The following is a 144,179-nucleotide window of genomic DNA, read 5'->3' on the forward strand; positions in this document are numbered from 1 at the left end:
GAGGATGTTTGCTTTGTCTACAGTATGTTAATGGCCACGTTCACACGTTCAGTATATGCAAGTCAAAACCAGGCGGGTGAGAAATCCAGAAGTGGTGACGTGTTTCTACTATACTTTTCCTCTGATTGCTCCACTGCTGTTTCTGCATTACAAATCCTGATGTGAAATCCTGACCAAATACTGAACGTGTAAATGAGACTTAATAGTTTAATTCACCAAAAACACTTAAAAAATTGCAGCGAAAAATGCCGTTGAAATATCTGCAGTTTTTTTTTTATTCTTTCATTGCTTCCTACGGGTGAAAACACACTGAATGAAGTGACAAGCTGCAGATTTAAGCGCATGCAGGAGAATTCGGAAATCTCATATGTTTCGCTGGCACTTTATAAAGCAGCTTTTGACCGTGTTCATATGCAGAATTTCTGCAGCTTTTTCTTCTGCAAATAAGAAGTTTACGGCATTTTATAGCACAAGCAAAGACTGAGATTTTCCGAGATCTCCTCACACCCTTTTATTTTCTCCTGACTGAATTTCACAACTGCAGCGTTTTTAAATCCGCAGCGTCTCTTCTTTCAGCAATTTTTTTCACCCGTAGAAAGCAATGAAAAAGTTTAAGAAAAGCTGCAAATGTCGCAACGTTGTTTTCGCTGCGTTTTTGATGAATAAAACGAACTTTATTAAACATGTACTGTAGACAAAATGCACATTGTAAAATAAAAAACAGCAAAGCTCTTAGGGTCTGTGTCCACAATCAGTAAACTCTGGATGCGGCGTACATCTGCAGCATCCAACGCGCAGCGGCCGGATGTTACAGCATAGTGGGGGGGATTTCTAGAAATTCCATGTCCACTATGCGTGCACATACGCCTGCACTTCACCCGCAGAGACGAACATGCAGCGCGACTCTCCAGACCGCAGCATGTCAATTTATCTAACATAGATGCGAGTCTCTACAAGAGAAATCTCACCCCTACGATGTATTGGGTGCAGGGATTCTGCACGGTTCAGTGACCACTCGTGGAATCACCTGCGTTCAACAGACGGAGCACATGTCCGCTGCGTCCAAAGCGCTGCCATTTCCGGATCGTCTGCACATACCCTAAAAAATGGGCGTTTTGAAAGCAGTGTTTTTACTGCCAAGAGAGCCGGCTTTGGCTGCAAAAAAAATGCACCAAAAACGCTGATTCCTATGCACACCTGTACTATATATACGTATGGTTTACCCTTATTTCACATGGGAATTCATTTATTTCTATATTATAAATCCCCTGATTCAGCAGACAATATCCCTGCCTTGTGTCATCCAGACAGCAGTGACAGGAGGTCGCCCTGTCACGTTACAAGCAGTGATTAGTGACTGTGGTCAGAGCTGATGCTGATCGCTGCTGTATGTGGCTGTGAATCCTGATCCTACAGCGATCAGCACAGAGCTCCAGACCACAGTGAGGAAATCACTGCACTCTAATGTGTTATTGCTGCTCTTACCAGGTTCTGCGGCTTCACTTTGGCATATCCATTCTCAGGACAGTGCTAGGAGCAGCCATGATCAGGACTATGGAGGAGACATACAGAGCTGCAGGCATATCCTGGCTGTCATTGTGCTGTAATCGACCCCTCCCCCTCACTCTCAACTTTTAACCTGACTGCAGGGAGAAAGAGACAGGGGGGGATCAAGGGGATTTGCGAGAGACGCTCCAAGACTTCAGAGCAATGCACAACATTATTCACTGTTGTACATCCTCTGGGCACTTCATAAATGGGCAGCAGATGCAGGGGGCCCCCTTTGTAGGTGGGGGCCCCAGGCATCTGCCTGGTCTGCCTGGTGGAAACGCTGGCCCTGCCAGGAGGAAAATAGCACTCTGTCCCTCTTGAGTCTCGCTGTATGGCTAAGCAGTTACGAAGCTAGTCACTTCTCACTGCCAAGCCCTGAGTCAGAGTGGTCAAGGAGTCCAAGGTCAGAAGCCAGGAGGGTATGTCATAAACAGAAGGAAGAGACAAAAGCATAGTCAGGTAACGTTCCTAGGTCAGAGTACCGGGAGGTTAACTGATCAGAACTGAAGTGGTTAAACAAGCGGATGGTCAGAACGAAGTCCTTAGTCAGGCAACAGATCAAGCAAACAAACAGAAGATGAATGTACGTCTGCCGGTGGTCTGGGAGAAGCTGCTCAGTTAAGTAGGCATTGCAATTACCCGGGATAGTGAACACCTGAGACTGCCGACGCCTCCCAGTCACAGATTGGCTAGTCAAGCTGTCAATCAACACACTGACAGCTCAGCACACCCCTGTACCAGATTGGATGGCCGTGCTGTCCATCAGAGTACTGACAGCTTCAGCAGAAGTTTATAACGTACAGCTGTATAATTAAAACATCATATTTTTTCCATAAAAATGATCTTTTCACCCCCAATTTTTATTTTCTCAAGGGAAACAGGACCCCAAAAGTTATTGTCCAATTTGTCCTGAGTATGCTGATACCCTACATGTGGGGGTAAACCACTGTTTGGGCGCATGGCAGAGCTCGGAAGGGAAGGAGCGTCGTTTGACTTTTTCCAACGCAAAATTGGCTGGAATTGAGATCGGATGCCATGTCGCATTTGGAGAGCCCCTGATGTGCCTAAACAGTGGAAACCCCCCACAAGTGACCCCATTTTGGAAACTAGACTTCCCAAGGAACTTATCTAGATGTGTGGTGAGCACTTTGAACCCCAAAGTGCTGCACAGAAGTTTATAACGCCCGGGTGTAAAAATAAAAAAATCATATTTTTTCCATAAAGATAATCTTTTAATCCCCAATTTTCTTATTTTCCCAAGGGTATCAGGAGAAATTGGACCTCAAAAGTTGTTGTCCAATTTGACCTGAGTACCCTGATACCCCATATGGGGGAGAAAACTACTATATGGGCACACGTCGGGGCTCGGAAGGGAAGTAGTGACGTTTTGGAATGCAGACTTTGATTGAATGGTCTGCGGGTGTCATGTTGTGTTTAGAGAGCCCCTGATGTGCCTAAACAATGGAAACCCCCCACAAGTTGCCCTGTTCCCTCCTTCCAAATATTATTCTGAATCTGCACCCTACTATTCATCTGTCTCCACACCCTTCATGCACATGATAACTGCACTTGATACTTGTCTATTGCACTTAAACACACGGGCTGATGACAGGATCATGCAGCTTTATATGAAAATCCCTATTATAATTGCCAGACCTGAATTAACAAGCATTTCTCACCTACTGTGTCCCCCCATTTCCTTGTAGATTGTAAGCTTGCGAGCAGGGACCTCACTCCTAATGTCATTGTTTGAATTGTCTTAACTTGTATTGAATTTATTGTCTGTACATGTCCCCGCTTAATTGTAAAGTGCTGCGGAATATGTTGGCGCTATATAAATAAAAATTATTATTATTATTATTACAAGTGACCCCATTTTGGAAACTAGACCCCCCAGAGAACTTATATAGATGTGTGGAGAGCACTTTGAACACCCAAGTGCTTTGCAGAAGTTTATAAGGTAGAGCCATAAAAATAAAAAAAAATCATGTTTTTTTCCACAAAAATGATCTTTTCACCCCCAATTTTTCTTTTTGCCCCTAATTTTTTATTTTCCCAGGGGTAACAGGAGAAATTGGACCCCAAAAGATGTTGTGCAATTTGTCCTGAGTCGGCTGATACCCCATATGTGGGGGTAAACCACTGTTTGGGTGCATGGCAGAGCTTGGAAGAGAAGGAGCACCGTTTGACTTTTTCAACGCAGAATTGGAGGGAATTGAGATCAGACGCCATGTTGCATTTGGAGAGCCCCTGATGTGCCCAAACAGTGGAAACCCCCCAATTATAACTCCAACCCTAACCCCAACACACCCCTAACCCTAATCTCAGCCCTAACCCTAACCGTAGCCCTAACCATAACCCTAATGGGAAAATGGAAATAAATACATTTTCTTTTAGTTTTATTATTTTTCCCTACCTAAGGGGGTGATAACGGGGGGTTTGATTTACTATTTATGGCGGTTTTTATGTTTGGCGGCTGTCGCACGCTAAAAGACGCTTTTTATTGTAAAAATAGTTTTTGCATCACCACATATTGAGAGCTATAATTTTTCTATATTTTGGCCCACCGAGTCATGTGAGGTCTTATTTTTTGCAGGACGAGTTGACGTTTTTATTGGTACCATTTTCGGGCACGTGACATTTTTTGATCGCTTTTTATTCTGATTTTTTGGACGCAGAATTAACAAAAAACAGCAATTCATGAATTTCTTTTGGGGGGGGTGTAAAATTGATAAAGCGGTTTTATTCTATGGGTCAGTACGATTACAGAGATTTATGTCTTTTGTTATGTTTTGGCGCTTCTATACAATAAAAACAATTTTATATAAAAAATAATTATTTTTGCATCACTTTATTCTGCGAGCTATAACTTTTTTATTTTTTTGCTGATGACGCTGTATGGTGGCTCGTTTTTTGCGGGACAAGATGACGTTTTCAGCGGTACCATGGATATTTATATCCGTTTTTTTGATCGCGCGTTATTGCACTTTTTGATCAGCGGTAAGATGATAAAGCATTGCTGTGACACATCCCGCTGACACTGGCCTGGTACCGAGTACCCCACAGCCCTGTGAGGGCGACCCTTTACTTATTAACTATTTTGTGTCACATAACTCTCTGATTTAAGGGCATAAAAATTAAAACTTTGACAATAGCAAAATTGGCAAACTTTTTGCCAATTTTCCGATGTTTTCACAAATAAGTTACATCGAAGAAATTTTACCACCATCATAAAGTTCAATAGGTCACGAAAAAACGATCTCAGAATCGGTGGGATCCGGGGAAGCGGTCTAGGGTTATTACCGCATAAAGGGTCAGTGGTGACAATTGTAAAAATTGGCCCGGTCAGGAAGGTGAACACTGGCTCTGGGTTGAAGGGGTTAATTGTGGCCCTAAAAAGTCTGGGGTAGATTTATTTAATAAATGACATGTTGTCACTGTTTTTCCGTGTGACAGGGACGCACACAATCATTCTGGTTACACCGGATATGAACAAGCCCGGAGGGCCGTATTTGATCATTATATCTGCATTGCTCTCTAGGCTGAACCACATTACTCCTATCACCCCCTCAATAAGCGCTGGCTCGGGCTGAGCACCTGCTGTCCTATAGGGGCTCAGTAATGACCGCTCCGGTGTAATCACCGTACAGCCGCCAGTGAGAGACTGTACACCGGCAGTGTCACGTGTTATCAGTGCTGCTCTGCAGCGCTAGGCTCACAGCGGCGGCCCGTGGAACTGCAGCCTGCCCACCCGGGGTTTCTATTGGTCCCAATCAGCATTGCGCTCTGCGCCCCGCCCGCTTCCTCCTTCCCGGTCCTCATCGCTCCGGCTGCCGGTGGTGGAGCTGCCCCGTCCTCTCCCGGAGCCCTTCCCCTCCTGTGACAGCTCCGAGCTGCAGGTAAGAAGCTGCCCTGCAGGCAGTGACCCCGCCTGAGCCTGGCTCTGATGGCGGCTGCAGAGATGTAGTGTGGTAACACCCAATATACCAGGGCAGGTGCTGGGGAACTACAAGTCCCAGGAGATGTGCCGCGTGGTACTATGCAGTGATAAGCTAAGTCCATCATCTGATGGGGAACTACAAGTCCCAGCACGACCCAGAGAAGGCCAGGGACCTTCAGAAAGTAGTCACAGTGTGATGTGTAATGTGATAGTCTGCTGAGCTGTGTATCTAAGCTTATATCCTGGGATACGGTCTGCTGAGCTGTGTATCTAAGCTTATAACGTGGGATACGGTCTGCTGAGCTGTGTATCTAAGCTTATAACCTGGGATACGGTCTGCTGAGCTGTGTATCTAAGCTTATAACCTGGGATACGGTCTGCTGAGCTGTGTATCTAAGCTTATAACGTGGGATACGGTCTGCTGAGCTGTGTATCTAAGCTTATATCCTGGGATACGGTCTGCTGAGCTGTGTATCTAAGCTTATAACGTGGGATACGGTCTGCTGAGCTGTGTATCTAAGCTTATAACCTGGGATACGGTCTGCTGAGCTGTGTATCTAAGCTTATAACGTGGGATACGGTCTGCTGAGCTGTGTATCTAAGCTTATAACGTGGGATACGGTCTGCTGAGCTGTGTATCTAAGCTTATAATGTGGGATACGGTCTGCTGAGCTGTGTATCTAAGCTTATAACATGGGATACGGTCTGCTGAGCTGTGTATCTAAGCTTATAATGTGGGATACGGTCTGCTGAGCTGTGTATCTAAGCTTATAACGTGGGATACGGTCTGCTGAGCTGTGTATCTAAGCTTATAACCTGGGATATGGTCTGCTGAGCTGTGTATCTAAGCTTATAATGTGGGATACGGTCTGCTGAGCTGTGTATCTAAGCTTATAACGTGGGATACGGTCTGCTGAGCTGTGTATCTAAGCTTATAATGTGGGATACGGTCTGCTGAGCTGTGTATCTAAGCTTATAACGTGGGATACGGTCTGCTGAGCTGTGTATCTAAGCTTATAATGTGGGATACGGTCTGCTGAGCTGTGTATCTAAGCTTATAATGTGGGATACGGTCTGCTGAGCTGTGTATCTAAGCTTATAATGTGGGATACGGTCTGCTGAGCTGTGTATCTAAGCTTATAACGTGGGATACGGTCTGCTGAGCTGTGTATCTAAGCTTATAACCTGGGATACGGTCTGCTGAGCTGTGTATCTAAGCTTATAACGTGGGATACGGTCTGCTGAGCTGTGTATCTAAGCTTATAACCTGGGATACGGTCTGCTGAGCTGTGTATCTAAGCTTATAACGTGGGATACGGTCTGCTGAGCTGTGTATCTAAGCTTATAACGTGGGATACGGTCTGCTGAGCTGTGTATGTAAGCTTATAACCTGGGATACGGTCTGCTGAGCTGTGTATCTAAGCTTATGACGTGGGATACGGTCTGCTGAGCTGTGTATCTAAGCTTATGACGTGGGATACGGTCTGCTGAGCTGTGTATGTAAGCTTATAACCTGGGATACGGTCTGCTGAGCTGTGTATCTAAGCTTATAACGTGGGATACGGTCTGCTGAGCTGTGTATCTAAGCTTATGGCGTGGGATACGGTCTGCTGAGCTGTGTATCTAAGCTTATAGCGTGGGATACGGTCTGCTGAGCTGTGTATCTAAGCTTATGACGTGGGATACGGTCTGCTGAGCTGTGTATCTAAGCTTATGACGTGGGATACGGTCTGCTGAGCTGTGTATCTAAGCTTATAACCTGGGATACGGTCTGCTGAGCTGTGTATCCAAGCTTATAACCTGGGATACGGTCTGCTGAGCTGTGTATCTAAGCTTATAACGTGGGATACGGTCTGCTGAGCTGTGTATCTAAGCTTATAGCCTGGGATACGGTCTGCTGAGCTGTGTATCTAAGCTTATAACGTGGGATACGGTCTGCTGAGCTGTGTATCTAAGCTTATAACGTGGGATACGGTCTACTGGGCTGTGTATCTAAGCTTATAATGTGGGATATGGTCTGCTGAGCTGTGTATCTAAGCTTATGACGTGGGATACGGTCTGCTGAGCTGTGTATCTAAGCTTATAATGTGGGATATGGTCTGCTGAGCTGTGTATCTAAGCTTATGACGTGGGATATGGTCTGCTGAGCTGTGTATCTAAGCTTATAATGTGGGATATGGTCTGCTGAGCTGTGTATCTAAACTTATAACGTGGGATACGGTCTTCTGAGCTGTGTATCGAAGCTTATAACGTGGGATATGGTATGCCGAGCTGTGTATCTAAGCTTATAACGTGGGATACGGTCTGCTGGGCTGTGTATCTAAGCTTATAACGTGGGATACGGTCTGCTGAGCTGTGTATCTAAGCTTATAACGTGGGATACGGTCTACTGGGCTGTGTATCTAAGCTTATGTGGGATATGGTCTGCTGAGCTGTGTATCTAAGCTTATGACGTGGGATACGGTCTGCTGAGCTGTGTATCTAAGCTTATAATGTGGGATATGGTCTGCTGAGCTGTGTATCTAAGCTTATGACGTGGGATATGGTCTGCTGAGCTGTGTATCTAAGCTTATAATGTGGGATATGGTCTGCTGAGCTGTGTATCTAAGCTTATAACCTGGGATACGGTCTGCTGAGCTGTGTATCTAAGCTTATAACGTGGGATACAGGCGTTATCTGCCCAGCTCATATAACATGTATCTAATGTCTTGTACCTTTTGCATATCTCCAGCTTGGATACATGAACTTGGCAGATGGTATCTCATAATAGGCTTAGATACATTTAACTTGGCAGGTGGTATCACATGAATGTTCTGCATAGATAAGCCCTGCAGTTGGGGGTCACAGGACCGGTTTAGATACACGAGCCCACGGATGGTATCTAATGATAGGCTTGGATACATCGTTTTGCACAATATCTGCCATACTGATGTATCTAAGCCCAGCACGTGTGATCCACAATGTGGCCTCTATAGTAGCGCCATCATCCGACCCCGGCCTGTACGTAGCTCATCTCTTACTGCGGATGCACAAGTGATTGCAGCCACTCACACACGCACTGACATGCTGGGACTTGTAGTGCCACACCTTGCAGCCGGTGTAGGTTTCCTATCACTGCACAGTTGGACCCTTTACGCCGCAGCCTTTCCTGTGTTCGGGGGGCAGGGTCCTGTCTGTGCCGCCATCTGTCAGTGTTTATCCCGGGCACATCTGCCTTTTATTGTGCAACCCCCGGACAGTAAGAATAAAGCCGCCCCATAGTCACAAGGTAAGTGCCGCTACCACTCTACTCCTGCCCTCCCTTATTTTTAATATCCGAGCTGTTGCAGAACTACAACTCCCAGCATGGATACCAGACTGGTTTTCCTAGGCCATAGAATGTGACGCCCGGGGACCATGGATATGAGGTGTCAGCGTTTCGCTGTTTTGCAAGGAGTCACATGCACCAGGAGGTGAAGGATGAGCAGAGATCTAGTAGCGGCTCGCGAGATGTTGAGCTTTCATGAAAGCGTTGTGTTAAAGATCATTTCCTCCAAAATTCAGAAACCATTGTGATTTTATTTTTAAAATCAGCTTTTTTTCTTCCAGAATCAGCGCTTCTCTTGTCCCTGGGATAGAAATGGTCCAAGCTGCAATACCAAACTTGGCCTTTGTACAAGGGTGGCGCTGTTTCTGTTTATCTTTTAATATCTTGCTGTATCTTATATTTGTCACCCAGCTTTCCCAGACTCCTGAATGGCAAACCAGCATTGTTATATTTTCTGTTGACGCCTGAATCTTATAATACATCAGTGCTGACGTCACAGGGTCACATGACTGCGATGAGTGCCAGACGTTCTCAGATAACCCAGATGTAATAAGTAGCTTGTACACGAACCAGGAGACCGGACGCCTCAGTTATGCAACGGCTTCAAGACCAAAGCAAATAAATAGGAGTGGAGCCGCCCTGAACAGCCAATCAGATTGCAGCTTTCATGGATTGTCCCCCAAATATCACTTTCGGAATGCACCAAATTGGTCGCCGACAGAGAACGGATGTGGATGGAATGGAAGTGGGGAGTGTGTAAGATAATCAGAAAATCCTAATCAGCAGGGCTCACACCCCAGATCCCTGCGCTGCCGCAAAATCCCTGCGCTCACACCCCAGATCCCTGCGCTGCCGCAAAATCCCTGCGCTCACACCCCAGATCCCTGCACTGCCGCAAAATCCCTGCGCTCACACCCCAGATCCCTGCGCTCGCGCCGCGAGGTGCCTGCGCTGTGCCGCCAGATGCCTGCGCTCTGCTGTTCCTCTGTTATTCTTGCTGAAAAGGTATGAAGAATTTCCTAGTCAGGCCTCACACTTAGCAATATGTCTTCGCCATCTGACAACGCGGCACTGATTACACAGTGTCAGGGTTCAGGTAACACTCAGCTGCCAACTTATAAATCATTTCCAGGAAGAATAACAGAAGTCACGTTCTAAGAAAAGAAAGGGAAAGCCGACATGTTGTAGGAATGGACTCCTCCTCTGTGTACAGTACGGCGCTGAATGCGTCCTATGTAAAGTATGGTGTAGGTCGCGTCCTTTGTATACTGTACAACGCGGTACACGTCCTTAGTGTACTGTATGGCACGAGTCGCAGCCTCTGTGCTGTACGGCGCGGGACGCAGCCTCTGTGTACTGTACGGCGAGGGACGCAGCCTCTGTGTGCTGTACGGCTCGCAGCCTCTGTGTGCTGTACGGCTCGCAGCCTCTGTGTGCTGTACGGCGAGGGACGCGGCCTCTGTGTGCTGTACGGCGAGGGACGCGGCCTCTGTGTGCGGTACGGCGAGGGACGCGGCCTCTGTGTGCTGTACGGCGAGAGACGCGGCCTCTGTGTGCTGTACGGCGAGGGACGCGGCCTCTGTGTGCTGTACGGCTCGCAGCCTCTGTGTGCTGTACGGCTCGCAGCCTCTGTGTGCTGTACGGCTCGCAGCCTCTGTGTGCTGTACGGCGAGGGACGCGGCCTCTGTGTGCTGTACGGCTCGCGGCCTCTGTGTGCTGTACGGCTCGCAGCCTCTGTGTGCTGTACGGCTCGCAGCCTCTGTGTGCTGTACGGCTCGCAGCCTCTGTGTGCTGTACGGCTCGCAGCCTCTGTGTGCTGTACGGCTCGCAGCCTCTGTGTGCTGTACGGCTCGCAGCCTCTGTGTGCTGTACGGCTCGCAGCCTCTGTGTGCTGTACGGCTCGCAGCCTCTGTGTGCTGTACGGCTCGCAGCCTCTGTGTGCTGTACGGCTCGCAGCCTCTGTGTGCTGTACGGCTCGCAGCCTCTGTGTGCTGTACGGCGAGGGACGCGGCCTCTCTGTGTGCTGTACGGCTCGCAGCGTCTGTGTGCTGTACGGCGAGGGACGCGGCCTCTGTGTGCTGTACGGCGAGGGACGCGGCCTCTGTGTGCTGTACGGCGAGGGACGCGGCCTCTGTGCTGTACGGCGAGGGACGCGGCCTCTGTGCTGTACGGCGAGGGACGCGGCCTCTGTGTGCTGTACGGCGAGGGTCGCAGCCTCTGTGTGCTGTACGGCGAGGGACGCGGCCTCTGTGTGCGGTACGGCGAGGGACGCGGCCTCTGTGTGCCGTACGGCGCGGGACGCGGCCTCTGTGTGCCGTACGGCGCGGGACGCGGCCTCTGTGTGCCGTACGGCGAGGGACGCGGCCTCTGTGTGCTGTACGGCGAGGGACGCGGCCTCTGTGTGCTGTACGGCTCGCAGCCTCTGTGTGCCGTACGGCGAGGGACGCGGCCTCTGTGTGCCGTACGGCGAGGGACGCGGCCTCTGTGTGCCGTACGGCGCGGGACGCGGCCTCTGTGTGCCGTACGGCGCGGGACGCGGCCTCTGTGTGCCGTACGGCGAGGGACGCGGCCTCTGTGTGCTGTACGGCGAGGGACGCGGCCTCTGTGTGCTGTACGGCTCGCAGCCTCTGTGTGCCGTACGGCGAGGGACGCGGCCTCTGTGTGCCGTACGGCGCGGGACGCGGCCTCTGTGTGCCGTACGGCGCGGGACGCGGCCTCTGTGTGCCGTACGGCGCGGGACGCGGCCTCTGTGTGCCGTACGGCGCGGGACGCGGCCTCTGTGTGCCGTACGGCGCGGGACGCGGCCTCTGTGTGCCGTACGGCGCGGGACGCGGCCTCTGTGTGCCGTACGGCGCGGGACGCGGCCTCTGTGTGCCGTACGGCGCGGGACGCGGCCTCTGTGTGCCGTACGGCGCGGGACGCGGCCTCTGTGTGCCGTACGGCGCGGGACGCGGCCTCTGTGTGCCGTACGGCGCGGGACGCGGCCTCTGTGTGCCGTACGGCGCGGGACGCGGCCTCTGTGTGCCGTACGGCGCGGGACGCGGCCTCTGTGTGCTGTACGGCTCGCAGCCTCTGTGTGCCGTACGGCTCGCAGCCTCTGCGTGCCGTACGGCGCGGGACGACGCGGCCTCTGCGTGCCGTACGGCGCGGGACGACGCGGCCTCTGCGTGCCGTACCACACCAAGCAGGAGGGCCTATGTATTGTTAGGGTCAGGGTGTGGAGGGTCTCGGATGTCTTTGGTTCCTTTTTGCATTTTGTGTTTTTCAATGACTTCCTGTTGTATATATGTACCTGATACTTTCATAGGTGTCCTGTGCTGTCATCAATATTTCCCTGGGGTATGGACGGCCATACGCAGGCAGATGTGACTATATTACTTGTCAGAAAAACACGATGTCTCTCTTCATCACATCCTAGCTGTTAAAGAATAGTCCTATCCAACCCCATACATCCAGCTTGAGCGAAAACCTACAAGAGACTGTGGGGGTCTGACTTATTATTTGCAGTTTATTTTAAGTCACTTTTCATTTCTTGTGTCTTGTGCTCGTCATTAACTTTTTTTTTTTTTTGCCCCATATTCTTTAACATGGCCCATGTGGCTCATGAATTTTGTGCGAAATCAAAAATGCTCTTTACTTCTGTCTTCAACCCTTTTTGCAACATTTTAACGCAAAACGCCACGTTCCGCTGAAATGTGGCAAAATTTGTGCATAAACTTATACATTTGCTTAAAATTTTTAGGACTTTTTCAAAATTTGTAGTTGGCGAATTCAAAACGGATGAAAACCTCAAAAACTAGAATATAAAAAGAAGCAATATGGCAGTATATTCAAAAAAGTTATGCTAATGCATGAAATATCACTTTACTTGACTACTTGTCCGGGGCTAAGTTTGATGGCCTGTCATTAGTATCAGATCCGTCTGGTCCGACATCCCCCAACGATTAGCTCCGAGGATGTAAATGGTGTATGGAGCCGGACACACAGCTCCGTGCATTATTTATTAGCTGCTTCCTAGCCTTGTAGCGTTATTTCCTTCCAGTGATGGGGATCAGGTCTAATACCCGGGAAAGTCCTCTTCATTATTTTGTTTTTCCCCGGATACAGCGCCCGGTATTGCAGTGTGACCCTGTTGACATGCATGGGGCTGTGCTGCCATATTGGACACAACCTTGGCACTCTTGGATTGTTCATATATTGCGCGGTTTTTTTTTATTGTTTTTTTTTTCCTTTTTTACTGTGGGAAAAGGCAGTGTTTTACAATTCCAGCAAAGTGAATGAGATTTCTGATATATCTTGCACTTTTTTTTTTCCTTTGCAGATTGGAACTGTGATGGTGTGATATGTTATGTGGATATCATTTTTTGTATATTCCTATTTTTCTATTTCAGTTATTTTCATAGTGTTTTTCTTATTACATTGTAAGTCTACAGCCTCACTGTATCTGTCTCTTGATGACCCCCTGTAGTGCATTAATCCCTAAGGCCCTTTGTTCTCCTCTGGGAGGCAACTTGTTTGACTACCCCTGGACAAGGAAGGGGGTGGGGAGAACAGCAGCTGGACAAGTCAGTTCCGGTGTGGACAGGATCGTGTAAAGACTGCATTTCAGAGAGAAGGACCCATTTTTATCCTCTGGTGCTAGAGTTTTGGAATCTCGTTTCCCTGGACTTTTTATCCTGATACTGGACTGCATTCTTATTCTGGACTATCTTATCCTTTGTGTGGTGGACTGAATATGGACCTTTTCGTATTTTTGCCTGAATAAAGGTCTTGGAATTGTTCACTCTTCGCTTGCTCTGTTGATTGTGTGATACCAGAGAAGGACCCCGTGACAGAAGCGTCAAAGTCTTTTTTTTTTTCTTTTTTCATTTTCAGCGTTTGTGCAGCTTTTTTCACCCATTTAAGTGAATAGAAAAACAAGACGCGTGTATTTTTCGCAGCGTTTTTTTGCTGCTGAGATATTGACCCGTGGTGCAGAAAAATCTGCTGCAAATACTCCACTTGTGAACATGGCCGTAGCATGAATGAAATCGTCTCATAACAAAGTCAGACCTGCTACATAGAATCATAGAATGGTAGAGTCGGAAGGGACCTCCTGGGCCATCTGGTCCAACTGCTCAAAGCAGGATTCGCTAAATCATCCCAGTCAGATGTCTGTCCAGCCTCTGTCTGAAGACTTCTATTGAAGGAGAACTCACCACTTCTCATGGCAGCCTGTTCCACTCATTGGTCACTCTAACTGCCAAAAAGTTTTTTCTAATATCTAATGTGTCTCCTCCCATTCAGTCTCATCCCATTGCTTCTAGTCTTTCCTTGTGCAAATGAGAATAAAGTTGATCCTTCTACAATGTGACAGCCCTTTAGATATTTGTAGACAGCTATTAAGTCTCCTCTCAGTCTTCTCTTTTGCAAGATAAACATTCCCAAATCCTGCAACCTTTCCTCATAAGACAGGGTTTGCAGACCGGTCACCATTCTGGTCGCTCTTTTCTGAACTTGCTCCTGTGTGTGCACACATTGCGTCCTCTGCAGCGTTCGCATCATTTAATGGTCACAAAATCTTTCCTAACCAGGTCAGTCATGGCACTGACATGTCATCTTGTAATCTGCCGGGACTAAAGCCCCCGTCTCACTAAGCGATTTCGGTAGCGAGATCGCTGCTGAGTCACAACTTCTGTGACGTAACAGGGATCTCACCAGCGAGATCGCTGTGTGTGACAGCGATCAGCGAGCTGCCCCCCTGCCGGTATCGCTGATCGCTGGAAGAAACCTCTGGACATTTCTTTGGTCGCTGGTCTCCCGCTGGCCAGCACGCATCGCTGTGTGTGACAGGCGGGAGACCAGCGATCAGGTGTAAAAAATAATAAAAAAAATAAAAAATATAGTTATTCTCACCTTCCGACGTCGCGTTCAGCCATCCTGCCTCTCTCCACGCTCCGGTCCCAGTGATGCTTGGCACGAATGACCGCGAGACTTTGTTATCCCTCGAGACCGTGACATCTCGCGGTCATTCTCGCAAAGGATCACTGGGACCGGAGCGTGGAGAGAGGCAGGATGGCTGAACGGGACGTCGGAAGGTGAGAATAACTATATTTTTTATTTTGATTCTATTTTTTACAGGGATGGCCAGCGATGCCGGGCGCTCGGCATCGCTGTGCTGATCGCTGGTGAAGCTGTCTGTGTGACAGCTCACCAGCGATCACATAGCGACTTACTAGCGATCCTGACACCTTGATATCGGTGTCGGGATCGCTGGTAAGTCGCTTAGTGTGACGGGGCCTTTAAGTGTCATATATTCCGGCTACAGATGTCGCACTCATTGTAAATCTTACAAAGCTTACGCTCTATGGGGGAGATTTCTTTGTTGACTAAATCAACCAATCACATATCTGCTTTCAAATTTTAATAGCAGAATTCAAAATGATAGCTGAGCTTTAATTGGTTGCTATGGGCTGCATAGTCCTTATTAATAAAATGGTGCTTTTGTAGTCCATAGCAACCAACCACCGGTCAGCTTTCATTTTGCATTCTGTTGTTAAACAATGAAAGCTGAGCTTTGATTGAATGCTATGGGTTGCAATAAAGTTTTAGTAAGATACTGTCTTTGTTGTCCGTAGCAACCAGTCACAGCTTGGCTTTCATTGTTTAGCCGCAAAATGCAAAATGAAAGCTGAGCAGTGGTTCGTTGATACGGACAACAAAGACAGTTTTATTATCTCCACCTGTTCTTATACTTGTAGACCCCTCATTATACTTTTAGTTTTTACATTCAGGTACTTCAAGCATTTCATAAGAGCCCCCATCCACTTTAGATAGCAGCCGGCAGCCATCTTGGCTGCATCCTCCCATACACAGGAGCGCTCGCTCTGTGAGAGAGAACGGAGACCAGAGTCTGCTTATGTCTTGGGCTCCTTTCACATTGTGTTTTTGCCCATGTTCGTTTGTCCCTTCTAGGCCTCCGTCCGAACCTCATCCCAGCAAAACAGGATTTGGCCATAAGGTCCGGCGGGGCCTTTGACCATAATGGTGGGTGCCGACACAGTAAGTGTGCCCTCTGACGTGCTTCATTTTCGGGCTTATGACCCTCGGCCGCTGTCTGCATCTGGGTGTCCGCCTCCAGTAGCCATATGTGCCCGGAAATGAAGCACGTCAGAGCACACGTTGACTCTGTCGGCGCATACACCCGAATCCCGTTTTGACGGGGGGTCCAGAACCCCGACGGGACCAACAAACGTGGCCAAAAGCGCAATGTGTAAGGGGAACACAAAGATCAGCAGTCTGACGTGCACTAGCCGGATCCTTATTTTCCCCGAAATCATCTGTCAGGGAAGAATTGGCCCCAGATAGTCAACGAGTCAAGAAGATTTTCATTTAATATGAGGTATAAGGACCTTACGGCCTCATTCAGACATTCATCTTTCACGTACGTTTTCTATCCATTGTTTCTACGCACCCATGACAGACTGAGGCTTTTCACATATCAATTTTTGTTTTTTCCAAGACCAATTGTCTGCAAATATAAAATGGACATATCCAACTCGCCCATTCATATCAATAGGTCCATGAAAAAAAAAAAAAAAGCGGACATCTAAATGAGACCAAAGCAAGAGAGAGAGATTTAATGCGTCTAACACTACGTTTGCCACATTTTCTTACTGCCTTTTCTAGTTTTAAAGTTCTTTCCTGGTTTAGGAAAACCCGAGTTCCCTGGCTGTAGTTTGTTAAATAAAATAAAAAAAGGTTCACCCTCCCCAGGTCCAGCTCTGAGGCTCCACCACTCTTCTCGGTGTCTGTTATCGCCTGCAGAGTTGATGTTGACAGCACTGCAGCCAATCAGTCCGCTGTACCAGAGTTAACTGCTGAAGCGCTCAGAGCCGCGGAGTTCACTGATTAGCTGCAGCGCTGTCTACTTGATGTCAGCGCTGCAGGCAATAACAAACATCGGGAGCGATGGCAGCGACTTATTGCGGAACCTGGAGAGGGCGAGTAAAGCTCAGTTTAAGTATTTATTTTAAACATTCTGAAGCCGGGGGACAGGGGTTTCCAAAGTGGGGTATTCCCATATTAGGAAGTGATGGTATATGTATAGTGCGAAATATGTTGGCGCTATAGAAATAAAATTAATATTATTATTGCTAAGTTTTCATCACTCTGCAATCAGTGGAGGGCTGGACTCTGGGGCCCCCACTGATAATGAAAACTTTATCCTGGAGTTTTCATTTCCATCCCACATTTTGGGTAGATATATCTAACTTTATATGCATGGTTTGACCAGGGATGTGCGGACCAGTGAAAGTTTGTGTTTTGTTACCCGACTGAACTTTTATGTCCAAAGTAAAATTCGGATTCCAGAACTGTGTCCAAACCACATTGAAATGTATGTGGACCCGAATGTCGGAGCTTGAAAACTTTTTCTGTTTCTGGTACGAACCCCGAATTCCTCTCTAGCATTGACATTTACTGATATTGTGCAGATGTCAGATCCTTCCGTCCCGCTTGCTCTGACTGTGTGCATCAGGAGGCTCAGAATTGGGGAGCTTTTGTCACTTTCTGCCCTGTTGAGGTCTCGTTGATCAGGACGCGTCGTCCATGTGACTTGTGTTCTGAAATCTAGGGGTTTCGCCGTTTGCCTGTGGCTCGCTCAGCGTGACAGTGTCAGCAGAATCTCATTGACAGGACACATCTGCTGATATTCTGGTCCTCATGTCCTGACGCTGCTGGTTTCTGTTCCCTGTCACCCTTGAAAGGTTATGTCTGACAACGCACGACGCCGGTTGTGTAAAGCAGGATGCCGCCTTGCACGATCAGGATCCGGAGACCTAAATATCCAGCTTGTAATAGTGCGGCAGCTAATGATAGGTTTACGCTTCCATCCTGCAACTTGGCCGCAGTTTGTATTTGTCATCTGATATTGCAGTAATCTGTCTCATTGTCATCGCGTGGTTGATTTAACAAGTAACCATCAGTTTAATCCCCCCCTCCATAAATTAATAGTATGCATGGAAAAAATAACTTTGTAATGTACCTTGTTAGAGAAATCTGCTTCTTTCTCCTCCTGGACTCATCAATCATTCTCAAAATTCTCAATTCACGGATTAAATTTGTCTTCAGTGAATACAGTCTTTCCCATTACTTAAAGAAGAAATGACAGTTGGTGCCTATGAAGTTCTATGGAGAACTTGCAGCAGGATGTCTGTCTGCCTCTAGCTCCTCCCTCCACTCTCCATAGAATCTTGTGCTGTCATTTCCTATCCTGTAATGTGAATATCAGATTTTTACTCATGAACTGAGAGTGAAAGATCAATTCAGGAGGAGAAAAAAGCAGATTTCTGATAAGAAAATAATCAACTTTGTAAATCATCTTGTGCACCCATGATTTTTTTTTTTAATAAAAAAATAAAGCAACAAGTTAATCACAATCAGTGTGTCTATAGTGATCAGCTGCGATCAATAGAGAAGAAACAGGTGTTCAATTTCCCTGCAGTGCCACCTCTAGGGAAATGAAATATTATACAGTATCCAGTAATATTGCTCGCTGTCCCTATGATATGGAGAGAGCAGAGAGATCATGTAACAGATTGCTACTTCTGCCTTACAAATGTAACAGGATATTCAGCAAAGAGCAAGAAATCAATAGACTATCCTAATCTTCCTTCAGCCATAAGGCCAGTCCCACACCTTGAAAGTCTTCATGTTCCAAAGCCGCCCAAAGTATCAACAATGGAGGACGACGAAGATGAACTAACAATGTCAGTGGAAAATGAAACTGCTGCAGACCCAGACTTTGAGCCTTCTACATCTAATCCACATCTGTTCAGTCAAGCTGATCTGAGTGACTTGGTCAGAGATTTGAAATTGTCAGAGAGGCAGGCAGAATTATTGGGATCAAGGCTACAAGAACGGAATCTCTTATTACCAGGAACAAAAGTTTCTGTTTTTCGCAGTCGTCAGGAAGACCTTAATCCATTTTTCATCCATGTCGACCATTTAACCTTTTGCAACGACTTCTTGGGGTTGTTTGGTGCTCTTGGATACGAACATGACCCAAAGGAATGGCGACTGTTCATTGACTCGTCAGTTTTAAGTCTGAAGGCTGTTTTACTACACTGCGGAAATATCTTTCCTTCTATACCTACCGTACATGCCGTACACATGAAAGAAATGTTTGAGAATATGGAGTTACTGTTGACCCACATTAATAGAAATTATAACTGGAACATATGTGGTGATCTAAAAGTTGTTGCACTTCTTCTTGGAATGCAGCTTGGATATACCAAGTATTGTTGTTTTATTTGTGAGTGAGACGTCGTGCACGAGAAATGCACTATTTCAGAAAGGACTGGCCACTCCGCGAAAACCTGGTTGCTGGACAGAAGAATGTTAAACATAATCCTCTCGTTGATCCAGCAAAGATATTTCTTCCTCCTTTGCATATTAAACTTGGGCTTATGAAGAATTGTGTCAAAGCAGTGAACAAAGAATCGGAAGCCTTTTCTTACTTGCAACAGAAATTTCCAAGAATAAGTGATGCAAAGATTAAAGAAGGTATTTTTATTGGCCCACAGATCAGAGATATAATGAACGACAGTAGTTTTGATGGTCTTTTGCAAGGTGCTGAACAAGTGGCATGGAGAGCCTTTAAAGATGAGACCTTCAACTTCCTTGGCAACAGCAGGGCACCGAACTTTGAACAACTCGTGGACAACATGCTCCCAGCATATCAGTTGAGGAAATGCAATAAGTCACTAACAATGCATTTTCTACATTCTCACTTGGACTTTTTTCCAGCCAATCTTGAAGCCGTTAGCGATGAACACGGTGAAAGATTTCACGAAGACATTGCGCTGGTGGAGTACGTCAATGCCGGCTGACTATTGCTGGAAATTATTCGGGAAGCATCTGACACGGATTGTAAACGAAAGTAGTCTGCAAAACACTTTTGAACAATTGCTTTTGCTACTGACATCGATGCACATGTATGTAGTGTCTCAGACGTCATAATGTAGACTATAAACTGGTGTTGCTTAAAAACCTTATGTGATAGACTTTTGGAGCACATATTTGTGTTCAGCATATCAAAATCTATAAGATACAATAACATTTTCTCAGGGAACAAGAACTTTCATGAAATTTGTTGCACAGTGTAATCAATACCTGAACACGGAGTGGATTTGATGAAGATTTATTTCATAGCATGTCTGCAGCAAAATCTGCTCAGAGTTACAATCAAGCTTATCAGAAAGAATTGACATGTGGCATTCAAACCTCAATTTATGTGCGGAATACATGTGGAGCGAATAGATGGAATACTTAGCCGGTCTTGTATTATAGTGCGGATATTCCAAACAGAAATCCGCACAGAGGGCCTTTATCCCTTTGGTTATGTTCCCTACAGCGGTAAATAAGTCTGCGATATTTTGTAATAGGATACATGGCACTCTCTGGGTTTGAAGGTGCTCACGTAGGGTTCTACCACGTGGGATGTGTCATCAGTAAATAATCGATTGATTAAATCAGGTTTTTGTGTTGAAATGTATTTTTTTACATTTTGGCATTTTTTTTATATATGTCATAATCTGTATTAAAATAGATAAATAAAAATCTTGCACTTTTCACACCAGCCATTTGGGACTTTTTTTTTAGACTTTCACCTCCCATTGTTTCAGGAAATAACACATGTACATTAGCCACAATATTGTTTCAGGAAATAACACATGTACATTAACCACAGTATTGTTTCAGGAAATAACACATGTACGTTAACCACAGTATTGTTTCAGGAAAAAACACATGTACGTTAGCCACAGTATTGTTTCAGGAAATGACACATGTACGTTAACCACAGTATTGTTTTAGGAAATGACACGAATATTATCTACAATAGTCGGACCCAAACCTATCTTTTGTATTGGTGTTTAATGAGCATGAGCAAACCCATTGTGAAGGGAAGAGGGACAGGATCTGCAGTGACATCACTTATTGTGATTGGTGGATCCAGCGTAATCAGCTGTTTCTAGAGATTTATAACAGTCGTACTAGTAATCCTGACTCTGATGATAAGGAGCCTGCTGAAACTTCTTCCTGAAAAAAACAAAGTATCAGTCTAAAATATTCCAAGTGGCCAGTGTGAAAATTGCAAGATGACTAAATTTTTTAATAAAGATATAGTAATATGAAAGGGAAAAAAAAAAAAATACATGTAACCCAAAGCAGTAGGTAATTTTCTGATGATACACTTTAAGTTGCTCTCCAAGATCCCTCCCTGGAGATGGAGGAGAGGTCGCTTTGGTCACAGTCTGGAGGTGACTGACGGCTGCTCACCCTTCTGTTTTAGGACAATATATGGGTGTTCTGTCAGGGTATATATGGGTGTTATGGAGGAGAGGGATTGGATGCAGTATGGAGTGACCTTGTGTTACATGTTTGCCCTCTGACTTCAGTGAAGTGATGATATGAGTGATGCCCCCTGACAGGTGTCGGAGGCTGACAGTACTGATCTTCCTCACTGCCCATCGGTTGCCTTTGTTTTCTTGACATTTGTGTCGTCGGCCCCTCACCTTCCCTCCGCTCAGTGTCCCCCACCGGTGCCCCCAATTCTGCCGTCTGATTGGAGTTATTTCCGATTCAGTCCGAGCCGTCTGATCCTGAGGGTATGATGGCACTGTATCCCCACCATAGGCTTAGATACAGCAGCTCAGCTGACACTATCACATATGACAGCATTACATAGACTCTGCACAATGCATAACATGTTAGACTTAGATACACAGTGATACTGTAAAATCCTGCAAAGGCTAAGCCTATTGTGTGTGTGATACTGTCTGGTGTCTGTGTATCTAAGCCTATTATCTGTGATACCATAGCATCACACACCTCTCCATGGTCATTATCACATCACAGGCTTAGATACATATACTCAGCATTCTGTATCACACAATAGGTTTAGATACATACACATAGTGATATTCTGCAGCACACCTTTCGCTAAGCCAATTGTTAGTGATCCCGCATCGTGCCTGTATTAGATACGCAGCCTATCATCTCTGATCCTGTCTCTTCTGCCTGTGTATCTAAGCCAATAATGAGTGATCCGGTCTCTTATGCCGCGTATCTAAGCTAAGCTTATGATGTGTGTTACTGTCTCTTATGCCTGTGTGTCTATCACTTGTGATACTGTATTGTCTGAGTATCTAAGCAGTCTGCTGGGCCACTCTCTCAGCCTAGGATATGGGATCCTTCCTCCTGCGTTGTGTATTTAAACTGATAGCCTGTGTTACTGTCCCTTATGTTTTTGCATCTAAGCTTATCATGTGTGATACTGTTTCTTGTTCCTGTGTATCTACGCTTGCCATGCGTGATACTGGTGTCCTCTCCTGCCTGTGTAGCCTTTTAGTGTGATATTATTAGTATTATTTAAGGAAGAGTTTTCAACAGTCTCACTATCATCAGAGGAAGGATCACAATGACTGGTAACAACACTATACACAACTGATTACACAGGATCAACCAATCACAATAGGTGAGGTCACAGCTCTCCTCTTCCTCCCTTCACAGTGACCTTTACAAGGTCATTAGATTCTTTAATACAAAGGATAGGGGCGTGGTCTGCTCATTACTGCTCATGTACATGTGTTTCCTGAAACAGGAAAAGTGACAAAAAGCTCCTCTTGAAAGAGATCCCTCAGCAGCTGCTGCAGAACCTCTTTTATACCCTGAATAGTTCAGAGTACAATGTCCCAGCTGCTGCAGAACCTCATAGAAGATTCGCGTTTTGAATATGAATATCAATGAAGTTATTAAATGCAGAATGAAAAGGAGCGATAAACCGGGCGCAAAGATCGGTCCCAGTTACTTGTTGCACTTTGTATCTATCTCTATTCCCTGTGCAGACGCCGTTTTCCCCCTTTTGCTTCTTGTTGTTAATATTTTGCGTTCATATTTTAGATTCTGTCTCCATAATGTTGTCCAGGCTGAGAGTTGTAGTGCAGTCATGGGCTCCGGCCTGCCGCGCTGTTCACACCAAAGAAAAGGGAAAAGCTCTGCTGCTAAATCCAAGGACAAACAAGGTGAGTAGCTGCAACAAAAAGGCCATGTTACCCAATGTAATTCCACCTTGGCGCAGGTTGCCAGCCTCAGTGCTTTACCCCAAAGTACCGGCTTTAGTGCCTTCCAATCCCCAGATACTGACTTTGGTGCCCCCTCTCTCGCCCCAGGTGGCGGCTTCAGTGCCCCCTCTCTCGCCCCAGGTGGCGGCTTCGGTGCCCCCTCTCTCGCCCCAGGTGGCGGCTTCGGTGCCCCCTCACCACTCCCTCTTGGTGCTGGAGTCAGTGCTACCCCCATCCAAGTTCTGGATTCGGTGCTCCCTCTCACTCCAGGTGCTATCTTTCATGCCTTCTCACTCCTCACCCTTCATGTACCGGGTTTCAGTGCCCATTTTTTCTCTGGTGCCAGTGTCAGTGACCCCCTCCCTCTCTGGTGCTGGCTTCAGTGCCTCACTCTACCCCCCCCACCAGGTGCTCACTTTAGTCCCCCAGGTGCCAGCTCCAGTGCCCTTCTTCCCGTTCCTCCCCAGTTGCATAGTTTAGTACCCTCTTCCTTCTGGTTTCCATCTTCAGTGCCTCCCTCATCCCTCCAAAGCGCTGGCGTCAGTGCCTCTTTCATTCCCCCCCAGGTTCAAGCTTCATTGCCTCTCCACTCATCCTCCCCCAGCTGTTGGCCTCAGTGCCTCTTTCCCTTCCCTCAGCTACTGGCATGTGTCTTTTTCCCTCCCCCTTCAGATGCTGGCGTCAGTGCCTCTTTTCCTCCCCCTCCAGATCCTGGCGTCAGTGCCTCTTTTCCTCCCCCTCCAGATCCTGGCGTCAGTGCCTCTTTTCCTCCCCCTCCAGATCCTGGCGTCAGTGCCTCTTTTCCTCCCCCTCCAGATCCTGGCGTCAGTGCCTCTTTTCCTCCCCCTCCAGATGCTGACGTCAGTGCCTCTTTCCCTCCCCCTCCAGATGCTGGCGTCAGTGCCTCTTTCCCTCCCCCACCAGATGCTGGTGTCAGTGCCTCTTTCCCTCCCCCTCCAGATGCTGGCGTCAGTGCCTCTTTCCCTTCCCTCCCAGATGTCCGCTTCAGTGCCTTTGCTTTCTTTCCTGGGTGTCAGCTTTAGTGCCTACCACCCCCCACCCCAGATTGTGGTACTTTTAAGGACCCTTCCACTTTTGCCTGTTGTACTCCCCTCCCCATGCGCTGTGCCTATGATTGGCTTTGAGCCCCTGTCTTACACTTGGTGGTGCCTTTACCATCTTTCATCCTTTGCATCCTCCAGGGAATGGCCTTCACGTTACAAGAAAGACAGATCCTGGGCCTCCAAGGCCTCCTGCCTTCCAAAATCGAAACTCAGGACATTCAAGCTGCCAGATTTCACAAGAACCTCCGGAAAATGGACGACCCACTGCAAAAGTAATCGCCGGTTTAGTATGGGCTTGTCTTCCTAGTTTGCCACCCTACCCTTACGTAATAACCATTACTCCCCCCCCCCCCCCCCATAGGGTATTTTTTATTGTCGCTTCACCCTGAACCTGATCTACATGGAAGTATGGAGTTAGCCTGTGGCTCTTCTGTTGTTAGAGCTACAACCCCCAGAAATTGGGGCGCTTGTAGTTTTGCAATTGAGCCACAAGTTGGAGATCACTGACCTCATAGAAAAATGAAAACCGGTTTTGTATTGTTTGCATGTGTGTTTATTACAGTACAGTTTCTACATTTTACCAACTTGTGGCTTTAATTATCTGACATTGATGCTCCTCTGGGGATCATAATCTTTAAAATTGTAAAAAACAAAAAAATGAAAAATAAATAAGGATTTAATACAAGTCCATTCTACTATTTCCAGATCATGACCACATCTTGGTAAAGAGTTCAAAATCCCCAGCAAAATCATAGAAAGAAATTCTAAAATTCTCTGTTCCTCCAACCAAACCACCACTAGAGGGAGATTGGGAATTTACTGTATACGGTTTTATTATTCGGCTCAGGTTTTATTATTCGGCTCAGCGTATAAATGTCTGCAGCTGGCTCCACAGCTCCCTCTAGTGGTGGCTAAAAGCAACAAAGATTTTACTTCTGTTTCTATGGAAGGAATTTGGATGTGTTGATCATATTCTCTTCTTCCTCACCAGGTACATCTATATAATGGGCATCCAGGAGAGAAATGAGAAGCTTTTCTACAGGATACTACTGGATGACATCGAAAGGTTAATGCCCATCGTGTACACCCCCACTGTTGGCTTGGCCTGTTCACAATACGGACATATCTTTCGGAGACCAAAGTAAGATGACATGAATCATAGAATCATAGAACGGTCTTGGCTTTATAATTTTTTTTTCAAACAGATTATTTTTATTGTTTGATTTCTCTATGAAAAGTTAGGAAACTTTCTCAATGGTCTTGACAGATTTTCTATTTTGCTTCTCAGGAGTGTCGGAAAGTTGTTTTTTTTTTTTTTTTTTTGGCTGCCAAACCAATATATATCTGTCAGAGCTGCTGCTGAGTTTTTGTGGTTTTCTCTCCTCTGTTCTTCCCTTCTGTCAGTGATAGACATAATAGCAGGTATGATGGTTAGACAAATTTCCATAGTTTAGGGTAAAAAGTAGCTGCAGTCTCAAGAAGGGCAAACAAAACAGGCTATAGATAAAGAGGAGAGCACATGAGGAACGGTAAGAGTTACTGAAGACAGCGGGACCCTGAGTCCACAAAGAACAGCATTTATTACTGGGTGAGACGCATATTTCGTATTCAGTTCATAAAATTGGAAGACACCCAGACATCTCATCTAACTTTAATTACTGGCAGAGTCATGCAGAGCTCACATCCAGCCTATATTACTTGGAAAGACACCCAGAGCTCACATCCAACCTATATTACTAGGAGAGACACACAGACCTCACATCCAGCCTATATTACTGGGAGAGACAAAGACCCCACATCCAGCCTATATTACTGGGAGAGACACCCAGAGCTCACATCCAACCTATATTACTAGGAGAGACACACATGACTCACATCCAGCCTATATTACTGGGAGAGACACACGTGGCTCACATCCAGCCTATATTACTAGGAGACACACACGGGGCTCACATCCAGCCTATATTACTAGGAGAGACACCCAGAGCTCACATCCAGCCTATATTACTGGGAGAGACACCCAGAGCTCACATCCAGCCTATATTACTGGGAGAGACACCCAGAGCTCACATCCAGCCTATATTACTGGGAGAGACACCCAGAGCTCACATCCAGCCTATATTACTGGGAGAGACACACATGGCTCACATCCAGCCTATATTACTCGGGGAGACGCACAGACCTCACATCCAGCCTATATTACTGGGAGAGACACACATGGCTCACATCCAGCCTATATTACTAGGAGAGACACACAGACCTCACATCCAGTCTATATTACTGGGAGAGAGACACAGCGGTCACATCCAGCCTCTATTACTAGGAGGGAAGCACAGGCCTCACATCCAGCCTATTTTACTGGGAGGGAAACACAGGCCTCACATCCAGCCTATATTACTGGGAAAGACACACACAGCTCACATTCAGCCTATATTAGTGAGAGAGATTCCTAGAGCTCACTTCCAGCCTATTTTACTGAGAGAGATTCCCAGAGCTCACATCCAGTCTATATTACTGGGAAAGACACACAGATCTCACATCCAGTCAATATTACTGGGAGAGACGCACAGACCTCACAGCCAGCCCATATTACAGAGAGGGCCACACAGACCTCACATCCAACCTGTATTATTGGGAGAGTCACACGGACATCACATCCAGCTTCACAATAGAAAAATCTGAAAACTTGCATGAGACTGCACATTGCATGTCTGGGGTCTGAAAATGAATAAAGGACTCCTGACTGCAGCCTTGGTAACCCCTTGATTATGTAAAGAATATTTTCTTTGTCAAAGGTATCCATAGCCTTTAATAATCATGATGTAATAATAATTACCAAATCTGTGTTTTCCCCATTTTTGCATGAAGAGATAAATTCCAGAGAAACCATGTAGACTTTGAGTTTGTATGCTAATGTTTTTTCATTTTTTCTGATACAGAGGTTCATTCCCCTACCCTTACATAAGGGTTTAAAGGGAAGGTGCCATCCAAAAATTTTTTTTTCAGCAATTGAAAAAATGTGAAGAATTAATGTTTACATTTTCTTAAATATTATCATGTTTTTAATTTTGTAAAATATGAAAAATAATTTTAAAAAGTTTGGCATTTCCACTTGTTAACACTAGGGGGAGCAGCTACTGAAATTTGGCACAAAAACCTAGTGTACAACTAGCTCACATTACTGCCCTGCAGTAATTATGGGCGGAATCTGCTGACATGGGTGTGATGTCTCCTCTCTTCCCCTTCTGGGTGTTTGCTAAGAGAAAAGAGAGGATGACATCTAGTAACACAGTGAGCAGCCATTTTGATGGGGCCTGCAAAGTTACTGACTGTCTTTGCACATAAAGTCTGGATCAGAACAGGCCATCAATCAGCAGAAATGTTTACTGGATTTCTCTGGAGCAGACGAGCAGACGGTCCATCCATGTGTATAACACACAGCGCTCCATGTACAATCCTTGGCACTGAACAGGGTGCCCCCCATAGATCAGCACACTGATCTCCTGAAATACTCTGTGCTGCTGTCACCCTGCTCCTCCCCCATATATCTCCCTCTGTGACCCCCATAGACCAGCACACTGCTCTCCTTAACATCTTACTATATACTGATGTACCATTAAATTAAATGGGAGCCCTGTATGCAGTAAGTGCACAAGCGCCCCCTACTGGTGGCTACAGGCAGACAGTGTTAGCATTTGGCTGCCTGTATGAAGAAGTGATGATAATCTGTGTGTATATGAATATATAATATATATGTTTTGTATTTTCCTCTAGGGGACTGTATATTTCCATACTTGATAAAGGGCATATCCGATCTATCCTGGATAATTGGCCGGAGACAGATGTTAAGGTAATGGATCAAAAGTCACTTTTTCCTAGTGATCACTCAGTATTTCTTGGAAATGTGCGTTTTCTTAAAGTTGTACGATTTGCTTTCCTGACGGTTGCTTTTCTCTCACAGGCAGTTGTGGTGACAGATGGAGAGAGGATACTGGGACTTGGGGACCTCGGGGTCTATGGAATGGGAATTCCTGTAGGAAAATTGTGTCTGTATACAGCATGTGCAGGGATCCGACCTCAAAAATGTCTGCCAGTGGTCATCGATGTCGGCACTGATAATCCAGTAAGATCGCATTGCTAAAATCCATGTTTTTTTTTAATTGGCCCTGTATTATACTCCAGAGCTGCACTCCCTATTCTGCTGGTGCAGTCATTGTGTACATAAATAACATTACTGATCCTGAGTTACATACTGTATTATACTCCAGAGCTGCACTCACTCTTCTGCTGGTGCAGTCATTGTGTACATACATAACATTACTGTTCCTGAGTTACATTCTGTATTATACCCCAGAGCTGCACTCACTATTCTGCTGGTGGTGTCACTGTGTACATACATTACATTACTGATCCTGTACTGATCCTGAGTTACATCCTGTATTATACCCCAGAGCTGCACTCACTATTCTGCTGGTGCAGTTACTGTGTATCATAGAATCATAGAATCGTATAGTTGGAAGGGACCTCCTGGGCCATCTGGTCCAACCCCCTGCTCAAAGCAGGATTCGCTAAATCATCCCAGTCAGATGCCTGTCCAGCCTCTGTTTGAAGACTTCCATTGAAGTAGAACTCACCACTTCTCGTGGCAGCCTGTTCCACTCATTGATCACTCTAACTGTCAAAAAGTTTTTTCTAATATCTAATCTGTGTCTCCTCCCATTCAGTTTCATCCCATTGCTTCTAGTCTTTCCTTGTGCAAATGAGAATAAAGTTGATCCTTCTGCAATGTGACAGCCCTTTAGATATTTGTAGACAGCTATTAAGTCTCCTCTCAGTCTTCTCTTTTGCAAACTAAACAATCCCAAATCCTGCAACCTTTCCTCATAAGACAGGGTTTGCAGACCGGTCACCATTCTGGTCGCTCTTTTCTGAACTTGCTCCAGTTTGTTGATGTCTTTTTTAAAATGTGGTGCCCAAAACTGGACACAATATTCCAGATGAGGTCTGACCAAAGAGGAGTAGAGGGAAATAATGACTTCACGTGATCTAGACTGTATGCTTCTGTTAATACATCCTAGAATTGCATTTGCCTTTTTTGCTGCTGCATCACACTGTTGACTCATATTCAGTCTGTGATCTATTAGTATACCCAAGTCTTTTTCACATGTGCTGTCACTTAGCCCTATTCCTCCCATTCTATATATGCTTTTTTCATTTTTATTGCCCAGATGTAGTACTTTGCATTTTTCCCTGCTAAAAACCATTCTGTTAGTTGCTGCCCACTTCTCCAGTTTATTTAAATCTTTTTGAATCCTCTCTCTCTCTTCTCTAGTATTAGCTATCCCTCCTAGCTTTGTGTCATCAGCAAATTTGATCAGTTTACCCTCAATTCCTTCATCTAAATCATTGATAAAGATGTTGAACAATACAGGGCCCAGGACAGAGCCCTGTGGTACCCCACTTGAGACATTCCTCCAACTGGATGTGCAGCCATTTACGACCACTCTTTGGGTCCGATCACTAAGCCAGTTATGAATCCACCTAACAGTTGCCTTGTCCATTCCATACTTAGTCATTTTTTCAATAAGGATTGTATGAGAGACTTTGTCAAATGCTTTGCTGAAGTCAAGATATACTATATCTACAGCATTTCCTTGATCCACCCAATCAGTGATACCGTCATAGAAGGAAATTAAGTTAGTCTGACATGACTTATTAGTTACAAACCCATGCTGACTCTGTTTAATCACTTACATCACTACATACATTACATTACTGATCCTGAGTTACATCCTGTATTATACTCCAGAGCTGCACTCACTATTCTGCTGGTACAGTCACTGTGTACATACATTACATTACTGATCCGGAGTTACACCCTGTATTATACTCCAGAGCTGCACTCACTATTCTGCTGGTGCAGTCACTGTGTACATACATTACATTACTGATCCTGAGTTACATCCTGTATTATACTCCAGAGCTGCACTCACTATTCTGCTGGTGCAGTCACTGTGTACATACATTACATTACTGATCCTGAGTTACATCCTGTATTATACCGCAGAGCTGCACTCACTATTCTGCTGGTGCTGGTGCAGTCACTGTGTACATACATTACATTACTGATCCTGAGTTACATCCTGTATTATACCCCAGAGCTGCACTCACTATTCTGCTGGTGCAGTCACTGTGTACATACATTACATTACTGATCCTGAGTTACATCCTGTATTATACGCCAGAGCTGCACTCACTATTCTGCTGGTGCAGTCACTGTGTACATACATTACATTACTGATCCTGAGTTACATCCTGTATTATACTCCAGATCTGCACTCACTATTCTGCTGGTGTAGTCACTGTGTACATACATTACTGATCCTGAGTTACATCCTGTGTTATACTCCAGAGCTGCACTCACTATTCTGCTGGTGTAGTCACTGTGTACATACATTACTGATCCTGAGTTACATCCTGTATTATACCCCAGAGCTGCACTCACTATTCTGCTGGTGTAGTCACTGTGTACATACATTACTGATCCTGAGTTACATCCTGTATTATACTCCAGAGCTGCACTCACTATTCTGCTGGTGCAATCACTGTGTACATACATAACATTACTGTTTCTGAGTTATGTCCTGTATTATACTCCAGAGCTGCACTCACTATTCTGCTGGTGCAGTCACTGTGTACATACATTACTGATCCTGAGTTACATCCTGTATTATACCCCATAGCTACACTCACTATTCTGCTAGTGTCGTCACTGTGTACATACATTACTGATCCTGAGTTACATCCTATATTATACTCCAGAGTTGCACTCACTATTCTGCTGGTGCAGTCACTGTGTACATACATTACATTACTGATCCTGAGTTACATCCTGTATTATACCCCAGAGCTGCACTCACTATTCTGCTGGTGCAGTCACTGTGTACATACATTACATTACTTATCCTGAGTTACGTCCTGTATTATACTCCAGAGCTGCACTCACTATTCTGCTGGTGCAATCACTGTGTACATACATTACATCACTGATCCTGAGTTACATCCTGTATTATACTCCAGAGCTGCACTCGCTATTCTACTGGTGCAGTCACTGTGTATATACATTACATTACTGATCCTGAGTTACATCCTGTATTATACCCCAGAGCTGCACTCACTATTCTGCTGGTGCAGTCACTGTGTACATACATTACATTACTGATCCTGAGTTACCTCCTGTATTATACTCCAGAGCTGCACTCACTATTCTGCTGGTGCAGTCACTGTGTACATACATTGCATTACTGATCCTGAGTTACATCCTGTATTATACCCCAGAGCTGCACTCACTATTCTGCTGGTACAGTCACTGGGTCCATACATTACATTACTCATCCTGAGTTACTTCCTGTATTATACTCCAGAGCTGCACTCACTATTCTGCTGGTGCAGTCACTGTGTACATACATTACATTACTGATCCTGAGTTACATCCTGTATTATACTCCAGAGCTGCACTCACTATTCTGCAGGTGCAGTCACTGTGTACATACATTACATTATTGATCCTGAGTTACATCTTGTATTATACTCCAGAGCTGCACTCGCTATTCTGCTGGTGCAGTCACTGGGTACATACATTACATTACTGATCCTGAGTTACCTCCTGTATTATACTCCAGAGCTGCACTCACTATTCTGCTGGTGCAGTCACTGTGTACATACATTACATTACTGATCCTGAGTTACATCCTGTATTATACTCCAGAGCTGCACTCACTATTCTGCTGGTGCAGTCACTGTGTACATACATTACATTACTGATCCTGAGTTACATCCTGTATTATACTCCAGAGCTGCACTCACTATTCTGCTGGTGCAGTCACTGTGTACATACATTACATTACTGATCCTGAGTTACATCCTGTATTATACCCCAGAGCTGCACTCACTATTCTTCTGGTGCAGTCACTGGGTCCATACATTACATTACTGATCCTGAGTTACCTCCTGTATTATACTCCAGAGCTGCACTCGCTATTCTGCTGGTGCAGTCACTGTGTACATACAGTCGTGGCCAAAGGTTTTGAGGCCGACACAGATTTTTGTTTTCCCGCTACTTCAGTGTTTTGGATCTGTTACTGGGATGTTTCTGTGGTCACTATCAGCGATTCATATGTATCTGCAGTGTTGGCCCTTATTTTTCGGCCCTTCGCCCCGGCAACTGGATATCCGAGATTACTTAGCTTTAAAAGACATGGAAGAGATGATAGAACGGGTCTTTTGTGCTGGAGTATCATAAGTGATGTCATGGGTTGTGTTAACCCCTACCTTGCTGTATTCTGACATGACAGGCATTACTGAAGGATCCGTTTTATATGGGCCTTTACCAGAAGAGGGACCGGACCCAGCTCTACGATGATCTGATCGACGAGTTCATGGATGCTGTTACAGATCGGTACTTGTTCCATGAATAATGGCTTTCAGAATCTTCACTGTTCACATACACATTAGTGTCGTCTCTGATCAGCGGCTTCTCCCACCCCCGGATGTGTTCCCCAGGTACGGCCAGAATACGCTCATCCAGTTTGAAGACTTCGGAAATCACAATGCCTTCAGATTCCTGAGGAAGTACCGAGAAAAATACTGCACCTTCAATGATGATATTCAAGGTATGGCAAATCCTGCAGGTGAGCGGAGCAGGCGGGTCTCAGAAAGGAGCCCTGGCCTTTAGGCCGAGGTCACACGATTACATAAGTCAATTGATTTTCATTTAGAAAAAAAGGACCATTTATCTGTAGTCACCCGTATGGTCTCTGTTATCAGACGTTGCAAACCCAAATAATCTCCTATGTTAACAACGACAATGTATCTGTAAAAACTGGATGCTACATCGCACACTCATGGGCTGAAATAGGTGAGGCATATCCGAAATATGAAAGGATAGTTCTGAAATCCCCTATTCTCGATGTACATTAGTCCGAGCGTTGTTTTTTTTTTTTTCCATAGACAGCACTCAGACAAAATACGCTCATGTGAACATATCCTTATGATCACGCAACAGTATAAAAAAAAGTCATTCAGAGTTGTATCCAGAAAAGTGGAACTATTTTTTCTCCCCCTTGTCATCTGTGTACAGATAATTTAAAATTTTCATATTTTACATAATTGCAATGTATCTGTAAAAATCAGATGCTAGACTGTGGGTCCGCATGACATCCATACCTTTCATTTCCCTCCGTGCCTTTGCTTTCCCTTCCCTCCGTGCCTTTGTTTTCCCTTCCCTCCGTGCCTTTGTTTTCCCTTCCCTCCGTGCCTTTGTTTTCCCTTCCCTCCGTGCCTTTCCTTTCCCTTCCCTCCGTGCCTTTCCTTTCCCTTCCCTCCGTGCCTTTCCTTTCCCTTCCCTCCGTGCCTTTCCTTTCCCTTCCCTCCGTGCCTTTCCTTTCCCTTCCCCCCGTGCCTTTCCTTTCCCTTCCCTTCCCCCCGTGCCTTTCCTTTCCCTTCCCTTCCCCCCGTGCCTTTCCTTTCCCTTCCCTTCCCCCCGTGCCTTTCCTTTCCCTTCCCTCCGTGCCTTTCCTTTCCCTTCCCTCCGTGCCTTTCCTTTCCCTTCCCTCCGTGCCTTTCCTTTCCCTTCCCTCCGTGCCTTTCCTTTCCCTTCCCTCCGTGCCTTTCCTTTCCCTTCCCTCCGTGCCTTTCCTTTCCCTTCCCTCCGTGCCTTTCCTTTCCCTTCCCTCCGTGCCTTTCTTTTACCTCCGTGCCTTTCTTTTCCTTTACCTCCGTGCCTTGCCTTTCCTTTCCCTCTGTGCCTTTCCTTTCCCTCCGTGCCTTTCTTTTCCTTTCCCTCCGTGCCTTTCTTTTCCTTTCCCTCCGTGCCTTTCTTTTCCTTTCCCTCCGTGCCTTTCTTTTCCTTTCCCTCCGTGCCTTTCTTTTCCTTTCCCTCCGTGCCTTTCCTTTCCCCCCCGTGCCTTTCCTTTCCCCCCCGTGCCTTTCCTTTCCCCCCCGTGCCTTTCCTTTCCCCCCCGTGCCTTTCCTTTCCCCCCCGTGCCTTTCCTTTCCCAGGAAGAGGAATCGCTATTACAACTTTCCACCACAGTGGGGAGCTCACTTCTTATAGATGCTAAACCGCTCCCATTAAAATATATGGGAACCTTCAGGGGCAAGTATTGAAAATTTTACTTAAAGAGGACATGTCACTTCCTAAAAAAATGAATGGCATACCTTGCAGAATTCCCTAAGATCCCCTGATTCTGACGCTTTTTTCTGTTTTGCTCTACGTCCCTTGATGGCAGAGATATATTTGTTGGTTTTGGGGAGCAGTATGTGAAATTTCTGCTTACAGACCAACCGGGTTTTTCTAAAGTCTTCTTTGGGGGCGTACCCTTTCAATCCTCATTCCCAGACTCTGTCAATCACAGCTCGGCAGCTGATCTAGCCGTTTAAGACCCTGCCAGCATCGGGGAGGAAGATTTGAAAGCGTACAAACCCACGGAATACTCTGAAAATACGCGCAGATGCACTACAACCAGAAATTTCACATACTGCTCTCCAAAAGAAACAAATGTGAATATCTCTGCAATGTAGTGACGCAGCGCCAAAATGAAAACAGTGGCAAAATCAGAGGGTTTCGGTGATTTTTACAAGGTATTTAACTCAGTTTTTTGAGTGAATGACGGGGCTTCTTTAAATGCATGTTTTCCGGGCTAAAAATAATTTCCACACTTGGACTAGATTACAAATTTTGTGCTGTTTTTGGCTTTTACAAGTTCTTTGTGTCCTTGCACATAACTGGCTGCAGAATGAGTTAACTGGGAATGCAACATGGGGTTTATTTTAATCGGATTTTGTCACCTTTTTTTTTGTCTTTATCTCAGCTACTTATGAGTCATGAAAGTTTAGCTGTCAGCTTTGATGTCAGTGGTCAAAAACAGATTCTCAGTTAACTCGTTCTGCAGGCATTAATATTCAGGGAACCAGATTTGATATATACATTGTATGTGCAATAACCTGCTGATCTCTCGTTATACAAATTTCTGTACTGTTGCTTCAGGCACGGCCTCGGTGGCGCTGGCCGGACTCCTCGCGACGCAGCAGGTGCTTGGAAAACCGATCACAGAGCAGAGAGTTATCTTCCTTGGGGCAGGAGAGGTCGGTAATGGTTCAATGCTTTTTGCCTAGTCTGACTGTTCAGAATATTTACCTTGCATTCTCATGAATCTTAACTGAGTGTTGGAAGTAACCCTTAAAGGGTAATCGCCCAGACACAGGATAGTTGAAACCTTTTTGATCAATGAGGGTCCGGTCACCGGCACCCCCACTTTTAAGAAGAACAGGGTAGTGAAACTCCCTACTGAAATGGAGAGGTGGCCAAGTACGTGCGGCACTGGTCTGCTTACTCTCTATGGAGCTGATTGTTAATAAAGTTCTGTGATTCCAGCAGCCTCTGCACTGACTCAAGTACAGCGTAAGAGCGCACTAACAGGGAAAAGGAGCATGTGCAGTGTGAATTAGTGACCCAGCTGCATCTCCAATGTCTACAGATCATTTAAGGCTATATTTACACGTTGCATTTTTGCAGTGTTTGCGGCATTTATTATGCAAATTTTCAGCTGCGTTTCACAGTAGCGGCAAAGTCTGAGATTTCAGAAATCTCATGCACACACCTTGTTTCTCTATCGCTTCATTGGGGGACACAGGAACCATGGGTGTATGCTGCTGCCACTAGGAGGCTGACACTATGCACATAAGAAATTAGCTCCTCCTCCGCAGTATACACCCCACCGACTGGCGCACAATTAGTCAGTTTAGCTTAGTGTCAGTAGGAGGTGGACACGGGTCTTTCATTAGACCCCTATCTACCTCAGCGTGCGTCGTTCCCTTACAGGTTCCCGGAGGGATACAGAGTGAACAGTCACATCTGTACTCCCACAAACAGACTATGAGTACGGCGTGTACTGCCACCCCGTATCTTCATAGGTCTAGCCGGCAGGATCAAGAGCCTCTAACATGCCGTCCAGGCCACCACAGATCCTAGCCTCTGCCTCCCACCCACTCGCCCTCCAGAGCCTGTCGGTAGGTGGAGGCACGGACGTTTTATTACCTCACTGGAGTTAAGGTACCTTTCCTCTCTACAGCACTACTCCATGGGACATAGGTCAGCAAGCGCTAGCTTAGGCATCGCGCCGCACCGCGCCCCTCCGGCGGCCGCCGTTTCTAATTTAGGCCCCGGTTTCTATTCGGGCCTTGTGCTGGGTGAGGCCACGCCCCCCCGTTCGGGCGGGCTTTCTCCCGCCCGTCTCATACCGCCCATCACCACACTAAGGGGACTAGCGGCGGCGAATGGTTCCGCCCACTCCCCCCAGCCGTCCTATGGGCTTCGAGCGGGTCTTTTACATCCATGCGCGACCGGCCACTTTTGCCGCTCACTTCTTCAGCAGAGCGTGTTTTCTCTCAGGCAGCCACCATTTTCTTCAGCCTGAGAGCCGGGCGCCTTTCCCTGACTACAGGAGCAGTCGTCAAGCTAGCCGAGCACATAGCTGGAAGTCGCTCCACAGGTGCCGTGAGTAGCTCTGCACAACAGACTGACACCCTCCTCAGCTCTTGGTCCCCTAACCGTCTGGCACTACTTAGTGGGTTAGCTCACCATGTCTAATTCTAAGCCACTTTGCTCTCGCCCCCCAACTTCCTCTTCTTCCTCAGCTGTGGTCAGTCACTTTGCATGTTCTGCTTGCAAACGCAAATTTCCATCAGGTCAGTCCTCCCCCCTCTGTCAGGACTGCAGCAACCCCATTGATCGCACCGCCCCGCCTGGCCCAAGTGAGAGTGAGACCCATATTCCAGAGTGGGCTTCTTCTCTTTCTCAATCTGTGGCAGGTCTCACCAATGTGTCTCAGACCCTGGTTTCTGTACTTGATAAGTTGCCCCTGCAGACTTCCACAGGACCCAGCAGGCCACAGAAAGCTCCGGCTGAGCCTACCAGCATTAGCCGCAAAAGATCCAGACAGGGGCACCACTCCGATTCGTCTTCTCGCTCCGTCTCGCCCCATAGCCCGTTACAGCGGCCCGGGTCGGCCAGATCCTCTTCTCCTGAACCAGGCGAAACTTTCTCGGATGCGCCCTCCAAAGATGTTTTGGAGCTGGACTCGGACCAAAATAGCAGACATGAGGGATATGGTCCAGAGCCTCATTGCTGCGATCAACCAAACCTTCAAGATCAAGGACTCGCCCACGGAACTCACAGACCAGGGTGTTTCGTTCAGGCGGTCTAAACCACCTACCAAGGTCTTCGCTCCTCATTCTGAGTTTCAGAAAATTCTGACTAGAGAAAGAGAGAATCCGACCAGGCGCTTTCAAAGAGGGAAATGCCTTGGCGTCTTATACCCTTTCTTGCCAGAGCTCACCGCGGAATGGTCATCTTCTATCTAACAACACTGTCCTTCCGATCTCTGGGGAAGCATGGCTAGGAGATCTTAACGACAGAATCATAGAATCGTTTGCGAAATCAGCCTTCGAAGGGGCGGCATCGGCCCTAAGTTCGGCCTTCGCTTCTACCTGGGTTTCTAAAGCCATAACCAATTGGGCTAAGGATCTCCATCAAGGCATTCTGGCCGGGGCCCTTTCAGAGCAACTGGCAGATCTCGCCGACCAGATTTCCCATGCGGGCGAATATTTGGTATCTGCCTCCCTAGATGCTGCGTCTTGCGCAGCCCAGGCATCTAGCAACGTTGTGGCGATTCGGCGCTCAGTTTGGCTTAAGGCCTGGTTAGCAGACTTATCGTCAAAAAAGTCCCTCACCAGCCTACGTTATCAGGGTGTGCGCCTCTTCGGTGACAGGCTAGACCAGATCATTAAGGACGCCACTGGGGCCACAAGCTCCCTACTGCCCCAGTCCAAGCCTTGTCGGCCTCCTCCGAAACGTCAGTTTCGGCCCTTTCGACCCTTTCGTCGTTTCACGACTGCAGAGACGCCTTCTCACCAGCAGAGGCCACAAGCGCGCCAAGATAGGAAACGAGTTTCCTTTAGGCCCACTCCTTCCTGGCGCTCCCATTCCTCCCAAGGTAGATCCACCAGGTCTAGACCTGGAAGGTCTTCCTCAGCATGACTGGCATCAAAATCCCGGCGCATCCCACCGCCTGGGTGGTCGACTTCTGGCTTACAGGGACTTCTGGCTCGCCTCGGTGGAAGACGTTTGGGTCAGGGAAATTGTATCCTCAGGATACAAAATAGAATTTGTTTCTCGTCGTCTGGATCGATTCTTCAAATCCCGACCCCCAAAAGATCCCTCCCTGATCCTGGGCTTCCATACCGCCATCGCCTCGCTCCTGGATTCGGGGGTAATTATCCCAGTTCCAGAAGCAGAGCATTTCACAGGTTTCTATTCGAACCTGTTTGTAGTACCAAAGAAAGGCGGTACGGTTCGGCCCATTCTGGATCTAAAGTTACTTAACAAAAGGGTCCGTCTGTGACACTTCAGAATGGAGTCCCTCCCTTCGTTCAGTAATCGCTTCCATGGCGGCACAGGAGTTTCTGTGCTCCATAGACATTCAGGTCGCTTATCTACATGTTCCCATCTTCCAAGGACATCAGAAATTCCTGCGCTTTGCGATACATCAGGAGCATTTCCAATTTGTCGCTCTACCGTTCGGTCTCGCCACCGCTCCCAGGGTTTTTACGAAAATCATGGCAGCGCTGATGGCCATTTTAAGGATCCAAGGTCTTGTGCTCTTCCCATACCTCGACGACATCATCATCAAAGCTCCGTCCCTGCCCCAGTCTCACGAAAGTCTCGCCATCGTTTGCGACACCCTTTCCTGATTCGGATGTATTATCAACAGAAAAAAGTCCTGCCTGATCCCATCGCATCGTCTGGTGTTTCTAGGCTTACTTTTCGACACCCGTCAGGCAAAGGTTTTCCTTCCCGAAGAGAAGAGAGTAACTCTCCGGCGGGATGTTAGCTTGCTTCAGAGTCCTCAACCCTCTTCTCTCCATTCAGCCATAAGAGTCTTGGGGAGGATGGTGGCAACGTCGGAAGCGATTCCCTTCGCCCAATTCCACTCGAGACCACTTCAGCAGGCCATTCTGGCGCAGTGGAACAGGTCGGTCTCCTCCCTGGATCGTCCAATTCGACTCTCGTTTCGAGTCAGACTGTCCCTCAATTGGTGGCTAACATCACCTCTCGGCTCCCAGGGCCAGTCTTTTCTTCCGGTGCATTGGCAGGTGGTGACGACGGACGCCAGCCTCCTCGACTGGGGTGCGGTGTTTCACCATCTGACCGTGCAAGGGCGTTGGTCGTCGCAAGAGACAGCTCTCCCGATCAACGTTCTGGAGATACGGGCAATTTTTCTGGCCCTTCTTCATTGGCACAGCCAACTCAGGGGTCTGCCAATTCGAATCCAGACCGACAATGCCACGGCAGTGGCATACGTGAACCACCAGGGAGGGACTCGGAGTGCCTTGGCTGAGGTATCCAAGATCCTTCATTGGGCAGAGGCCTCAGTTCCAGCGATATCCGCGATACACATCCCCGGCGTGGAAAACGAGGCCGCTGACTCTCTCACCCGTAATGGCCTTGCGGCAGGGGAATGGTCACTGCATCAGGAGGTCTTTCATCAAATTTGTCTACGATGGGGAAGCCCGGACGTGGACCTTATGGCGTCCTGTCTCAACAGGAAGGTGACTCGGTTCGTGTCCAGAGCATGCGATCCTCTCGCGGTAGGTGTCGATGCTCTGACCATTCCTTGGTCACAGTTCACGCGCCCCTATCTATTCCCTCCCCTTCCTCTTCTCCCCAAACTGTTGAAGAAGATCAAGGAAGAAGGGGTGCCGGTCATTCTCATCGTGCCGGATTGGCCCAGGCGGGCTTGGTTCACGGACATCGTCAACCTTCTCGCGGATGCGCCTTGGAGGCTTCCAGACAGACCGGATCTACTGTCTCAAGGTCCGATCTGCCACCCCAATTCTCGGTCTCTCAATTTGACGGCGTGGCCGTTGAGATCGCGGTTCTGAAGAAATTAGGCTTGTCAGACCAAGTAATTCACACCATGATCCGTGCTAGGAAACCGTCATCTTCCAGAATATACTATAGAACGTGGAAGGCCTATTTTGGTTGGTGCGAATCCAATCGCATTCCGCCTATGTCTTTTGCGCTCCCTTCTATTCTGGCTTTCCTCTAGGTGGGCCTGAACGCTGGCCTTACCCTTAGTTCTTTAAAGGGCCAGGTTTCGGCACTTTCCGTTCTTTTCCAGAGGTCGTTATCTTCTCGTCAGCAGGTCAAGACCTTTCTGCAGGGGGCAGCTCTCACAGCACCGCCGTATCGAGCGCCCGTAGATCCTTGGGATCTAACTCTAGTCCTAGAGGCCCTACAGGGTCCCCCCCTTTGAACCTCTCAAGGAGGTCTCTATCCTTTCTCTCTTTGAAAGTGGCCTATCTTGTGGCCATTACTTCCATCCGGCGTGTCTCGGAATTGGCGGCCCTTTCTTGTCGCCCCCCTTTCTTGATGATTCACCAGGATAAGGTGGTACTGCGACCTCAGCCCTCCTTCCTTCCCAAGGTGGTATCTACCTTCCACCTGAATGAAGACATCGTTCTACCTTCTTTTTGCCCGGCTCCATCTCATCCCCGGGAATGCTCCTTGAACAGACTGGACCTGGTCAGGGCGACGAGGATCTATTTGTCTAGGACCGAGGCGTTCCAGAAGACAGACTCCCTCTTCGTCATACCGGATGGTGCACGAAAGGGCCTGCCGGCCTCCAAGGCGACTATTGCTCGCTGGATTAGATCGGCAATCTTGGAGGCTTACCGAACCAAGAGCAGAGAGCCTACTCCGGGGGTTAGGACTCACTCCACTCGGGCAGTGGGTGCCTCCTGGGCGGTGCACCACAGAAGTTCTGCGCTGCAGCTTTGCAAGGCTGCAACCTGGTCATCTGTTCACACGTTTGTGAAATTCTACAAGGTCCACACTTATGCTTCGGCGGATGCCAGCCTAGGAAGAAGGATCTTGCAGGCATCGGTGGTGAGTCCGCTGGCCTGATGGAAGTTTGCTTTCCCTCCCCAGGTACTGCTTTGGGACGTCCCATGGTTCCTGTGTCCCCCAAATGAAGCGATGGAGAAAACAGGATTTTTGGGTTGCTTACCGTAAAATCTGTTTCTCGGAGCCTTCATTGGGGGACACAGCACCCTCCCATTTTTCACAACTTTGGTTATTGGTTTGATGGATTGTAGTTACAGTTGAGTTGTGTGTTTGTTCTCTCTTCTACTACTTCTCCTACTGCTTTCTCACTAACTGACTAATTGAGCGCCAGTCGGTGGGGTGTATACTGCGGAGGAGGAGCTAATTTCTTATGTGCATAGTGCCAGCCTCCTAGTGGCAGCAGCATACACCCATGGTTCCCGTGTCCCCACAAAGAAGGCTCCGAGAAACAGATTTTATGGTAAGCAACCCAAAAATCCTGGGGTTTTTTTTTTTTTCCAAAATGCAGCATGTCAGGTTTTTTAAGCGTTTTTCACCCATTGAAAGCAATGGATGGTGCAAAAAAAAAAGCTGCAATAAACGCCGGTATCAGGTTTTGCTGCATTTTTGGTACAAAAACCTGATGAAATTGAATCAGATATTAAAAAAAAAAAAATGCAGCAAAAAGGCAACGTATGAGCATAGCCTAAAGCAATGATGCCAACTACCGGTTATTGGTTCTCTATTGCGAGAATGGTTGGGAAACCTCCCCACCGCCCTCACCGATGTAACCGGTAAAGTTTTCACAATACACCTGAATAACTGTTGTATAATAATTGGTTTCTTGGCTTATATACCCATAATCAATTTTTCCTATTCTCAGGCAGCTCTGGGCATCGCTAACCTAATAGTCATGGCCATGATGGAGAATGGTATTTCTGCAGAAGCAGCACGAGAGAAGATCTGGATGTTCGACAAATTTGGATTATTAGTACAAGTAAGTGACAGGCTAGATGAGGTTTGATTCCTCTGTGTCTAGTCTCCATATTCGTGTTATAATAGTTATATACTTGTACATAGGGGCAGCATTATAGTAGTTATATTCTTGTACACAGGGTGCAGTATTAGAGTAGTTATATTCTTGTACATAGGAACAGTATTATAGTAGTTATATTCTTGTACATAGGGGGCAGTATTATAGTAGTTATATTCTTGTACATAGGGGCAGTATTATAGTAGTTATATTCTTGCACATAGGGGCAGTATTATAGTAGTTATATTCTTGCACATAGGGGCAGTATTATAGTAGTTATATTCTTGTACATATTAGCAGTATTATAGTAGTTATATTCTTGTACATAGGGGCAGTATTATAGTAGTTATATTCTTGTACATAGGGGCAGTATTATAGTAGTTATATTCTTGTACATAGGGGGCAGTATTGTAGTTATATTTTTGTACATATGGGCAGTAATATAGTAGTTAAATTCTTGTACATATGGGCAGTATTATTGTAGTTATATTCTTGTACATAGGGGCAGTATTATAGTGGTTAGATTCTTGTACATAGGAGGCAGTATTATAGTAGTTATATTCTTGTATATAGGGGCAGTATTATAGCAGTTATATTCTTGTACATAGGAGCAGTATTATAGTAGTTATATTCTTGTACATAGGAGCAGTGTTATAGTAGTTATATTCGTGTACATAGGAGCAGTGTTACAGTAGTTATATTCTTGTACATAGGAGCAGTATTATAGTAGTTATATTCTTGTACATAGGGGCAGTATTATAGTAGTTATATTCTTGTACATAGGGGCAGTATTATAGTAGTTATATTCTTGTACATAGGGGCAGTATTATAGTAGTTATATTCTTGTACATAGGGGCAGTGTTATAGTAGTTATATTCTTGTACATAGGGGCAGTATTATAGTAGTTATATTCTGGTACATAGGGGGCAGTATTGTAGTTATATTTTTGTACATATGGGCAGTATTATAGTAGTTAAATTCTTGTACATATGGGCAGTATTATAGTAGTTAAATTCTTGTACATAGGAGCAGTATTATAGTGGTTATATTCTTGTACATAGGAGGCAGTATTATAGTAGTTATATTCTTGTATATAGGGGCAGTATTATAGCAGTTATATTCTTGTACATAGGAGCAGTATTATAGTAGTTATATTCTTGTACATAGGAGCAGTGTTATAGTAGTTATATTCTTGTACATAGGGAGCAGTATTATAGTACTTATATTCTTGTACATAGGAGGCAGTATTATAGTAGTTATATTCTTGCACATAGGAGCAGTATTATAGCAGTTATATTCTTGGACATAGGAGCAGTATTATAGTAGTTATATTCTTGCACATAGGGGGCAGTATTATAGTAGTTATATTCTTGTACATAGGGGGCAGTATTACAGTAGTTATATTCTTGTACATAGGAACAGTATTATAGTAGTTATATTCTTGTACATAGGGGCAGTATTATAGTAGTTATATTCTTGTACATAGGGGCAGTATTACAGTAGTTATATTCTTATACATAGGGGCAGTATTATAGTAGTTATATTCTTGTACATAGGAACAGTATTATAGTAGTTATAGTCTTATACATAGGGGCAGTATTATAGTAGTTATATTCTTCTACATAATAGCAGTATTATAGTAGTTATATTCTTGTACATAAGGGCAGTATTATAGTAGTTATATTCTTGTACATAGGGGCAGTATTATAGTAGTTATATTCTTGTACATGGGAGCAGTATTATAGTAGTTATATTCTTGTACATAGGGGCAGTATTATAGTAGTTATATTCTTGCACATAGGGGCAGTATTATAGTAGTTATATTCTTGCACATAGGAGCAGTATTATAGTAGTTATATTCTTGTACATAGGGGGCAGTATTACAGTAGTTATATTCTTGTACATAGGAACAGTATTATAGTAGTTATTCTTGTACATAGGGGCAGTATTATAGTAGTTATATTCTTGTACATAGGGGCAGTATTATAGTAGTTATATTCTGGTACATAGGGGCAGTATTATAGTTGTTATATTCTTGTACATAGGGGCAGTATTATAGTAGTTATATTCTTGTACATAGGAGCAGTATTATAGTAGTTATATTCTTGTACATAGGAGCAGTATTATAGTAGTTATATTCTTGTACATAGGAGCAGTATTATAGTAGTTATATTCTTGTACATAGGGGCAGTATTATAGTAGTTATAATCTTGTACATAGGGGCAGTATTATAGTAGTTATATTTTTGTATATTGGAGCAGTATTACAGTAGTTATATTCTTGTATATAGGGGGCAGTATTATAGTAGTTATATTCTTGTACATAGGGGGTAGTATTATAGTAGTTATATTCTTGTACATAGGGGCAGTGTTATAGTAGCTATGTTCTTGTACATAGGAGCAGTATTATAGTAGTTATATTCTTGTACATAGGGGCAGTATTGTAGTTATATTTTTGTACATAGGGAGCAGTATTATAGTAGTTATATTCTTGTACATAGGGGCAGTATTATAGTAGTTATATTCTTGTACATGGGAGCAGTATTATAGTTGTTATATTCTTGTACATAGGGGGCAGTTTTGTAGTTATATTTTTGTACATATGGGCAGTATTATAGTAGTTAAATTCTTGTACATATGGGCAGTATTATAGTAGTTAAATTCTTGTACGTAGGAGCAGTATTATAGTAGTTATATTCTTGTACATAGGGGCAGTATTATTGTAGTTATATTCTTGTACATAGGGGCAGTATTATAGTAGTTATATTCTTGTACATAGAGGCAGTATTATAGTAGTTATATCCTTGTATATAGGGGGCAGTATTATAGTAGTTATATTCTTGTACATAGGAGCAGTATTATAGTAGTTATATTCTTGTACATAGGGGGTAGTATTATAGTAGTTATATTCTTGTACATAGGGGCAGTGTCATAGTAGCTATGTTCTTGTACATAGGAGCAGTATTATAGTAGTTATATTCTTGGACATAGGGGCAGTATTGTAGTTATATTCTTGTACATAGGGAGCAGTATTATAGTAGTTATATTCTTGTACATAGGGGCAGTATTATAGTAGTTATATTCTTGTACATAGGGGGCAGTATTGTAGCTATATTTTTGTACATATGGGCAGTATTATAGTAGTTAAATTCTTGTAACATATGGGCAGTATTATAGTAGTTATATTCTTGTACATAGGGGCAGTATTATAGTAGTTATATTCTTGTACATAGGGGCAGTATTATAGTAGTTATATTTTTGTACATAGGGGGCAGTATTGTAGTTATATTTTTGTACATATGGGCAGTATTATAGTAGTTAAATTCTTGAACATAGGAGCAGTATTATAGTAGTTATATTCTTGTACATAGGGGCAGTATTATAGTGGTTATATTCTTGTACATAGGAGGCAGTATTATAGTAGTTATATTCTTGTATATAGGGGCAGTATTATAGCAGTTATATGCTTGTACATAGGAGCAGTATTATAGTAGTTATATTCTTGTACATAGGAGCAGTGTTATAGTGGTTATATTCTTGTACATAGGAGCAGTGTTACAGTAGTTATATTCTTGTACATAGGAGCAGTATTATAGTAGTTATATTCTTGTACATAGGGGCAGTATTATAGTAGTTATATTCTTGTACATAGGGGCAGTATTATAGTAGTTATATTCTTGTACATAGGGGCAGTGTTATAGTAGTTATATTCTTGTACATAGGGGCAGTATTATAGTAGTTATATTCTTGTACATAGGAGCAGTATTATAGTAGTTATATTCTTGTACATAGGAGCAGTATTATAGTAGTTATATTCTTGTACATAGGGGCAGTATTATAGTAGTTATATTCTTGTACATAGGGGCAGTATTACAGTAGTTATATTATTGTACATAGGGGGCAGTATTGTAGTTATATTTTTGTACATATGGGCAGTATTATAGCAGTTATATTCTTGTACATAGGAGCAGTATTATAGTAGTTATATTCTTGTACATGGGAGCAGTGTTATAGTAGTTATATTCTTGTACATAGGAGCAGTGTTACAGTAGTTATATTCTTGTACGTAGGAGCAGTATTATAGTAGTTATATTCTTGTACATAGGGGGGCAGTATTGTAGTAGTTATATTCTTGTACATAGGGGCAGTATTATAGTAGTTATATTCTTGTACATAGGGGCAGTATTATAGTAGTTATATTCTTGTACATAGGAGCAGTATTATAGTAGTTATATTCTTGTACATAGGGGGGCAGTATTATAGTATTATAGTAGTTATATTCTTGTACATAGGGGCAGTATTATAGTAGTTATATTCCTGTACATAGGGGGCAGTATTATAGTAGTTATATTCTTGTACATAGAGGCAGTATTATAGTAGTTATATCCTTGTATATAGGGGGCAGTATTATAGTAGTTATATCCTTGTATATAGGGAGCAGTATTATAGTAGTTATATTCTTGCACATAGGGGCAGTGTTATAGTAGTTATATTCTTGTACATAGGGGCAGTGTTATAGTAGCAATGTTCTTGTACATAGGGGGCAGTATTATAGTAGTTATATTATTGTACATAGGGGCAGTATTATAGTAGTTATATTCTTGTACATAGGAGCAGTATTATAGTAGTTATATTCTTGTACATAGGGAGCAGTATTATAGTAGTTATATTCTTGTATATAGGGGGCAGTATTATAGCAGTTATATTCTTGTACATAGGAGCAGTATTATAGTAGCTATGTTCTTGTACATAGGGGGCAGTATTGTAGCTATATTTTTGTACATATGGGCAGTATTATAGTAGTTAAATTCTTGTACATATGGGCAGTATTATAGTAGTTATATTCTTGTACATAGGGGCAGAATTATAGTAGTTATATTCTTGTACATAGGGGCAGTATTATAGTAGTTATATTTTTGTACATAGGGGGCAGTATTGTAGTTATATTTTTGTACATATGGGCAGTATTATAGTAGTTAAATTCTTGTACATAGGAGCAGTATTATAGTAGTTATATCCTTGTATATAGGGGGCAGTATTATAGTAGTTATATTCTTGTACATAGGAGCAGTATTATAGTAGTTATATTCTTGTACATAGGGGGTAGTATTATAGTAGTTATATTCTTGTACATAGGGGCAGTGTCATAGTAGCTATGTTCTTGTACATAGGAGCAGTATTATAGTAGTTATATTCTTGGACATAGGGGCAGTATTGTAGTTATATTCTTGTACATAGGGAGCAGTATTATAGTAGTTATATTCTTGTACATAGGGGCAGTATTATAGTAGTTATATTCTTGTACATAGGGGGCAGTATTGTAGCTATATTTTTGTACATATGGGCAGTATTATAGTAGTTAAATTCTTGTACATATGGGCAGTATTATAGTAGTTATATTCTTGTACATAGGGGCAGTATTATAGTAGTTATATTCTTGTACATAGGGGCAGTATTATAGTAGTTATATTCTTGTACATAGAGGCAGTATTATAGTAGTTATATCCTTGTATATAGGGGGCAGTATTATAGTAGTTATATTCTTGTACATAGGAGCAGTATTATAGTAGTTATATTCTTGTACATAGGGGGTAGTATTATAGTAGTTATATTCTTGTACATAGGGGCAGTGTCATAGTAGCTATGTTCTTGTACATAGGAGCAGTATTATAGTAGTTATATTCTTGGACATAGGGGCAGTATTGTAGTTATATTCTTGTACATAGGGAGCAGTATTATAGTAGTTATATTCTTGTACATAGGGGCAGTATTATAGTAGTTATATTTTTGTACATAGGGGGCAGTATTGTAGTTATATTTTTGTACATATGGGCAGTATTATAGTAGTTAAATTCTTGTACATATGGGCAGTATTATAGTAGTTATATTCTTGTACATAGGGGCAGTATTATAGTAGTTATATTTTTGTACATAGGGGGCAGTATTGTAGTTATATTTTTGTACATATGGGCAGTATTATAGTAGTTATATTTTTGTACATAGGGGGCAGTATTGTAGTTATATTTTTGTACATAGGAGCAGTATTATAGTAGTTAAATTCTTGTACATATGGGCAGTATTATAGTAGTTATATTCTTGTACATAGGGGCAGTATTATAGTAGTTATATTTTTGTACATAGGGGGCAGTATTGTAGTTATATTTTTGTACATATGGGCAGTATTATAGTAGTTAAATTCTTGTACATAGGAGCAGTATTATAGTAGTTATATTCTTGTACATAGGGGCAGTATTATAGTGGTTATATTCTTGTACATAGGAGGCAGTATTATAGTAGTTATATTCTTGTATATAGGGGCAGTATTATAGCAGTTATATGCTTGTACATAGGAGCAGTATTATAGTAGTTATATTCTTGTACATAGGAGCAGTGTTATAGTGGTTATATTCTTGTACATAGGAGCAGTGTTACAGTAGTTATATTCTTGTACATAGGAGCAGTATTATAGTAGTTATATTCTTGTACATAGGGGCAGTATTATAGTAGTTATATTCTTGTACATAGGGGCAGTATTATAGTAGTTATATTCTTGTACATAGGGGCAGTGTTATAGTAGTTATATTCTTGTACATAGGGGCAGTATTATAGTAGTTATATTCTTGTACATAGGAGCAGTATTATAGTAGTTATATTCTTGTACATAGGAGCAGTATTATAGTAGTTATATTCTTGTACATAGGGGCAGTATTATAGTAGTTATATTCTTGTACATAGGGGCAGTATTACAGTAGTTATATTATTGTACATAGGGGGCAGTATTGTAGTTATATTTTTGTACATATGGGCAGTATTATAGCAGTTATATTCTTGTACATAGGAGCAGTATTATAGTAGTTATATTCTTGTACATGGGAGCAGTGTTATAGGAGTTATATTCTTGTACATAGGAGCAGTGTTACAGTAGTTATATTCTTGTACGTAGGAGCAGTATTATAGTAGTTATATTCTTGTACATAGGGGGGCAGTATTGTAGTAGTTATATTCTTGTACATAGGGGCAGTATTATAGTAGTTATATTCTTGTACATAGGGGCAGTATTATAGTAGTTATATTCCTGTACATAGGGGGCAGTATTATAGTAGTTATATTCTTGTACATAGAGGCAGTGTTATAGTAGTTATATCCTTGTATATAGGGGGCAGTATTATAGTAGTTATATCCTTGTATATAGGGAGCAGTATTATAGTAGTTATATTCTTGCACATAGGGGCAGTGTTATAGTAGTTATATTCTTGTACATAGGGGCAGTGTTATAGTAGCTATGTTCTTGTACATAGGGGGCAGTATTATAGTAGTTATATTATTGTACATAGGGGCAGTATTATAGTAGTTATATTCTTGTACATAGGAGCAGTATTATAGTAGTTAGGGAGCAGTATTATAGTAGTTATATTCTTGTATATAGGGGGCAGTATTATAGCAGTTATATTCTTGTACATAGGAGCAGTATTATAGTAGTTATATTATTGTACATAGGGGCAGTATTATAGTAGTTATATTCTTGTACATAGGAGCAGTATTATAGTAGTTATATTCTTGTACATAGGGAGCAGTATTATAGTAGTTATATTCTTGTAGATAGGGAGCAGTATTATAGTAGTTATATTCTTGTTCATAGGGGGCAGTATTATAGTAGATTTTTTTATGTAAATAGAGGTTCTTTCTCTGAATTTGTCACCTGATTTTCATATTTGTAAGGCAGAATTATTCTTGAATGTATTGACCGCTTTTCTCGCTCCTGTTGGTATATCAGGACATGGGATCGGTTTGTATTTGTATTAATCTGATTGTGGTGTTTTATGTTCACCATATTTTCAGAACAGTAAATCACAGAACCGTTCCTATAGCCTTGGTTGTTTCTTATTGTACATTTCTGACATTTTGTTACCTTGGTCTCTGCTCCATAGGGCCGTGATGAAGGAGTGGACGACAATCAGGAGTCTTTTGCGCATCTTCCTCCGCATCATTCGGTGAAAAGCTTTTTGGATGCCGTCAACGTTCTGAAGCCGACTGCAATCATCGGTGAGTGATCGGTGTACACAGGTCACTTGTGTAGTCTCATAAGGGGGGCAAGTCGACGGGCTAATATTGTGAGACTGGAAATGGGCAGGGTGAATGGAGCAGTGTCCCACAGCAGCACAGAGTGTTTGTAACAGAGTCGGTGGTCAGTCCGTTCTTGAGGTTGTTAGTAAGGATAGATATTGTGGTCTGAGGAGGGGAATACAGAAAAGTGTGAGATTATATAGTGGAAGGGGCAGCACCGAGTGTTACAGGTGAGGCTTGTACTTATTGGTAGTCAGCGTCTATTCCCCTAATGTGAGATTGTTGGAAGGGACAAGGTTGAATGTGACCGGGAGACACATGCGGATGTTGGGAGTAGTAAGGTCTTCAGCAGCACAGAGTATTTCAGGAGAGGTGACCGTGACGGGACTTGATTCACGTATTTTTCGGATGCAGGTGTCGCTGGGGCCGGCCGGCTCTTCACAGAAGATGTCATTAAGGCGATGAGCGCCATTAATGACCGGCCGGTCATTTTCGCTCTGAGTAATCCTACCGCCAAGGCCGAGTGTACGGCGGAGGAGGCGTATTCCTGGACCGAGGTCTGTGAGTACGATGACATCCTACGTGCCAAAAACAATCGAGAAAATCGACTCAACAACTTTTTATTTTCCCTTTTTTTTCCCAGGGGAGGTGTCTCTTTGCCAGCGGCAGCCCATTTGATACAGTGACTCTAAATGATGGCCGTAGCTTTAAGCCAGGACAGGGCAATAATGCCTACATCTTCCCAGGTGAGGGGTGAAGGGTATTATGGCTGCCTTATTAACCATGGGTTGGTTACACATGAGTGCGAAATGGCCATTAAGGGTTAATCACCGTTAAAGGGGTATTTATTACAAAGTCGTTTTGACATTTGGTATTAAAGGAATCGATAATAGGTGCAGAAGTCATTGGGAAAGAACGATTGGGCATGTTGGATTTCAGCACGTCCGATCTCCATGGGATTAGTTTGGAGGTTTTCCTCCCTAGGAACCTGATTGCTCTCCTCACTTTCTATTTACCGGGTAATGGAGAACGTCACTACTGCTTGTGATCTTCATCCATAACCCGGGGATGAGTACCCTTGTTAGTAGTAATAACCCCTTAGAGTTTCCTTTAGTAATGGTGCCTCCTCTAATGTGCCGAATCTTGTCCCATCATAAGTTCTTCCCCCTGCACTGATACTGGGGCGACGCCATTCAGTGATGTCATTGTGCCGCCTGCGCCTGGATGTGAGCCTGCAGCATCCTGCCACCTACAGGACACAAGTGTACCAGCATCATGTTGATTCCGATACATCAAAGCGTTTTTCACCCATAGATTCTGGTCACCCGGCTAGAATTCTGCGGCATGTGCCTTGGCCCAGGTCTTTGGTGCCACTAATGTCATTGCTACTTTATTTTTTAAATAAAAATTGTGCAACTATGATCTGTTGCCCCTGTCCCCATCAGCACTAAGCCACTCTCTGACCCTCTAGTGGTACTATCACTACATATATTTAATGGTGTTATTCCCTCATTTTGTCACCAGGTGTCGCTCTTGCAGTAATCCTGAGCGGGGTGCGGCACATAAGCGATCGAGTATTCCTAGAAGCCGCCAAGGTGAGATGAAGGAAAGCTATAAAAGCGCCAATGAGGGCAGATCAGGAATCTTATCATGTTCCTATGTTTTCATAGACAAAGCTAATATGGCCACCACCCAAGGGGGTTATCAGGGTAGTCACTCAGCTTTCCAGGGCTTCTGAAAAACAAAATCTAGCATCATAAAGTTTCTGTTCTCTTCTCATATTTCTAGAATAGGCCATCACTTTTTGATAGGTGGATGTCTGACAGCTAGCACCTTAAAAATTAAAGGGGTTGTCCACTACTTGAATATTGATGGGTCATCAATATCTGATCAGGGAGATCCGACGTCCCCTGCGGCCGACACCGGGCGCCCCCTGCGGCCGACACCGGGCGCCTGCTCTCACTCAGAATCAATAATGATCTTAAATGTCTGATCCTTTCCGATCATTAAGTGACGGTGTATACTAGGAATAGGCTGCGGCTTAGCTACCTAGAAAACCCCTTTAAGCAGCACTTTTTATCTGTGTGCAGTAAGCACATGAGTCAGCTCCTCCGGGCAAGGAAATATCAGACAATGCTGAGTTTCCGTAAGTTTAAAAAACGCTGCACTTTATCTTCTCGGCCCCTCTGCAATATCTGTCCCGGGGGCCCAGAAATATCTTGTGCCGTTCTCTTATATTTCGGAGGGGAGGAATGCTGTGAAAGGTAACGGGACCCGTGGATATAAATGTCTCAGCCCTGGACACGGTGTACATAGTGATCATGGAGGAAGAACACGCTGCTCAGCCTTTTCTTGGTTGATATAACAAAAAACTGACTGGCACATCCAAGCTAGTGTGAATAGGTGCTGACTTAGGAGCCGCTACCTCCATGTGCAATATACAAAGAAGTAAGCTGTACGGCTTCTGAATACTACAGAAAAATTAGAGACGCTTTGCGCACAATTTTGCCAAGTTATGTCTGCCCATCAAACAACATCAAGGTGGTCTCAGAAAACAACAGGTGGGTCCCTATCCATGTGAATACCTCTCTTAGGCTAGTTTCACACTTGCTTTTTTTTGCAGCGCGTTTTCCCGCAAAAAAACGCATTGAAAAAACGCATACATAAGCATACAACTGCTGCGTTTTTTTCAAGCATTTTTATGAGCATGCATGAAAAAAACGCAGCGTTTTTAAGCGTTTGTATGCGTTTTTAGTGCGTTTTTACCGCGTTTGCGTTTTTTTCCAACATTTTTAGGTGGCCCCTCACACTACCCAAACCATGACTTTACTAACCCTAACCCTGACCCTGACCCTAACCCTGACCCTAACCCTTAACCAAATCATACTTAACCCTAACCCAAACCCTAAACCCTAAATAACCCTAACCCTGACCCTAACCCTGACCCTGACCCTAACCCTTAACAAAACCATACTTAACCCTAATCCTGACCCTAACCCTGACCCTAATCCTTAACAAAACCATACTTAACCCTAACCCTGACCCTAACCCTGACCCTAACCCTTAACAAAACCATACTTAACCCTAATCCTGACCCTAACCCTGACCCTAATCCTTAACAAAACCATACTTAACCCTAACCCTGACCCTAACCCTGACCCTAACCCTAACCCTGACCCTAACCCTTAACAAAACCATACTTAACCCTAACCCTTAACAAAACCATACTTAACCCTAATCCTGACCCTAACCCTGACCCTAACCCTTAACCAAACCATACTTAACCCTAACCCTGACCCAAACCCCAACCCTAACCCTGACCCTAACCCTAACCCTAAACCCCCTTAACTAACCCTAACTCTAACCCAAACCCCTAAATTCCATGGTTAAAAAAAAAAAAACGCATATGCAAAAAAACGCATACATGAGCATGCCAGTGCACACATATGCGCATCCATAGGCTATAATGGCCATTTTTAGCGCAAAACGTGCGCATATGTGCGCATGCGCTTTTTTGCAGGGCCAAAAAATGCAACATGCTGCGTCTGGAAAATACCAACGCACACCCCAAAAAAACGCAGCGCATGAAAATCGCATACATGCGCTTACCAGCGCGCAGGTATGCGCACCCATGTTAAATATAGGGGAAAAAACGCATGCGCAGGTATGCGTTTTTTTCCAGCGCTAAAAAACGCAAATGTGAAACCAGCCTTAGGCTGATGCCTGAAATCCTGGGTGAATGTGGGCACCTCTCTCAGCAAATGCAGGCATCTAAAGAGTGCAACTTTTTATATATATATATATATATATATATATATATATATATATAAATAATATTCCTGGTTGATAACAGGGAGCAATAGCTTCCCCAGCAGATATAGAGCTTGGGCTGTAGGTTTAGTGTAAGGATGCTGCTCCTAATTATAATTCTTCTCTCCAGGCTCTCGCAGAACAGCTAACTGCTGAGGAGCTGGAGCAAGGACGACTGTACCCACCGCTGTCCAACATCAGGGAGGTCTCCATATGTATCGCTGTCAAAGTAGGTGCAGTGTCCTGTGTGTAACCATGCTCAGTCATCTAACCACCAGCAGAATAGTGAGTGCAGCTCTGGGGTATAATACAGGATGTAACTCAGGATCAGTAATGTAATGTATGTACACAGTGACTGCACCAGCAGAATAGTGAGTGCAGCTCTGGGGTATAATACAGGATGTAACTCAAGATCAGTAATGTAATGTATGTATACAGTGACTGCACCAGCAGAATAGTGAGTGCAGCTCTGGAGTATAATACAGGATGTAACTCAAGATCAGTAATGTAATGTATGTACACAGTGGCTGCACCAGCAGAATAGTGAGTGCAGCTCTGGAGTATAATACCGGATGTAACTCAGGATCAGTAATGTAATGTATGTATACAGTGACTGCACCAGCAGAATAGTGAGTGCAGCTCTGGGGAATAATACAGGATGTAACTCAGGATCAGTAATGTATGTACACAGTGACTGCACCAGCAGAATAGTGAGTGCAGCTCTGGAGTATAATACCGGATGTAACTCAGGATCAGTAATGTATGTACACAGTGACTGCACCAGCAGAATAGCGAGTGCAGCTCTGGGGAATAATACAGGATATAACTCAGGATCAGTAATGTATGTACACAGTGACTGCACCAGCAGAATAGTGAGTGCAGCTCTGGAGTATAATATAGGATGTAACTCAGGATCAGTAATGTATGTACACAGTGACTGCACCAGCAGAATAGTGAGTGCAGCTCTGGAGTATAATACCGGATGTAACTCAGGATCAGTAATGTATGTACACAGTGACTGCACCAGCAGAATAGCGAGTGCAGCTCTGGGGAATAATACAGGATATAACTCAGGATCAGTAATGTATGTACACACTGACTGCACCAGCAGAATAGTGAGTGCAGCTCTGGGGAATAATACAGGATGTAACTCAGGATCAGTAATGTATGTACACAGTGACTGCACCAGCAGAATAGTGAGTGCAGCTCTGGAGTAATAATACAGGATATAACTCAAGATCAGTAATGTAATGTATGTACACAGTGACTGCACCAGGAGAATAGTGAGTGCAGCTCTGGGGTGTAATACAGGATGTAACTCAAGATCAGTAATGTAATGTATGTACACAGTGACTGCACCAGCAGAATAGTGAGTGCAGCTCTGGAGTAATAATACAGGATATAACTCAAGATCAGTAATGTAATGTATGTACACAGTGAATGCACCAGCAAATTAGTGAGTGCAGCTCTGGGGTATAATACAGGATGTAACTCAGGATCAGTAATGTAATGTATGTACACAGTGACTGCACCAGCAGAATAGTGAGTGCAGCTCTGGAGTATAATACCGGATGTAACTCAGGATCAGTAATGTATGTACACAGTGACTGCACCAGCAGAATAGCGAGTGCAGCTCTGGAGTATAATACAGGATGTAACTCAGAATCAGTAATGTAATGTATGTACACAATGACTGCTGCAGCAGAATAGTGAGTGCAGCTCTGGGGTATAATACAGGATGTAACTCAGAATCAGTAATGTAATATATGTACATAGTGACTGCACCAGCAGAATAGTGAGTGCAGCTCTGGGGTATAATACAGGATGTAACTCAGAATCAGTAATGTAATGTATGTACACAGTGACTGCACCAGCAGAATAGTGAGTGCAGCTCTGGGGTATAATACAGGATGTAATTCAGAATCAGTAATGTAATATATGTACATAGTGACTGCACCAGCAGAATAGTGAGTGCAGCTCTGGGGTATAATACAGAATGTAACTCAGGATCCGTAATATAATGTATGTACACAATGACTGCTGCAGCAGAATAGTGAGTACAGCTCTGGAGTATAATACAGGATGTAACTCAGGATCAGTAATGTAATATATGTACATAGTGACTGCACCAGCAGAATAGTGAGTGCAGCTCTGGGGTATAATACAGGATGTAACTCAGAATCAGTAATGTAATGTATGTACACAGTGACTGCACCAGCAGAATAGTGAGTGCAGCTCTGGGGTATAATACAGGATGTAACTCAGGATCAGTAATGTAATGTATGTACACAGTGACTGCACCAGCAGAATAGTGAGTGCAGCTCTGGGGTATAATACAGAATGTAACTCAGGATCCGTAATGTAATGTATGTACACAATCACTGCACCAGCAGAATAGTGAGCGCAGCTCTGGGGTATTGTAGGAAAGCGTAAGGCTAGCACTCGACTCTTGTAGATGTGACTGTGCTAGTGAACGGCGCCAATGGTCCCATAAACAGTAGAGTATATACAATCACTGCACTCGTACAAGTTGAAGAATTTTGCTTCAAGTGAATAATTTTATTACAGGTGTCAGGTGAAGTGACAGGCACAATTTTTTAATATTTCGGCCAATTAATGGCCTTGATCACAATTCCGCCCTTGGAAAAAAATCTCTCTAAATAAGAGCACGAGGTGTCAATGAGGATGATTGGTGTGGGAGTAAATAGACAAAATCCGCAATAGGGGAAATTATGTACGAGGGTCAGAAAATGACGCCACTCTTTACATATATCTAGTAGGATGTAGTCCCATAAGTAGTGGTGCTGTGCATACAGACACAACTGTGTCACGGGAACAGCTGGATGGCGTCGTGACAGAGCCCGGCATCCATGATTACATGAGGAATCCTGGCACGGATCGTGTCTGAGGCAGGCTCAGGTAGTCCGGTCGGCAGTCTGTAAGCACAGGTACGTTGTGCCCCAGAAGCGTGTGGAAGACGCAGGAGCCGGGGTTGGTGGACAGGTGGGAGACGCACATGTATGTACACAGTGTTCCCGTCACACAGTTGTGTCTGTATGCACGGCCTCACTACTTATGGCACTACATCCTACTAGATATATGTAAAGTACTGTATAATACAAAATCTTTGACAGAACACATCATTTAATAAGTGGTCCTAGGCCTATGTAACTGGACCACCAAAGGCAATAACCATGGAATTACTCTCACCAGAATGTATACAATCCACCAAAAGAATAAAAGAAAAGTGTTTTTATTTAACCTCTTCCCGACATCCGACGTACTATCCCGTCCATGGGACCCGGGCCCCTATGCCCATTGACGGGATAGTACGCCATAGCGATCAGCGGCGCTCACAGAGTGAGCGCCGCTGATCGCGGCCGGGTGTCAGCTGATTATCACAGCAGACACCCGGCACTATGTGTCAGGGGCGGTCACGGACCGCCCCCGACACATTAACCCCTGGCACACTGCGATCAAACACGATCACAGTGTGCCGGGGGTTTAGGGAAGCATCGGCAGGGAGGGGGCTCCCTCCGTGCTTCCCTGAGACCCCCGGAGCAGTGCGATGTGCAGCGCTGCTGTGGGGGCCTCCTTCCCTGCAGGTCCCCAGATCCAAAATGGCAGCAGGGACCTTCGGGGGCCTGCAGGGAGCCGGCTTCCTCATGCCTGCAAAGCGCAGGCATGAAGAAGCCTTCTGCACTGCCTGTGACACGTCGCTGATCTGTGATGTGACAGATCAGCGATCTGTCACATGACAGTGATGTCCCCCCTGGGACAATGTAATAAAGTTTTAAAAAAAAAAAGTCTAAAAATAATTTATAAAAAAATCGCTAAATAAAAAAAAAAAAAAATTCCCTAATTCTTTTTTTGGAAATAAAAAAAAAAACAATAAAAATACACATATTTGGTATCACCGCGTCCGTAACGACCCGCCCTATAAAACTGTCCCGTTAGTTAACCACTTTAGCGAACCCCTTAAAAAATAAAAATAAAAAGCAAAGCAAAAAATAATGCTTTATTATCATACTGCCAAACAAAAAGTGCAATAACACGCAATCAAAAAGACGGATATAAATATCCATGGTACCGCTGAAAACGTCATCTCGTCCCGAAAAGAGCGAGCCGCCATACAGCGTCATCAGAGAAAAAATTAAAAAGTCATAGCTCGCAGAATAAAGCGATGCAAAAATAATTATTTTTTATAGAAAATAGTTTTCCTTGCATAAAAGCGCCAAAACATAAAAAAAGACATAAATGAGGTATCGCTGTAACCGTACTGACCCGAAGAATAAAACCGCTTTATCAATTTTACCGCACGCGGAACGGTGTTTAAAATGCTGGTTTTTGTTCATTCTGCGTCAACAAAAATCGGAATAAAAAGCGATCAAAAAATGTCACGTGCCCGAAAATAAACCAATAAAAACGTCAACTCGTCCCGCAAAAAATAAGACCTCACATGACTCTGTGGGTCAAAATATGGAAAAATTATAGCTCTCAAAATGTGGTGATGCAAAAACTATTTTTACAATAAAAAATTTTAGCGTGTGACAGCCGCCAAACATAAAAACTCGCTAAAAATAGTAAATCAAACCCCCGTTATCACCCCCTTAGTTAAAATTAAAAAAATGTATTATTTTTCCCTATTTCCATTTTCCCATTTGGGTTAGGGCTGAGATTAGGGTTAGGGGTGTGTTGGGGTTAGGGTTGGAGTTATAATTGGGGGGTTTCCACTGTTTGGGCACATCAGGGGCTCTCCAAACGCAACATGGCGTCTGATCTCAATTCCAGCCAATTCTGCGTTGAAAAAGTCAAATGGTGCTCCTTCCCTTCCAAGCTCTGCCATGCGCCCAAACAGTGGTTTACCCCCACATGTAGGGTATCAGCATACTCAGGACAAATTGGAAAACAACTTTTTGGGGTCCAATTTCTCCTGTTACCCTTGGGAAAATAAAAATTTGGGGGCAAAAATATCATTTTTGTGGAAAAAATGATTTTTTTATTTTCACGCCCGAGCGTTATAAACTTCTGTGAAGCACTTAAGGGTTCAAAGTGCTCACCACACATCTAGATAAGTTCCGTGGGGGGTCTAGTTTCCAAAATGTTGTCACTCGTGGGGAACATCAGAGGCTCTCCAAACGCGACATGACACCCGCAGACTATTCTATCAAAGTCTGCATTCCAAAACGTCACTACTTCCCTTCCGAGCCCCGACATGTGCCCATACAGTAGTTTTCTCCCACATATGGGGTATCGGCGTACTCAGGACAAATTGGACAGCAACTTTTGGGGTCCAATTTCTCCTGCTACCCTTGGGAAAATAAAAAAATTGGGGACTAAAAGATCATGTTTGTGGAAAAAATAGGATTTTTTAATTTCACGCCCGGGTGTTATAAACTTCTGTGAAGCCCTTGGGGGTTCAAAGTGCTCACCACACATCTAGATAAGTTCCTTGGGGGTCTAGTTTCCAAAATGGTTTCATTTGTGGGGGGTTTCCACTGTTTAGGCACATCAGGGGCTTTCCAAACGCGGCATGGCGTCCAATCCCAATTCCAGCCAAAAAAGCCAAATGGCGCTGCTTCCCTTTCAAGCTCTGCCATGCGCCCAAATAGTGGTTTCTCCCACATGTGGGGTATCAGCGTACTCAGGACAAATTGCACAATACCTTTTAGGGTCCCGTTAACCTTGGGAAAATAAAAATTGGAGGTGAAAAGATCATTTTTGTGGAAAAGATGAGTTTTTAATTGTACCGCTGTACGTTATAAACTTCGGTGAAGCCCTTGTGGGTTCAAAGTTCTCACCACATATCTAGATAAGTTCCTTGGGGGGTCTAGTTTCCAAAATGGGGTCACTTGTGGGGGGTTTCCACTGTTTAGGTACATCAGGGGCTCTCCAAACGTGACATGGCGTCCGATCTGAATTCCAGCCAATTTTGCATTGAAAAAGTCAAACGGCGCTCCTTCCCTTCTGAGCTCTGCCATGCGCCGAAACAGTGGTTCCCCCCCCACATATCAGGTATCAGCGTACTCAGGACAAATCGCACAATAACTTTTGCATTCCAATTTCTCCTGTTACCCTTGGTAAAATAAAAAAAAATTGGACCTGAAGTATTTTTTTTTGTGAAAAAAAAAAGTTAAATGTTAATTTTTTTTTTAAATATTCAAAAAACTCCTGTGAAGCACCTGAAGGGTTAATAAACTTCTTGAATGTGCTTTTGAGCATCTTGAGGGGTGCAGTTTTTAGAATGGTGTCACTTTTGGGTATTTTCTATCATGTAGACCCCTCAAAGTGGCTTCAAATTAAAATGGTTTTGCAAAAATGAGAAATCACTGGTCAACTTTTAACCCTTATAACTTCCTAACAAAAAAAAATTTTGGTTCCAAAATTGTGCTGCCAGAAATGATGGTACTCCTGAAAATAATGTGACAAAATACATTATCCATATCAGGATAAATAATGTATGTATACTTTGACTTTAGAAAAGAGAAATGCCCGCTCACCCTTCAATCTGTTCCATCAGTATTGAGGTTGAATCCTTTCCCCGTTCCTTGCATACATTGACTTTAGTAGTGTTTTCCCCATACATGATATATATGTATAATGTAGTAGATTTACCCTTTGTACATTTTTCTTCCAGGTGATGGAGTTTGTGTATAGGAATGGCATGGCTTTCCAGTACCCTGAGCCTCTGGAGAAGAACGCTTACGTGCGCTCTAAAGTGTGGAGCACGGACTATGACTCTTTCCTACCGGACCTCTACGACTGGCCTGAGTACGCATCAAAGCCACATAAGATGTTCTGACATCCCACTCACTCCATATCCTTCCATCCCCCAGCACCTCCGTCCTGAGACAATCGCCTTCATCATGACCTTCACGTCTCTTAGTCAGAAACTTTAAAAAAAAAGTTGTCTTTCTCCCTGTGCCTTGTAGAGAACTGATCTCCTACGCAGCTGAAGTGTCCGTCTGCTACATCCCCATTATCCTAGATCCAGATGTATCTATTATTAGACAACTAGATGGTGGCCCGATTCTAACGCATCGGGTGTTCAAGAATATGGCCAGCGGGAGTCTGACGTTCAAAAGATGGTCCAGGACGATCCACCACGATCGGCGATCTCACAGCGGAGGCCTGGTCGCTGCTGCGGGTCACACTGAGGCTAAGTACCCACGTTGCAGAAATTTCCGCAGCATTTCTGTAACTCCCGCCGCGGGAAAAACTCTTGCAAATTTGCATGCGTTTTCCCACGGGAAAAGATGCGTTTTTCACGTGATTTTCGCATGCGGAATTCAAGCGCATTCCAAGCGGTTTGAAGTATCGCTTGAAATGTGATTGACAGGTTGGTCACACTTGTTGAGCATAGTGTTTGACAATTGTGATCACCTTTTTACTATTGATGCTGCTATGCAGCATCAATAGTAAAAGATAGAATGTAAAAAGCATTACAGGGACCAGAAGATGCCGGGCGTGTCGTTAGAGGAGGGAAAGAAGTCTGGGGCCGTCGGAAGGTGAGTATATCACTATTTTTTATTTGAATTCTATACAGGTTTATGGTATCCAGGGCCTGGAGGAGAGTATCCTCTCCTCCGGACCCTGGGTACCATCCGCACATTGAGCGCTGCGCCGATCATTTCCCGGCTGCATCGCCGCTGACCTCCATGCGGCAGGAGATGACACGCGGCAACTGTGCCGCAGATCTCCCGATGGTAGCGGTGGCATGCGTTGTTCGAATTCCGCACCAGTTCGCGGCGGACTGTGCCTTTCGCTGATAGGTCGCACCTGGCCAGGCGCGACCTATCAGCGACGCGGGATTTCCGTTACAAACAGACAGAATTAGACGATTATATAGTAGATTGTCTCTTCAGCGCCCCTCTTGCCTCGAGGCTGTGTCTGGTTATACAGCTCAGCCCCTGTGCATAATCAAAGGTGGGACATTATCTAGAAAGAAAAAAAAAAAATCAGAATTCTCTTTTTCTAATATTTTGTGACTTTTGAAAATTGTGGTGTTTTTCTTTTATCTAAAATTATTTGGTATTATGGGAAACATAAAGGTAACGTTAATGTCATTGAGGCATCGCTACTATGCAGTAGATGAAGAATTGGCAATCTGGGTTAATGAGGAACGCGTAGGAAGGACATTGGGTTAGTTTTCCTATTGTGAGGGGCCTCAAACTCCAAATTTTGGCACGCGTTGTAGCATATTGTTTGCATCTTGTAAGACAACTGGGCGTGGTGGGTCGTGACTTTACCCGAAAAGGGGCATGGCTTAAAATGCAAATAAAAAATTAGATGCAAAATAAGCAATGCAGAAAAGTTTAACTAAGAAGTGGCTACCAAAGTATCAAAGTTTTTCATCCTGCACATGTCGCTGTGCTAACTGTCTGGGTTCGCACTAAGTATTCGGCTGGAGTAGTAAATCAGCCCTACTGTGTACTGATGAAGATGGCGTCTAATAATGGATATTATCTGACATTATAGAATGTGGGGTGCTGGGGTTCGTTACAGCTCCACCCTTGTTCAATGGCTGTGCCTAGTATTGCAATTCTGCTTCCATTAGATAAATAGAGCAGAAAGGCAGCAACAAACGCAGACATGGCTCTTTTACTACTTTTGTACATCACCTTTCGCGATCTCTGAGAGCTTCTACTGCACAGGCGTGGGTGGCGCCATCTTGGTGGAGGACATTTTTTTTCTTCTCCAGCAAGATGGCGCCTTCTGCGCAGCAGCAGCTATCGATCTGTATACAAACCGATAGCTGCTACTGCACAGGCGCGCCCCGGTTGCCATTTTCAAAATGATTTTTTTTTTTTTCTACATCGCTCAAGTAAATCTGCAAAAAGCGTTAAGTGCACAGTAACCATGCGATTATGCTGCAGCGCAGGGGCCACAGCCGTCAGAAGTTGTGTTTTTTTTTTGTTTTTTTTTATATAAAATCAGGGCACCACATGCCTGAACCCCGCCTTAGGGCACAAAACTGGAAATAAAGATTAAACAACAACCATAAGGCGGATTTCATCACCAGGTATCATTGTAATCAGTATAACGGCGCCGACCTGACACTGTGTGTAGGTTACTCAGCACAATCCTGCTGACAGGTTCCCTTTAAAAAAAAATAGAAAAAATAAAAAGTACGATCCATTTATATATTAACTAGTAGGTGCCATAAAGTGGGAAAAAAAAGCAACTCGAAAAAGTCAGTTGACAACTAAATAGTTACTGGACTCAGAACTTTTTATTTTTTTTTGTTTAACTAAGATCTAAATATTTTTTGACCAATAATTATAAAAAAAAGTTTATTTCCAATAATTATTTTCCTAAAATAAAAAGTCACACAATTGCTTTTTTTCTTCACCATTTTACCCCATTTTGATTTTTTTTTTCACCTCGTTTTCCAGTGCTTTATATGATAAAATGAATGGCGTCATTCGAAACTTCAACTAATTCCACATAAACAATTCCCCGTATGGCGATGTCCATATAAAAAAAATGATGCGATGGTTCATGGAAGAAGAGGAGGAAGGGGAAAAAAAAAAATGAAAGCACAAAAATGAAAATTGATTTTGTCCAAAGGGTATTAAAGGGAACCTTTGTCAGGATAATTTTTCTTCTGAAACTAGCGGTACGGCTGTATAGGTCCTAGTACAACAATTAAAATGATACCTGTCTTGCAGTAATCCAATGTGCCGGTGCTGAGAAATTGGTCTTTTCATGATATAAAGCCCCCGTCACACACAGATCTTGCTAGCGAGATCGCTGCTGAGTCACAAGTTTTGTGACGCAACAGCGATCTCACCAGCGAGATCGCTGTGTGTGACAGGCGGGAGACCAGCGATCAGCGAGCTGGTGCTGGTTACTAAGGTACACATCGGGTTTCTAAGTGCCGCGCGCCGCTTAGAAACCCGATGTGTACCTTGGGTTACCAGCTCCCTGCACCAGCGCGCTGGTAACTAAGGTACACAGTGGGTAACTAAGCGACGTGCGTCGCTTGTTACCCGCATGTCGCTGTCCTGATCGCTGCCGGTTTGGCAGCTCACCAGCGATCATGTAGCGACACACCAGCGATCCTGACAAGGTCATATCGTTGTCAGGATTGCCGGGGCGTCGCAATGTGTGATGGGGCCCTTAGCCTGGAAGTGCTTCAGGGTATCAACACACCCTCAAAGCACTTCCAGGCTAATTTGCATATGGCTTTAAAGCTCAGTTTCTCAGCACTGGCAAGTCTGATTACTACAAGGCAGGCGTGATTTATATTGTTGTGTTACGACCTATACGGCCGTACCACTAGCTTCAGAAGTAAAATCGCCTTCACGGGTTCCCTTTAAGTTACTTATGTTCAGTAGTGTCGGGACGTCCTCTGTTTTTTTTAGACCTTTGGAATAAAGCTTCATCTCTGTAGAGATGGTTTCACATACAGCGTTTTTCCTCCAAAAACTATACAATAGTGTTTTCTAGAAAACTGAAAGTGGAAGATATAAAGATATGACATACATCTTCTTCTTTCCGGAGCCACTGGAATTGGCTAAACAGAAAAAACACTTTGTTAAAACAAAGTGCAGAGATGTTTTGTCCAAAAAATGCTTTTTGTAAAACCAACCTTCTAACACCGATTTACCGACACATACAGTCATATGTAAAAGTTTGGGCACCCCTATTAATGTTAACCTTTTTTCTTTATAACAATTTTGGTTTTTGCAACAGCTATTTCAGTTTCATATATCTAATAACTGATGGACTCAGATATATTTCTGGATTCAAATGAGGTTTATTGTACTAACAGAAAATGTGCAATCTGCATTTAAACAAAATTTGACCGGTGCAAAAGTATGGGCACCCTTATCATTTTCTTGATTTGAACACTCCTAACTACTTTTTACTGACTTCCTGAAGCACTAAATTGGTTTTGTAACCTCACTGAGCTTTGAACTTCATAGCCAGGTGTATCAAATCATGAGAAAAGGTATTTAAGGTGGCCACTTGCAAGTAGTTCTCCTATTTGATTCTCCTATGAAGACTGGCATCATGGGCTCCTCAAAACAACTCTCAAATGATCTGAAAACAAAGATTATTCAACATAGCTTTTCAGGGGAAGGATACAAAAAGTTGTCTCAGAGATTTAACCTGTCAGTTTCCACTGTGAGGAACATAGTAAGGAAATGGGAGAACACAGGTACAGTTCTTGTTAAGCCCAGAAGTGGCAAGAAAAATATCATAAAGGCAGAGAAGAAGAATGGTGAGAACAGTCAAGGACAATCCACAGACCACCTCCAAAGACCTGCAGCATCATCTTGCTGCAGATGGTGTCACTGTGCATCGGTCAACAATACAGCGCACTTTGCACAAGGAGAAGCTGTATGGGAGAGTGATACGAAAGAAGCCGTGTCTGCAAGCACGCCACAAACAGAGTCGCCTGAGGTATGCAAAAGCACATTTGGACAAGCCAGTTACATTTTGGAAGAAGGTCCTGTGGACTGATGAAACAAAGATTGAGTTGTTTGGTCATACAAAAAAGCGTTATGCATGCGCTGTATTGTTGACGATGCACAGTGACACCATCTGCAGCAAGATGATGCTGCAGGTCTTTGGAGGTGGTCTGTGCATTGTCCTTGACTGTTCTCACCATTCTTCTTCTCTGCCTTTCTGATATTTTTCTTGTCCTGCCACTTCTGGGCTTAACAAGAACTGTACCTGTGTTCTTCCATTTCCTTACTATGCTCCTCACAGTGGAAACTGACAGGTTAAATCTCTGAGACAACTTTTTGTATCCTTTCCCTGAAAAGCTATGTTGAATAATCTTTGTTTTCAGATCATTTGAGAGTTGTTTTGAGGAGCCCATGATGCCACTCTTCATAGGGGAATCAAATAGGAGAACTACTTGCAAGTGGCCACTTTAAATACCTTTTCTCATGATTGGATACACCTGGCTATGAAGTTCAAAGCTCAATGAGGTTACAAAACCAATTTAGTGCTTCAGGAAGTCAGTAAAAAGTAGTTAGGAGTGATCAAATCAAGAAAATGATAAGGGTGCCCATACTTTTGCACCGGTCAAATTTTGTTTAAATGCAGATTGCACATTTCCTGTTAGTACAATAAACCTCATTTGAATCCAGAAATATAACTGAGTCCATCAGTTATTAGATATATGAAACTGAAATAGCTATTGCAAAAACCAAAATTGTTATAAAGAAAAAAGGTTAACATTAATAGGGGTGCCCAAACTTTTACATATGACTGTAAGGGACCTGCTTTCACTGGTGCACTGTCCTGAATGTTTGGTGGGGCTCCTCATGGCCCCATATTGTCCATAAAGTCTTGTCTTGTGTTTGGGTCTTCGGTCTTCTCAATGCCAGGCTCTTGAGCCTTGTGATGATCTCCATCCATTCGTGTTGCTCATCTACTCTTCGAAAGCCCAGAATAAAATGAAGCTTTGATGTGGTCTTCATGTTGGAAGACTTGGCTTACTTTAGGGTCCACGTGTTTTCAGTGCCATACACAAGCCGCTAACATCAAAAATCAAAATCTAGCGCTGTCGGGTGCTAATTACAGACTTGATAGGTACAAGAAACCCTTCAGATTTGTTTTGATTCTTCATCTGCTTGAATTACAGTCAACCTCACATTTGGACATTTTGTTCATGGCCCCAATGCTTTTGCACAGCCATCTTGGCATAACCCGTGCTTCTAAAATCTAATGGCACAGCTGCCACATTGGACGACCCTGCCACTGCTAATGGCAATGTATTATCAGATTGAAATCTATTTTTATTCTAAACACATTGTTTTTTTAGAAATATTTTCTTTTTAGTCACTTATTTTCTGCAGATCACTTGTCAGCTTTGCTGTATAGATAGTGACTGGATGAGCAGAGTCATCTCACTATTGTTAGAAGGCAGGGGCTTAACTTGCTATCTTGCAAGAAACCCTTTATCCTCTACAGATATGCGATTATTTTCATTTTGGACTCTTTTTGTTTTCTGCAGATCACTTGTCAGCTTTGCTGTCTAGACTGTGACTGGATGAGCAGGGTCATCTCATAATTGTTACAACGCAGGGGTATAACTTGCTATCTTGGGACAAACACTTTATCCTCTACACCAGGGGCTCCCAACCTGTAGCTCGAGAGCCACATGTGGCTCGCGGCCCGTGATATGTGGCTTGTGGCTGTCTGACAGCTTGATACCTTAGCACGAGGTGTAGCAAACGGCTATTAAGAGTAGATCTCGAGATGGTGACTTTTTGTGTAGCCCTGCACAGAGGAGCAGATATGAATGGGGGTAAGGTTGGAAACTGAAGCTTGGCATACTGGCTTGGTGGGATTTTTGTGAAAAAGCTTTGGCTGCCGTTATACCGGTAATGGGACCTCTGAGTGTCACTACTGTGAGTGGGGCAGGAGCTGGATGCGGCTCACAACCCTCTCTGAATGTGGCCCTCAAGGTCAGAGAGGTCTGGGACCTCTGCTCTACAGATAGGCGATAAAGATCAGTTTTGTTGCAGCGGCCATTTTTCTAAAAATGACAACGGGAAGTGCAGACATATTTGTTGGGACTTTTAAATTAGCATGTGTTTACCTGTTTTATTACTAACCATTTAATGAGAATCTAATTTAGAGGTGATAACCAATATGGCTGCCGCCAATGTGTAGAGAAATGACATGACCTCTAAGTAAATAAAATATATCACACTTTGGCTGCTGCTCAATCCCCCGGCCTACTGATTAATGGACGATTTTACATTATTGCTGGAAATGTCTACTTCAGGGAGAATAAAAATGACAAAAAATCTTAGTGAGCGACATTGCTAAAGTATATTGAAAAGTTGTATAACAAGTGGATGTTTATTTTATGGAAATGTTCACAATTAGATTTTCCTATGAAATGACAGTAACAATTTGTTAAAGGTATTTTTTTTTATTTTATTTTTTTTTTTTTACGTTTTCATGAATATATGAAGTTTTTTTTATACTTTATTACAGCCCGCTATTTTCCTTTCATATGAACTAATCCGCTTGTTACACACAATCTCAGGGATGTTTCTGAATATCACGGGGAAAATTCAGTCCGTTATTCTATTTTGTATTTTTATAAGCTGCTGGAGAAACAAAATCACTGTGAAGAAGCAACATAAACTGAAGGATGGAAATGTTCATGTAGAGCCAGGGCTGTGGAGTCGGTAAGCCAAACCTGCAACTCCGACTCCTCAATTTCCCTTACACCGACTCCACGACTCCGACTCCGACTCCACGACTCCGACTCCCACACATATTGCTTATATTTAAGTGAAAAATTTATTGTAGTACAATGTGAACCTCAGACATTTAATCATTTTTATGATCCCATAATCAAGATATTTAGATAGAACAGAATATATATTGGTGTACTACCCGGTTTTCATTCTTTTTGGTACAGATACGATATGGATAGACAGATATGGATAAATGGATAGATAGAGCAGATTTCTAATCTGCTTTTGCTATTGAAAACATTATCTATGAGCTCAAAAGCCTTTCAGGTGATGCGGTTTTTTAAAAAGATGATCGGCTTTTGCAGCTGAAAAACGTATCCTCAAAAAACACAGGAAAAACGCTGTGTGTGAATGTAGCCTTAGATCAGGAATATAACAGCCATTTATAGGACATTTCATAACTTTCCCAAATTCCTATGAAAAAATATTCAGCACATCCTGCATTGAATTACTGTACCCAATTTATTATATATTTTAGGAGTCGGAGTCGGTCCATTTTATACCGACTCCAACTCCGACTCCACCAAAATGAGCACGACTCCGACTCCACGACTCCGACTCCGACTCCACAGCCCTGTGTAGAGCGGCCGACATATGCGCCTCGATGATGATTCGGTGTTTGTTTCTTTTTGTCCCTTGTGTTTCGGTGACTTAATAAATTATTACATGTTCACAAGTGTGATCTGTCATATTCAATTGTGTATCTAATATTGTAGTAAATTTTTTGTGCTCTCTTCCGCCTTCCCGCTCTCTCGCTTCCACTTTCCCTCTTTCTCGCTTCCGCTTTCCCATATTTGTCGCCTCCGCTTTTCCTCTCACCTCCGCCTTCCCGCCTCCACTTTCCCGCTTCCGCTTTCCTTCTTTGTCGCTTCCGCTTTCCTTCTTTGTCGCTTCCGCTTTCCTTCTTTGTCGCTTCCGCTTTCCTTCTTTGTCGCTTCCGCTTTCCTTTGTCGCTTCCGCTTTCCTTCTTTGTCGCTTCCGCTTTCCCTCTCTCGCTTCTGCTTTCCTTCTCTCGCCTCTGCTTTCCTTCTCTCGCCTCTGCTTTCCTTCTCTCGCCTCTGCTTTCCTTCTCTCGCCTCTGCTTTCCTTCTCTCGCCTCTGCTTTCCTTCTCTCGCCTCTGCTTTCCTTCTCTCGCCTCTGCTTTCCTTCTCTCGCCTCTGCTTTCCTTCTCTCGCCTCCGCTTTTCCTCTCTCGCCTCCGCTTTCCCGCTTCCGCTTTCCCTCTCTTTCGCTTCCGCTTTCCCTCTCTCACTTCCGCTTCCCTCTCTTGCCCTTCTCTCTCGCTTCTGCTTTTCCTGTCGCTTCTGCTTTTCCTCTCTCTCTCTCTCGCTTCTGCTTTTCCTCTCTCTCTCTCGCTTCTGCTTTTCCTCTCTCTTCTGCTTTTCCTCTCTCTCTCCTGCTTTTCCCCTCTCTCTCGCTTCTGCTTTTCCCCTCTCTCTCGCTTCTGCTTTTCCTCTCTCTCTCGCTTCTGCTTTTCCTCTCTCTCTCGCTTCTGCTTTTCCTCTCTCTCTCGCTTCCGCTTTTTTGTGTCTTTTTCTCTCTCTGTTAAGAAGACTGAGGGCGCTGCGTGATCTTACCTCTATTTCGTCATCGATTGTGAAACAAAAGGTAAAAAGTGCTTATAGTGTATGGTCCAATCGTCATTTATAGTAATTAAAGTTCATATTATAGAGGATGATAGATCATTTTGAAAATGGAGAGCACAGGTAGGTTGGTAGATGGAGTAGACAGAGGAGATCTAGGGCAGTCGAGCACTGGAGAGCTGGGTAGGGTGGCAAACATGCGTGAAAATATGTAGGGCTGCACTGTGGAGAGGACAGGCAATGGTGGTAGATACAGATTAGGGAGAAGATGTAGGACCATGCAGCACTGAAGAGAGGATGGTTAGGGTGGTAGATAGGCATGATGGAGGAGAGGTAGGGTGGTACAGAACTGTAAAGATCTTTGTGGATGAGTGTGACAATTTTATGCTGTATTCTGTAACTGGTATACAATCAGTGTAATGAATGGAACAGGGTGGAGGAATCGGCGTAGCAGCTGGACAGACATATAAGCCTTCCTGCTGTACTAAGGATTGCTTGGAGAGAGGATCGTTTAGTGAGAGGAAGACTGATTATTGAGTTGTAGAAGTCCAGACAAGAATAGGAGCAATAGTAAGATTTTGATGTTTCCATAGAAAGTAAAGGTCTGATCCTTATTTAAAGGTGAAGGAGGACATGTTGTGCATGCATTTCTCCTTGAAAGCCTGAGAAATGGGTTGAACGAGACATTGTTCAGAAGAACAGCGTACTGAGATTAAAAAGTTGATTGGAGACAGTAAAATTTATAAAGTGCAGACAATGATTGGCTGTTCAGCAAAATGATTTCCAATTCTTTAAAATGGAAAGCCAATCCAGAGAGACTTGGAAGAAAACAGAAGTCGACCATTCCAATGGATGGAAGAACAGCCAGAATGGCAAAGGCTCAGCCAATGATCAGCTCCAGGATGATGACACACAGTCTCCAGTTACCTGTGAGGTCTGTGACAGTAGATGCCTGTGTGAAGCTAATCTCTTAGCAAGAAGTCCCCGCAAAGTCTCAGTCGTAAAAAAGACGTACTGAAGCGGATACAATTTGCTGAAGAACACATCAACTGGACTAAAGAGAAATGGAGAAAAATTGTTCTTTTTGGGTCTACAGGCCACAGATGATTCGTCAGACAACCCCCAAACTCTGTATTGAAGCCACAGTACACTCTGCAGACAGTAAAGCATAGTGGTGCAGACATCATGATATGGGCATGTCTCTTACTACGGTGCCGGACCTATTTACCGCAGATCATGGACCACTTTGCATTTATTAAAATACTTGAAGAGGTCATGTTGCCTTACACTGAAGAGGATATGTTGTTGAAATGGGGGTTTCAACAAGACAGCGACCCTAAACAAACCAATAAACGAGCAAAATCTTGGTTCCTGTCCAACAAAAGTGAGGTTATGGAGTGTTCAGCCCAGTTCCCGGACCTGAATCCGATAGAACACTCGGGTGACAGCAAAAATGCCATTTCTGATGCAAAGGCACCAAATGCCTAAAAATGACAGTGAGAGCAGGAGACAATGATGAGAGCTGCCTTCAGCAGCCGGACGGCACCTGGGAACAGCGTGAACCGTACTGCTTCTCAGGTGCCAGTACATGTCACAGTGATGACACACAAATGTCATCAGTGTGCACGTGTGTAGCACACGTTTTGTCTGGTGTGCAAAAAAAACCTGACCTGTCTGTGGGTTTTTCACACGGACACACTGTCCATGTGAAAAGCCTGACATGTCCACAACATGACTTGTGAGGAAGGCCTAAGGCTGTTTTTAATTAGCTTTGGATCCTACCTGCCTTGTAGGCTTCTGTCCATGGAGAGGCATATGTGATTGCACACTATTTCAATCAAAAGAAAGATCGCCTTGTCATGGCTGAATTGCCCAGATTGTGCACTACCTAGATTCATTTTATGAGTTTACTCTAGCATTAATCTGGTTTACATATTCAGTGTTTGCATATACCTTTCTGCATAGAGTGCTGCTGTATTCTGTAGTTGATACTATATAATAAGGGCAGGCGCTATACATAACAAAAGAGTACACTACATAACTATGAACGGCACTAATCAGAATAAATTTGTATCCATTGACGTAACCGGTGCTGACTCATCTTACGTTCATTTCTTCATGTTGACATTTTCCAGGCATGACCCATCACTGTTGAGTTTGCTGCGCTGATCATCACACCCCTGAAAAAAACAGTCGCATTGCTATGCTGCTGAATAGATGTACACACCACTGCCTTAAACAGAACCTAATTGCATGTTTACCCTTTATGTACTCCTGCCTCCGCCTTCTATGCATCGTAATGCACGTCACTATAACCCCTTTATATTCCCACGGTAGTACGGCATACTTTTGAAAAGTGATTATATTAAGGTCCTGCGCTCCATGCAAATCTGTGCCGAGCGGTCCGATATGTGACTTTGAGCTGTACTCGGCGCCACCTCTCCGAGACACCAATTGGAACCTTTTATCATAGATTTATCAAACTGTATTCAAAGTTGTGTTTCACTACTATGGTAATATAAAGGGGTGGTGGGGACACTGATTAAAGTTGTGACTGCAGTGCATAATGGGAAAGCTTCTTGACAAGTTCCCTTTAATATATAATTTGCAACTATGGCACTCAACCCTTTTGAAAACCTGCGCACCTGATGACCTACATGTGTGGCACCTCTACCGTCACGCCATTGGTGTCTTCTGCCTTCCTACCTTTTTAGCTCCCTGCCTCGCCGTTCTGCATCCCCAGTGCTTCAGGTTATGATAGGGCAATCTTGCCATAGGCCCCAGGCAGCAGCCCTAATTGTCTTTACTTTGATCCGCCCCTGAGGACCACATATAGAAAAGGTAATGGGTGTAGGTAGATTAGGAGATAATGAAAACAAAAGAAGTTCAGTTTCAGATAGAGGGAGGACATGATGTTCGAATCCACTCATGGTTTGCCCATTAAGGGCGATGCACAAGGAAAAGAGGGGACCTAGGGCTGTACCCTGAGGAACTCTGACAGTAGATGGGAAGATGATGGTACACCGATGGAGCAGTCAGAGTTGGAGGAGAACCAGGAGACAGCAGTATTCTTGGCAAGAGAGCGGAGCATGATGAGGAGGAGCTGGTAATCCATAGTGTCAAATGCTGCAGAGAAATCCAGGAGAATCAGCCGGAAGTAGTGGCCAAAAGGGAAGAGTCGTAGTACTCGGACTGGCCGGTGTCACTCCTGACCCAAGCATGCCAGCAGCATAGAAATACATGTGGTCACGCTTAGGTTGGGAGAGCCACCGGTCAGTCCGAGCATTACGATGTGATCCTCATTAGAATCATCCGGCCGTCTGATTCTTCCCTTAGATTTAGATGTCAATAGCTCAATAGAGACTTTAGTAAGTGCAATTTGTGCTGAGCTGGAGATGGCAGAACATGTACAGTATATGAGGCTGCTGATATGGATTCAGGAGAAGTGGCCAGTCTGTACATCGGGGTCTGAACTTGGACTACAAAATACTGATCTGTGAAAGCGGCCATATTCTATAATGCCATGGGTATTTTCAGTATGCAAATGTCCTCTGCAGAGAGAAAGAAGACTAAACCTCTAACGTCACCTATTGAATGTAGAAATCCTAAAAAGTAAATATCAACCCTTTAAAAAGTCTTACCAAATGACGGGACGAAAAAAACCCAACAAATCAGACGCTCCATTTTCAGACACCTGTTTTGTGGTGTTTACCCTTCATTAGTGCAAAGAGTGAGAGGCCTCTGATAGTGTAAGGGCAGAGTCACACTGGCGAATTTTTCATCCGAGAATTGGATCGTAAAACTCGCACTGGCTGTCTGCTCTCCTGACCTGAGCTTGACAGCTGCATAGTAATCCATCATGCTGTCATTCTCAGGTCAGGAGAGGTGCCGGCCAGTCCGTGCTATGCGATGCGATTTATCGCAGGAGAAATTGGCAGTGTGACTCTAGCCTAAGGGGGAATGTTTCTACTTGTGGACAGTGATAAGCCGGCGTATGGAGACTTTTAGGCCATGCAATGCTCCAGAACTGTAAAATAATGACTACAGAAGAAGACATGATGTAAAAAGGCTTGATTAAAGGCAAAATAAAAATATAATAATCACCGGCTGTTTCTAATCCCTAAAGACAAAGTCTTGCTTTAAATTTGTCCAGGGCCATAGAAATACACATATAAATGGTGGTCACCCAGACAGTAAGTCACTGAGCAAACTATTTACACGCGCTCTGACAATAAAATAAAGAGGAAGGGACTGAAATAATGACAAAATGGGCACGTAGTTACGGCAATGTTTCCAGGCTCGGCGCCCGTGACTGTTTTTGTCTCCGTCACTTCTCTAAAAATTGTGACTCTGCAATATTCAGATTAATAAACTTCCTTTTATGTGGAAACCACCAACAAGTATGATCGTTGCTTAAGATCAATCTTGGTATAGGTCATGTCTTTCTCTAGTTCCTTAAAGGGGTTGTCTCATAGGATCCCTTGATCCACGATGACCGACCACCAGTATGTGGAGGCTCATGCGCCAGCTGTTATCCTTCATCGTTACCAAACTTCCAAATGCAGCTGAGAGAAACTGCTCCGCAATACTCAAACCTCTTACAATGCAGTGACTGGAGAGAGCCGGAGCATGTGCTGCCACTTCTCTACTCAATGGTGGTCATGATGGAACCCTGCTCTGCAGATCCCAAAGTAAACGCCTTTAAATGCAAAAATGTAGTCATAGCGCGCATCGAGGTCCCAGAGGCCTACTTGGCGCCAGAAGCATCGATGTTGAGTGAAGCTGCCCAAAGCAGACATCGTGCTCGGGAACAAAGAGACCTAACAGTGGGCAGGAATGGCGAGACAGTTGAGTGATGGAGTATCAGGTTTCTTCTAACCTCTTTCCTGGCGCTCTACATCAGTTGCTATCCAGGCTCATTCATTCGTCCAACTTTTTCCCATATGAGAAAATATTCCAAACAGTTTGGTCCAGGTGTCACCAGTTTTTCTTGAACATGGAGAGAAATAAAAGTTTCTCCAACTTCTCCTTTCTGACATTCCGTAGAAATCAGAGCGCACTCGGATGTTGGATTTTTTTACGGATCCATATACTCGCATTACCGATTTTGATCCAACGCTCAGATCAAAATTGGACATGTCTCCAATATTTTCCGCCGACCGCTCTGTCCAAGGAAAAATGGTTCATGTACCTAGCGCCACTTTACTATCATAGGTAAGAATGATACTGTATCTGTGAAAATCACAGATAGGACTCGTCCGAGAAAATCAGTCGTGTGAACGAGCCCTAAAGCTAATCGCAAAAATTGTGAAAAAAAATTGGACTGCTTGTGCTCTCTATCTACGCTGATGGAAACGTCAAATTCCGGAAAAAATAGAAAATAACTTTTTGTTCTATGCGTTTTGAAGTGTAACCCACTTCTTCAAGAAACAAAATCCATCTCTAAACCAAAATACTGCAAAAATTAGAATTCAGGAGAATCAGATTTTTTGGTAAAATCGAGGCGGATTCGTCACACTTTTAAAAAAAAATTCACTCATCTGTGGTTTTTACTCTTTGAAATAAAAATTTTGTCAAAAATGTTTATTTGACAATTGTATGTTACAAAAGTCCCAGAGGACACATCGATTCCTGGCATCTTGCCGGCCGGATGAGTTCTTGGTTCTGATTTCTACATTTCCTATAATGACAGCCACTATAGTAAGACTTGATTTTATTGATTTTTTTTTTTTCCTTTATCTCTCTAGTTTGAGAAAAATTTTGTAGAAATTTGTTCATCAGCGTCGCGGCAGCGATATCGATTCTTCGGACGCGCTTAGTCCTGTTTATTGACAAGCTCCCATGTCACCGGCATGCCTTCTTCATAGACGCTATGCATACGGCGATGTACTGTATGAATCTCTGCTGTATTAATTTCTAACAAGAAAAAACAACCTCCTTCACACTGTGACATTCGTTTCTGTGATACATACTGAGAAGAACCCGCACCTCGCAGTCCCGCCTGTTGTCACTATTACGTTGGAGGGTTGACGCTCTACGGTCTCCCCACTTTCACCAATGTGACGTTCCTCATACCCTTGGAAGTACGTAAGGTCAGCTTGGCACAATTTTACACAGAGACCCTCTGTCCACACGGGCCCAGTGAGGCACGGGGAGTGGGAGAATGTGGCACAACACTCGCTCACAATCCTGAGAGGCACCTTTCACTAATTGCAGTGAAACAGAACACTGACAGCCTGGTAGGACTGCCACCATTTTCTCGTTAGATATAGGTCCGGTCCGTGAACGGGATTATATCGGGCCAGAAACCAACCCCGGTAGCATGGAAAGCTCAACCGAGATCATGGACGTTTGGATTCATGGATCGAGATAAAAGAAGCCCAATGTTAAATTATATATTTAATCACCTTAAGGGCACACTAGACAATACACTATGTACACAATGGTCAGTTATGCAAATACAAGTAGTAGTACAAAAGGTATAAGCTAATGAAACATGTCAGTTACCGATTTGATGTTTGACTATGTGAGCTTGACCACATATGGGCTTGGAGTTCCAGCTGTTTTCAGGTCATTCCAGCACGTTGCTTGACGTTACCCCCCCTTTAGAATTGAACAGCAAGCATGACAGAGAGGACACACATGGACTAAAACCCCTTGGCCAGTCATGTCCTGGTCCTAATCCACCCTCCCCAGAGAGTTTGTAGCTAAAATTCCCAAAACCTATGAAGGATGGTAACTTTTAAACGGGAGGTCCTAGGGCTGCAGTTCTGGCACCATCAGATCCAGCCAGGCCCCTGTTTCACTTGTTGACCAAACACAGCTTCACTACCTGGCTTCTACTAGCTGTTCTGCATATCTCTCCACTCATGGGTGCTAGAACGGGTCTAGATCCTGGATCACGAAAATGTAACCTGTGTACAGCTAGGACATACGATAACTGCATATTCTCTGTTACGATTAGGTAACCGAGGAGGATAGCCAGGGAATAGGCATGGCAACCAAATAACCAGAAAAGTTGGTAACTTGGTGGATTGCAGACTCCTAAAACTGACAACACAACTAGAATTATTCGTGGGACGTACCTACGATGCCCTAGATGCCTCGGCACGGCCAAAGAGTTAACTAAGCCTAAAAAGAGAAAGGGAAAAGCTAAACTGCCCCGGAGTAGAACCCCAAAGGAATAGATAGCCCCCAAACATATATTGCCGGTGAGACAAGATGAAGCACAAACACAGGCAGAAAATAGAATAAGCAAATGATGGTGCCCAAATTGTCTAGATAGGACAGGAAAGATACTGTCTGCAATCACGCAAAAACCCCCTAAGGAAAATTCAACACGTCTGATATGCAAAAATACTAAGGCCACAGACACGACCTCTCCCACACTAGATCAGAATTCTGGTGTGAACTGGAAGCAAAACAAAAGATACTGCTATAACGGGATTAGAAATACTAAACAGACTGACATGAGCTGTGGCATATGGAACAGAGTCCAGCACAGGTCCCAGCAGGGAACAAGGCTGAACACAAAACAGCAAAGCAGAAATCAGAGAAAGGCAAAAACTGGTTAAAATGCAAAAAAGATTCCAGCAAACAAATGACTTGTCTGAACGGTGCAGGGGCAAGCAGACTTCCAAAATGCACAGGAAGAAAACCAAATCACTAGCAACAACTGAGGGAAGGTTGCTCACTTAAATCTTCCCAGTCTGTAACACCTGACCTCCAATCATCCTCCTCAGGTGATTGACTTCTGTCAACCTGACCAGCTCCATTACCCGCAGCAGCCACCAGAGGGAGCCCAAACTCAGAAGCCAGGTCAAAAGAGTTCACAACAATTCTCCTTAAATCTCCTTATGAAATTCTATCTAGCTGGATGAAACAGTTACACAGCGTTGGCTCCGTAGGAAGATACTAGCTAAGCTGGTGGGGGTGTGAGTTTTTACTTTTAAGCTGAGGACGTTGGACCACCTGATGAGCCAGGTGTCCTGTTGCAGCTACACATTATGAAATCGGTCAGACGGTAAGACTAACCACTGCTTTCTTACTTGTTTTCTTTTTGTTTTTTTAACCCTGCTTTTTAACCATGCTCACATTTGCCATCACCGTTTTTGCTCCAGTAATCTTCACTCTCCTTCGCAATCCCCAAACCCCTGCACCCTCGAACCAAATAACTATCTCCCCCTCTCTCTTACCCCCCATCTCGCTTCATCTGCAGACATACTCCTTAACCTCAGACCTCTCCTACTAAAATACAATACAAGACGATCACTCTCCTTCACCCACCTGCTTTCCCTTTCTCTGCTTCTTCTCACTGCTGGTGACATATCCCCCAATCTTGGCCCCTCCTGCCTCATACATCCCACTAATCCTCAACCCTATCTTTCTCACACTAAGAGAAACTACTGCAATCCCTCAAACTTAAAACCTCTGCCATTGACCCCCTCCCTCCCGCACCCTCTTTCTGGAGCACTTTGGAATGCTCGCTCCATCTGCAACAAGCTCCACATGATCCATGACCTCTTTACCTCCCGCAAACTTTCCTTCCTGGCCCTCACTGAGACCTGGCTGACACCCCCTGACACGGCCTCCCCGGCCGCACTGAGTTATGGCGGCCTCCACTTTACTCACACTCCTCGCCCTGGCAACAGACAAGGTGGAGGAGTGGGTTTCCTCCTTTCTAAATACTGCTCCTTTAACCCTATCCAACCCCCACCCTCCCTTATCCTCCCTTCTTTCGAGGTTCACTCTGTCCGTATTTACTCTCCCTCTAATCTCCAAATGGCTGTCATATACCGACCACCGGGCTCATCCACTGCCTTCATTGACCAATTCTCCACCTGGCTCCTCCACTTTCTCTCTTCTGACATCCCCACCATCATCATGGGGGACTTCAACATCCCCATTGACACCCACCAGCCAGCAGCCTCCAAACTCCTGTCACCTCATCCTTTGGACTCACTCAGTGGTCCTCCACAGCCACCCACACAGACGGACATACATTAGACCTCATCTTCACCCACCTCTGTTCCCTACACAATCTCCCCCATCTGACCACCATCTACTCACCTTCTCATCCTTGTCCTCCTCACCTGCCCCCCATGTCCAGCCACTAGCACATCCTCGCAGAAACGTCGCACACCTAGACATCCACAGACTCTCAGACACTCTTCTAGCTCTGTCCTCCATATCTTCACTCCACAACACGGACAGTGCCACCGCTTTCTACAACACCACCCTCACATCAGCCATAGACTCAGTCGCTCCTCTCATGCATGGCAAAGTGCGACAAACCAATAGGCAACCCTGGCACAACAACCTTACCTAAAAACTTCGACAAGCATCCAGGGTCACGGAGAGGCGTTGGAAGAAAACACGCCTGCCAGATGACTTCACTACTTTCAAACAAGCTACACTTGCCTTTAAATCAGCCCTCACCTCTGCTAAACAGACCTATTTCACAAACCTTGTATCTTCATTATCCCACAACGCAAAACAACTGTTCAGCACATTCAACTCTCTCCTCCGCCAACCACTGCCACCTCCAACTCCCCTCATCTCTGCTGAGGAATTTGCCACCAACTTCAAAAACAAGATCAACCAAACAAGGCAAACCTTTACAGTTCCACCACCCCAACCGCTCCACATACCAGACCTCTGCCCTTCCCTAATAACCTCCCTCTCCAACATCACTGAAGGAGAGCTTACTCATCTCCTTTCCAAATCACGTCTCTCCACTAGTGTTGAGCGATACCATCCGATATAGAGAAATATTGGATCGGACCGATACCCAAAAAGTGTTGGGTATCGCCGATACCGGAAGTCCCATTCAAGTCAATGGGACAGAAATATCGGAATTAAAAAACCCCCTTTCTTTCCTTGCACATCCAGTTCGGGAGGTGGGAAGAGTGTGGGCGGTGCGTGGGCGGGGTCTGTGCGGGCCTGCCGAGGGTCTGTACAGGCCTGCCGTGGGCCTGTGCCGGCTGTCGGGGGTCTGTATGGGCCTGCCGGGGGCATGTGACGGCTGTCGGGGGTCTGTACGGGCCTGCCGGGGGCATGTGATGGCTGTCGGGGGTCTGTATGGGCCTGTCGGGGGCCTGTGCCTGCTGTCGGGGGTCTGTACGGGCCTGCCGGGAGCCTGTGCCGGCTGCCGGGGTCTGTACGGGCCTGCCGGGGTCTGTACGGGCCTGCCGGGGGCCTGTGCCGGCTGTCGGGGGTCTGTGCGGGCCTGCTGGGGGTCTTGTGTGGGTGCAGGCATCGTCCGATGGGACTACAAGTCCCATCGGGCTATGCCTGCTACAATGACAGTGATTGACACATTAGCCAATGATGGGACAGTAGTAGTCCCATCATCCGGCTAATGTGTTGAATGTAAAAAAAAAAACCATACATACTACATACATACTACATATATACAACATTCATACAACATACATACATACTACATACTACATATATACTACATTCATGCATACATACATACTTCATATATACTACATTCATACAACACATACATACATACTTCATATATACTACAGTCATACAACATACATACTACATATATACTACATTCATACAACATACATACTACATATATACTACATTTATACAACATACATAATACATATATACAACATTCATACAACATACATACATGCTACATACTTCATATATACTACATTCATACAACATACATACTACATACTTCATATATACTACATTCATACAACACATACATACACACATCATATATACTACATTCATACAACATACATACATACATACTACATACTTCATATATACTACATTCATACAACATACATACATACATACTACATATATACTACATACATACATATATACTACATTCATACATACTACATACTACAAATATACTACATTCATACATACATACATACTACATACTTCATATATACTACATTCATACAACACATACATACATCATATATACTACATTCATACAACATACATACTTCATATATACTACATTCATACATACTACATACATCATATATACTACATTCATACAACATACATACTACATACTTCATATATACTACATTCATACAACATACATACATACTACATATATACTGCATTCATACATACATAATACATACTTCATATATACTACATTCATACAACATACATACTACATATATACTACATTCATACAACATACATACATACTTCATATATACTACATTCATACAACATACATACTACATATATACAACATTCATACAACATACATACATACTTCATATATACTACATTCATACAACATACATACATACTACATATATACTACATTCATACAACATACATACATATTACATAATACATACTACATATATACAACATTCATACAACATACATACTTCATATATACTACATTCATACAACATACATACATGCATATTACATAAATACTACATTCATACAACATACATACAACATGCTGCAGACATACAACATACATACTACATACAATACATTCCTACATTCATACAATACATACATATAGACATACAGTACATATAACATAGAGTACATACTCACCATCACTTGTCACTTTGATCCCCGAAGCCAGTGTCATCTGTGAAAAAATATGAAAATAACAAACAACCAATATACTCCCTGATCCGCAGAAATCCACGAGTGTCCCACGACGATCTCCCGTGAAGAACAGCAGCATCAGCTGATGCGACCGCTCTCTAGGGGGCTCCAGGAATACAATGACGGGAGGTAGGTATCCTTCCGCACTGTATTCCTCCGCCACTGTAAAAATATAGTCCCTAGTCTCACTTTTGGCATTGCTGTGTGAGAAAGTTCCCATGCAGCTTTTGCCATAAAGTGAGACCAGTGAACGATAGTAACCTCTCAGTGATGCAGTGCAGCAGATCGTCGAGGGACACTCGTGGATTTCGTCGGATCAGGGAGTATATTGCTTGTTTGCTTTTTTCTAATTTTTTTCACAGATGACACTGGCTTCGGGGATCAAAGTGACAAGTGATGGTGAGTATGTACTCTGTGTTATATGTACTGTATGTCTATATGTATGTATTGTATGAATGTAGGAATGTAGTATGTATGTTGTATGTCTGTAGCATGTTGTATGTACTATGTATGTACTATGTATGTATGCTGTATGAATGTAGTATGTATGAATGTATTGTATGTAGTATGTATGTTGTATGTCTGTAGCATGTAGTATGTATGTACTATGTATGTATGTAGTATGAATGTAGTATATATGTAGTATGAATGTAGTGTATGTAGTATGTATGTAGTATGTTGCATGTATGTAGTATGTATGTACTATGTATGTATGTTGTATATATGTAGTATGTATTGTATGAATGTGTAGTATGTATGTAGCATGTATGTTTTTTTTTTTTACATTCAACACATTAGCCGGATGATGGGACTACTACTGTCCCATCATTGGCTAATGTGTCAATCACTGTCATTGGTGCAGGCATCGCCCGATGGGACTTGTAGTCCCATCGGACGATGCTTGCACACACACAAGACCCCCGGCAGCCGGCATAGGCCCCTGGCAGGCCCATACAGACCCCCGGCAGCCGGCACAGGCCCCCGGCAGGCCCGTACAGACACCCGGCAGCCGGCACAGATCCCCGCAGGCCCGTACAAACCCCCCGCAATCGGCACAGACCGCGCATCATGATGCGCACAGACCGCGCAAAATTACTAATGACTTACAGCCAAAGCTAACAGACAGTTCTCCATCCTCCTCCTTCTTGACCTGTCCTCTGCCTTTGACACAGTTGACCACTGCCTACTGCTACAGATTTTCTTCCCTTGGCATCAAAGCCTTTGTCCTGTCCTGGATTGCCTCATACCTTTCTGACCGCACATTCAGCGTTTCCCACTCCCACACTACCTCCTCATCCTGCCCCCTCTCTGTTGGAGTCCCCCAAGGCTCTGTCCTGGGGCCCCTACTTTTTTCCATCTATACTCTTTTCCTAGGACAACGCATAAAGTCCCATGGCTTCCAGTACCACCTGTATGCAGATGACACTCAGATCTACCTCTCTGGCCCAGATGTCACCTCTCTGCTGTCCAGAATCCCGCAGTGTCTATCAGCCATATCCTCCTTTTTCACCTCTCGCTTCCTAAAACTCAACGTTGACAAAACTGAACTCATTATCTTTCCTCCATCTCACGTATCTTCCCTACCTGATCTATCTATTATGGTAAACGGCATCACGCTCTTTCCCGCACCTGAAATCCGCTGCCTCGGAGTAACTCTCGACTCCGCCCTGTCCTTCAAACCACACGTCCAAACTCTTGCCACCTCCTGTCGCCTCCAATTCAAAAATATATCCAGAATCCGTCCCTTCATCAGTCCTCAATCTACTAAAACACTTGTACATGCCCTCATCATCTCCCGCCTTGACTACTGCAACACTCTCCTCTGTGGCCTCCCTGCTAACTCTCTTGCACCACTCCAGTCTGTCCTCAATTCTGCTGCCCGACTAATCCACCTCTCTCCTCGCTACTCCCCTGTCTCTCCCGTCTGCAAATCCCTCCATCGGCTCCCAATTCCCCAACGAATCCAGTTCAAACTACTAACACTGACCTACAAAGCCATCCACAACCTTTCCCCTACCTATATCTCTGAACTAATCTCCCAATATCTTCCCTCACGTAATCTTCGATCCTCCCAAGACCTCCTATTCGTTCCTCACACAACCGCCTCCAAGACTTCTCCCGAATATCCCCATCCTCTGGAATGCCATGCCTCAACACATCCGATTATCCACCACCCTCGGATTCTTCAAACGGAACCAGAAAACCCATCTTTTCAGGAAAGCTTACAGCCTGCAATGACCATTCTGCTGCCTCACCACTGCCTGAGCTGCCGCCTCATCACCACCAGAGCTGCTGCACCCCCGACCTTCTGTCTCTTCCCCACTATCCCATAGAATGTAAGTCCGCAAGGACAGGGTCCCCTCCCCTCTGTACCAGTATGTCACTGTAAATTTGTTTACTGTTAACGATATCTATAACTTTGTATGTAACCCCCCTTCTCATGTACAGCACCATGGAATTAATGGCGCTATATAAATGAATAATAATAATGAAGGAGGATTCTAATCTGCCATTAAATCCCCCCATAGTCTTCACGGATGTGTATAATCCAGATGTAGCAGAGTGGTTCGTCAACAATTAAAGGTTCATTTTTGGGGTTTATTTGGCAAATCACCATATAGTGAAAAGTTTTGCACTTTTCTAATACACTTTGCATTTCTCTGCTCACTGTCATTTATTGATATCTGAAAACCAGAACTGAAAATTCATAAAACTGTTTCCATTGTTACCAATCCTCTATGAACTAAACATCCTGGACTCAGGACTGATCATTGTTACATGGACCGATACATTGTAGCAAACTAACCGCACAGGAGAGATTTGTGCTATTCCTATGAATGTGTTAATGATGCATAGGTAATTATACAGGGGCTGAGGATAACATCGGATCAGGGGAAAATCCCACAATGGGTTTTGGTGAATTTTTAACTCCACATATTTTTGAAAAAATACAAGTAAAATATTTTATTTAATGAATATAGAAATGGTGCAAAAAATCTGCAACATCAAAAACTCACAAAAATCTCATCGTGGGAACATAGCCTTAGGATCTACCAAATCCGGACAAGTGCCGAGGCCAATTCAGGCCTGTGCACAATGTATATATGGAGCGTGCGCAGGAGCCGACTAAGTGATGGTCCAGCCCCGCAGAGACCTGATCTCACATCATCCAGTCTGTCTGGGATCACCTGGAGAGACAGAAGGATCTGCACAAGCCTCATACACAGAAGATCTGGGGTCAGTTCTCCAAGATGTTGGGAACAATTTACCTGTCCAGGTCCTTTATACCTTTATCAATTGTGTTAAAGTAACAAGTACCGAGAACTGATGAAGGCAGAGAGCGCTCACCAAATACTGATGGGATTTAGACTTTTGTTCACTCACTTGGCATTTTATTAATTGCTAAAAATAAACTCTTTACACTTTACAGCACTTTATCTACAGCTGCCGCAAACTTTTGTACAGTACTGTGTATATATAATACATGTATATATACTGCAGGATGGGCTCAGGATGGGGAATATATATATATAACGTGATGGTGGTGGACGTCGAGTAGAGAAGATTTGTATGGCGAGGACTCACGCGCTGAGCCTGCTCCGTACCGGGTGGGTGCCAAATGTTTCACTCAGCTGCTGGTAACTATTGCAATGGGAGCTGATCTGACAGCAGCAGGCTAACCCCTGATAGGCATCTTAGGCCTCTTTCACACATCCGGATTTTGCCGTCAGGTGCAATCCAGCATGTGTGTAAAGAAACGGATCCGTTTTTTTTTTTTCAGCCGGATGCTTTTTTTTGTCATTGAATAGCACATGCGCCGGATCGCGCCGCATGTGCTTCCGTTTGTTCCGGTTTTTACCGGATCCGGCTGAAATCTGCTGTCCGGCGGCCGGACAGAACGCGTGCTGCAACTTTTTTTTTGTCCTGCGAAAAAAGCCGGACATGCACGCATGCGGCACTTCCGGCTCTGTGGGCCAATGAAAGGCAATGGTAACGTCCGGCAGCCGGATCAGGCTTTTACCTGTTCAGGCCACCGCTTGCAGTTTCCTCCTCTGCGCATGCCCGGATATCTCCCTCACTCTCTCTCTCAAAAAGTGGTCTTCCCCCGTACTGCGGTGACGACTGCCGAGTCCGCCGTAAGTTGCGCCGCAGCTACTTCCGCTGCCTCCGCTTCCGGCCGTCCGGCTTTTCGCCGCACACCGCCGGAATCTACCTGACGGATGTGTGAAAGTAGCCTTAGGCCTCTTTCACACTTCCGTTTTTGACCATCAGTCAAGATCTGCCGATTTGAAAAAAAAAACGGATCCGTTTTTTCCTCATAGACTTGCATTACCGGCGGATCTTGACGGATAGTCGTCCGTTTGATCCGCTTTTGTATGGATCCGCCAAGATTTTGGCGTCCGCTCAGCGACCCGCTATTTACTAAATTAACACGCATTTCTGTCTGGCTGCTGGATAAAATATTCTCTCCTCCACATCGCCGCTGCTCTCCCGCGAGATCTCTCCTCCACGACATACTCCTCCACATCGCCGCTCCTTTACGGCACCTTCTCCACGACAGCGCACCTACTAATCATAGGAAACCTACGGGGTTGGATCCCCAAATCAGACCTTTGCTATGAGTTCTTTCTTTCTTTCCTTCTCTCTTTCATTCTTTCTCCTTTCTCTCTTTCTTTCTTTCCTTCTCTTTCCTTGTTTCTCTTTCTCCATCTTTTTTTTTCTTTCTTTTTTTTTTCTTTTTTCCTCTTTTTCTTTCTTTTTCTCTTTCTTTCTCCCTCTTTTTCTTTTATTCTCTATTTATCTTTCTCTCTTTTCTTGTTCTTCTTTCTTTCTTTCTTTCTTTCTTTCTTTCTTTCTCCTTTTTTTCTTTAATTCTCTTTTTCTGCCTCTTTTTCATTCTCCCTCCCTCTTTCTTTCTTTTTCACTCTTTTTCTTTCTGACCTAACCATTTCATACCCATCCATCCCTTGTGCTGTCCGTCAGCCCGGGCGTGTGATGGCGGACACACCTTGGCAGCTTTCTGCCTCGCTTCCCTCTCCTTTCACTGTGTCTTGTTTCTGCAACTCTGTGACTAATGTGTTTTGTGCCGTCATCCGGACACGTGGGATTCTGGTTTCTAGATTCCATGTGATTGTGGAAATCAAAAACAAGAAGTCCGCGTCATTGAGCAACGGACGACACCGACATCTATCCTGCACGTGGTAGGGCCAATGTGGCCGCCATTACTGCTCCCCCTACTTCCTCAGCCGGGGGAATCTTCCCGTGATGCAGAGTCTTCGTGTTTGGACACATTTCTGCATCTGATCAGGATCTTCCTTCCTTTATGACGTTGTGAGTGGTTCCAATGATATATTGGAATGGCAGGATGACAAGATAGTCGGTAGTAACGTAACCCAGACGCTCAGCCCATCACCCTATTGAGTCGGCCATGATGGCATATTTGTTCCGATCTGTTCCATTTATTGAGTGTAAAATTAAGATTAAACATTCTTTGATAAATTCCCCAATTGTGGCTGTGCCCGAGAATGCAGCTCGACCCGTTCAACTAAATGAGGTGCAGTACCAGGAACATCCACACTTGTATGTATGGCGCTGTGCCCAGATAAACAATGAAGGTGTCCCAGTAAATGCCAAATCCCCTTCGTCCTGCCAAACGGTAGCGGCCTCGGACCCCCCACAATCATACGTATGTTCTGATATTAAATATTCTAACTTAACGATAGGACATCAATTTTAGGACGCTGGAAAACTCCTATAAAATCATTTTATTATGTTAAACACAACGGCTTTTCGTTTTCTCCTTTTCTGGGGATTTTCCATTTTACTGCACGATCAAGTCATTAATGATAAGTGATGGGAACAGCTCGGCTCCTCTTCCCTCTACTTGCTCTTTGATCTCTGCACATTTTCACAGAGCATGACCACTATACTCTCTCATAGAAGTCATTGAGGCGTGTTACTGGAGTCAGTTAAAGGGAATCTGTCAGCAGGTTTTTACTATGAAATCTGAAAGCTACATAATGTAGGGGCTGAGACCCTGATTCCAGCGATGTATGACTTACTGGGCTGCTTGCTGTAGTTTTTATAAAATCCCTGTTTTCTCTGCTGTAGATGTGGCAGTGCTGAGCTGTGTATAACCCCGCCCACACACCTGATTGGCAGTTTCTTGTGTGCACAGTCAGGAAGCTGCCAATCAGTGGTGGGGGCGGGGTTACACCCAGATTAGTTGGACTGCTGTGCACATGACTCCTAGTCCTGCAGTGATAAAACACTGATTGTATTGAAACTATAGCAGACAGCCTAATAAGTGACACATCCCTGAAATCAGGGTCTCTGCCCCTACATTATCCTGCTCTCAGATTACATAACAAGAACCTGATGACAGATTCCATTTAACACAGGATCACATCACTAAGTCATATTCAGTGTTGTCCTCATATCTGCTGTAAAGCAAATCTTCAAAACTACTGCCCATAAATTAATGAAAAGAGAATTAAAATGTTAGATTCTGAAAAAAACCCACAATTTTTCTAGTATGTATTTTTATTTAAAAACGGTTGTACAAAATAAGGCTCTGTTCACACTCACAGAACTTAAAAAAATGCTGGTATGAACATGTCACGAGTGTTAGTATTTTTTTTTTTAGATTTTATAAAGCGGCATCTTCTCATGTCCACCTTATTACACAGGTAACCCATTAATTTGAACACTAATTATGCACTACCTTATTTGACCTGCAGTGGCGCTGTGGCAGAACTTAACTCTTTCTTAAAGGATCTTCTGCAGACGATCACTGGGGGGTTTCAGCAACAGATCATCTCTTAATACACTGCTTACTGCTTTGTATGGGGCTCAGGAGTTCAGACATCTCACCAGACGGACCTGTTATACCGCCACACTGTTTATTTAGTGGCATCACATGGTGACTCACTCTCTGCCGTTTCCAGGGTCGGCGAATCAGTTATTATAATACTGTATCGTTGTGTTAGTCAGAGGCGCAAACAAATAGCATTTATGGAAATTCCCCTTTTTATATCTATCTATTCAGTCCAGTGAATGTTACCATTTATGGACTGCTCTGTTCCACCCTCTGACTCCTCATCAGCACCGAGCAAGGTTCGGATTAGCAATGTGAAGGCTCATGGCTACATTTCCACTAATGTACTTTTGGAGTGACGGAAAAAGTGTACGGTGGGATGACGCTTTTATTGATTCCATCTTTTGATACCTATGACGTTTTGATCGCTTGTTGCAGGTTTTTGGTGAACTGCAGAGTCCAAAAACTAATTTTGTCATTCTTGAATTTATTTTCTTGACAGTGTTTATCGATCTGGTTAATTATTTTTATATTTTGATAGATACCAAATATCTGTATTTTTTATTTTTTTATTATCTATTTTTATGGGGGGGGGGAAATTGAGTGATTTGAACTTTTATTGGGTTTTTTTGCATTTTTTTATATCTTGTAAGACTTTTTTTTTTTAACTTTTCACTGTTTTTAATAGTCCCCTTATGGGACTTGAAGCTGCTATATACACACAAGCCATGGCATAGCTGCATATAGAGGAAATCATGGTCTGCTGTGAAGTCCGGCCACAGGTAGGGCTTCAGGGGTGCGCCGTAATGACCAGCACGGGGGGGGGTCTTCAACAGACCCCTAGCTGTCATAGCAATCCATCAGCGACCTGCGATCACGTCACAGGCGCACCGATGGTCGCATCGAATGACGCTTCCCCATGGCGGAGTGTTGTTGTAAGAGGAGTTATCCCCCCAAACAGCCATTATCTACAGTATCTACTGTATCTACAGGGTGAATGGTCAGTGGGGGGCCGACGGCAAGGACCTCCATTGATCCCAAAAATGAGTATCCTGTGTACCCCATTCACTTGTTTTTGGGAGGGGAAATGGTCTCTTGGCCACCACCTCTATATACAGTAAGAGGGACATTAATCATGAATGCTCGGTACCCTCCATTCACACGGCGACGGACATGGGACCCCCGCTCTTAGGATTAGTGAGGATCCCACTGATTGGACTTCTATCGACACCCCATTTAACCATAAAATAAAAACCACCACTAGTGGTGGGGTAACTAACCTTTCTTCTGCCGGGGCCTCGCCTGCTCTTCTGCACATCGGGTAGTGGCGCATTTCTGTGCCGCCCTCTGTCCGGATCATTTATATCCAGCTCAGGCAGCCGGATGCCTCGTGAGTATTCAGGTAGTCGGTGTCCCAGGGACTATGTAGATCTTCAACAGCAGTTCTGCTGTCCCAGCTCTGATACAACTCTGCTACTCCGGTCATAACCCCCCCTCCCCCACACTGCTTTTACCACAACTCTGTTATTATTCATTGTTCAAGCTCTGCTACATCAGCTACTGCCACTGCAACTCTGCTATTCCTATCTCTGCTATGTCAGCAGGGAGAGAGGAAGAAAGCCACTGCTGCTTATCTCTGGCAACCGCTTATCACCCCTAATAACAAAGAGTTACAAACTCTCCTATTAGATCGTCAGAAGGAGCTCACTGAAGGATTCTAAGTTAACTCATTCTGCAGCCGCTTATCTCTAGCAACCGCTTATCCCCTAATAACTAAGAATTATCAACTCTCCTATTATTTGGTCAGAAGGAGCTCACTGACAGATTTTATGTTAACTCATTCTACAGCTGCTTATCTCTGGCAACCGCTTATATTCCCTAATAACAAAGCGTTACAAAGTCTCCTATTGCCAGAAGGAGCTCACTGACGGATTCTAAGTTAGCTCATTCTGCAGCCGCTTATCTCTAGCAACCGCTTATCCCCTAATAACTAAGAATTATCAACACTCCTATTATTTGGTCAGAAGGAGCTCACTGACAGATTTTATGTTAACTCATTCTGCAGCCGCTTATCTCTAGCAACCGCTTATCCTCTAATAACAAAGCTTTGCAAGCTCTTCTATTATATGGTCAGAAGGAGCTCACTGACAGATTTTAAGTTAACTCACTCTGCAGCCGCTTCTCTATGGCAACCGCTTATCTCCCCTAGTAACAAAGAGTTACAAACTCTCCTATTAGATCGTCAGGAGGAGCTCACTGACGGATTCTAAGTTAACTCATTCTGCAGCCCGCTTATCTCTGTCAACCGTTTATCTTCCTTAATAACAAAATAATCCGGTGTTGAAATTCTGACATCCAGATCCATTTCTGACATCAACTATCGGGGAAGTCGCGAGGCTTCCATACAGCGTCCCGTCTCACCAAAACTGGGAAAGGGGGGGTACAATTGATTTTTATGTGTGTGGGGGTCTTTGGGATAGACAGCAATAACTTAAGTCTTGTTTATGATGCGTTTATTGCACATCTCACGTAGGACTTTGACCTTGCTGGTGCAGTACGTGTATGGTTACTGTAACTATTTATCAGCTGTGTATTGTGGCAGTGTCGGTGTGCAGCCGGCGTCCGTGCGGGGGATGGGCGGCACAAAGTCGTTCGCCGTATTTTCCAGGAAAGAAAAAAAAAACCACGACAACGAAAACTTCCCATACACCTTCAATAACTTTCGGCTGAACATCACCTGGCTTATAATGATCCCTCCTCATCCTCGTCCCACATCCACATGCACGCTCACCCCGGCCAAGTGTGCATGTGTTATCAATCTTAATTTTTTAAACTGCTTCCCGACAGTTCTGGCTGCCTGAGAATAAAATGATCAGGCATCAAAATTTAACATGCCCGATCCTTCTTTATTTTGGTAAAGGGAGAGTTAGGGAGCTACGAAAGATATTAGGGGGTCCTGTTAAAATTGATAGGTTTGGATGACTTTTCTCTAAATTTTGTACATGGCAGACTCCCCCTGGTGGTGACTGCAGGCAGCCAGGATTTATCATATAAGCCTATGGCTGGGAGGAAAAGAGGTTTCTGGGCTCTGCAATGCAAAAAAAATTTAAGTTCCAAAGATGTATTAAAGGGGTTGTCTTCTACTTTTGGTGACAATATTTTTTATAATTTAAATGCATGCATTTTGGCGTTTTCAATATTTTGCACCTTTCGGCCTTTTGTTGCCCTTCCACTTTTAATTTTGCTGTGGTTTGTGGTCAAAAATGGGGTTAGAGGAGCTCAGAAAAAGACAGAATCAAAAAAGTTACAACTCTCCTTTACATCTTCAGAAGGAGCTCACTGACAGATTCTCAGTCAACTCATTCTGCAGCCAACAATAGACAATGCCATAGAAGGCAAACGTTGCAAAATTAGCCCCAGATACGTGCAGTTAAGCATAAAACATACGTCCTCAAAGGTGGACAATCCTTACTTATAAAGGAGTTTTTCCAACTGAGACATTTATAGGAGCAGGGAACCAGTTTGCATCTCATTACCGACAGATCCCTGCATTACAAACGAGGGGCCGCTGACTGTCACTCCTCGGTCACTCCTCCGTCACTCCAGCTCTATTTGCCGCCTCTTCCTTCTTCTTGATTGACCTTTCCTTTACATGAAGTGGCACAGCATAGGAGCTGTCAGGCAAGCAGGAGGCAGGGAATAGAGCTGGAGTGACAGAGGCTTCAGATCTACCATAGCTCTTCAGCCTCATTTCGATAGTAATTCAAAGGCAGATTTCTCAGTAACGGATGAACGGAGCGGCCATGTAAAGGTATGGCTGGACTTGTCTGTGAAAGAGCTACATGCGCATATAAATAGTTTGGAGGGTGACAGATTCCCTTTAATGGAGGAAAGGGACATTTAAAAAGAAAAAAAAAGTCAGAAAATACTGAATTGCTCAGGTAGTATGGAGACACTTATGTCACCCGTATGACATAATGGAATGTGAATAACATTCTTATCGCCCTGCGGGTTCATTTCTTCAGGACTATTTTTAGCCCCACGATCAGTAAACACACAGGGATATATATAACCCCGCAATGGTGACCCTAAAGTCACACGGTCACTGAAAATCCCCTTTGTTCCTGATGCACTTTCACACTTTCACTTTTGCAAAAACACAAATATAATGGCAGTGATGGCAATATGGCAGCACCCTGGGTAGCAGGGCTAAGAGAGCTGTCCCTGGGTAGCAGGGCTAACAGAGCTGTCCCTGGGTATTAGGTCTAAAAGAGAGCTGTGTCTGGGTAGTAGGTATAAAAGAGAGCTGTCCCTGGGTAGCAGGGGTAAGAGAGCCGGCCTGGGTAGTAGGGCTAAGAGAGCTGTCCCTGGGTAGTAGGGCTTAAGAGCTGTCCCTGAGTAGCAGGGCTAAGAGAGCTGTCCCTGGGTAGCAGGGCTAAGAGAGCTGTCCCTGGGTAGCAGGGCTAAGAGAGCTGTCCCTGGGTAGCAGGGCTAAGGGAACTGTGTCTGGGTATTAGGTCTAAAAGAGAGCCGGCCTGGGTAGCAGAGCTAAGGGAGCTGCCTCAGCGATAGGAAGCAGAGGGTGGCTGCTTATACAACACACACTGATGAGGTCACACATAGCAGTGAGATACCACAGGGGCAGTACTGATTCTTTACTGTTGGAGCAGTGATACATTGGATTCTTTATTATGTGAATACTGAGGCTATGGATGCTTTACTGTAAAAGCATTAAGACTTTGGGTTCTCTACTGTATGAGTAAAGACACTATGGATTCTTTATTGTATGAGTAGTGACACTATGGATTCTTTATTGTACGAGTAGTGACACTATGGATTCTTTATTGTACGAGTAGTGAGACTATGGATTCTTTATTGTACGAGTAGTGACACTATGGATTCTTTATTGTACGAGTAGTGACACTATGGATTCTTTATTATACGAGTAGTGACACTATGGATTCTTTATTGTACGAGTAGTGACACTATCGATTCTTTATTGTTCGAGTATTAATATGATGGATTCTTTATTGTACGAGTAGTGAGACTATGGATTCTTTATTGTACGAGTAGTGACTCTATCGATTCTTTATTATACGAGTAGTGACACTATGGATTCTATATTCCATGAGTAGTGACACTATGGATTCTTTATTATACAATTAGTGACACTATGGATTCTTTATTGTACAAGTAGTGACATTATCGATTCTCTTTTATATGAGTAGTGACACTATGGATTCTTTATTGTACGAGTAGTGACACTATGGATTCTTTATTGTACGAGTAGTGACACTATGGATTCTTTATTGTGCAAGCATTGACACTATAGATTCTTTATTGTACAAGTAGTGACACTATGGATTCTTTATTGTAAGAGCAGTGACACTATGGATTCTTTATTGTACAAGTAATGACACTATGGATTCTTTATTGTACAAGTAGTGACACTATGGATTCTTTATTGTACGAGCATTGACACTATAGATTCTTTATTGTACAAGTAGTGACACTATGGATTCTTTATTGTAAGAGCAGTGACACTATGGATTCTTTATTGTACAAGTAGTGACACTATGGATTATTTATTGTACAAGTAGTGACACTATGGATTCTTTACTGTACAAGTAGTGACACTATGGATTCTTTATTGTACGAGTAGTGACACTATGGATTCTTTATTGTACGAGTAGTGACACTATGGATTCTTAAGAGTAGTGACACTATGGATTCTTTATTGTATGAGCAGTGACACTATAGATTCTTTATTGTACAAGTAGTGACACTATGGATTCTTTATTGTACAAGTAGTGACACTATGGATTCTTCATTGTACGAGCAGTGACCCTATGGATTCTTTATTATACGAGTAGTGACACTATGGATTCTTTATTGTACGAGTAGTGACACTATCGATTCTTTAATATACGAGTAGTGACACTATGGATTCCTTATAGTACGAGTAGTGACACTATCGATTCTTTATTGTACGAGTATTGAGATGATGGATTCTTTATTGTACGAGTAGTGAGACTATGGATTCTTTATTGTACGAGTAGTGACTCTATGGATTCTTTATTGTACGAGTAGTGACACTATCGATTCTTTATTGTACGAGTATTGAGATGATGGATTCTTTATTGTACGAGTAGTGAGACTATGGATTCTTTATTGTACGAGTAGTGACTCTATGGATTCTTTATTGTACGAGTAGTGACTCTATGGATTCTTTATTGTACGAGTACTGACACTATGGATTCTTTATTGTACGAGCAGTGACACTATGGATTCTATATTGCATGAGTAGTGACACTATGGATTCTTTATTATACAATTAGTGACACTATGGATTCTTTATTGTAAGAGTAATGACACTATGGATTCTTTATTGTACGAGTAGTGACACTATGGATTCTTTATAGTATGAGTAGTGACACTATGGATTCTATATTGCATGAGTAGTGACACTATGGATTCTTTATTATACAGTTAGTGACACTATGGATTCTTTATTGCAAGAGTAATGACACTATGGATTCTTTATTGTACAAGTAGTGACACTATGGATTTTTTATTGTACGAGTAGTGACACTTTGGATTCTTTATTGTACAAGTAGTGACATTATCGATTCTCTATTATACGAGTAGTGACACTATGGGTTCTTTATTGTACGAGTAGTGACACTATGGATTCTTTATTGTACGAGCATTGACACTATAGATTCTTTATTGTACAAGTAGTGACACTATGGATTCTTTATTGTAAGAGCAGTGACACTATGGATTCTTTATTGTACAAGTAGTGACACTATGGATTCTTTATTGTACAAGTAGTGACACTATGGATTCTTTATTGTACGAGCATTGACACTATAGATTCTTTATTGTACAAGTAGTGACACTATGGATTCTTTATTGTAAGAGCAGTGACACTATGGATTCTTTATAGTACAAGTAGTGACACTATGGATTCTTTATTGTACAAGTAGTGACACTATGGATTCTTTACTGTACAAGTAGTGACACTATGGATTCTTTATTGTACAAGTAGTGACACTATGGATTCTTTATTGTACGAGCATTGACACTATAGATTCTTTATTGTGCAAGTAGTGACACTATGGATTCTTTATTGTAAGAGCAGTGACACTATGGATTCTTAATAGTACAAGTAGTGACACTATGGATTCTTTATTGTACAAGTAGTGACACTATGGATTCTTTACTGTACAAGTAGTGACACTATGGATTCTTTATTGTACGAGTAGTGACACTATGGATTCTTTATTGTAAGAGCAGTGACACTATGGATTCTTTATTGTACAAGTAGTGACACTATGGATTATTTATTATACAAGTAGTGACACTATGGATTCTTTACTGTACAAGTAGTGACACTATGGATTCTTTATTGTACGAGTAGTGACACTATGGATTCTTTATTGTACGAGTAGTGACACTATGGATTCTTAAGAGTAGTGACACTATGGATTCTTTATTGTATGAGCAGTGACACTATAGATTCTTTATTGTACAAGTAGTGACACTATGGGTTCTTTATTGTACGAGTAGTGACACTATGGATTCTTTATTGTACGAGCATTGACACTATAGATTCTTTATTGTACAAGTAGTGACACTATGGATTCTTTATTGTAAGAGCAGTGACACTATGGATTCTTTATTGTACAAGTAGTGACACTATGGATTCTTTATTGTACAAGTAGTGACACTATGGATTCTTTATTGTACAAGCATTGACACTATAGATTCTTTATTGTACAAGTAGTGACACTATGGATTCTTTATTGTAAGAGCAGTGACACTATGGATTCTTTATAGTACAAGTAGTGACACTATGGATTCTTTATTGTACAAGTAGTGACACTAGGGATTCTTTACTGTACAAGTAGTGACACTATGGATTCTTTATTGTACGAGTAGTGACACTATGGATTCTTTATTGTACGAGTAGTGACACTATGGATTCTTTATTGTTCGAGTAGTGACACTTTGGATTCTTTATTGTACAAGTAGTGACATTATCGATTCTTTATTATACGAGTAGTGACACTATGGATTCTTTATTGTACGAGTAGTGACACTATGGATTCTTTATTGTACGAGCATTGACACTATAGATTCTTTATTGTACAAGTAGTGACACTATGGATTCTTTATTGTACAAGTAGTGACACTATGGATTCTTTATTGTAAGAGCAGTGACACTATGGATTCTTTATTGTACAAGTAGTGACACTATGGATTCTTTATTGTACAAGTAGTGACACTATGGATTCTTTAATGTACAAGCAGTGACACTATGGATTCTTTATTGTACGAGTAGTGACACTATGGATTCTTTATTGTACGAGTAGTGACACTATGGATTCTTTTTTGTAAGAGTAGTGACACTATGGATCCTTTATTGTACGAGTAGTGACACTATGGATTCTTTTTTGTAAGAGTAGTGACACTATGGATTCTATATTGTACGAATAGTGACACTATGGATTCTTTATTGTAAGAGTAGTGAGACTGTGGATTCTATATAGTACGAGTAGTGACACTATGGATTCTTTATTATACAATTAATGACACTATGGATTCTTTATTGTACGAGTAGTGAAACTATGGATTCTATATAGTACGAGTAGTGACACTATGGATTCTTTATTGTACGAGTAGTGACACTATGGATTCTTTATTGTTCGAGTAGTGACACTATGGATTCTTTATTGTATGAGTAGTGACACTATGGATTCTATATAGTACGAGTAGTGACACTATGGATTTTTAATTGTACGAGTAGCGACACTACAGATTTCTTATTGTTCGAGTAGTGACACTATGGATTCTTTATAGTATGAGTAGTGACACTATGGATTCTTTATTGTACGAGTAGTGACACTATGGATTCTTAAGAGTAGTGACACTATGGATTCTTTATTGTACGAGTAGTGACACTATGGATTCTTTATTGTATGAGTAGTGACACTATGGATTCTTTATTGTAAGAGTAGTGAGACTGTGGATTCTATATAGTATGAGTAGTGACACTATGGATTCTTTATTATACAATTAATGACACTATGGATTCTTTATTGTACGAGTAGTGACACTATGGATTCTATATAGTACGCGTAGTGACACTATGGATTCTTTATTGTAAGAGTAGTGACACTATGGATTCTTTATTGTACGAGTAGTGACACTATGGATTCTTTATTGTATGAGTAGTGACACTATGGATTCTATATAGTATGAGTAGTGACACTATGGATTCTTTATTGTACGAGTAGTAAGATGATGGATTCTTTATTGTACGAGTAGCGACACTACAGATTCCTTATTGTTCGAGTAGTGACACTATGGATTCTTTATAGTATGAGTAGTGACACTATGGATTCTTTATTGCATGAGTAGTGACACTATGGATTCTTTATTATACAATTTGTGACACTATAGATTCTTTATTGTACAAGTAGTGACACTATGGATTCTTTATTGTACGAGTAGTGACACTATGGATTCTTTATTGTACGAATAGTGACACTATGGATTCTTTACTGTACGAGTAGTGACACTATGGATTCTTTATTATACGAGTAGTGACACTATGGATTCTTTATTGTACGAGTAGTGACACTATCGATTCTTTATTATACGAGTAGTGACACTATGGATTCTTTATTGTACGAGTAGTGACACTATCAATTCTTTATTATACGAGTAGTGACACTATGGATTCTATATTGCATGAGTAGTGACACTATGGAGTCTTTATTATACAATTAGTGACACTATGGATTCTTTATTGTACGAGTAGTGACTCTATGGATTCTTTATTGTACGAGTAGTGACACTATCGATTCTTTATTATACGAGTAGTGACACTATGGATTCTATATTGCATGAGTAGTGACACTATGGATTCTTTATTATACAATTAGTGACACTATGGATTCTTTATTGTACATGTACTGACACTATGGATTCTTTATTGTAAGAGTAATGACACTATGGATTCTTTATTGTACGAGTAGTGACACAATGGATTTTTTATTGTACGAGTAGTGACACTTTGGATTCTTTATTGTACAAGTAGTGACATTATCGATTCTTTATTATACGAATAGTGACACTATGGATTCTTTATTGTACGAGTAGTGACACTATGGATTCTTTATTGTACGAACATTGACACTATAGATTCTTTATTGTACAAGTAGTGACACTATGGATTCTTTATTGTAAGAGCAGTGACACTATGGATTCTTTATTGTACAAGTAGTGACACTATGGATTCTTTACTGTACAAGTAGTGACACTATGGATTCTTTATTGTACGAGTAGTGACACTATGGATTCTTTATTGTACGAGTAGTGACACTATGGATTCTTTTTTGTAAGAGTAGTGACACTATGGATTCTTTATTGTACGAGTAGTGACACTATGGATTCTTTTTTGTACGAGTAGTGACACTATGGATTCTTAAGAGTAGTGACACTATGGATTCTTTATTGTATGAGTAGTGACACTATGTATTCTTTATTATACGAGTAGTGACACTATGGATTCTTTTTTGTAAGAGTAGTGACACTATGGATTCTATATTGTACGAATAGTGACACTATGGATTCTTTATTGTAAGAGTAGTGAGATTGTGGATTCTATATAGTACAAGTAGTGACACTATGGATTCTTTATTATACAATTAATGACACTATGGATTCTTTATTGTACGAGTAGTGACACTATGGATTCTATATAGTACGAGTAGTGACACTATGGATTCTTTATTGTACGAGTAGTGACACTATGGATTCTTTATTGTACGAGTAGTGACACTATGGATTCTTTATTGTATGAGCAGTGACACTATAGATTCTTTATTGTACAAGTAGTGACACTATGGATTCTTTATTGTACAAGTAGTGACACTATGGATTCTTTATTGTACGAGCAGTGACCCTATGGATTCTTTATTATATGAGTAGTGACACTATGTATTCTTTATTATACGAGTAGTGACACTATGGATTCTTTATAGTATGAGTAGTGACACTATGGATTCTTTATTGCATGAGTAGTGACACTATGGATTCTTTATTATACAATTTGTGACACTATAGATTCTTTATTGTACAATTAGTGACACTATGGATTCTTTACTGTACGAGTAGTGACACTATGGATTCTTTACTGTACGAGTAGTGACACTATGGATTCTTTATAGTATGAGTAGTGACACTATGGATTCTTTATTGCATGAGTAGTGACACTATGGATTCTTTATTATACAATTTGTGACACTATAGATTCTTTATTGTACAAGTAGTGACACTATGGATTCTTTATTGTACGAGTAGTGACACCATGGATTCTTTACTGTACGAGTAGTGACACTATGGATTCTTTATTGTACGAGCAGTGACCCTATGGATTCTTTATTATATGAGTAGTGACACTATGGATTCTTTATTATACGAGTAGTGACACTATGGATTCTTTATTGTACGAGTAGTGACACTATGGATTCTTTATTATACGAGTAGTGACACTATGGATTCTTTATTGTACGAGTAGTGACACTATCGATTCTTTATTATACGAGTAGTGACACTATGGATTCTATATTGCATGAGTAGTGACACTATGGAGTCTTTATTATACAATTAGTGACACTATGGATTCTTTATTGTACGAGTAGTGACTCTATGGATTCTTTATTGTACGAGTAGTGACACTATCGATTCTTTATTATACGAGTAGTGACACTACGGATTCTATATTGCATGAGTAGTGACACTATGGATTCTTTATTATACAATTAGTGACACTATGGATTCTTTATTGTACAAGTAGTGACACTATGGATTCTTTATTGTAAGTGTAATGACACTATGGATTCTTTATTGTACGAGTAGTGACACTATGGATTTTTTATTGTACGAGTAGTGACACTTTGGATTCTTTATTGTACAAGTAGTGACATTATCGATTCTTTATTATACGAGTAGTGACACTATGGATTCTTTATTGTACGAGTAGTGACACTATGGATTCTTTATTGTACGAGCATTGACACTATAGATTCTTTATTGTACAAGTAGTGACACTATGGATTCTTTATTGTACAAGTAGTGACACTATGGATTCTTTATTGTAAGAGCAGTGACACTATGGATTCTTTATTGTACAAGTAGTGACACTATGGATTCTTTATTGTACAAGTAGTGACACTATGGATTCTTTACTGTACAAGTAGTGACACTATGGATTCTTTATTGTACGAGTAGTGACACTATGGATTCTTTATTGTACGAGTAGTGACACTATGGATTCTTTTTTGTAAGAGTAGTGACACTATGGATTCTTTATTGTACGAGTAGTGACACTATGGATTCTTTTTTGTAAGAGTAGTGACACTATGGATTCTATATTGTACGAATAGTGACACTATGGATTCTTTATTGTAAGAGTAGTGAGACTGTGGATTCTATATAGTACGAGTAGTGACACTATGGATTCTTTATTATACAATTAATGACACTATGGATTCTTTATTGTACGAGTAGTGACACTATGGATTCTATATAGTACGAGTAGTGACACTATGGATTCTTTATTGTACGAGTAGTGACACTATGGATTCTTTATTGTACGAGTAGTGACACTACGGATTCTTTATTGTATGAGTAGTGACACTATGGATTCTATATAGTACGAGTAGTGACACTATGGATTCTTTATTGTACGAGTAGCGACACTACAGATTTCTTATTGTTTGAGTAGTGACACTATGGATTCTTTATGGTATGAGTAGTGACACTATGGATTCTATATTGCATGAATAGTGACACTATGGATTCTTTATTATACAATTTGTGACACTATGGATTCTTTATTGTACGAGTAGTGACACTATAGATTCTTTATTGTACAAGTAGTGACACTATGGATTCTTCATTGTAAGAGTAATGACACTATGGATTCTTTATTGTACGAGTAGTGACACTTTGGATTCTTTATTATATGAGTAGTGACACTATGGATTCTTTATTGTATGAGTAGTGACACTATGGATTCTTTATTGTACGAGCATTGACACTATAGATTCTTTATTGTACAAGTAGTGACACTATGGATTCTTTATTGTACGAGCAGTGACACTGTAGATTCTTTATTGTACAAGTAGTGACACTATGGATTCTTTATTGTACAAGTAGTGACACTATGGATTCTTTATTGTACGAGTAGTGACACTATGGATTCTTTTTTGTAAGAGTAGTGACACTATGGATTCTTTATTGTATGTGTAGTGACACTATGGATTCTTTTTTGTACGAGTAGTGACACTATGGATTCTTTATTGTACGAGTAGTGACACTATGGATTCTTTTTTGTAAGAGTAGTGACACTATGGATTCTTTATTGTACGAGTAGTGACACTATGGATTCTTTTTTGTACGAGTAGTGACACTATGGATTCTATATAGTACGAGTAGTGACACTATGGATTCTATATAGTACGAGTAGTGACACTATGGATTCTGTATTATACAATTAGTGACACTATGGATTCTATATAGTACGAGTAGTGACACTATGGATTTTTTATTGTACGAGTAGTGACACTTTGGATTCTTTATTGTACGAGTAGTGACATTATCGATTCTTTGTTATACGAGTAGTGACACTGTGGATTCTTTATTGTACGAGTAGTGACACTATGGATTCTTTATTGTGCGAGCATTGACACTATGGATTCTTTATTGTATGAGTAGTGACACTATGGATTCTATATAGTACGAGTAGTGACACTGTGGATTCTTTATTGTACGAGTAGTGAGATGATGGATTCTTTATTGTACGAGTAGCGACAGTATGGATTCTTTATAGTATGAGTAGTGACACTATGGATTCTTTATTATACAATTAGTGACACTATGGATTCTTTATTGTAAGAGTAGTGACACTATGGATTCTTTATTATACAATTAGTGACAATATGGATTTTTTATTGTACGAGTAGTGACACTATGGATTTTTTATTGTACGAGTAGTGACACTTTGGATTGTTTATTGTACGAGTAGTGACATTATCGATTCTTTATTGTACGAGTAGTGACACTATGGATTCTTTATTGTACGAGTAGTGACACTATGGATTCTTTATTGTACGAGCATTGACACTATAGATTCTTTATTGTACAAGTAGTGACACTATGTATTCTTTATTGTACGAGCAGTGACACTATAGATTCTTTATTGTACAAGTAGTGACACTATGGATTCTTTATTGTACAAGTAGTGACACTATGGATTCTTTATTGTAAGAACAGTGACACTATGGATTCTTTATTGTACAAGTAGTGACACTATGGATTCTTTATTGTACGAGCAGTGACACTATGGATTCTTTATTGTACGAGTAGTGACACTATGGATTCTTTTTTGTAAGAGTAGTGACACTATGGATTCTTTTTTGTACGAGTAGTGACACTATGGATTCTTTATTGAACGAGTAGTGACACTATGGATTCTTTTTTGTAAGAGTAGTGACACTATGGATTCTTTATTGTACGCGTATTGACACTATGGATTCTTTTTTGTAAGAGTAGTGACACTATGGATTCTTTATTGTACGAGTAGTGACACTATGGATTCTTTATTGTACGAGCAGTGACACTATGGATTCTTTATTGTACGAGTAGTGACACTATGGATTCTTTTTTGTAAGAGTAGTGACACTATGGATTCTTTTTTGTACGAGTAGTGACACTATGGATTCTTTATTGAACGAGTAGTGACACTATGGATTCTTTTTTGTAAGAGTAGTGACACTATGGATTCTTTATTGTACGCGTATTGACACTATGGATTCTTTTTTGTAAGAGTAGTGACACTATGGATTCTTTATTGTACGAGTAGTGACACTATGGATTCTTTATTATACAATTAGTGACACTATAGATTCTTTATTGTACGAGTAGTGACACTATGTATTCTTTATTGTTCGAGTAGTGAGATTATAGAACTCTCTGCCACACATAATAGTGAATTTACTAATCAAGTTAAAGGAAGGTCTGGATAATTTCTTGATAAATATACTCTTGCAGGTTTTGGGCACTAGATTCCGTGATCACCCGACACATTGCTTTTCTCTGGGAACATTATTTTACTATAAAATGTAATGACCTAACAATTGAAAAAAATTTTTAGATTCTCATCAAAGTGGAATTCCAATCAGGGGATAAGTTATCAATATTTAATTATTTAAAGGGAATCTGTCACCAGATTTTTGCCTTGAAATACGAGAGCAGCATAATTTAGAGACAGAGACCCTGATTCCAGCGATGTATCACTTAGGCTGAGTTCACACGTGGCGTTTTTTTCGCGTTTCCGCGGCGGTTTTAACCGCGCGATTTTGCCGCGAAAAATAAGCATCCCATGCATTCCTATGGGATTCCGCAATGCTGTGCTAATGCTGCGGTTTTTACCGCGGCGGAATCGCTTCGCGGTAAAAACCGCAGCATGCTCATTAATTTGCGGAATCGCGGCGATCCCGCACCCATAGGAATGCATTGTTCCGCTTACTTTCCGCATGTGGCTGTGCACACCATGCGGAAAGTAAGCAGAACATTTGCGGATGGTACCCACAGTCCGGAGGAGAGGAGACTGTCCTCTGGGCTTTAGGTACCATATCCCTGTAAAAAATAGAATTTAAAAATAAAAAATATTGTTATTCTTACCCTCCGACGTCCCGCGCAGTCTTCCTGCTTCTCTTCACGCTCTCGTTCCCAGTAGTCCTTTGCGAAAATGCCCGCAATGGCGTCCGTTCTCGCGGGATCGCGAAGTCTCGCGGTCATTCACGCGACGTCATCGCAAATTACCGCGAGACGTCGCGATCCCGCGAGAACTGACGTCATCGTGGGCATTTTCGCAAAGGATTACTGGGAACGGATGCACGGGACGTCGGAGGGTAAGAATAACAATATTTTTTATTTTTTTTTTTACATTCTATCTTTTACTATTGATGCCGCATATGCGGCCTCAGTAGTAAAAAGTTGGTCACACTTGTCAAACACTATGTTTGACGAGTGTGACCAACCTGTCAATCAGTTCTCCAAGCGATGCTACAGATCGCTTGGAGAACGCTAGCATTTTGCAAGCTAATTACGCTTGCAAAATGCTAGTTTTTCCGCGGGAAAATCGCGGGAATTTAAAATGCGATTTTCCCGCGGACTGGAATTCCGGAATTCTCGCGGTAATTTCCGCGAGAGTTCCGGTACGTGTGCACTTAGCCTTACTGGGCAACTTGCTGTTGTGTGATGAAACAATAAATCACTGTTTTATCAGAAGGAGATTATCACTAGAGGACAAGTAAACCTGCTTTCTTGTAGTCCAAGCCCACTCCCATCACTGATTGGTGACTTTCTGCCTATGCACAGTGTACACAGAAAGCATCCAATCAGTGGTGTGGGCGGGGTTTTACCGAGCTCTGCATTTAGAGAACTGCTAGATCTGCAGCAGAATAAACAGTGATTTTTTTTAATCAAAACTGCAGCAAGCAGCCCAGTACCTTTAGACCACCAAGATGCCACATTCAAAGATTTTTATATATTGGAAGGAGGGGGAGTAGAGGAGGTAATATTGTAATTACTGTGTATGTTAAACAGAGATAAATAATCGTTTAAGAAATTTTATCAAATCATGTTTATTAGTTGAAACAATATACAAAAGAAATATAGAAAAATGAAAAAAAACAAAAAAAAAAAAAAAAAAAACACAACAAACATCAATATGACGAGAAAATAAATAAATAGATGAGAAACTCTCATAATATTAGTGGAAATGTAGAAATAAATTAAGAGAGTGGCTACGGATATCATGTAAACATCCTCCAAGCGCAGCCCCTTCTATAACATCAGGACTGCCTCCTTGTACACAGATAGCACCTTTCCCCCAATCCTAATTATTTCCTTATACAGAGGGACCCTAGAAACAAGTATGTGCAACCTGGAAAGACAGTCTACTGTACAGCAGTCTCCACTTCCTGCGACCATTTCCTCTATCTTCATGGTGATCACCCAGACAGGAAATGAAATTTTTTTTTTTTTTTTGACAACTGAAACTAAAACTCCATTCAACTTAGGAAAAAGCAACAAGAAGAAAAACAGACATTGATTCTTCAAAGACAGGTCAATTATATACACATGCGATATACGCCGCAGTAGCGGAGCTTGCCTTTAGGTGCATCGATCTAAACCTAGGCTCGATTCATCGTTGCGTCTCCCTTTTGTCTTGTTTCTGTTGTTTTGGCTTTTTTTTTGCTTATTTTGCCAAAATTTTTCTTTTAATTTGCAATTTTTTTTTTGGTCTATTTTATATATCATCGCTCGGTTTTATTATTATTATTATTATTATTATTATTATTTTAATTTTTTGTCATTCCCGAGAATTCGAGATTTCCAGAGATTTTTCAACTGATTAATCGATTGTGACTTTAAAAAACAAAACAAAACATTTTTTTAAACCTTTTTACGAACATGTATTCTAACTCCGCGCCGGATTGGATTTTATGTGCGGACGATACTCCTTGCACAAATTTTGCAACTATTTTTTTTTTTTTTTTAGCAGCGTATGTTTATAAAAGTCGCAAAATAAAAGGTGAAAGACAAATTAAAAAACTTTTTTTTTTTTTCATTTTGCAAAATATTCCTTTAGAACAATTTGGAGCCAAAAAAAAAAAAAATCAACGAACATCACAAGACAAGAAAAAAATAAAAGAGTGAATCATATTAAAAATGCAATGATGAATCTGGCCTCACATACACTAGTATATATATATATATATATATGTAAATATATTCATATTTTAGTTTTTTTAGTTTTTCATCTTGTATCCATTTGTCAGACGGAACTGTGAGTCTTGCCTTCTCCCTGTGGGTTCCTTTGGAATAGCAGATACCATGCTGTACAGTTGATTATCACGTAAACGGTTAATGGTTAATTTCCAGTCTAAAGTCCAGTTTGTTCTAAGTTCTGATCCCTTCGGAATCCTATAATAGCGACTTTTGATCTCCAAACTTGTGCCGATCACTTTCTGGCTCGTAAATAATAACAATAACACCTTTCATCACGGCGGCTCATAGTCTACGTCCGATCCTGTAATATTGGATTCTGCGTTTGCAGGTTCCTCCTCCCGGTGGCGCCCTTTATGATTTTTTTTTATGTCGGCATTTTATTCCATTTTTGCCTTTTTTTTTCTCCCCCTTTTATCCACGCAATCAGGTTCCCGGACTCAGCATCTTGGCCACGGCGTTCAGGATCTTCTGCTTCATGTTGTATTTATCGCCGATCAGGCGCAGCTGCTTCGCCACCTCGACAACAATTTCTTTGTCTGTCGTGAGAAGTGGAAATGATTAGTATTATTGATTAATGATTAGTGTTATTCTTTATTCCTAAACCCTCCTAAAAAGAAAACGGGGTTCTCCTCCAGTCAATTGTCAAAAAGTCCCATTTGGGCATGAACTCGCCAACTGTGTTTAAAATTGATGTGTACTTTCCCTTTAAGGATTAATTTAAAGGGGAACTCCAACTAAATTCCCGGATGAAAATGGCGCGTATTTGGAGCCAACGACCTTGAAATGACTTTATGACTAAGACCTGGCAAGGTCCTCTAAGGATAAGAATTCTTCACTCTTAAAGATACGTGACTCAGGTTTCACTCCCAGAAGAAATGGGTCACAACAATTAGAAGATGAAAAACAAGTGACGCCGCTGACCTATATATCGGGGTAATTAGTCAGATGACCTAAATACAGATCTAATGCCAGTATGATATGTTAATCGTGGGGCGTTGATTTTATACCCATGAGACCTTGTGTCATATATGTCAAAGGCATTTTCTACATTTTTCATTATTCGCAGTAACTTTTTTAGGTCCGTTTTTGAGAATTTTGTTCATTTCAATTTAGGTGCCTGTGTCTTTAAATAAAATTTAAAGTCACAGTGTCTAATAAGAAAAATCTAGAAATATTACATTAATGTATTTGATTTTTTTTTATATATCAATATAAAAGACTTTATGGAAATGAGAGAGCTCCTGTTCTCAAAGATGGAGGAGGTGGAAGGTAGCGTTGATTTTTAGATTTTTTTTTTATTTTTTCTATCATATAATATAACCTAAGAAAATATCATTGCATCAGGGGTCCAGGAGGTGTGAAGTTGCATTTTATATAGGTATAAGAGGTTGTTCACATGTATTTTATATAGGAAAAGTTTTGAGAATTTTGTTCATTTTTTTTTTCTTTAGGCGCCTGTAAGATAGGAAACAATCTTTGCATTGAGGGTCCAGGAGGTATGAGAGGTTATTCATATGCAATTTATACAGGAAAATTGGAAAGGTCTGATTTTGAGAATTTTGTTCTTTTTATTTTAGGTACCTGTGGCTTTAAATTAAAATTAAAGTCACGGTGTCTAATAAAAAAAAAATAAAATAAAAAAATGACATTAACTTATATTTGTTTTATCTGTAGAACTGAGAGCTCCTTTTCTCATCGATAGAAGGTGGAGTTTCTTGATTTTTGGACTTTTTAAAAAAATATTTTTAATCTTATACTGGAAGATAAAAAGGATCTTTGGATCAGGGGTCCAGAAAATGTGACATTCATCTCAGTGGAAGGGAAGGGGGTTATACGAATGAAGTTTCATTATAACATAGTGTGTCCGAGCTTTTAACAATCTGATATAGAAGAGTAAGAAAAAAAAAGTTTTCCCTTATCGATAACTTTAATTTTTCTAAAGGTTTCCAAAAAAGTGCCGCAAAATCTTTGGTGCGTGACCTTAAACAAACTTTCGTCTGATGTAAAATATAATCGAATCACGGTATAATAAGAAGTTCTGCAACTTTTTACTAAACTTTCTGTTTCACTTCCTTATCATTTTGAAAACTTCTTGCTGTCTGTGAGTTGAAAGCCCCTTGTACATTGTTTACCTGCCCTGATGCATTGTAGCAAAGAATCAGGAGAACTATAAATCCCAGCAGACCATCAATAATGAGTAAAAAGAAGTGGTAAATTACCTGCAGGTGGCAACTTTTTCCAAGAGGGTGTCCGGGGCTTCATTGTTGCTTTTTGTGGGGCAGGTATGGTGGCGCGGCGGACAGCACAGACCACGGGTAGTGCGACAACGGCAGCGACAAGAATCACTACAAACACTTCAGCTCTTGTGGGCATCCAGAGAAGAAGTGAGCTCCACCACCCGGGAAGGTGGATATTATGTGAGATCTCTCCACCCAGTGGGTAATTCCCAAACAGGAGAGTGAATGAGGAAGCAGAAGTCACCGAGTGACATGTTCAGGCCTATCCGCCTCCAACGTGGCCAAAAACACAACACCAGGAAGCTTTTTTTTTTATTTTCCATCTTGTGTTTTTGTTTTCTTTTTCTTGCTTACTGTATCATCCGTCTACTTTAATTCTGTGTCTAGTCTTTTATAAATCATGGGGCCTCGCAGCAAAAATAATAATTCCCTCTAAAAAAAATATTCGTCAGAGTAGGGAGATGCATGGTGTATAGCTGCGGCCATGGAAGGACACGGTAATCGTTGCCTTACTGAAGCCCCTTAGTGATCGCATCCACTATGATAATAATAATAATCTTTATTTATATAGCGCCAACATATTCCGCAGCGCTTTACAGTTTAACAGATTCAAAACACAAGTCATAAGTAACAACGTTAACAATACAATAATTAAAGCAAAATAAGACGACCCTGATCGTGAGAGCTTACAATCTACAATGAGGTGGGGGAGATACAGAGTACAGGGGTGTATTTACAATGGTGTATTTACAATGAAGGTCCAGCCATCTGGAGGGAGTGAGGGATGGATGGAGATAGTGAATGGGCTACACACGCACACTTACACATAGAATGACTTTTATTAGTGAACGTGTTGGGCCGCTCTGAACAATTGTGTTTTGAGGGAGCGCCTGAAACTATGCAAATTGTGGATGGTCCTAATTTCTTGGGGTAGAGCATTCCAAAGGATTGGCGCAGTGCGGGAGAAGTCTTGAAGTCGGGAGTGAGAGGTACGGATTAGTGTAGAGGTTGCTCGAAAGTCGTTTGCAGAGCGCAGCAGTCGGTTAAGCCGATAGACAGAAATGAGGGAGGAGATGTAGGGGGGTGCCGCACTGTGGAGATCTTTGTGGGTGGGTCGCCCTCCCAGGGCTGTGGGGTACTCAGTACCAGGCCGGTGTCAGTGGGATGTGTCACAGCAGCAGTGACCTGGTCCGTGGCCCTGGGCGCCCAAGTAATGGGGGAATGTAGTTAATGGAATGGAATAGTTTGTGACGCCACCTGTGGTGCTCGGCAAGGGAGGTGTTAAACCGACGCTGCATGCAGATCTGCTGGGACTGATGGTAAGGTGCAGCCAGGGTGTAAAAGCTCCCCACAGGTGAAGCTATAGCCCCAGGGCAGTGTAGAGGTGGATGGCACGGTGATGTAGCAGTGTCGTAAGGGTAGGAAGTAGACAAGACACAGCGGGGTGCAATTTCTGTACCTTTACTTGATAACTGCAGTCCAGGGTCCTGATTACAGATGGTAATGAGCAGGCTAGCCTGGAAGCAACTCAGGGATTCTCTCTCAGCAGACGGGCTGTGCAGTCTCCTTCCTAACGCTTGTTTGAATGAAGCACTCCAGTACTGAGGCCTGTTTCACACTTGCTTTTTTTTGTAGCGCGTTTTTCCCGCAAAAAAACGCATTGAAAAACGCATACAAAAGCATACAACTGCTGCGTTTTTTTCAAGCATTTTTATGAGCATGCATGAAAAAAACGCAGCGTTTTTATGCGTTTGTATGCGTTTTTAGTGCGTTTTTACCGCGTTTGCGTTTTTTTCCAACATTAGGTGGCCCCTCACACTAACCCAAACCATGACTTTACTAACCCTAACCCTGACCCTAACCCTAACCCTAACCCTAACCCTGACCCTAACCCTAACCCTTAACCAAACCATACTTAACCCTAACCCTGACCCTAACCCTAACCCTGACCCTAACCCTTAACCAAACCATACTTAACCCTAACCCTGACCCTAACCCTAACCCTAACCCTAACCCTGACCCTAACCCTAACCCTAACCCTTAACCAAACCATACTTAACCCTAACCCTGACCCTAACCCTAACCCTAACCCTGACCCTAACCCTTAACCAAACCATACTTAACCCTAACCCTGACCCTAACCCTGACCCTAACCCTGACCCTAACCCTAACCCTAACCCTAACCCTGACCCTAACCCTAACCCTAACCCTAACCCTGACCCTAACCCTAACCCTAAACCCCCTTAACTAACCCTAACTTTACCCAAACCCCTAAATTCCATTGTCTAAACTAATGGTAAAAAAAAAAACGCATGTGCAAAAAAACGCATACATAAGCATGCCAATGCGCACATATGCTCACCATAGACTTATAATGGGTGTCTTGCTGTAAAAAAACGCATTGCGCGCGCATGCGTTTTTTTGAGGCAAATCGGACGCACAAAAAATGCAACAAGTTGCATTTTGTGCGCCCGAGCGCATACCGCAAAAAAACGCATGCGCGGTAAAACGCGTACAAACGCATGTGTAAGCGCACATAAGCGCATCCCATGCAAAGTATAGGAAAAAAAACGCATGCGCTATTTAGCGCTAAATTACCGCGGAAAAAAAACGCAAATGTGAAACCAGCCTGAGTTACTCTGAAGTTCCTCCTGTCAGATGTTCCCAAGAACCTTACTTGCACGGCAGACAGCTGTAGCCTCTCTCGGGGACTCCTCTTTCTCTCAGTCCTGGCTCTCTATCCAAGCTGCTGTTGTGCCTCAAGTCTTAGATGGGAGTAGGGCATTTACAGCCTCCTACTCCTCTGGTATCTGCTGTAGGACTGTTAGTATCAGTACAGCCGTGGAGACCAGGCTCCAGTTCTTGTGCTCTCACTGCGAGGGAGCTCTCCTTTCCTAGCTCAACCTCCAGCAGCTCTCTACACGTCTGCACACTTCACCCTCCGCAGACTAACCACTCCTTCCTCTTGGCCCTCAGAGAGCACTCCTCCCCTTAATCCCGGTTCAGAGTTCCCCCTGCTGGCCTGGAGTGGAACTGTGTTGCATGTATGGATTGACTGCGAGAGAGACCCATCATTGCCTCCAAGCCTGGCATTACCCTCCCCTGGAGGAAGGCAAAGCCACTGTGGCGGCCATACTCCTGGGGGCGCCACACAAGTACTTTGAATTGGATCCTATAATGAATGGGCAGCCAGTGTAAGGACTGGAGAAGAGCGGACGCATTCAAGTACCGATTAGTCAGATTGATGACCCTGGCTGCTGCATTAAGGAGAGGACTGGAGAGGGGATAGTCGAGTAACGGGGAGGCCAATTAATAGAGCGTTGCAGTAGTCCAGGTGGGAGTGGATCAATGCTACAGTGAGGGTTTTTGTTGTTTCCATGGTGAGAAAAGGGCAGATTCTAGAGATGTTCTTTAGGTGTAAGCGGCAAGAGCGGGCAAGAGATTGTATATGGGATGTGAAGGAGAGATTTGTGTCACGCGCCTGCTGCCGGGGCGTTATTATGGTGCCGCCCACGGAGAGGGAAATGTCAGATTTGGGGAGGTTAGCAGGTGGACAGGAGAAGAAGTTCAGTTTTTGAGAGGTTGAGTTTCAGATAGAGTGCGGACTTGATGTTGGAGACTGCGGACAGACAGTCACTGGTGTTCTGTAGTACAGAGGGGGTGTCCTTAATGCCTAGTGACTGGAGCCTAGAGAGTAGGAGACTGTAGTCAACAGTGTCGAAAGCTGTAGAGAGGTCGAGAGAATGAGCAGAGAGTGGTGACCATTACGTTTTACTGTCAGAAGGTCATTGGTCACTTTGATGAGTGCAGTTTCAGACGAATGTAGGGGACGGAAGCCGGACTGTGAAGGGTCTAGGAGGGAGTGAGTGGAGAGATAATGGGTAAGCCGGGAGTAGACTAGGCGCTCCAAAAGTTTAGCGATGAAGGGGAGATTGGAGACTAGTCTGTAGTTGTTTGTGCAGGATGGGTCGAGAGTGGGTTTCTTTAGTAATGGAGTAACGATGGCGTGTTTGAAGGAGGATGGGAAAATGCCCGAGGAGAGGGAGAGGTTAAAGATTGTAGTTAGGTGAGTTGTGATGACTGGAGAGAGAGACTGGAGGAGATGTGAGAGAATGGGATCAGTAGTGCATGTAGTAGGATGAGAGGAAGAGAGGAGTCTGGAGACTTCCTCTTCTGTGATGGGATCAAATGTGGAGAGTGAGTCAGAGGAGATGCAGGGAGGGACAGGAGTCACAGCACTTGGTGGCTGGCAGCAGATTTCCTGACGGATATTATCTATTTTTTCTATAAAGTGGGAGGCCAGGTCATCAGAACAAATGTCTGTGTTAGGGGCTTGTGATACCCCTCTCATGGCCCCATAGAGTAAAATCCCCCCACAAACCATATTATGCCCCCACAGTAAATGCCCTCCCCATAATTTACCGTCGCTGTACCCTTTACATGCAAAATATGATGACCTCATAGTGCCCCCAGAAAAATATGAGGTCACCACAGTATTCCCAGCACAATATATTCCCCCCCACAGCCCTCCCAATAATGGCCATACAGCACCCCCACACAGTGTGCTGTTGATACAATGTCCCCAATATAGCATATTATTACTACATTATATCCTCACAGTTCCCACACACACAGTATGATGCCCCATGTCGAATTATAGCCCCAACAGTTCACCGCACAGTATCCAAAACAAACATTATTAGGCCCCACAGTAACCCCTAACACAGTGTGATGGCCCCCACAGCCCCAAAACAGCATTATGGTCCTACAGCCCACTGCACAGAACTGTATATTTCCACCATAGCTACCCACATACATAAGGATGCCCCCATCGCCTGCTACCCCCCCACAATATAAGGCCCCCAACACAGTATGATGGCTCCCCACAGTCCCCTCACACAGTATGATGACCCCTCCAGAAATAGCATGATGGCCCCCGGTAACCTTCCACCACGCAGTATGATTGCCCACACAGCTCCTAAAACAGTATCATCATCCTACAGCCCCCCTGAACACAGTATGATGCCCTCAAAGGCTCCCAAAACAGTATGATAGCCCCCCACACAGCTTACTGTCCCCCACAGCCCTTAACACGGCATCATGGCCCCATAGCCCCTTACACAATATGACAACTAGAAAACAAAGCAAAAAATCAAAACACTTACATAGTCTCATTTTCCCTAAGCGCTGCTTCGCTCGGTCCAATATACGGACTGAGGGTCCACGCAGTAGGCTCGATCTAGTGACATTATCAGGTGCACAGGTTAGATAGTGGAACGGGCAGCTGATGCCTCCCTATTCCACCGTTCACTTTATATCTGTATCCTGAGTATGTAGGTACCATTGAAATTGTGATGACAGGCAGATAATGGGGGGGGGGGGGAGTCGGTGACATTTGGGATTGGGTCCCCATGCGGTCACACAGGGAAGCAGTGTCAGTCACTAATGTGGTGCCCCCAGGAGTATGGTCGCCACAGTAGCTTTGCCTTCCTCCAGGGAGGGTAATGCCAGGCTTGGAGGCAATGACGGGTCTCTCTCGCAGTCAATCTATGCATGCAATACAGTTCCACTCCAGGCCAGCAGGGGGGACTCTGAACCGGAATTAAGGGGAGGAGTGATCTCTGAGGGCCAAGAGGAAGGAGTGGTTAGTTAGTCTGCGGAGGGTGAAGTGTGCAGACGTGTGGAAGGAGCGCTGAGATAGAGCTGAGAGGAAGTGCTCATCTCCCGTAAGAGCGCATGAACTGGAGCCTGGTCTCCACGGCTGTATGGACACTGATGGTCCTACAGCAGACACCAGAGGAGTAGAAGGCTGTAAATGCAATACTCCCATCTAAGACTTGAGGGCACAACAGCAACACGGATAGTGAGCCGGGACTTAGGAGTGAGGAGTCCCTGGAACAGGCTACAGTTGTCTGCCGTACAAGTAGAGTTCTTGGGAACATCTGTCAGGAGGAACTCCGGTGTAACTCAGTACTGGAGATCCCTCAAGTAAGCACTAGGAAGGAGACTGCACAGCTCATCTGCTGAGAGAGAATCCCTGAGTTGCTTCCAGGCTAGCCTGCTCCGGTACCATCTGTAATCAGGACCCTGGACTGCATTTACCAAGTAAAGGTACAGAAATTGCAACCGCTGTGTCTTGTCTGCTTCCTACCTTTCCGGCCCTGCTACATCCCCGTGCCAATTACATCTACACTGCCCTGGGACTACAGCTTCACCTGTGGGGAGCTTTTACATCTTTGCTGCACCATACCATCAGTCCCAGCGGATATGCATGCAGCATCGGCTTAACACCTCCCTTGCCAAGCACCACAGGTGGCGTCACAAACTATTCATCTAACTACATTCCACCATTCACATTTTCCTATTACTTGGGCGCCCAGGGCCATGGTCCGGGTCACTGCTGCTGTGATACATCCCACTGACACCGGCCCGGTACTGAGTATCCCACAGCCCTGGGAGGGCGACCCACTGACACCGCTCACCCCTCTCTACCGGTGCCCTAGATGTCGCACACATGAGCGGAGGAGCTGTAATCATCTCCCTACTCTGCCAGGAACTCCGGTGCACGAAGAGGACATCGGACTTCGTAGAGCAGTGATATCATCACGCCGTCCAGCGCCCACTGCTGCACCAGATGGAAGAGGAGACGGAGCTGCACTGGATAGACTAGGTGAGTATAAACTTTTTTTTATTCTTATTCTATTATTTTTCTAATGAATAAAGAATATTAGGACTGTGGGGACATTCCAAGAGGGACTGGCTTTGGGGTCATAAGGGGCTGGCTATGGGCACATAAGAGGGGGTGTGGGGACATCACAAGAGGGGCTGGCTATGGGATCCTCGACCGAAGGGGCTGGCTATGTAGACATAAGGATCTGACCATGGGGACATTACAATTGGGACTGGCTATGTGGAATTAAGGGGCTGGCTATGGGAACATTACAAGAGGGGTTGTGGGTACGTAATAAGAGGGTGACCATACTGTATTGGGTTCTGTTGGGGACCTTATCTTGTGGTGTCCATACTGTGGTGAGGCTGTGGTGATCATACTGTATAGGGGACTGCAAGGACATTATACTGTATATTGGGGGCTGTAGTGGATATCATACTGTGTGGCATGCTGTGGCGGACATTACACTGTTTATAAGGGGCTGTGGAGCCATTATACTGTATCGGTAACTGGGGGGGGGGCCATAATAATGTATGGGGTGCTGTAGGGGCTATTATACTACATAATGGGGGCTATGGTGGACATCATAGTGTGTACTGAAGCTGTTGTGGATATTATATTGTATATTGGGGTCTGTGATGGACATTATAGTGTATATTGGGGCTGTTATGGATATTATATTGTCTATTGGGGGGCTGTGGTGGATATCATACTGTGTGGGGTGCGATGAGGGACATTATACTGTATATAAGGGGCAATAGGGCCATTATACTGTATCTGTGACTGGGGGCCATAATACTGTATGGGGTGCTGTGGTACCATCATATTACCGTATATAATAGGGGACTGCAGTGGGCATCATACTGCATGGGGGGGCTGTGAAGGACATCATAATGTTTATTGGGGGCTGTTGTTGATATTACACTGTACTGATGATGGTTCTGGTGATGAATACAGAGCCATCATCACTACGTGAATACATAACCAGAGCCATCAATAGTACATGAATACAGTACCAGAACAACCATCACCACATGAAGATGTCACCACAACCACCATCAGTACAGGAATACGGACCAGAGCCACCATCAGTACAAGGATAAATCACCACAACCACTATCCATACAGGAATATGGCACCAGAAACAGCATCAGATTTGTTGCATGATGGAAATAAAATTATATGTATCTATTTATAATGGGGTCCGTTTTGCTTCCATTGGGGTATCCGCCATATGCTGCACACCTTAATTGAAACCAAATGACCCCATTATAGTTAAGTAATATTAGTTTCCATGACAGTTCTTGGGTCTGACATTTAAAATATAGGACGTCAGGGATGAAAATCGCTATTTTTTCCTGGTATCGTGTAAATGGTCTTCAAGGAATGAGGGATTCCACCATATCTAACTATGAAACACTCTCCCTATTGAGCCTTGCCTCTGAAATACATCACTTTTTTTTTTACTTTTGTTGGTATTTTTTCTGAAACAGGTAACAATTCTAGTGTAAGTGGTTGTCAGTGCTTGTTACCTGATCCATCGGAGGGCGAGGGGAGGTGTTCTAGGGGTCCTGTTACCTAAAGGCCCCGTCACACTAAGCGATCTCGGTAGCGAGATCGCTGCTGAGTCACAACTTTTGTGACGTAACAGCGATCTCACCAGCGAGATCGCTGTGTGTGACAGCGATCAGCGAGCGGCCCCCCGGCTGGTATCGCTGATTGCTGTAGGAAACCTCTGGACATTTCTTTGGTCGCTGGTCTCCCGCTGGCCAGCACGCATCGCTGTGTGTGACAGGCGGGAGACCAGCGATCAGGTGTAAAAAATAATAAAAAAAATAAAAAATATAGTTATTCTCACCTTCCAACGTCCCGTTCAGCCATCCTGCCTCTCTCCTCGCTCCGTTCCCAGTGATCCTTTGCACGAATGACCGCGAGACTTCGCGCTCCCGCGAGACAGTGACATCTCGCGGTCATTCGTGCAAAGGATCACTGGGACCGGAGCGTGGAGAGAGGAAGGATGGCTGAACGTGACATCGGAAGGTGAGAATAACTATATTTTTTATTTTGATTCTATTTTTTACAGCGATGGCCAGCGATGCCGGGCGCTCGGCATCGCTGTGCTGATCGCTGGTGAAGCTGTCTGTGTGACAGCTCACTAGCGATCACATAGCGACTTACTAGCGATCCTGACACCTTGATATCGGTGTCGGGATCGCTGGTAAGTCGCTTAGTGTGACGGGGCCTTAAGTCTGTGATGTATTTCTTTACATGGAGGCTGAGGGTTCTCGTGCGGGGGAGGTGCCATCTGCTTCATCTGCCTAGGGCACCAATAAATCTTGTCCTTCTATCAGCTTGTTATTACATTGATTTGGAACAGGTCATTTATGCAAAGTGTCTTAGGGGCCATTTTGCAACAACAGCACCTGGCCGCATATTACTCATGCTGCTCTGAGCAGACTGCTTAGCCCAAATGTTCTACCATGGCCTTCAGCATCTTCGGACTTATCTCCCATCAATCTCAAGTTATGTCATTGTTTGGTGATTAAACAAGTGCTGTCAGCAGAGGATCTTGATGATTTGCCCAAATGCTTTCACCATGACAGAACCACAGATTATCTACCACTAATAACCTCACTGATAACAGCCGAGGCTGCAAGTGCGGGGATTTCTGCACATAGTTCATACTCCAGACTGGATAAAACAAGAGGTTTTGAAAAAAATATTCACAATTTAGAGTCAAGAGGCCTCCAGGCACTTAGCTCTCGAATCTGCTGCCTTTGCCATTTGGCACAGCTATTCACATTCTGTGACACTGGAAAGGCTGTGGTGATGTCATGGTTGAGCAATGCCATGAAAACCATTAAAGAGTTTCTCCACTAATTTGATAATAATCGCCTATTATATCAGCTGGGTGCGTGTCTGATACCTCTCTCTTCCCCCACAAACAGCTATCACCAGCTTGTTTTTGTGGCAGACCTCAGTGCAATGATTCACATACGGAAGTTGCCACTAATGAAAAAGAAAAAAAACAAACATCATTGATTGATTGACACCTACTGGCGAAACGCGCGTCGAAGTGCTAGCTTTTTTTATATCCTTGCACATGATGTCTCAATGTATAAATATTATATATTGTCTTTATTATCTGCTATAGTATGCTATAGGGCACATGTGGGTCCTTTACTTCTTTGGGCTCCCCTAAGGTCTACTGTATATGACTATGGGATTTGTGTTCATCAAATTTATGATTACCGTATATATTATTTTCTCTATGTGTTTTTCTACACATGCAATTACTGTCTGACATTTTGGGCTGCAAGTTTTGATGATTGTCAGTCACATTCTATATTTTTTCATTATGTTTCTTAGTTGGTTTATGTGATAAGGGGCTTCCTTGCCTCTTACACCAGGTCTTTTATATGGACTGTTGTATCCTCTTGGATTTTTTCAGTTATTTATCCTTTAGTCTGATCTTTCCCATACCGTCTACTGATATTTTTTATATACATTTTTCTCATCTTATAAAGTATCACTTGTTTGTCCCAATTCTTTTCTTTTGTGTACTTTTCGTCTACGGTTGATATTAGTTTGAATTCGTTTTGGTTATATAAATTTATTTTCTAAGTAATTTATTATATTTTGGAGAAGATATGTAGGTTGGTATGAATGATAGATTAGTCTCCCCCTGTGTATGTCGCTCACACACAATATTCACACAGTACAATTCCATGTCCCGTGCTGGTGCGGACTCCTCATTTACCACTTCCTGCAGGAGATCCCCGGACAAAGGACATCTACGATTTCCACTGACGCTCAGTGATTACATCAAGTGTCTCCTCTTCTAAAAATGTTCAGTTTTACAGCCGAGGTATCACGTCACAGATTCTTCTGTGACTGGGTAAGCAATGAGTAATGTGGTAGGGGAACAGTAAAGATGATGTTTGGAAATTTCCCACTCAAGCAAGTGCTGGGAGCAAGGATGTAGAGAGTCTTGTGGAGGCATGGGAAAAAACGGTATATGCAGGGCCGGGACAAAGTGTTTTGGTGCCCTAGATAGGTGAAGCCAATGTATCCTCCAACCCCAAAGCAAAGGAATTGCTCCGAGACTATGGTAACAGGACCCCTAACGCACATCCCCCTCTCCCTCCAATGGGTTAGGTAGCAAACTCTGATGACCACTTCCACTAGAATTGTTACCTGGCTCACCAAAAATGTGATCAAAAGTAAAAAAAAAAGTGTCATACTTTAGGGATGTGACTTAACAGGGAATGCAACTTCAAAGTTACAGAATCAATCCCTGACATCCTATGCAGTATATTAAATGTGAATGCAAGGAAAGTTATGGAAATTAATAACGCGTAACTATAATTGGGACCACTTGGTTTAAATTAAGGTGTCCAACATTTGGCAGACACCCAATTGGAAGATAAACAGACCCACATTTTAGATAAAGGGAAACGTCTGATGGTTTTTGCATCCGTCATGTGACAAATGCAGCTTGCACAAAACTAATGGCGGTTCTGGTGATGTATTCATGTACACATGGTGGTTCTGGTGACAAATTCATATAGCGATAGCTGTTCTGGTGATGTATTCATGTAGTGATGATGATTCTCGTTATATATTCATCACCAGGACCATCATCAGTACATGGATATTGTGATAAAACACTCCGGGATCGCCTTTGCTGGGGTCAAAGGTCACGTGCGTTCAGCATGAAACTCAGGCGCAGAGCTGGGATTCGTGTATAACTGACACTGGGTCAGGTTTATTAACGGTGAAAGCAATGCATAAAGAAATAAAACATAAAGCAAATCCTTGCCTGTCCGGCACTAACTAAACAAGGTACAACCTAACTACCAACTGGCGGGCTTCTCCCGTCCAGCCAAACCACAGTTGCAGTGGGCACTGCTTTCACTCACGTGTGTCTCTCACACAGACAGGCTCTCTGTGTTCCCAGGCTGAGACACTCACACAACCACCTGGCATCCTTTTATATCCGCCTCCCATTGTTCATTAGTAACCAGGTGCGACACTGACCAGACTAGGCCACATAGGAAAGGTATCTGGGCGAGATATACCTGCCCTCATCCACTATTCCCACATGATTTTCACATATCCCCCCCTCTGATCAGACCACTCCGGTCGAGCAATGACACCCGCCAAACAGTGCACTCGGGACAGGGCATCTGCATTCCCCATCTGTACCCCTGGGCGGTGCTCCACCGTAAAAGTGTAGGCCTGCAGGGCAAGGAACCACCGGGTCACCCGGCTATTCCGTTCCTTGTGCAAGTGCATCCACTTGAGAGGGGCATGGTCAGTGATCAGCCTGAACTTTCGGCCCACCAGGTAATACTTGAGGGCCTCTAGAGCCCACTTAATGGCGAGGCACTCTTTTTCTACGACTGCATACCTTTGCTCGTGTTTATTCAGCTTCCTGCTGAGATAGATGACTGGGTGTTCCACTCCGTCCCTCACTTGTGAGAGTACGGCCCCGCTACCGGTATCAGAGGCATCCGTTTGTACCACAAACTCGCTGCAGAAGTCCGGAGTCACCAGTACTGGTTGAGAGCAAAGTGCCCGTTTTAGGCTATGGAAGGCTTCTTCAACCGGTAAATTCCATTTAATCATGACGGAGTCTTTCCCTTTGGTAAGATCCGTCAGGGGGGTAGCGATGGCTGCAAAATTGGGTATGAACCGGCGATAATAGCCGGCGATCCCCAGAAAGGCTTGCACCTGCTTCTTGTTGACAGGTTGCGGCCAGTCCTGAACCGCCTGAATCTTATCGAGCTGGGGTTTAACAATACCCCTCCCAATTAGATACCCCAAATACCGGGCTTCTTCTAGCCCGATGTGACATTTCTTGGGGTTCGCGGTTAGACCTGCCTCCCACAGGTCGTCAATCACAGCTTGTACTTTCTGGAGATGAGTCTCCCAGTCCAAGCTGTAAATGACAATGTCATCCAAATAGGCTGAAGCGTACTGCCTATGCGGCCTCAGGACTCGATCCATCAGTCTCTGGAAGGTCGCCGGTGCTCCGTGCAGTCCAAACGGCATATACACATACTGAAATAGACCTTCCGGCGTAGCAAATGCCGTCTTTTCTCTGGCAGCCTCCGCCAGAGGGATCTGCCAATACCCCTTTGTTAGGTCTAGGGTCGTAATATACCGGGCTTTTCCTAACCGATCTATTAACTCGTCGACCCGGGGCATAGGGTAGGCATCAAATTTTGAGACCGCAATCAGTTTCCTGAAGTCATTGCAGAACCGGATTGTGCCGTCCGGTTTAGGAATTAACACAATCGGGCTGGACCAAGCACTCTGCGACTTCTCAATGACTCCTAACTCTAACATTGCCTTTACTTCTCGGGAAACGGCTTCACGGCGCGCTTCCGGAATTCTGTAGGGTTTCACATGAACTGTGACACCAGGTTCCGCTATGATGTCAAGTTTCATTAGTGTAGTCTGCCCGGGTTTTCTGAGAAAAACTTTTGGTTGTGAAGTAGAAACTGCCTGACCTCAGTCCTTTGCCGCTCCGAGAGAGTCTCTGCAACCCATACCTCCGAAAACACAAAGAGCAAACAACACAAATATCCTGAACTAAAAAGTAAAAAATATACTGCAAATAATGCATAAAAGTAATAATAATAAAGGGTATTTAGTAAACATAATTTTGATCAAAATAATGTACAAGCCATCCCGCCACGTCACGGCAACCCTTGTGGGACAGTCCCTACTCTAGTATTTAAAACCTTTTCACTTGCCAAGTGACGTGAATGTGAATAAGGATCGAGCGGCTGAACCACTAGTAACAGCTTAGGCCAGACTGGATGGCTTTCCCAGCTCAGAAAAAGGGCGGTCACACCCATATATGCACTGAATGCACAATGAAATGAACAAAAAACAAATCTGAACTGAGAAAAGTAAGTTAATGTGTATGCACAATGTAAGTGCATATTAACACATGACCATTAACCAGAGAAAACACAAAAAGCAAACAACACAAATATCCTGAACTAAAAAGTAAAAAATATACTGCAAATAATGCATAAAAGTAATAATAATAAAGGGTATTTAGTAAACATATATATTTTTTTTTTTTAACCCGTACCTCCGGTACGGTATGCGAGCAGACGGGACGGGTCAGCTCCGCTGACAAGGCAGACCGATCTTTCCAGGGTTTTATCAGATTTACATGATAAATCTGTTCAGGTTTCCGTTTACCTGCCTGGTATACTTTGTAGTTTACTTCACCAACTCTTTCCTTAATCTCAAAGGGGCCCTGCCACTTTGCTAGGAACTTACTGTCCACCGTGGGGACCAGGATCAACACCCTATCTCCGGGTGCAAACGTACGGATCTTGACGCCCCTATCATAGATTCTTTTTTGGGCTCCTTGAGCCTGTATCATGTGTTCTTTGACGATAGGCATAACAGCCGCAATACGGTCCTGCATTTGGGATACGTGATCTATCACCGTTTTAAACGAAGTGACCTGACCCTCCCAGGATTCTTTGGCGACGTCTAACAGTCCGCGAGGACGTCGGGCGTACAATAACTCGAAAGGCGAGAACCCCGTGGATGACTGGGGTACTTCCCTGATGGCAAAAAGCAAATACGGAAGTAAATAGTCCCAGTTCTTCCCATCCTTGTCTATCGCCTTTCTCAGCATCTGCTTCAGAGTTTTATTGAACCGTTCGACCAACCCGTCTGTTTGAGGGTGATACACGGATGTGCGTAACGGTTCGATTTGTAACAACCGGCAGAGCTCCTTCATTACCCTGGACATAAAGGGAGTCCCCTGGTCGGTGAGTATCTGTTTTGGTATACCGACCCGACTAAACACATGCACCAGTTCCTTGGCAATCATCTTGGTGGCCGTGTTACGCAAAGGGATGGCCTCTGGGTAATGAGTGGCATAATCCAAGATGACCAGGATATGTTGGTGTCCACGGCGCAGACCGTGGAAGGGGCCCAACTAAATCCATCCCAATCCTCTCAAATGGGACCTCAATAATAGGTAGGGGTACCAAAGGGCTACAGAACCGGGGCTTAGGCGCCGAGGCTTGGCAGTCAGGACAAGACTCACAATATACACGAATATCGTGATGCATGCCTGGCCAAACAAAATAGTGTAATATCCTTTCGGTGGTTTTCTGGACACCCAGGTGACCTCCCATCACATGTCCGTGGGCCAGGTCCAGCACCTGCCGCCGGTAGGGTTTGGGCATGACTAATAGTTGCACCGTGTCTTCCCCCTTTTTCTCTATCTGATATAGCAAATCATTCTCCAGGACCATGTAAGGATATGCCAGCCTAGAGCCAGGTTCTACGGGTACCCCATTTATCACTTTTACATTTGTCCTAGCCTGAGAAAGGGTAGGATCCTTTATTTGCTCGCTTTGGAAGTCATCTTTCTGAACTTCCAAATCCGGCAAACGGGGAGGTGGACGGCTGTCGGCCTTCTCCTCTTCCCTGGTCTCCTCCGTATCACCCACCATGACTGAAAACGGGAACTGCAGGTCATTTCCAGCAGACTCTTCCCCCGAGTCTTCCGGGGAGACCTCTTCCAGGGGTTCGGGACCCACACGCGCCCTGGGAGAAGAATCATGTACACTATTACCCTGGGGTATCAACTGATTCTCCCACAATTGCCAGAAGTGGGGAAAATCCCGGCCCAGGATAACATCATGCAATAACACCGGGACAAGTCCCACTTTATGTTGCACAGACCCATAGGAAGTAGTAATGCATATGACCGTGGTGAGGTACGAACAGGTGTCTCCATGCACACACGTTACAGAAAATTTGTCTGATGGTCCAGTCGGGGCTGACACCAGACTGGCCTTCACCAGAGTCACCACACTTCCCGAGTCTAACAATGCCACCACATTTTTTCCATCAACAGTTAAATCACACAAGTGTTTTTCCACCTCCTTTTGACCGGCATTCACACTCACTACCCGTGCAACCATAGACATGCGGTTTTTAGAGTCTGTGACGTCGCATTGCATGGGATCAGTAGTGAGCGGACAGTTAGCAACAATGTGTCCCATCTCTTGGCAGTGGAAACACCTAACGGGCCCCTTGCTTAGACCATAGTTCGTTACTCTCGGCCTCGCAGTGCGGGCAGTCCCGTGGGTATCTGCCACTGCTTTCACTCACGTGTGTCTCTCACACAGACAGGCTCTCTGTGTTCCCAGGCTGAGACACTCACACAACCACCTGGCATCCTTTTATATCCGCCTCCCATTATTCATTAGTAACCAGGTGCGATACTGACCAGACTAGGCCACATAGGAAAGGTATCTGGGCGAGATATACCTGCCCTCATCCACTATTCCCACATGATTCTCACAATATGAAGCCAAAATCATCATCAGTAGCTAACTAGAGTACTAGAGCCATCAATTGTACATGAATATAGCACCAGAAACATCATCAGTAAATAAATACGTCACCCGAACCACCATCAGTACATGAATACGTCACCAGAACCGACATCAGTACATGAATATATCACCAACAGTACATAAATACATCACCAGAACCGCCATCAGTACATGAATATGTCACCAGAACCACCATGAATACTTGATTTTGGTACTAGAAGAGCCATTAGTGCATGAATGAACCACCGGATCCACCATCAGTAAATGACTACATCACCAGAACCACCGTGAAAAACTTAATACATAACCAGAACCTACATCAGTATATGACTACGTCATCAAAACCAGAAAAAGTACATGTATAAGTCACCAGAACCACCATAAGTACATGAATACATGACCAGAACCTCTCACAATGTCCTTAACAATGGTAAGGAGATCCTGGGAGTATTATGACCTAAATAAGCCTCCTATGGTATATGACCTCCACACTGTCTACTATTATCAGCTATAATAGCTACACCTTCCACCCTTATGAACCACGGCCTATACCATGGCTGTCCCCTCTCTAACTTTTCATTACACTTTTTATTTTTCAACACTGTCCTCCCACCTTGCTAACCCCTCTCCATATATTTTTCCCCTATTTCCTGCTGTACCCTCTCCATATTTATTCTGGGCCCCCTATTCACACTAATATTGCCCGCCACGCAGCCCCCCGGTACCCTATATTAAAGCTGAAAGTGACGGCTCTGCTCACTCGCGCTGTCTCTCTGTAATCTTAGAGGTGCCTCTCTAGTCATCTTCTCGTGGTTCTTCATGACTTGACCGTCAGTGAATTTTTCCTGGGCCTGGAGCTGAGAAAACTGTGCCTCGGTTATTGACAGGCGGCATCTTGTCTCTTGGTCCTGAATGGTGTAAGGCGCAGGTTCTGTTCTTGACCGCCACAGTTTGAACTCTGGGTCTTCCCGGGCATAGTCTGAACCTTGTTAGGTGGTGACCAGAACCCTAGTCGAGTAGATTTCCCGCTGAGGCATGTCATGCTGGCTTCGGCACCATCCCTGGTCCGCATCTGCGCCTCTCTCTTGGCGCAAAATCTGCCTGCTGTTGGCTCTCAGGGCTTTTATATGCAGGAACTCCGTCATGCTAGTCACCTGACCAGGTCCAACACATGACATTGCTCCCCCTACAATTCTTCCAGTGCAATTTGGTTCGACCTGATTTCACCCAGCCAGCAGATGGCAGTGTTTCCTCACTATTGCCACTTTCCACTAGGGCTCTTCAGAGGTATCACTCCTTCCTCTTATAAAAGTACCCTTCATTTTGTCTTTATATAGTGATAATGTCCCTATAAAGCCACTATGTACTAATAGTGCCTCAATATAGACATATAATAAGATATGTGATTGCGCCACCTAACTCATCCATTGTGACTCCAAGCATTGGATTACAGAAATCAAGGTATCATTTTATTTAGCTTCCCATGACCTACAGGTCCATGTAGATGGTTAAGGAGGGTGGATCCTGCTGACAGATTCCCTAAAAAAGCAGCCATATGTGACAGTGAATGGCACAGCACAGAACCAATGATCCTCAATTTTCCAGTTTTTAGCAGTATTAACCTCAAAGTTAGGCGTCGGATTTTTGTCGATGCACAGCAAGAATCCTGAGCCTTAATTCCAGCAGTCTCCCATTCCTCTCCAGCCGCAGAGGAGGGTGCTCAGCAAACTCGTCGGTCCAGGCGCTCTGCCCAGACTAGCTCTGTGGGTTTGTTTGCTGCTGTCACCTCTGGCACATCTATGGCAATACATGCTGCTCAGCAGCGAGATTCTCCAGGGACTAAGTCCCCATGTCAGGCCACTGAGCATGCCCGTGGAGTGATCTCCCATTGGAGATCGAAGGTCACGTGCTCAGGTCCTGCTCTTGTTCGGATTGGCCCATCCGAGAAGCCAGGAAGGTCCCGGACACTCGCGGCTATAAAAGGTTTGCATGGCCGCTCGGCCATGCGTTAGGATAGACTGTATTTACAGACTATGTGGAGTGAGTGATGTATGCACGTATGAATGTCTCTGGTGAATGACTCATTAAGAAACCCCTACCCTTGGTACGCATGTGTTGTGCAGCCTAGCCTGCTAGCGCCCAGGCTTAGGTGTAGGTAGGACAGAGGTTGAGTCAGGCATCAGTCCTCACCAGGGATGCGGCACGCTTCAGTGCACGTGCTCCACTTCATAGTCAGCGTCTATAGCGGCGCTTGCGATGCTGCGCTCAGTGGGTCTAGAAGGACTCTAACCCCGTGTCCTTGGGGTAGAGTTCTGTGGCCGTACACTGTGCGCTCTTTTGGCCGGGCTCTGTGAGCTAAACAGGCTCCGGCATCTTTGTTCAGCGGTTGTGCGACTCTGTGCATTAACAGAGGTCGCACCTGTTCACATTGGGTGACGTAAACCCACGTGTGACTGTTTTTACGCTGCTCTATTCTTCCGCCATTACCTAGCAGCAGTGTACCACCTCTGCGCGATGGACCCTGGGCTGCGAACGCACCTACTATTATTTTATAATTTGGTGCATTCCGCCAGCCCTAACACTCTAAATGGCCAACCACTAACTGAACCGGGTCCACATGACATTAGTGAGAATTGTCAGATGGCTAGTCCAGGCTTGTATGGGAGAACAGAGGACTACAACATGTGGGGAAGTATCAGGGCTCTCGGAACGTGATACAAATACATAAAAGAGGATCACTGAGTCCTTAAAGAGTTAATGGAAGGTGACATATAGAAGAGAACGAAAGCTTTACACAATGAGCAACACTTTCCCCATCATAACCAGTGAGTTTGCATTTTCTTCTTCTCGGCGATGTCTTCGGGTGCAGGTTCTTTGAAATCACGTGACTTAGAAGACGTGGAGAAATCCTACAATGAGCAATGAGTTATGAGTAAAGACCGGCCACAATGTTTACTGAGACGCAGTCATCAACAATAACCTGGGGCAGTGCTGGAGCAGCAGGGGGTATGAACGAGTTTTTAATTTTTTTTTTTTAACAGAGCAAGCCTGTCACCTAAAAACAAATTACAAAGTATTTGTGCCAATTAGCACTCTGAGGTGGGAAATACATATTCCTGAGGGGCCACATGACAGACTGTGACTGTTATGGAGGCTGACAAATTAATTCAGCTTAATATTAACAAATTAATTGCAATTATTATTATTTTACATTAATATTAATTGTATCACTCAATATTGCGCGGAACTAAGTCAGGTGACTCACTGCTTATACATGTTACGGTTGGGCTTATTGTAATGTGTATTCTTATCCGTAGCAGCGGATCAACAACTTATAATTCACTGCTTTTTATAAAGTTTATAACTCATATGCTCCTGTTATTCAGCCCTTATGTTTCAATGAATAGCTCCCAGTACACAGTCTGATGGACCCCACAGACCCCCATACAGTATAATGGTCCTCACAGCCCCCCTATAAATACTAAAAACTTCCAAAGCCCCCCACACAATAGGAGGGCCCCCACTGAGAGTATGATGGACCTCACATCCCCCCACACAGTATAATAATTCTCACATTTTATGAACCCCCACAGCCCCCCACACAATATGAGGACCCCCCACAGACAGTATGATGGACCCCACATTCCCTCACACAGTATAATGGTCCTCACAGCCACCAATACATACTATAAACCCCCACATCCCTCTACACAATACGAGGGCCTTCACAGACAGTATGACACCACAGCCCCCCTCACAGTATCATGGTCCTCACAGCCCCCAAATATATATGATGAACCCCCACAGCCCACACACAGAATGAGGGCCCCCACAGACAGTATCATTGATTCCTCAGCCCCCAACACAGTATGGTACTCACAGCCTCCCTCTACCCACTATGATCCCCCACAGCCCCCCATACAGTATGATGGCCACCACACCCCTCCAAATGATATAATGCTCCCTATTGTTTATACTGTATATATACAATGACATGGCCAGAATGACGCTGTTATACAGAGTAAATAGATAACTTTAGTGAAGAACGCTGCGCTGTGGTTGCTCTTTAATCCACATTTGAAGTTTTGGTGTCTTAAGCTATAGGTGCATAGTGGCGGGACTGTGGGTAGGGTCTTCGGCTCCTGCCTGGCCTTTCAGCCCGCCTCTGGGGTCTGTATGACAGGTCACTCTTTTATGAGTGACCTATCTCCTGTTTGGAAGTTTGATTCGGCGCCATCCAGGCAGCGTTTGCGCAGATTGATCTCACGGCGGTCTTCAATAAAACAGTGCCAGTCGCAGTGCATGCGCACAATGATAGCTCCGTGGTCTTCGATAAAACAGCGCTGGTTGCTGTGCATGCGCAGATTGATCTCCAGGCGGTCTTCAATAAAACAGTGCCGGTTGCATTGATCTCTTGGCAGTGTTCCATCAAAATAGTGACGGTTGCAGTACATTCGCAGATTGAGATATCAGCTCAATGCGCAGATCTGCGCACGCGCCGCCACTGGTGCCATTTTACAAAAGACGGCTTTCTTCTCCTAAGCATTTTGCAACCCAGAGTAACAAAATGACATCACTATGCCACTGCCTCATGTTTCCTGTGTGACCCTGACCTCAGCTTAAAGCTGCCTTCTACCGGCCAGCGTGAGAGATGAAGCAGGGAGCCAATGGCTCTTTGCTGTGCCAGAGCGGTCAACTGCTGAACTGGCCCACCTGGCATTTGCCTGAATTGCCAGATGAATAGTCCTATGGCTCTCTAGTGGGGAACAGGTTATTGATGGAGAGTTACAGCACATGGGGAGGTATCCATGTTGTAACAAAAAGATGAAAACACTGAGTCCTTAAAGGGTTAATGCCCCGTGACCTATAGAAGATAACAAAAGCTCTCATTACACAATGAGCACACTTTCCCCATAATAACCTGCGAGTTTGCATTTCCCTCTTGACAGCGGTGTTTCGGCTGTTTTCTTTAAAGTCACCTGACTTAGAAGAAGACATGGAGAAATCCCACAATGAGTAATAATAATAATAATAATAATAATAATTTTATTTATATAGCGCCAACACATTCAGCAGCATGATACAATAAAGCGGGGACATGTACAGACCATAAAGACATCACAAAGTAACACATACTGTAGTTCCACAGTTACAGGCGGGATGAGGGTCCTGCTGCTCGCAAGCTTTCAATCTATACAGAGATAGGGGGACACAATAGGTAGAACGTGCTGTTATGTCCGGTCCAACCGTCATTATAATAAATATAAAGCTGCAGGATCCGTCATCAGATCTGTCTGAGTGCAGTTACCGTGTGCTATCGGGTGCTTGGAGGATGCGGAGACAGATGAATAGGAGGGAGCAGATTATGATTAACATTTAGAAGGAGGGAACAGGGGAGAGTTAGGTTAGTGAGTTGAGGTGTTAGGCTTGTCCAAACAGATGTGTTTTTAAAGTACTCTTAAAAACATGGGAGTTAGATATTAGTCGGTAGTGCATTCCAGAACACTGGGGCAGCACAAGAGAAGTTTTGGAGATGGAGGTGCGAGGTTCGGATTATGGAGGATGTTAATTTTGGATAGGGTGCAGAACAGAGGGTACGGGTTGGGTAATAAGCAGAGCTATAGGGTGGTGCACAGCTGTGGAGAGTTTTGTGGGTGAGAGATGAGTTTATATTGCATTCTGGAGCGAATGGGAAACCAGTGTAATGGCTGGCACAGGGTGGAGGCATCGGTGAAGCGGCTGGACTGAAATACTACTCTGGCTGCCGCATTCAGGATAAACTGGAGAGGAAAAAGTTTTGCTAGAGGGAGACCGATCAATAGAGAGTTGCAGTAGTCCAGATGAGGGCGACAGTAAGAGTTTTGCAGTTTCATAAGGGAGAAAAGGTCGGATTCTGGAGATGTTTTTAAGATGCAGGAAATATGAGCGAGTAAGCGATTGGATATAGGGAACAAAGGAACGTTATGTGACAAATAATAAGACAGCGGGCATGACGCTTGGGAGTTATGATTGAACAGGACTCCATCAAAGAAAAAAGTAAGAATGAGTCTCAGAATATGGGAACACCAAAACACTGTAAAATCAAAACCCAATGGTACAATGGTGGAATTTTGTTTTTCTTGCAGGTTTCTTTTTTTAAAGAATATTTGGTTAATTAAAAATTAAACTTGTCCCGCAAAAAAAAAATAAATATATATAATATATATATATATATATATATATATATATATATATATATATACTGTATATATAAAATCAGGCTTACATGTGGTTGTGTTGATGGAAATATAAAAAAGGTATGAAATGAAAAGTAAAAGAGAAATAAACTAAAAATGGCTGCAGGAGATAAGGTTCAAAACTTGAAACCATATCTGGCCCTGCATATACCTCTGAGGGTTTGCTACAATGTATCAGGTAAGATTCCAATTTTTTTAAATTGCACTCATAATAGGCTGAAGCTGCCCTCTGGTGGCCGACTACAGAATGAAATAAAATTGTATTAAAATTCACAGTCTGCGTAAATGATGTGAACTTCTATGTGATGGCTGCCTAAATAAGATGAGACAATCCCTGAAAATAGGACTCCCATTCTGATATAAGTATTATTACTTCTCACTCAGTAATGCAGCCATTGTCATTGGTTGGGGGCACAAAGGGGACATTATTACTATGTGGGGGCTCTAATGCTAGATTTGCGCCTCATTCAGGTGTCCGCTATCACATACATGTCCCAATCCTGTTTTTTTTATTGACTGAGAGTCCACAAAAGGAAAAAAAATTTACAGAGACCTGTCTGTGTTCAATCCAAGTCATGGTCCAAATTTACCCATACTACAAGTCTATGGGTTGGTGAAAATCACAGACAGCGCACAGATGGCATCAGGGTCTTTCTGGTCTTTACTATAAAGAATCAGGAAAAGAGGAGACACAAAAACACAGTACTATACTCTGTGATGTACTAAGATGGTGTTATTACTATCTGGGACCTAATGGATGAGACATGGTCTGAGGGAGGACATGAAACACACGTTGGTCTCCTGCACTTCATCCTATATGCACCTGAGTAGGGGGCCTCTACTCAACACTGAGCAAAGGGGCTGAATACTTATGACCATGTGATATGTCAGTTTTTCTTTTTTTATACATTTGCAAAAGTTTCTACATTTCTGGCAAGATGGGGTGCAGAGTGTACATCAATGAGAAAAAAATGAACTTTTTTGAATTTACCAAATGGCTGCAATGAAACAAAGAGTGAAAAATTCAAAGGGGTCTGAATACTTTCCGTACCCATTGTATATAAATGGATTTCATGGATGAAGCAACGTCTGGTGAGTGCTATGTATAACTTTTGTTTGAATAACAGTGAGTACTGTGGTTCCTGTATGGTCCACAGTCTGATGATGGCTGTTAACAACTACTCTAAGGGTCTCCATGCCATTGTTAAGGATATACTGGGATTTGTAGGGTCATGGAATACAGTTGTATATGTGGCTGTTCTGACCCTGCAATTCATCACTGTACTAAGGTTGGTGATGTATTCATAAACTGATGCTGGTTCTGGTGATGTATTCCTGAATTGATGGTAGTTCTGGAGCTGAATTCATGTACTCTTTCTGGCTCTGGTGATATACTTCTGTACTGTTAGTAGTTCTGATTCTGTATTCTTGTACTGTTGGGGCTTTTAGTGATGTATTCTTGTACTGTTGGTAGTTCTGGTGATGCATTTCTGTACTGATGGTAGTTCTGCTGCTGTATTCATGTACTGTTGCTGGTTCTGGTGATGTATTCCTATACTGTTGGTGGTTATAATGATGTATTTCTGTGCTGATGGTAGTTCTGGTGATATATTTCTGTATTGCTGCGAGTTCTTATGCTATATTCATGTGCTGTTGGTGCTTCTGGTGATGTATTCCTGTGCTGATGATAATTTCGGTGCTGTATTCATGTACTGTTGCAGGTTCTGATTATTTCTGTAGTGTTGGTAGTTATGATGCCGTATTCATGTACTGTTAGTGGTCCTGGTGATGTATTCCTGTACTGTTTACTGTTGGAGATTCTGGTGATGTATTTATGTACTTAAGGTAGTTCTGGTGCTTTATTCATGTGCTGTTGGGGCTTCTGGTGATGTATTCCTGTGCTGATGATAATTTCGGTGCTGTATTCATGTACTGTTGCAGGTTCTGATTATTTCTGTAGTGTTGGTAGTTATGATGCCGTATTCATGTACTGTTAGTGGTCCTGGTGATGCATTCCTGTACTGTTTACTGTTGGAGATTATGGTGATGTATTTATGTACTTAAGGTAGTTCTGGTGCTTTATTCATGTGCTGTTGGGGCTTCTGGTGATGTATTCCTGTATTGTTGGTGGTTCTGGTTATGAATTTCTGTACTGCTGGTAGTTTTGATGCTGTATTCATGAACTGTTGGGGCTTCTGGTGATATTTTGCTGTACTATTAGTGGTTCTGGTGATGTATTTCTGTACTGATGGTAATCTTGGTGCTGTATTCCTGTACTGTTGATGGTTTTGGGATGTATTTCGGTATTGTTGATGGTTCTGCTGATGTATTCATGTATTGTTGGTGGTTGTGGTGCTGTATTTCTGTACTAATGGTGGTTCTGGTGATTTATTTCTGTACTGTTGGTAGTTCTGATGATGTGTTCCTGCACTCTTATTGGCTATGATTCTCAAACCACACAGAAAAAAGAGCGACCACGAGTCCAATATTATTATGAAGTATCCATAAAAAAAATCCTTTATTGTAAAAAACATACAGATGAAAGGACGAATCACCACAATGTGAAAACACGCCCCCTGAGGAAGGAGCATAGAGCTCCGAAATGCGCGTCGGGCTGACGCTGGTACATCCTCTGCCCTCATCTCCTCTCTGTATTGCCGTTTGACTTTATTTGGTATGTTCAATTACATATATTGAGAGTTAATAGAGTGTCTTTATATGTCAGCATTGATTTGTGTTATTTCATCTATTACTATGATCTACTTATTAATGACATGGGGTTGCCTATGTGTGTGTTTAAACATTATACTTTTTAGCTATGATTTACATTCTATTTGAGATGTCCGCAGCATATGCCAGCGACTTGGGCTTGTAGCCAATTTTCACATTGTGGTGATTCGTCCTTTCATCTGTATGTTTTTTACAATAAAGGATTTTTTTTATGGATACTTCATAATAATTTTGGACTCGTGGTCGCTCTTTCTTCTGTGTGGTTTGTGTTTATATTTGCGAGTAGTCCATATTTTGGTCCATTATCCCGGCATCATATCCATTTAGCATTGGTCTTATGCATTCATATATTATGATATTGGTGCGTTTGTTGAATTGTTCTCTCATCTTGGCTATGATTCTGTACACATGTAACAATCCATAGCATGACAGATAACGTGATTGATGGCTACGTGAATAAAGTGTTATGTTATCTGACAAGTTAAGGGTTACAATATCTTTATGTTAGGCTTATTAATTATAAAATTTTGCACTGTAACATGCCAAATGCTAACAGTGTGTAATATAGTCATGATTCGAATCTGCTTTACAGCAGTTATCACATGACTATTCATATGCGATTTTCATACTTAAGGTCATGTGCCGATAAGCTCCTTTTCCTGCTTCTCTCAGTGAAGCAGGAGATGTAGTTCTTCTCTGAACATTGAGAGAATTATGAAGAACAGTTCGTCAGCACATAACTGCAAGTGTACAAATCACATACTGTATGAGTGGACACATGATGACTACTCAAACCGCTTCAGTTGTGTATAGGAAGGGGCGTCAAGCTGACTTTTAGCCCTGGTGCAGGAACGTTTAGATTTACCTCTGCCCTATTTGTCTCACAGTATGATACCCACAAAGTGGCCCCACACTACCATTCCACTTGCTTTTGTATCCTGATTTTCCACCGAGTTGGTCTCTGCTGCCCAGCCACGATATAACAATGTCAAGTGACTTGAAGGTCAATGCAGGTTCTTCAGTCTCTACTCAGACTGAACAGTAGAGGAGGGACCTGTATCCTCTCTCCTCTACCATTATGTTTAATTGTATCTGTATACTGAGGAAAAAGATGTAGTTGAAGTCAGGACATACTCGCAACCTCCTGGGGCGGCTCCCTAAATTCAGGATTGTCCCACTACATCCGTGATGGTTGGAAGCTATGCATATATGACATATGCAAGAATGAGGACACCGATTAATTGCAGTATTTATGTCAGAAAACTGTTGGAAAACACTTTGAAAAGTTGCAAAATTGTTGCGCAAAGTGAAATTGTGACTTTTGCCAATTTCAAGCAGCTTTGCCAAAAATGGGCGGACCTGGGAATAGGCCACTGTGGGACAGAGCGCAGCAAAGCCAGCCTTACAAATTCATTAACTTGGCGGGATTTCTTATGCCGGAAATGTTACTCCAGTCCCTGGCTGGAGTAATGTTTCTGTAAAGGCACAAGGAGGCGAACGCCACTGAATCTTGTGTATCTTATTCCTGCGCGTCTCTCATTAAGACTGGAGTACGAAATGCCAGTCTTAACTAATCATGGCCTAAATGAATAAAACACACAAAAATATTCCCGCCACCAGCCAGTGTTTGACCCAGGGATGTCAAACTCGAATGCACAGAGGGCCAAAATTAAAATCTTGGAAAAAGTTGAGGACCAACCTTCATATTTATTAAAAAATGTCTACAAATTAGGAAGTTTTTCCTTATTATGAAATATAACAATTAACTTTTTCATATGGGAACTTAATGGGGTTGTCCCACGAACAACATACATGTTAATTAATAGATCTTAGATTAAAATATTGTAGTAATATAATATCTTATGTAACAGCAGTAAAAAGCATATGGCCTAATGACCTACATTAATATAAATATGTAATAAAGGATAACATGAATAATACAGATAGTAAAGTATGAAGCAAGCAAAAGTGCTCCCAAACACAGTATGATACCCCCACAGTGAATTCCTCCACAGTACCCTCCACATGCACGGTATGAAGATATGAAGACCCTACTGTACCTTCCTCAATCCACCTGACAAAGAATGGTGACCCCATCACAGTATGATTCTCCAACTGTAATCCCCACACAGCCCTCCATACAGTATAATGGGCACAAAAAGTCCTCCATTCAGTATAATGCATTGCCTTTCATACAATATAATGACCCCATATAGTGCTCCATACAGTCTAAAGGGCCCCACATAGTGCTCCATACAGAATAATGGCCTCACATAGTGCTCCATACAATATAATGGCCTCACATAGTGCTCCATACAGTATAATGGCCTCACATACTGCTCCATACAGTATAATAACCCCACATACTGCTCCATACAGTATAATGGGCCTCACATAGTGCTCCATACAGTATAATGGCCTCACATACTGCTCCATACAATATAATAACCCCACATACTGCTCCATACAGTATAATAACCCCACATACTGCTCCATACAGTATAATGGGCCTCACATAGTGCTCCATACAGTATAATGGCCTCACATACTGCTCCATACAATATAATAACCCCACATACTGCTCCATACAGTATAATAACCCCACATACTGCTCCATACAATATAATAACCCCACATACTGCTCCATACAGTATAATAACCCCACATACTGCTCCATACAGTATAATGGGCCTCACATAGTGCTCCATACAGTATAATGGCCTCACATACTGCTCCATACAATATAATAACCCCACATACTGCTCCATACAGTATAATAACCCCACATACTGCTCCATACAGTATAATGGGCCTCACATAGTGCTCCATACAGTATAATGGCCTCACATACTGCTCCATACAATATAATAACCCCACATACTGCTCCATACAGTATAATAACCCCACATACTGCTCCATACAATATAATAACCCCACATACTGCTCCATACAGTATAATGGCCCCACATAGTGCTCCATACAGTATAATGGCCTCACATACTGCTCCATACAATATAATAACCCCACATACTGCTCCATACAGTATAATGGGCCTCACATAGTGCTCCATACAGTATAATAGCCTCACATAGTGCTCCATACAGTATAATAGCCCCACATACTGCTCCATACAGTATAATGGGCCCACATAGTGCTCCATACAGTATAATGGCCTCACATACTGCTCCATACAATATAATAACCCCACATACTGCTCCATACAGTATAATAACCCCACATACTGCTCCATACAATATAATAACCCCACATACTGCTCCATACAGTATAATGGGCCTCACATAGTGCTCCATACAGTATAATAGCCTCACATAGTGCTCCATACAGTATAATAGCCCCACATACTGCTCCATACAGTATAATGGGCCCACATAGTGCTCCATACAGTATAATGGCCTCACATACTGCTCCATACAATATAATAACCCCACATACTGCTCCATACAGTATAATGGGCCTCACATACTGCTCCATACAGTATAATAGGCCCGATATAGTGCTCCAAACAGTATACAGTATTGACATATGTGGTTTAACCTCTTGACCACCGGCTTATTTTAGGTCTTTAGGACACAGTAATTATTTTGTAGCTTTTTGATTGTCATATTTCAAGAGCCGTTATATTGTTTCTTTTCTAAGATGTACGGCCATGGCTGAAAGTGTTGGCACCCTTGAAATTGTTCCAGAAAATGGAATATTTCTCACAGAAAGTTATTGCAGTTACACATGTTTTGTTATACACGTGTGTATTTTCTTTGTGTGTATTGGAACAACGCAAAAAACAGAGAAAGAGGCAAATTGCCAACACTTTCAGCCATGGCTGTATATTACTAATACTCATGTCTTATTATTTTGTTGGAGGTGAAGTAAAAACAATTCCACCATAGGATTCCCATAGACCTCTTCTAGTTTGTTACAGTGCCCCTCCATCAGGTGTCATAGGTGGTGCAGAGAGGTAGCAGTGTGACATCTGGGGCTAAAGTCTTCTCTGTGACATAAGAAGACCCCTGTGATATAACAGCTGCATGATTTCGCAGTAGGGTTTGCTGTCCAACAACATTTCATTCTGTGACGTGCACAATCTGATACATTGGGGTGTTAAATTCTCACAGCCTTGCTAACTGTTATTCCACCACTAGAGGGAGACGTTTACTCACTATTTTGGATGCTGCTGCAGAAATAGAATATACTAAGACTAAGCCCATGTTGTAGCGGACGTAATACCGGAACAATGTGTGAGATTGTATGGTCAACAGGTACGGACTGGGGCTGAAATTCAGCCCTGGCATTTGAAATTACACAGGCTCATGTTGTCCTCGTCCCCAAGCACCAGATGGGATATATTACTAATATTACCTGGATGGAGGAAAGGAAGATTTACTGCAAGACCAATATTTCTAATGATACCCGTAGCCTGCTGGGGTAAGTGATGGAGTCAGCAATTTTGTGCTCCATCACAATTCTTAACAGTATGAGTGTCTTGAGAACACTGATTCTGTTAACAACGTAGCAGACAAGGCGGCTCACGACCAGACAGGCCCTTCTGGCATTTGCCAGAATTGCCAGATGGCCAGTCCGGCCCTGATGGTGAATAAAATGTCAATTGGAAATTGCTTTTTTCCTTTTATCATGAGCCATGCCAGTTGTGTTTATATTTAGTCCTCCCAATATGCAAATTTTTAAGGCTTTTACCAAGGGGGTGTAGTTATGAGAGAGATTTAGACCATAAAATATCACAAAAATTAGCGCTAAACAAAATGTCTCATATCTTCAGAACTGTATGGGAGATTTAATAATAATAAAAAAAAAATAGAATAATTAGGAGAGCAGTGGAAATAAAATAAGAGGAAAAAAAAAAGTCACGTTTTGACAGGTCCTCTTTGAAGGGGTTGTCCAACCTGTAAGGATTGGTGACTTACAATTTTCTTAGGTCAAGCCATGAGTATTAGGCTAAGTGCACACAGAGTATTTTTTTTTGGTGGATGTCAAAAATATTGATTTTTCTTTAGGAAGATTTTGGAGCAGTTTTTGATTTTCTGAATCAGTTTGAAAGATTTTTTTCTTTTATTATTATTATTTTTTGCAGCCATTTGATTGGACAGTGCAAAGTTTGGAGAGCAGAAAAATGGTTTTACAATAGAAATGTATAGGATGTGTCTTTAAAGGGTGATTTGTGTTTTTTGAAGTCGACTTGCTCCAAAAAAATATCTTGTGCACATACATACCCTTCAATTATAACCTTTGACGTTTGACACCAGCTTTCCTAAGGTTTCTGATTTGCAAATCTCCAGGATAAGGAATATTCCCACAAACCCAGAGTATAAAATCATCTCTCCGCTCATCACAGCCCGTGCGTTTGGCTCCAGATTTCTGGTGTCCCTCCATGATGCGCGGCCAGCATTCCTCTCATAAGACGCAAAATCCCTTTGGAGACAAGTGAAAACTGATTCACTGTCAGGAACGAGGGCTCGGCACGATGGGAAAAAAACAACAGCGCTATCCTGGTAGTTCGGGTATGTGCACATGAAGATTTTTAAAGAGATATTTGGAGCAAGTTCGCTCCATGAAAACGCTTGAAAAATTTGGTTAAAAATTGCTTGAAAGACTGTTCCTGTTCACATCCATTGTAAACCCACTTCACTGTTTAGATGTTCAGTCCTTTGTGTGATCACACTCTGATCACACCCAGAATACACTCAGACTACACCCTGATCACACTCAGATTACACTCAGATTACACCCTGATCACACTCAGATTACACTCAAACTACACCCTGATCACACACAGATTACACCCTGATCACACCCAGATCACACTCAGATTACACTCAGATCACACTCAGATTACACCCTGATCACACTCAGATTACACTCAAACTACACCCTGATCACACACAGATTACACCCTGATCACACCCAGATCACACTCAGATTACACCCTGATCACACCCAAATCACACTCAGATTACACTCAGATCACACTCATATCCCACCCTGATCATACTCAGATTACACTCAGATTACACCCTGATCACACCGAGATCACACTCAGATTACACCCTGATCACATTTAGAGCACACCCTGATCACACCCTGATCACACCCTGATTACACCCTGATCACATTTAGATCACATTTATATCACATTTATATCCCACTCTGATCACACCCTGATTACACCCTGATCACACTCAGATTACACCTTGATCACACTCAGATTACATCCTGATCACACCCTGATCACACTCAGATTACACCTTGATCACACTCAGATTACATCCTGATGACACCCTGATCACACTCAGATTACACCCTGATCACACTCAGATTACACCCTGATCACACTCAGATTACACCCTGATCACACTCTGATCACATTTAGATCACACTCCGATCACACTCTGATCACACCCAGATTACACCCTGATCACACTCTGATAACACACCCTGATAACACTCAGATTACACCTTGATCACAATCAGATTACACCTTGATCACACCCAGATAACACTCAGATTACACCCTGATCACACTCAGATTACACCCTGATCACACTCAGATCACACCCTGACCACACTCTGATCACATTTAGATCACACTCTGATCACACTCAGATTACATGCTGATCACACTCTGATCACACCCTGATCACATTTAGATCACATCCTGATCACATCCTGATCACAACCAGATTACTCCCTGATAAAACCCTGATCACACACTCAGATCACATTTAGATCACACTCTGATCAGCACACTCTGATCACACTGTGATCACACTGTGATCACACTCTGATCACATTTGGATCACATCCTGATCACACCATGATCACACTCAGATTAAACCATGATAAAACCCTGATCACACTCAGATTACACCCTGATAACACTCAGATTACATCCTGATCACAGCATGATCACACTCAGATTACACTCTGCTCGCATTTAGATCACACTCTGATCACATTCAGATTACACCCTGATCACACTCTGATCACATTTAGATCACACCCTGATCACACACAGATCACACCCATATTACACTCAGATTACACTCAGATCACACTCTGATCACATTTAGATCACATTCTGATTACACTAAGATCACACTCTGATCACATTCAGATCACACTCAAATCACATTCAGAGCACACTCAGATCAGAGTGTCATTAGCATAATCATCTCAATTCTCTTAGATGAGAGAAAATACTAACGTGTGTCCATATCATGTGCGTGAGCTGTAAGGGTAAAATCTGTATTCAGTAAAGAAAAACGTTCACATTAGGAGTAGGGGAGACGACAGTTGGAGCTGATAAGATTCTATGGAGGGGGAGGAGCTAGAGGAACACAAAGACATTCTGGTGCAAATTCTACTGAGATGACAGGTACATTTTAAACCTATGAAAATAGAAGGTCTGGGCACTCACATGACGGTTAATGCTCTTTAATGAAAATCCACACACCAGACATTTCAGCCCATGTCAGGCTTTTGTCAATTTGTCTATTTAACAGTATTTCTATTAAGAGGATGCAGATAATATTGAAATCCAGATGTCGGGAAGGTGGGGCAGTGCTGTTCGATACCAAGCCCCCCCGACTCACAGGCCCTATTGTGGCTGCATGGTCTGCCGCTATGGATGATACAGCTATTGCTCCAGCGCTCTGATCATCAGTGTCAGTTCTGTCTTTGACGTTTCGGAGCAAAAAGCATCATCGAACAATGCAGTCAGCTTCTGGTCAGCGCTTACAAGCTTTATAGAAAATAGCATGTAAACACACGCTCTTTGCCTAGGAAACTGGCCAGCCCTGATAGACTGCAGAGGTGGCCAGTAGTAACCTAGGCAACCAGAACTAAACTATTACATTTAAAATGCATCCATTCTGGAGAACGAATACATTTTTATAATAAATAAATTGCTAAATTTCTATATTTCTAATTCTCTGTGAAAGAATTCTAACATTGAAATTTGGTTTTAGTAAAATCTTATTAATAATAATATAATTAACCCCTTAACCCCCAAGGGTGGTTTGCACATTAATGACTGGGCCAATTTTTACAATTCTGACTACTGTCCCTTTATGAGGTAATAACTCTGGAACGCTTCCATGGATCCCGGTGATTCTGACACTGTTTTCTTGTGACATATTGTACTTCATGTTAGTAGTAAAAAAATTTTGATATTACTTGCATCTATTTGTGAAAAAAAACGGAAATTTGGTGAAAATTTAGAAAATTTCGCAATTTTCCATCTTTGAATTTTCATGCCTTTACATCACAGAGATACGGCACACAAAAAACAGGCTGGTTTCATACTAGCGTATGACAGAGCTGCGGAGAGATGCGGATTTCCTCCATGAAGCTCCACCCACTGCCATGCCTCCTCCGTTCAGCTCCGCCTACGTCGGCACGTGGCCTACGCACCCTATCTTTAGGATTGGGTATGCAGGCCATGTCGATGTATGCGGACGTCTCCACATGTGTCGTTTTGACGGTGCGGTGACCGCAACAAAATCCAACACGTTGCTTTCAGCGCAGTCATGTGAGGTCTTGTTTTTTGCGAAACGAGTTGACATTTTTATTGCTATCATTCTCAGGCACGTGACATTTTTTGATCGCTTTTTATTCTGATTTTTGGCAGAATTAACAAAAACCAGCAATTCATGAATTTCTTTGGGGGGGGCGTTTACACCTTTCCGCGTACGGTAAAATTCATAAAGCGGTTTTATTCTTCGGGTCAGTATGATTACAGCGACACCTCATTTTTATCACTTTTTTATGTTTTGGTGCTTTTATACCTTAAAAACTATTTAAGGCTATGTGCACACGCTGCGGAATCACCTGCGGATTGGCCTCTGCGAATCCGCAGGTACAACCGCAGGAAAATTACCTGCGGTTTTACCTGCGGATTGGCCTGCGGTTTTGCCCTGCGGTTTGACACCTGGACAATGGAATAGGTGGCAAACCGCAGCAGAATCCGCAGAAAGAATTGACATGTTAATTCTTTCTGCGGATTCAAAAACGCAGCTTTTCCGCAGTTAAAAATCCGCAGCATGTGCACAGAAAATTGTAAATCCCATAGGATAACATGCTACTATACACTGTCTGCAGATCCACAGCGGCCAAAACCGCAGCGGATCCGCAGCAAAAACCGCAGCGTGTGCACATAGCCTTATATAAAAAATAATTATTTTTGCATCGCTTTATTCTGAGAGCTATAACTTTTTTATTTTTCCGGTGATGGAGCTGTATTGGGGCTTGGTTTTTGCGGGACAAGATGACATTTTCAGAGGTACCATGGTTATTTATATCCATCGTTTTGATCGCTTGTTATTCCACATTTGTTCGGTGGTACGATGATAAAGCATTGATTTTTTGGCTTTTTTTTTTAAATTGTTTTCACTAAAGGGGTTAACTAGTGGGACAGTTTTAGGCTGTGTGCACACGCTGCGGATTTTGCTGCGGTTCCGCAGCGGTTTTGGCCGCTGCGGACCCGCAGCAGTTTCTGCTGCGGTGTACAGTACAATGATTCCCTATGGGAATCAAAAACCGCAGTGCAGACGGTGCGGAATTTTCCGCGTGGATTATCTGCGGTTTTCAATCCGCAGAAAGAATTGACATGTCAATTCTTTCTGCGGATTCTCCTGCGGTTTGCCATCTCCTCCATTGAGGAGTTGAAAAACCGCAGGGCAAAACCGCAGAGCAATCCGCAGGTAAAACCGCAGGTCTTTTGACCTGCGGTTTCACCTGCGGATTGTACAAAATCCGCGCGGATGAATCCGCACCTTTTCCGCAGCGTGTGCACACAGCCTTATAGGTTGGGTTGTTACGGATGCAGGGATACCAAATATGTGTACTTTTACTGTTTAGATTTTTTTTCAATTCAAATATTTATTTATTGCTGGAATAAATATTGATTTTTTTAAATTATTTTTTTATTATTTTTGCGAAATATTTTTACAATTATTTAAAAACTTTTTTTTATTTGCTAATTTTACGCTTTGTCCCACTATGGGACACTCATTCTGTGCAGGCTGATCGCTTCTATAGCATGCAGATCTGAAAACCAGAAAATCACATTGTATGATTTTTACATAATTAATTTGCATTTTATTGCATGAAGAAATATTTGATAAATAGAAAAACAGTTCTTAATATTTGGCACAGAAACCTTTGTTGCAATCACAGAGGTCAGCAAGGGTTTTGGCCCACTCCTCCATACAGATCTTCTCCAGATCTTTCAGGTTTTGGGGCTGTCGCTGGGCAACAGTTTCAGCTCACTCCAAAGATTTTCTATTGGGTTCAAGTCTGGGGGCTGGCTAAGGACACTCTAGGACCTTGAAATACTTCTTATGGAGCCACTCCTTAGTTGTCCTGGCTGTATGTTTTGGATCATTATCATACTGGAAGACCCAGCCGTGACCCATCTTCAATGCTCTTATTGAGGAAAGGAGGTTGTTGACCAAAATCTTGCAATACATGACCCCATCCATCCTCCCTTCAAAACGGTGTAGTCGTTCTGCCCCTGTTGCAGAAAAGCACCCTCAAAGTATGATGTTTCCCCCACCATGTTTCACGGTTGGGATGGTGTTCTTGGGGTTGCACTCATCTTTCTTCTTCCTCTAAACACCGCGAGTGGAGTTGATATCAAAAAATTTAATTTGGTCTCATCTGACCACATGACCTTCTCCCATGCCTCCTCTGGATCATCCAGATGGTCATCGGTGAGCTTCAAAAGGGCTTGGACATGTGCTAGCAGGAGGACCTTGCGTGCCCTGTAGCCTTTTATTCCATGACGACATAGTGTGTTCTTAATGGTAATGCTTGTCACTGTGGTCCCAGCTCTATTTAGTTCATTGACTAGGTCCTCCCCTGTAGTTCTGGGCAGATCCCTGACCTTTCTCAGAGCTCCAGACGGAAGAAGATT

At 43.3% G+C, this 144,179-nt stretch overlaps 2 protein-coding genes across 2 annotated transcripts; one reads left to right on the forward strand and one right to left on the reverse strand.

The window, feature by feature from the left end:
* Positions 1 to 5,114: 5,114 nt before the first annotated feature.
* Positions 5,115 to 62,118, forward strand: ME2 (malic enzyme 2). The gene is made up of 16 exons (XM_073584787.1): positions 5,115 to 5,450; positions 22,743 to 22,864; positions 24,106 to 24,239; positions 24,959 to 25,108; positions 27,742 to 27,817; positions 27,929 to 28,090; positions 32,322 to 32,425; positions 32,530 to 32,639; positions 35,015 to 35,112; positions 41,796 to 41,909; positions 49,873 to 49,987; positions 50,423 to 50,565; positions 50,652 to 50,754; positions 51,533 to 51,603; positions 53,949 to 54,047; positions 60,456 to 62,118. Exons 2-16 carry the CDS (start codon positions 22,757 to 22,759, stop codon positions 60,618 to 60,620), a joined length of 1,752 nt encoding a protein of 583 aa, XP_073440888.1. The 5' UTR covers positions 5,115 to 5,450; positions 22,743 to 22,756; the 3' UTR covers positions 60,621 to 62,118.
* Positions 62,119 to 105,697: 43,579 nt separating this feature from the next.
* PMAIP1 (phorbol-12-myristate-13-acetate-induced protein 1) lies at positions 105,698 to 108,369 on the reverse strand. The gene is made up of 2 exons (XM_073584788.1): positions 108,189 to 108,369; positions 105,698 to 106,505 (listed from the first exon to the last, which is right to left on the reverse strand). Exons 1-2 carry the CDS (start codon positions 108,340 to 108,342, stop codon positions 106,393 to 106,395), a joined length of 267 nt encoding a protein of 88 aa, XP_073440889.1. The 5' UTR covers positions 108,343 to 108,369; the 3' UTR covers positions 105,698 to 106,392.
* Positions 108,370 to 144,179: the final 35,810 nt, after the last annotated feature.

This window comes from Dendrobates tinctorius, unplaced genomic scaffold (assembly GCF_039654945.1).
Source record: "Dendrobates tinctorius isolate UK_male_01 unplaced genomic scaffold, ASM3965494v1 ptg000085l, whole genome shotgun sequence".
NCBI classification, from domain to species: Eukaryota; Metazoa; Chordata; class Amphibia; order Anura; family Dendrobatidae; genus Dendrobates; species Dendrobates tinctorius.

Bases quoted from the DNA above. Each gene is read 5' to 3' on its own strand.
- PMAIP1 (XM_073584788.1), bottom strand. From the start codon at position 108,342: ATGCCCACAAGAGCTGAAGTGTTTGTAGTGATTCTTGTCGCTGCCGTT. The intron at 106,506-108,188 runs GTAATTTACCAC...TTCTCACGACAG, and splicing joins GAAAAAGTTGCCACCTGCAG to ACAAAGAAATTGTTGTCGAG.
- ME2 (XM_073584787.1), top strand. From the start codon at position 22,757: ATGTTGTCCAGGCTGAGAGTTGTAGTGCAGTCATGGGCTCCGGCCTGC. The intron at 25,109-27,741 runs GTAAGATGACAT...ATTTTCCTCTAG, and splicing joins CATATCTTTCGGAGACCAAA to GGGACTGTATATTTCCATAC. The intron at 49,988-50,422 runs GTGAGTGATCGG...TTTCGGATGCAG, and splicing joins GAAGCCGACTGCAATCATCG to GTGTCGCTGGGGCCGGCCGG.